At 36.0% G+C, this 107,894-nt stretch overlaps 1 protein-coding gene across 2 annotated transcripts; it reads right to left on the bottom strand.

Moving 5' to 3' along the window:
• Positions 1-35,081: 35,081 nt before the first annotated feature.
• Positions 35,082-105,070, bottom strand: LOC128999367 (uncharacterized). Of its 2 annotated transcripts, none has more exons than XM_054425836.1 (16): positions 105,022-105,070; positions 104,505-104,621; positions 73,187-73,241; positions 68,598-68,732; positions 60,047-60,264; positions 53,008-53,126; positions 50,029-50,295; positions 49,258-49,366; positions 48,236-48,394; positions 47,410-47,532; positions 45,988-46,198; positions 44,908-45,046; positions 44,214-44,356; positions 43,324-43,567; positions 42,236-42,348; positions 35,082-42,048 (listed from the first exon to the last, which is right to left on the bottom strand). In XM_054425836.1, exons 2-16 carry the CDS (start codon positions 104,505-104,507, stop codon positions 35,657-35,659), a joined length of 8,430 nt encoding a protein of 2,809 aa, XP_054281811.1. In that variant the 5' UTR covers positions 104,508-104,621; positions 105,022-105,070; the 3' UTR covers positions 35,082-35,656. The 2 variants fall into 2 exon arrangements, with proteins under 2 accessions (XP_054281811.1, XP_054281812.1); XM_054425837.1 differs by having other exon boundaries at positions 50,029-50,292.
• Between the last annotated feature and the right edge of the window lie 2,824 nt (positions 105,071-107,894).

The following is a 107,894-nucleotide window of genomic DNA, read 5'->3' as shown; positions in this document are numbered from 1 at the left end:
CGGCCGTTTTTTCCGATTTTCCATTATTTTATGATACTTCATGGGAAATTGGCCGGGGGGCCACCAGTTGACCGACAAGATACTTGGTCGTTTTGCCACTAGACCGTCTTTTTTAATTAAATAGATAAATACTGAAAACCAGTACGTCGACAAGTTATTTCATCGTCAGTCCAGTTGACCGGCCTGTAAAACTAAATTATTATATACGAGAAACCAACTTGTCGTCAATCAACCCGGCCGACATACCACTTGCTCGTCTTTTAGGTGGGGATGTGTTGAGCAGCAGTGCCAGCGGCGCGCGCAGCTGTGGAGGGCGCTGTAGGCGTACCAACTTCTGTATCTTGTAGCGGCGGTTTTTATTCCGACGATTTCCAGCTATCACAATGCAGCGGACTAGTGAGGTTTTTTATTACGTGTAATTGTTTGTTTCTCAATCGATATTTGTTTATATACAGTACAGTGAATATAAATATGCCTATATTAATTTACTTCAATTAAATACACGTTTTTTAGCTACTACATTTAAATTATTGAAGAATTACATGAAATCTAGAAAACTAGAGTACCGTTCAAATCATTTTCTGTATTTACTGGATTAGTGAGAGTGTCTTTGGCTATAAAAACATGGCTTCGCTTCTTTGAAAACAAAATAACGAACTATCAAGAACACAATTTTGTTCGATTTTTGTCAAATTTTCTTTCAATGTTTACTATTACATTTTATGAAATAACGATCAGCTGTTTGGATTAGTTCCCACTTCTAGCTGTCACTGATATGTTTACATTAAATACTGTTTACAAATACAGTACCGCAACCATTTCCGAAAGTTTTGTAAGCACATCCAAACTAAGTAAGTAATCGGTTTAATTAATCGCAAGTGCAACGATTGTACTTGAGTTTTGATAACCAAGGAAAAGACCGTGAATCAGTGTTGTATAGTCCTGGGAAACTTATATTTTTTTTAAAAAATCGTCACCAATAGCTTACAAAAAGGTTTCCACTCATTGACTGCGTTTCAAGGACAGTTGTGTAAAATGCAAAGTATAAAAACACAACTGCAAGGGTGATCGTGGATGTTGCTGTGATCTTTCTGATTTCGCTGTGATCGTAACAGAGGTTTAACTTACAGATGTAGTTAAACTCGCTTTTCCAATGTGTCACTTTTAAATTCTTCTTACCTCTTTGTGCTGCAATCGCTGGACCATACCGCAAATCTTGGCCCATAGCCCATCTCTTGGGCAGGTCCTACGTAGGCCGAATTATTCACAACCAAATTTCGACAACGATATCGGTACTTTTAGAATACATAGCCTTCCTACTTAGGAAGTAAAACTACAAACGTCCAAAACCCCAGATTTGTGCGTTTTTTGTCACATCTCCTCCGAATGTTTCCTTGATATACCGATCTACGTTTCCTACGTAATGTTTTAAATAAGAAACCTTTGGTTGGATAAACGTGGTTTCTTCAAACTGTCATTAATATGTTAACATTAAAAGTTGCTTACAAATAATGCTATTAATGGGAAATAACTTAGATTTTCGAAATCTTAAAAAAAAAAAACAAGGGAGATTAATAACTTCGGTACTGATACCACATCAAGTGAAAGATTTTTTGAGCAAACCATCATGAAATTTAAAGCTTTACGTTGTTAACGTGTATCAATGTTTTGTCCCCTGTGTATTTATTCATTATTTGCCAACGGATTAACACCAATAATACAGTTTGATTAGAAGGGCAGTTTGAATTGGTCGTAAGTACTAATAGTTCTTTTCTTAACTGTAAACGTTGGTTTTTGGTACTGGTACTTTTTCTTAGAACCTGTGGTAGCAGTAAGAATCATTTTTACGTACAAACACTTCCCTATTTACAACTTTGTTATCTTTAGTGCTGCACCTTATTGCTTTTTAAGTTTAATTGATGTCTTACTGTATATTTTTTGGGATTTTTGTCTGGACTCAAAAATGTTAGTTCAGCTATGAAAGTAATAACACATTAGTGAAAGATTTTTTCAGCAAACCATCATGAATTTTTAAAGCTTTACGTTGTTAACGTATCAATGTTTTGTGGACTGTGTATTTATTTACTTATTTATATATTTGCCAACGGATTTACAAAAATTTTACAGTTTGATTAGGCCTAAATACGATTATCATAAAATTTGATGACACTATCAAAACTTTCAAATAATTATTTTGTTTGTAATTTGCTTTGGCTAAAGCGTAGCAAATCACCTAATTCAATTCTGCATTTGTGTGTGTATGTCTGTTGGTAACACATTAATGTCCTTATTTTTTTGTGTTTCGTGGAAAAGACAAGAGTGCCTTTGTTAATGAAAATTTCACCCCGAATAAAGTGTACAGTAGTGAGGTTGAGGTAGTATTTTAACTACTTTTAACCAGTGTGAAAGGTAACTTCCAATTACAGGCCTACCTTAGGGATATGCCTCATAGATCTATAAAGCAATTATTTTTATCATTAGATATAAAATAAGGACTAACACGATGGGGTGACTTTTTTTTGCGAAGCATTCATTTTGGCTTGAAACTGTCAGATATTGTATTTGCGAAGGTTTATATGTATTCCTATACAAAAATAGTTTTTCCAGCATACCTGGAAAAATGCACTCTAAATATGCAAACAAACTCCTGTTCTGAATATAAGAAGGTTTCAACTTACTACAAGATTCCTGTACGTACTCTGCTAGTATAAAATAAAATCGCTGTTTGTACAAATAAATGACGTATACAACTGTAATAGATCGTTAATCAGAAATGTGTAAACCAGTTTAGAAGTATATTAATTAAATAGCAGAGCATATATACAATTCTAATAAATCACTTATCATTCATTAATTACAAACCAAAACATACTATAGATTAAAGCAAATTAATTTGTCTCTATAATAATTAAATAGATATCCTTATATATAATACGTGAAGGCGATTTATACGAAACACTACTCCTCCGTTAATAATCGACGGAGTTTTACAAATGATGTGTCAAAATTAAGTATTTTTTATGTAGACGCCCCCTTTCACCAATTCCAGCAATAAAAGTCCTCGGGCTTTGCCCCACAGACCATCTAAATCCCAATGTATTTCTTATGAAGCAAGAATTTTGTTTACTTAAACATATTAATAACTAGCAGAGCACCCGTCCTTCGTACGGGGTTGGTATATAAGTATAAAATGCTTATTGCAGCTATACTTAAGCTTTGAGTTTGCAATGGGGGGAGGACACAGTTTGATAAAATTTACGGTATGATATAACACATCTACCATTGCCATAATGTTCTACCACTGCACCTAAACAATAGAAAAGATAAATTATCAAACATTCGCACAATATCTCAAATTATTCATTAAATACAAAAATCAAACCTAACTGTAAACAATCCTATTTTGACTTCACAGTTCTCATTGTGTATCACAGCTTTTTGTTGCTGCTTAGTTCAAACTAGCTGTGTACCCGTTCTACGCACGGGGATCTTATAATATTCAGTTGAAACCTTCTTATATAACGAACAGCAGTTGGTTTGCATATTTTAAGATATGCTGGCCAAACTATTATACATAGCTTCATTTTATGTTGTTTTTTGTTGTTCCGGATCGGTATGACAATCAATAAAAGGTTAAATTACCTCTGTGTCTGCCGGTCGATCCTATAACGGTAGGCTTACTTTTATTTTTACTATCTGATCTCGTTTGCATGGCTCAATCACGTCCTGGTTGAAGTTCGTTCGCTACGCTCACTCACCTGTATGTTGGAGCTCGTTCGCTGCGCTCACTTTCCTTCAGGTTAGCTCGTTCGCTACGCTCACTTGCCTTCAGGTTAGCTCGTTCGCTACGCTCACTCGCCTCCAGGTTGCAAATTAGCTGTTGTCATAAATGTAAAAGAAATAATAGTGCTAGTGCTGCACCCTGTTGGTAATCCTTGTAACTTTAATGCTATTGAACATCACAGAACAGAACCAACTTGTTTAATTGAAACAGCTGTTAAGATTCAATAATTTCATTTCTCATAAGGTTAACATGGGCTTCCAGAAATTCCACGTCAAAAATCGACAAAAACTTGATTTTCAAGGGTTTACTGTTAAATATCTAACTGTCTCATATTCGATGAAATACGTCTAAAACCATCTCATATATGTATAGTATTTGGAAAATAAGTTTCAGGCGGGACAGTGCTATAGTTATTGAGGAGTAGTTGTAATAAAGTGCGTATTTTAGCGTTACCAAGAGAATGACAGATAGACAGACAGACAGACAGACAGACAGACAGACAGAAATTGAGATAAGGTTTGATTCGGTTTCTCTGACCTATGAAATGTAAAAATAACCAAAAAGTTCATTATTCTAAGCAATGTACAGACAAAACTCTAATTTTATTTATATAGATTAGCTGTTGTCATATATGCAAAAACGAAATAATAATAGTGCTGCACCCAGTTGGGAAACCTTATAACTTTTTAATGCTCTTGCATATTAGAGAACCAACTTGTAAAGTTGAAACAGCTGACTAAATTCTTTAATCTATATAATTAATACGCTACATGAAACTTTGTCGGTTGAACTCCTCCGCCATTTCTTAACCGATTTTATCCATTGACGTCTCATTGGAAAGAGCGTGTCGCGTAGATTTGCAAACTGGCCTTACATTTACAAAAAGTCCCTTGGGCTCTGCCCCAGTGGCTTTGAAAGTTCCCATGTTATCCTTATGAAGAACATAATTGTTTACATTTTGATCAGCTGTATAATTGAATGAACGAAGTGAATTCTCATACTGGTACGAAAAGCATCTCTATGGATTACAATAACTCGAGAACGATTACATCTATCAACTTGATGTTTTGCACAAAGATTCTATAGTATAATATCATGCCGGGGATCGTTGTTGAAGCATATTTGTTCAGTAATTATTATTTAATCCTAAAAAAACCATTTTAATTTTCCCCCATAAGAATAACATTAGGAGCTACCTTCTTCTTTTTTTTTTTTGTTTACATTTTACGAGCAACAACTTTGTTGTGAATTCTAGGGACTGACGTGAATTCTATTATTTCTTTCATCCATGGAGTAAACAGTGTAGGTATATTATATTAGTCAATGGTTTTATGCATAATAAATCTAAATTATAATTATAAAAAAAAATTCATCTGAGGAAATAAATATGGGATTTAAAAATATCTACTGAAATGTATTACAATCGATAAAAATATTTTAAATAGTTACATGTTTTAACTTTTTACATGTTTGTTTAGTATGAATGTTTATATGTATGTATGTAGTATGAATGTTCATCACTTGGGTGGCATGATGGATTTCTAAAAATAAGTGGTTTTGGTTTTAACATTGTCTTGAGCTTTTTATATTATTAATTTTCAATATTATTGTTATAGCATACTATTAATAATGCCTATGCCAATCTGATTTTTTTTAAGAGACATTTTTTCAAACATAGTGTCTTTTTTCTTATCGTCGTAACGTCGTCGTCCGTCGTCGTCGGTTCGGCGTTTGTTGTGTTTTCTGTTGTGTTGTCACTTGTCAGTCAGTGTTGTCTCCTGTTGGTTATTGGATGCTGTAATATAAAATAGTGAAAGGTTTTCGTTTTTGGGGTACAGTTTCTTAACTGGGCTACGCTAATATTGATTGAAACTACCTATCGATTCGATTAGTAAACCTTCATGCGATTTTTTCACCCATGTCAGATCTAGGATCTAGGCTAGATGAACTCAGGGATTAGGGAGGCATGGCAATTGATTGGTTAGACTAAGCAAGGATTACCAAACTAGGCCTATAACTTAACGTTATCCGGTAGGCCTATAAGCTAAGTAAACTTAGATAGGCCTCCACTAACAAATTAGGCCTAAGTTATCAAGTGTAACTGACAGAGTGTTCCCTATCAAGTTAGGGAAGCATGCAATCAAAGGTAATAGCCTACCTTGGCCTTTTCTACAGTCTTAAATGTAAGTTAAAGGACCTAGGCCTAAGTTAATAGATAAATTTCTTCTAAACTTTAACTAAGTTAGCCTATCTGTGGCCTTAAGCCTGGTTTTCCTAGGCGCGGAGTGCGGAAAAGCGATTAACAACGCATTCCGATGCACTTCTAGGTTAACAGTTAAGTTAACATTGACTTAAACTTAACTTAAATGACTGTAAGAGGCCTAACTTACCTAATGCAAGAGAAGTCTATATATAAGGTTAGGGCCTACCTTACCTTGATCGCCAAGTGATCTATGTAATTCAAAAATAGGAGTACTCGCGTTTTGACGTCAAAGGGTCATAGTCAAATCGTAAGTTACAAAAACTTTCTAAACCATATGGTCACGTCACAGTCTTTCCGACACACATAAAACACATTAATCTACCATTATCCATCCATTACCATTATCTATCTTGCCGAGTCTCGGCATGCGAGCAGATCTGTCGCGTTACCACATATTAGTTAGTAGGCCTACTTTTAAATGCATTTTTGTTGCTCGGCAGTCGAGTCTCGGCATGCGAGCAGATCTGTCGCGTTAGCCTACCACAAATTAGTTACTTAGTAGGCCTACTTTTAAATGTATTTAAGTTTATGTACCGGTAATGTGTTTTTTGTGTGTGTCCGAAAGACTGTGACGTGACCATATTATGGTTTAGAAAGTTTTTGTACGATTTGACAATGACGCTTTGACGTCGAAACGCGCGTAATCCTATTTTTGGACTTACATGGATTACTTGGCGATCAAGGTAATGTAACCTTACCTATAGGCTATATATTTTATCATCAGTGATTCAGAAAAACAAATTAACTTACAACATGTAGAGGAGTCTGTGTTTTGCACTCCGTTTCTGTGCCTAACTTAGGAAACTTCGGCTTAAGTAGGCCTACAGGGTGAGTTAGGTTTATCAGTTTGCAGTCAAGTTTCCATAATTACTGTACCAAAGTCTAAGTTAGGCTTAAAGCATTCATAGCTCAACAGAATCTATAAAAATGTAGGCTATTCATGTGACTATTGATCTAACTTAAAAGCCAGTTAACCTCAGAATTTCTCATTTAGTAAGTTAGGCCTAGGCATGGGTGCAGTTCCGGTAAAACCTGCAATATTTTATCAAATTAATAATATATCAATTATGGTTCGGTTCGATGAATTTTAATAACTTAACTTAAACTTACTTACTTAGGTCTAGCCTAAAAATAATAACAAGCAAAAATGATCCAATTTTGATGAAATTTGGTGTTAGCTAAACGTGTCAACCTAAAAATTTATTCTAATGACTTCGCAAACCAGCATGATCGGACTATGGGAACTATGGGGTTTATGGGGGTTTTATAAGATAAAAATAAGTTTTCCCTTTTTAACCTTACAAACACAAAATTTTAAAACGTCTTTCCAAAACCATTTTGTAGAGCTTAAAAAAACAAATAATTTCTTAATGAAGCGTTATTATTCGCCTAATGGTTACTGTGCATGGAGAAAATTCCAAAAAATTGTAAATTTAAAATTCTTATATTATTTTTACGGGAAATAATTCAACTGTTGTAGTTTCATGTTTTTGAACATATTTTGATCAAAGCCGAAAGTACATTCGTTTCTTAAACTACTAACATTTTACAATAAAAAAACACTTTCATACCCTCCCTGTTGCAGCAAACCTAAGTAGCCTACTCGTTAAACTAATCAAATTTAAATAGGTAAGTTTAGGCCTACATAGCCTAAATATGATATTTTTAAGGAGACATTTAAGTGTACATACACAATCAGGCAAATGGAAATCTGCAGGTTTGCTGCAGGGGAGGTATTATTTTAAATTTGAGCGACTAAAACGGTTAAGAAATTATAAATTTTCTAACTGTATGCGGTAATTGACTTAAGTTATATTAATAAGATTTAAGTTGAATTATGATAGTTATTGTTTGTTTTGTTTTTAACTTTCATAAAATAAATTATGATTTTGGTTGAGTTCAAAATCAATAATAACTCAATTCCACGTTTAAACAACAAAAATATATTTTAGAAACAATAGCTTATATCTAACCGAACCAAAAACTATATAGCCTTACCATATTGATATTTAAATCGATAAGATATTGCAGGTTCTCTGCGGAACTGTACCCCTAGGCATACTTCTAGGTTTTGAATTGGCTTCAAGTATCACCACGAATAAATGTTTTATACCGTACATATTAAGCTTGATTCTAATATTACACCGAGTTAGGCTTAAAAGGCTTATACTAATGGTTGACAGAGTGAGAAAATAAGCCATGAGTCGTAGTGGGAAATTTTTTGCTTGGATTTATCCAAATAAGCAACTCTAATGCACTGCCTTTTTTTAATAATAGCCTATTGTTAACGTAATGAAGTTAAGTCTATGATTATTGCGTAGGCCAAGGCCATCTTGAATTACGTAGAATAAATGGTAATACCTAGATATGTTCAATTAATTGTGCTTCTAACATGCCTTAGGTAGGCTATTAAGCAAAAATTTAAAAAAATATTTCATACTTAACTTGTGACCTTTCCTAGCCCACAGGTCTCACACTTAGGCATAACTAAGGTAAAAGAAATTCCTAACTTAAGTTACCGGTATATTAAGCAATTAAGAAATAAAATATCTTTGCAATTTACCTTTACATAGCATAGTGGTTGTGGTGGGTATTTAACGCATGGGATATATAATAGGATACTTTTACTAAAGTAAAGTGTCACCTATTAAGTTAGGCCTACCATTACCTAATAGGTACTTATTACTTATAGCATAGTAAAGGGTACCATAGATAATGCCGGTAGTAGCAGGGCTTTCTTAGATATACCGGTTGGTAATAACAACAGAAAATTAATATAACGAATGAAATATTTGAATCAATATTTATATCGAACAAACATTTCATGCGATAATATATTCTAGGTACTCTGTAAGACACTTAGTGGTTTCATGCTTAGGCCTACAGCAAGCTTTATAAAATAAGGTTTTGAAATAAAAGAATAACGAGTACAGATACACGAAATATATTTATGTTTACAAAATCTACAACTCTTACACTATTTTTCAAGATAATTCCCGCAATTTTCAAGACATTTGTCATAGTGTGGTACAAGTTTGAGTATACCCTCCTCGTAGAATGTTGCGGCCTGTGTAGTCAACCGAGGTAACACGTTCTTTCAGCTCATCATCGCAGTTAAACCGCTGACCGGCAAGAAAAGACTTTAGATTGTGAAACAAATTAAAATCGCTTGGATCGAGGTCAGGGCTGTACAGAGGATGGTAAAAACATCCCAGCCAAAGCCCTGAAGAAGTGTCTTGTCATATTTGCTGTGTGTGATCAAGCATTGTCATGAAAGAAAACCACTCCGTAAGCATTCCTTGGCGCTTATTCTGTATTGCGCGAAGCAATTTCCTGAGAGTCTCGCAATAAACATCTTTATTGATTGTTTGGCCTCGTGGCAAAAAATCAGTAGGCCTAAGCAAAATCCTTTTCTGTCCCAGAAAACTTTGCACATAGCATTTCGAGATAGCAAGAATTACTTTGGTTTGATTTTTGCAAAAACGTAAGTTAGTGTGCCTTCATTCCATTGATTGATGCTTGGTTTCAGAGGTATCATAAGCAACCCATGATAAGATTCGTCTCTCATGACTATCTGCAATGAAAATGTATTTATGTATATAGGCTATAGGCTATATATATATATGTATATAATTATGTACCATTCTTGTCATAATTAAGTCAAGAAATTAAGTGCACTGCCCATTTAGTGGTTTTTCCCCGTTCAGAAAGGATGTTAGGCACCCAACGTGAGCGAAGTTTATAAAAGTCAAAATTTTTCAGTAACAATCTCATAAATTACAATTCTTGAAACTTGAGGAAATTCACGTGCAAGAGCTCGTATCGTAAAATTAAAGTTTTCTTTAATCTTCACATTGACTAATTGCATTAATCATTTCATTGTTTACCACAGATGGACGTCCACTTTGTTCCTCATCATGCACTGTATCTCGCCCTTCTTTGAACTTTCAAACACATCTTCTCACCATTGAATTACTCATTACATTGTCCCCATAATAGATTTGTCGGTAAATGTCAATTGCTATAACTTTTTGTACAGTATTAAAACAACAAATCACTGATCAAATTTCACAATCGGCTGGATTTTCAACCAACGCAGGCATTACGAACAAGCATTACGAACAAGCATTACGAAGCGTACGACAAAAAAAGCGAGTTCCAAATGGCGTCATTTCCTTCTGGATGACACAGAGTAACTACTGTCGTGCATGCTCTAACATGCGATCGCAGTGCTCCCCCTGAGAGTAGGGGAATCTTACTTTCCGAACTTAACTAACTCGTATATGTGACGCTGCGGTCATCGTCACAAACCGAGGTATAAATTTAATATTATACATCTAGAGCTGGTGTCTTTTGGTTCACAATACTCAAAAGACCATGGACTAGTGATGCAGCAAAGAAAAAAAAAAACTGTTTAGCCAACTACTACATGATGCCACTAATCATCATGACCAAGTAAACTGCTTAGTCTCTTGTTTACATTCTGACTGTGGCTAAACATTCACCTTAAGTTACAGCTGTTAAATTACCAGTGGCGATTCTAAGGGGGGGGGGGCACAGAGGCTGAAGCCACTCCCAGTAGTTTTTATATTGGACCTGGAAGTATAAATTCAAACATAATATTTGTTATAAATACGTAACAGTGGTTTTTGAACATAGTTTATAGACCTTAAATGTGACTTTAAAAATAGCAAACTGTCCGGGCGAGGAGCTCTTGGACCCCCTACTGTTGAGGAACACCCCGGCAGCCCCCCATAACAAGGCCCCTAGAACCGCCACTGTAAATAACAATTCACATATCAATTTTAAAAAAGAAAGTTTCAATTATAAATCAATCAATTAAAGTTCCTCAGCATACCAGATATTCTGACCTTAAGATTGAGGATCTTTGATAATGGACTCTAGAAATAAATTAAACTTAGAGGGGGCAAAGCCCTAAAGGAAATTAAGAAAGTGTATAAATCCACCGACAAAGGGTTTTAAGCCTAAGGTGGTTATTGTTTTTTTTTTACGTTGTATAGAAAAAATAAAGATTTCTTTAAGAAAAATTACTATTTGCAATCATTAGCATTAAAATGACACCTATTAGACACCTAACTATTAAAATCAAAGTTTTCAATTTGATAGGCTGGAAAAGGGTTGTTACACGAAATCCCTTATTGTTTTAAGTTTATGGATTATTTAAAATAGTGATAGGCCTATGACTTTTTAGTTTGGTTTTTAGCTACTATTTAGCGAATTTCTCATATATAGAGAATAAGCTATTACTGTCTCAGGTCTGGGTAAGACCTGGACCTGGAACCACTTTAATATTTAATTTTTATGTTCAGATTAAAATATAAATATATATATATATATATATGTGTGTGTGTGTCCATAGGTCCATGTGTTCATAGCACGATAACTCGAGTAAAAACAATCCAATTTCAATGAAATTTCATACAAACCTGTTCGGACGAGTTAGCACAGGAGCATGATCGAACTACGGGAACAGGGATTTATGGGTAAAATTTGGTTTTTCTCATTTTGGACTAAATAAAAATTAAATATTTTCTCTCTAAACTATTTTGTTAAACAGCTTAAAACACAAAAAAATTAATACATTGAAATGTTTTCGTGCGATTATTTAATACAGAGAAAATAAAAATATTTTAATAGAAATTCCCCTGTTATTCTTTTTGTTTGATTTTATTCTAAGCTATTAAGTATTTTACCAAAAATTACACTTTATTATTACCCTCCCTGTATTAGCAAACCTAGGTACTCGATAAACCTAATGTTATTAAAATACATTTAAGTGAAAATCAAATAAGGCACGTAGAAATTGGCTTGGTCGGCAGGTTTGCTGAGGTGGAGGTAATTTTTTAGAGCCATATAATGAAAATTGGGATTTACTGAATGCTTTAGATAAAAAGAGTCCCATATAAAAAAAAACAACTTCGATGTAAAACTTGAAATTGGGGACTCTCTAAAGATATTTACCCTTCCAGGGCTATGGACGGATATATCCGTCAATCTTTGTTTACTTTCCGGGCTAAAAACGGATATATCCGTCCCGAGAAATTTCTTTTCTGGGACAAAGATGGATAGGCCTATATATCCGTCCAAAAAACGAATTTATATACAATGTTTATAATATGGTAATATAAGTTTTAAGATTGGTTTCAACTAACTTACAGCATAGCAGAATCCATGACTACAAGTTCTGTATTGAATACTGAATTCTTCAGGTATTAGTTAGTGACTTGTATCTCAAGTAACAGTCTAATGATCACCAACAAGCTGTAGAAATTCTGCAGGAATGCCATCAGGGCCAGGTGCTCTTCCATTTCTAAGGAATGGGACAGCGGAGAAAAGTCCCTCTTCCATTAAGACTGGTAATGCGCTCTAATCTCCAAATTCCCTCGCTGGTAGCGGTGGGTGCTTTGGAAATAACGCTACAATGATAGTAGCCACGGTGTGACAGGTGACAGGTTCCATGACTGTAGTTGGTGATCAAGTCCCTAGCTTTTGGGTTACAATCTTGTAGCCCATCACTCAAGAATTATTCTGGATGTCCTGACAGTTGCTTCCAGCACCTGACGTTACTCCAATTGATAGCAACATGGGGATCTTGCATGGCGGCCTTGTGCTCTGCCGATTTAGCATTAGCTTCAGGCCAGTTTCTGGCATGCTGCGCTGCTCGTTGGAGCTCAACGCATATTCTCCGGGGTTCTACAATCTTGGGTTTCCACCAGTTAACTGGCTTCTTTCTGCGGTGGCGAAAATCTTAGGCATGGAACGATCAAATGCCGAAGATGGTGGGGCGCATTGTCAACGTAGCTTGAAATTCGGCACTTCCAATGTCCCCATCAGGCTAATTTTTTATGTAACCCTGAAATGTGCCCTGGCAAAGACAACTGAGGTACATTGAGACGGATGAACTGAGCTGGCATATCGTGTATATGCCCAGCTCAGGAAAGTTCAGGAATTTCCTTGAAGACAATTGCCTGATAAGTCGCTTGCAGAGTAGTCCTCAGAGACTCTCCTGTCAGTGACCGGTGGGCTAGGGCCTCAGATGCCAGAGAGATGTCAGGGACCATCTTTCCATGCCGGGGGTGACGGATGGTGGAATACTGAATGGTGGAAACGTCACCTGTGATTAGGATATAGAGAGCTAGCCTGGCTGCCATCTCTAAAACATACAGTCTTTGTTTCACATTCCACCACGCTAGCATTGAAATCCCTCCAAACAGTCACCTCACCATCGATGTTTAGGATCTCGTCCTCTAGAGAGTCGAACGACAGTACTCTCCAATTGGGTGTGAAGTAGTAGGAGAAAAGAATGCTTTGCTTGATATTTAGAAAATATTTACTCCTTCATAGTAATTTTGCATTTAAAACTATCTTATGATAATGACTTAATATATGAATCTAAATATATGAAGTTTTAAAACTTAAAAACATTTGTTTGATCACTCGCACAACAAAATCAGCAGTATCTGCTGGTTCAAAATAGTGTTTTCTCCACCACCACACCACACAAGGTTTAAATTCTCATGTCTTGTGATGATTATAATTCTTCTTATGGGTCATGTAGGAGATGTTCTTACACACTGTTGTACATAATTCTGTTTATTTCTGAATGTTGTACAGCAATGAATCATCACAAATAATAATGTTGGAGATGTTATAGATTGACAAACCTATATTACTTAGCATTTTCTAGCAATATTGCTGGTTTTAGTAATAAATTGAAATACATTCTTTCTTTGATTATACATCACAGAATTTGGACAGATTTATCCATCCTTTTAGTGGATTTTCTCAAACCTGTCTTATGACCTTGGACCAAAGTTTCCATGCATAAACCAACTCCCTGATCCTGCTTTAATGACACAAGCCCAAAGTGCAGTTTAAAGAAACTGCTTTGGTGAAAAAGTATTATCATACTGTAGATTAAACATACTCCCTTATTAGGGAGTTTGTTTCATCTATAGTACTATTATGGATTTGATAAGTGCCTTAATTAAGTTAAAACTTCTTGAGCAGCTGATCAACTGATATGTGTGGTTAGCTCTACTGTTATAAATAACATATTTGTATGTATGAAATGGTCTTCGTTCATTCTCATACGCGACTTCGGAGCGTACTCCTAGTTTAATTGCTGTTATTTATTTTTCAATTCAATGAAACACATTGGGTACATTTACTGATTATGTTGAAATTAAATATTTTCTATTTTAATTTACATTCGTACATATTACAATGTAAAAAATCGAGTTAAGACAATTTGATATGATTTACAAAATAAGAAAAATGAATTGGCATAGTACTGTACTGTATTTCTTGAGCAATCATTGAAAGAACCGATTTGTTAACCATGGAAACATATGAAAGTCACAGAACGCAACCAAGTAGATGAAATAGAGACTATTTAAGAAAAAAATGCTATCGTTATCAACCTATATAATGAAGAACACCTACAATATGAAGATTCCCAATAACAATGAACAAGGATGTTAGCCAATGAGGCAAAGGAAAACAATCTAAGGCTGAACTAAACTGGTACGGCAAGGACATAATATATATTTTTTTATAAAAGTCAAGTTATTTTAAAAGAATATTACTACATCCAAGAAACCTTAATAACTTTCATTGAAGGATTTGCATTATTCATATTATTATTCACATTTAAGGGAGACAAAAAACCATCTGAACAACATTAGGTCTTTCAATTCTGCATTTTTCAGGTAAATATAATTTACGTTATAACAGTAACTCCAGTAACTAGCCAAATTAATGCCAATTGAAGCAAGTAAAATTGTGACAGAGAGTATATGCAGAACATCAGGCATTTCTTAAGTAATGCAAACAAAATGTTATCGCTATAAACAGATTACTGAAATTTGTAAACGTACTAGCGACAATGGGTAGTACCATGCAGACTACATTATCATTGACGAAGATCAACATGGACAACCTAATGCGGCTATTAAGTGGGAAACATTTGTAGAATACACTTAAAAAACAGACCAGCTTTTGAAAAATGATTAAATAATTACAAGAAATTTTGATTATTTGGAACTGTTAGGTACGTAATCTATGAGTTGACTCTTTAAACTCATCGGAAATTACTTTTATTCGTTTTTAAAAAAGCTATTTGTTTATAAATAACTACTTAACTTATTTGCAATTGCTCGATTTCGAGCAACATGTACACTAGTTCCCTTTTAATATGAATACTCATAAGGTTAACATGGGGAACTACAGAGCCACTGGGGCGGAGCCCGAAATGATTTTTGAGATAAGAATATGCCTTAATGTTAATAGGAAATGTTAGCTATCATCATGCCAAATTTCAGACCAATCCGTCTAGTAGTTTATGCGTGATTGAGCAACACACAAACATACACACAAACTCACAAACTTTCAAATTTATAATATTAGTAAGATTTGTATAAATTGCATACTAACACAGCTGTTCAAAGTAAACACATGATACACATAAGAGCGTTCGTTTTCAGAGTGAGTTCGTTTTGAGTTTCGATAACCGGAGTGGAGTGATTGATTACATTATCTTTGAGCTGACTCTTTTAAGTCATCGGGAAGTATGGATGTTATTAGTTTTGAAATATCGCCTGTAATACTTTACAATAATTGCTCTAATTCGAGCAACAGGTGCATTAGTATATAGTCATAGCAGTAAAAATTTTACTAAAAGCGTTATTAAGAGCCATAATTGTTAAAGAAAAATGAAAAAAATGTAATTTTAAAATTCCCATGTTATTCTTATGGAGAATAAGTAAACTGATGTAATTTCCTGTAAAAGGAAAATATTTTTGATAATATTTGGAAATGCATTTATTTTACACCTAACTACGGAGGGACATTTCACAAAAACACTTTTTACCCTGCCTATTGCAGCAAACCTATGTGTACTCGTTAAACTAATGCTATTTAAATAGGGAATAAATGTGATATTTTTATAGAAATATTTTATTTATTTTATCTTATTATTATTTAATTTATAATTTTATTTTATTTATAGAGATGGTTGTATTTATTTGGTTTGAATGGAAATATTTGCATTGTTTTGTTGGTTGAAAATCCGTATTTTACAGCATAACACTTTTTGAAATCGTTAAATGAATTTACAAATCAACAGTTGTGCACTATTTGTTGTGGTTTTTAATATCAGCGTTTACACACAACTAATTAACAGTAGGCCTATATTTTTCAATGTGTCCAGAATACGTGAAAGGTACGATTATTTTCACTAGAGTTTATCTAGTATTTTTAGGGAAGGTCGTCTGCCTTCTTCACTTATGATGTTAATCACCTTATGATTATTTTATCATGCTTGCTCAAGAGAGAAGATCAGATGTAGGTTCGATCATCCCTACATCCTTACATAAAGGCTAAAAAGTCACAATCATGCAATTGCAGATGAGTTTGTTGCTTTATGTTTTTGGATTATATGTCAAGTATCAGCGGTTGTAGCGAATTACAAATTGCTTTTAGTGAATTTCCCATACAAGGAATAAGCTATTTATGCTTTTTCGTAGTGAAATGTATGCATAATATCGAGGATTAATCATTCTTTTTTACTCGGTATTTCAATAAAGCCACTTTTATTTATGTGTGTAAATTCCGCTTGGTGAAAATATTGTAGACAATGTTGACCCACCTGTTTAGGGCCAAAAAGAGAACCAAAAATAAAACATTTTGCTACACCCATTTGAAAATAATTGTGATATTTTGAACGGGATAACCTCTGGGTTTGGTACGTTCTGTATAAAAAACTTTTAAAATATTTTGAAGTTATAGTTGAGTTTGTTTAGTGGGAAAATTTTTATTTCATGACTGTGGAACAAACGGTTTGTCTGAAATCAATAGTGGGCACCTGACGTGATTCACCCTGTGTAGTAGGCCTACTTCATCCATATCCTTCTAGGAACATCGGAGCAGTTCGCGCTTTCTCACCGAGACTACTTTCACTTCCTACCCCATTCGGAACCATCGACTGATTGGCACCCCTAATGTGCCGGGGAGGGCCATAAATCAGGGAATTAGCTTTAACAATGCCCGGGTGATATTATAACAAAACTTCTGTCTACCTTCGACTGGTACGTTATGAGTTGCTTATTCACGTTAGAGGCTTTTCTTGCCACCATTGAAATTTTAGTTATATTGATCTGCAGGGTGAAGTTATTAATTTCATCCAAGATGGCTACTTTTTTAATTGCATCAATGTTTTTTAAAACACCAAAGAGCGGGTTTTCTGAATAAACCTAGATAATACAAAAAATGCTATTGTTGTATGGCAATAGGCCCTTTTGTTGTATTGCCCTTTTAAAACATGTTTAGTCTGATTAAACCAAAATACAAATTTTAACTTAATTGCGACGCTGCACTATAGCCAGCTTTTTGAAATTGACATGTTTACTTTAGGCAACTCACCCTTCAAGGTGTAGGATTATTGGTTTTTTTATTTGACTTTTGCAAATATTCCTTAATGCGTTTTGTTGTAAATTTATTTTTCCGAAATATAATTTTTATGTAATGAAACATAAACACATTCAATACATTTCAAGAAAAAAATACATGATATAGTCGTCTAAAAAACATTTAAATAAATACACAAACACAATGCACGCAAAACATTTAAAATTTAAAGTAGGCCAACTATTAACCGGTCACGGCACGGAGGCAGACTCACTCATTAGTGGAAGTTTGCAGATAAAGCGAAGTCTAAAACACAAAATATAGCGAAACAATTTCAGCAGCATCCGTGAACATCCATGAAGATCACGATGACATCGTAAAATCTCCCGTGACCTTAGCTACATTTGTGAAACCCTCCACAATCATTATTTTTACTTGAAGCGAAGACGTTAAAAAGAGAGCCGAAAGAAACACCGTTATGAGTGGACGCATGATTGTAGGTTATTACAGCTGATTGTTCAAAATGTACAACTTTTTCAGTTATATTAATCAAACGAACGAATATTTATTTATTTAACCTTTAATCTTCATTTTTACATACCTACCAACTATTCTATAGTTATTTAACAAACCCATCTTCAAATAATATCACCTCTTATCTCTTCTTTACAACAGGTTTCAATGAATGGGTATGTTGTGTTGATTTCGTTACCGACAGGAAACGGCATTTATCAGTTTTGATTCGGTTATTTACCAAGGGACGTAGAACGCTCTGTTGTATGCATTCAAGTTTTTAAGCCCCTTAGGTTAGTTACCTCATTAACCCACGCTAAAAAGAACTCTATTATCATGTTGATGAGAAACCTAAGCACTATATAAGATTGGTTGTAGCTCACTTACACTATCAAAGCGAAGTTGACCAACTTCGGTCAAATTCTCATACTACGCAATAGTCCGTATTATGAGAGTATGTCCAAACCGGTCCAAACATATCAGGTATGCTGAGTTTAGTTTTCCTGCTATAACCTGTTAAAAAGTTAATAAGGGAAATTTCAAAATGACTGCCATTTTGATTAGGGATGCGATATTGACCTCTAGTTTGCGCCATTTAATTTGTCTTGAGAAACCCTTTGAAATGAGGGGTCACATGATAGGTGTTTACATTTGAAAATTGGGTGCTGTCCCCAAAATACCCCATTTTGGGGGCCGGGTACAAGTTCTAACTTGAATGAAAAATCCCATTTTTATGTTTTAAACATGTGCCGAGTTTGGTTTTCCCACTACCACGCGTTATAAAGTTAAGGGGGTGTCCAGGCTTTATCTTGGGCTGCCATTTTGATTACGGGTGTGATATTGACCTCTGGTTTGCGCCATTCGATTTGTCTTGATAAACCCTTTAAAATTAGGGTTCACATGATAGGTGTTTACTTTTGAAAATTCGGGGCTGCATTGTAAAAACTGGGGCAAAGTTGTAACTTAGATGAAAAAGTGCCATTTCTTATGTTGTAAATATATGCCGAGTTTGGTTTTTCTACTGCAACGCGTTAAAAGATTAACTGGGGGGTTCCAGACTTTTGCCTAATCCTGTATTCGGCTATAGTTCTGTACGGTACTGCAGAGGCCGCGTTTTGTTTACAATTGGTTTCTCGTTATTTCAGTTATTTAAAACATCATTTAACCAAATAATACGATCTAATCATAAACAATAACTCGTCTCCTATTTATATAACTAAACAGGAAAGCACAAATCAAGATATAATAGAAACACAATTTTCTTGACACTAGCGCCCAGTGTCACCGTACATGAACTAGACACGAAAACGAGCTTCAAGATTTACAATGGGGTAAAAAGTCTACTTGTTTTACTCCAAATGAAGAAATTTGGAAAGTATCAAATTCACTCAACCGGGGAGCGACCATATTATTATTATTATTATTATTATTATTATTATTTGTTGTCATGAGAGCCGAAGCCCCCTGACTGCTTACCCGGTACCTATCCTTCAGGACATACCCGGGCCCCAAGATGTAGGCCGAAGCTTACGCATCAACCTTTAGCACATCATGGGCGGATGACTTAAGGTCATCAGGCTCGCCGGCTGCCGAAGCAGACCCTTCGGAAAGAGGGTTGCCCCTCAATCCTACCCAGGGATTCCGGCTGCTTGTTTAAGCGTCACTCCACCTGGGTTCCACTAGGTCGGAACCTAGAGGTCCATAGTAGAGCGCCCCGACGCATTTAGTGCAAGCAACACTCGGGACCTATCTCATCCCTGACAGGCAGAACCCGCCATCAATAGCCAGGAGGAAGGGGACCATCAGCACGCTGACGGGGGGAACCCCAACCTCCCATTTACACCGCTGCCCGATCGAGGCCTGACCCATTGCTGGGAACCAGAGATATCCAGAGCGATAGATCCCCAGATACCCCTGGCGGGCTCGGACCCAGCACCCGATCTACTTCGTTTGCCCGTCAGACCCAACATCACTGCCAGGCCATCAGGGTTTCCCAAAAGGAGGCAGGTATAGAAGTGGGACCCACCCGGATGAACCTATCCACCAGAGGTGGCGACACCCTTGACTCAATTGAGGTTCCGGGAAGAACCCCCCACACTCAAGATAACCATACCGTCCGTGCTCAGAGACAGGGATAGGTTTGCATAAGTACCTACAAACCGTTGCCCTCACACTGCGGAAAGTTACGTTGCCCTTGAGTGTCCCCGTGAGCTGCGGGTACTTGCCCGTTTTCACCTCCAGGAAAGGTTACTTCCAAAGTCGAGGATTTGCCCACTGAATGCTGGTCGCACACCACAAGCAGGCCGAAGCCCAAAGTACCACAGACACAGGTAGGTTAGAGATTATGATGTACTTCCATCTCTCCTAGAGCTAAACACCCCTCCATCCTGGATAAAGGAATGTCACTGGGACCCGATGCCCAGTCGACCATGTCTGTGGCCAACTTGAAATGCCGATACCAACACGGAGCATTTACCTCCCCTCTGGGGGCTAGGTATTTCACCTCCCAGGACGAGGCTACTTCCAAAGTCGAGGATATGCCTCACAAAATGTCAGTCGAACACAACAGGTAGGACTCAGTCACAACCACAGTTACAGGTAGTTGAGGAGAGGCGGAATTAACGGCGTCACTGAGAGCTAAACACCCCCCCCACCCTGAATGGAGGGAATGTCACTGGAGGCTCCCCCTAAGGGGCTGGCGCTTACCAGTCGTCCATAACTGTGGTCTACCTGAAGTGCCGGGTCTGACACCGGGCAGTTACCTCCCCTCTGGGAGAGCTAGGGTCCGCGTGGTCGCCCAGGCCACGAACCCACGCAAGCGTGAGCCCCCTGCGGTTGGAGCGACCATATATATAACATAACATAACATATAACGTATATAACACAATGTGTACCCTACATCGATTCTTTATCAGCACATATGTTTAATACCCCCGCCGCAGCAAACCTGCACACTAAGCGAATTTCAACTTGTCTGATTACATTTTTTACTAAAATATTTCTATAAATAAGACATATTTATTCCAAATTTAAATATCATTAGATTTAACGATTGCTTAGGTTTGCTGCTACGGGGAAGGTAAAAAGTGTGTTTGGACCATATATGTCAATAGTATAAGATGAAATAATTAATTTGCCAAATTTTATCAATATATACCCATAGACAAGTAAACTACAACAGTTTTCATTTTCTCCATAAGAATAACATAAGAATTTTAAATTATACTATTTTTAAATTTTCTCCGTAACCGTTAGGCATACAACAGCGCTTCAATATACTAAATTATTAATTTTTTAAGCTCTTCAAAACAGTTTGAAAAGAAATTGCAAAATTTTTTGTTTTTAGGGTCAAAAAATGGAAAACCCCATTTTTACCCCATAAAGCCCCCCATAAACCCCCGTTCCCATGGTCAGATTATGCTGGATCGCGAACTCGTACGAATAAACGTAGGTTTACACAATTGTACAAAATTTCATCAAAATCGGATCATTTTTGCTCGAGTTATCGCGCTAACGGACACACACATATATATACATATGCATTTGAACGGATGGTGTTTTTGGCCTCTAGGGACCTCAAAACAAAAAATTAAATCCGTCCCGGGTCTAGGTCTTACCATGAGTACTACGGTAATAGCATATTCCCTATATGGTAAATTCACTAAAAACAAACTAACTTCGTTATAGTTTTAGCTGTTCTGACAAATACAGATCGTAGAAGTAGAACACACTTGCATGGCATGTCCCACGTATATACTCAATTCATTATAAAAAATATAAACTAAACAGCAGCATTGCAAAAAAACACCAGTTCAAACCACACACCCGTGCTGACGACGTACAGATATACGTCGACAGCCCCAGTGGTTGACCGGACTATGGTGTCTGGGCGTCCGCGTTTTGGCTCACGTAGCGCGATCCATTGTGTTACTTATCGATGGGAGCGACATGCTGTCACTTTGGCAGCCTCTCACACATTGCCTTAGCGGCCGACGGCGACACGACGTTGACTTACTACGGAAAGAAACTATTTCAGCGCTCCAAGCGCCCGGTGTCTGGAACTATCCGAAGCAAGATACACCAACGAGGAAAGAGAGAGGCTAAGATACAACAATGAGGAAAGAGGAGGTAAACTGAGGCAAGATACACCATCGAGGAAAGAGAGAGGCATCTGAGGCAAGATCCACCAATGGATCTTGGTGGATATCCACCAATGTGATATCCACATATCACATTGGATATCTACATATCACACATATCAGTGACAGCTAGAAAACATAATCCATCCAAACAGATGTTCGTTATTTCATAGATGTCGTATTCTCCAAACAGATTATTAGTATTTGATAAAGACGTATGTGGTAGACATGGGGAGAAAACTTGACAAAAATCCACAAAATTGGGTTTTGAACGTCATCAGTCAGGTTATTTCAAAAGTAGCGATGCATGTTTTAATGGCTAAATACACTCTTGCCAATTCAGTGAACACAAAAAAACTATTTAAATCCCTATCGTATTTCGTATTCGTATTTCAGGAGAAGAACTCTTGTTCATTTTTACATGCAAAGACTACGTAAAATGCCTTCTGAGCCATGACAAACAGACAGACAGAAAGTGAGATAACACATTAAAAGCTTTTTAAAGTATAAACTCAAACATAACCGAAAAATATATATTTAATTTTCGACGTCGAGTCAATATATGATACGATGAATTTGTTTTCTAAATGCATATGTTATTTTGCGGCGCATTGAGCCGCACAGGTTCACTAGTAACTTTCTTAAATAGACAATCCTAACGAACTACTGTTGCAGTAAACTTGCGAATATTTCTTACTTTACTCTTACACATGTTTGAAATTTACATCTTGCATAATACACTACTTTGTGCCTGTTGGCTATTATGAATCGTTCGGATTAATTTAAGATATTAAACTTTGTTGATATACACGAGGTAAATTGACCTCCATGATACCCATAATTATACACAGGTACCATATTACCACACTACAAATTTGATTCTACAATATACGGTACGTAGTTTTATCCAAACAAACGATCAAAAACCCCGAATGAAATTGTTATTTGACTCAATAGTCAATGCATATAAGCGAGTCTTATCTTTCGATGCAGATTAAATAATACAAAGGCAGAGTAATGCGCGAGACCAAGGACAAGGTCACGGCACGGTTGCTATAGAAACGACGAAACTATCTATTAGAATTGCGCGCCAACGTAAACTAAACGCCAGAGAAATAAACACGCCGCGTGTTTAGTGTTCGACGGGGGGCGATGTCTACTTGTACCGGCGTCTAGTTGTACCTGCTGCATTTTGGTGACAGGCGTCTAGTTGTACCCCGTCCAAAGCTGTAGAGACAACTTGACGATGGTGCGGACGTCTAGTTGTCTCTACGTCTAGTTGTCTCTACGTCTAGTTGTACCTCTTAAAAATCTCCAGGTACAACTAGTCGGGAACGGCACCGTCTACTTGTACCTCATACGTCTGCGTCTACTTGTACCTACGACTACTTGTACCTACGACTACTTGTACCTACGACTACTTGTACCTACGACTACTTGTACCTACGACTAGTTGTACCTACGCCTACTTGTACCTACGTCTAGTTGTACCTGCGGCTAGTTGTATCTCCCCTTCAACTTGTCACCGGTTTAAGAGATTTATTTTATTTCTTTAAAAATCATACAATCTTACAACAATTTATTATAAACAACTTGCTACAAAAGCCAGGAAAATTTGGCTTGTCTGCAGGTCATTGAGAAACCCCTGTTCTTGACAACAACGTACTTGTGTCCCTTGGTCAGTCCTTATCCATATTACACTTTGGTTTTCCTTATTTCTTGTCAAGATCTGCTATCATTGTTTTTTCCACTTAAACTCTACCTTTCTATAGAAAACTAACATTAACTAGCTTAAACAGCAACTTTAAACAATTATCTTAAATAAATAAATTCAGAGTTTACAAAAACAAGTAATTGAGTATAATAAAGTGTTTTTGTACGGTATTAGTCACGGAGAATATTACAACAAGTTCAAATTAAAAATGTATAAGTTATTCTTATGGATATTAGGCCTCGAGGTACAAGTAGACGGAGGGACAACGAGACGGAGGGACAACGAGACGCGGTCCCATTGATAACACATATAAAAATAAGTCACATAATAAGGAAAAGTAATGTAAAGGTATATCTTATAAAAATAAATTAGATTAAAAAAATAAATATAGCGTATTCCAAATACACATTAGTATATAGTATACACATTCACAATTCAACAAAGCTGGTTTGAAAACTAAATATAAAATAATAAAAAAATTGAATAAATCTTGAACATATGTTTTGAAATTAAAACAAAGCAAAAGTTTTCCATTAAATCCTGAATCGTTTATTTTTTAGTCAATGTGGTTATTTTATGTTAAACATTCCTTCAACACAAAAATAACCTTCAAGTTATGAGAAAAAACTTCATTATTTTTTCAGCTATTCTAAGTTAAATTCCTTTGATTTGAGCCATCTCCGATGATTCAACTACTTATCACGTGTTTAACTAATTTACAAAAAAATACACAAGTTTGTAAATTGCACAGTTAAATAATGATTTCAACATTGTAAGACTAACTAAAAAGTCTGAATTATTATAAGTAAGGTTATTCGTGGTTTTATATTGTGTACAGTAGGCTACATTGCAGAATTGGCTGGCAAATAAGTAGTCGAAAGGTAATATATTTAATTATTACTAGAGGTTAAAATACCTCATAATCCGTCAGTGTGATCAAAAAGTCACACTGACGTATTATAAGGTATTTTAACCTCTAGTAATAATTTAGATATTGTGGGAGGAAAAAACAACAAAAATGAAGTAACATATTGCTTACTGGCTTGATGATAAATCACAATCAGCTGTATTGAAGTAAACAAAAATCAGCAGCAAATGACTTCCAATGCTATTCTTATGGAGAATATTTTACGTAATATCTAATTTTGTGTTAACATTTCACTATTTTTCCCGCCGTCACGGGGTCAAGACCTTTAATTTGAGCCCTCTCCCGTCGTTCTACGATTTCCCAGTCTCTCACCACAATTTTGACGCAAAGAATCGGCTTACGTAATTAATATATAGATAGAATAGATAGAGTGTAGATGTAACAGTTGCTCATACATTACTAGACAAATTTTACTTAAGCCAAATTCAAGTCTGGAAATGTATGAAGCGGCCTTTTGGTCTTTTCAGTTGTATTCCTATATGCTGTTCTTACCATGTACATTCTTAGCGGCCACTATTTACATCAACGTTATTAGTAATGTACAATATTTACAGTTTCTTAATTACAATTAATTATTTATCGCTCAATTCTGTTAGGTTTGAAGGTTTAACTAACCTGTTTTACATAGCTAAATGTAGTAACCAGCCAACGCGTAATACAACGTCGCAATCCCTTGTTAAATATCTTTAACTGTAAAAGTTATAGTAACATATAAATACTATTTTTAACATACACAAATCTGGGTTTCAATCAATGTTGCTTCAGATAATAACGTTGAGCTACCATTAAACATTATTAGTTTTAGGAGACACTTTATTTTGGCTACGTTATGATTTCTGGTCGCTATCTTATGCTGGACCAAAGGATCGAAATAATACGCAAACAATACCGGTATCATTACAATAGAGACATAGCTCCGTGTTTAAAGCGATATTATACCTCCACAAACTCGGGTAGTAACTATATTTAACTATATATAAGTTTGTTAAGACCAAAAGAACTGACTAATGTAAATAGTTTTAATTTAGAAACTGTACTATTGTAGATTACTAATAACGTTAATTGTAATAGTAGCCGCTAAGTATTTACATAATCAGAACTGTAAATATGAATAAAACCGTCAAGGCCGAAAGACCGCTTATACATTTCCATACGTGACAATTCTGTCTAGTGTATGAGCGGCTGTTACATCCAACAATCACATAAGACCAAGTTACATATACATTTATTTATCTAGATAGTAATTTAAAAGCGGTATATTTTTATTACTACTTAATATAGTAAGTTAGTAAGTTTTATTTTATCAGTGAGAACTGATTGGTTGCTTTAGTCAAATGTTAGTCTAATAGTCAACACCAAGCCGTGGTTCTTGTTGGTGTACCAAACTTCGCTTGTCAAATTCCACTGACACAAAGGCCAGGCCTTGTCTCACCCTCGTCAAACATCCACCTGGCGGGTCACGCAGTCTTCGCTAAATTCCAGCTGTACGCAAATTTCGCTGTACGCAAACTTCGCGTAACCACTTGGTAGAGGTGTCCAAAGAAAGGTATGTATTGGTCTGTAGATGAATTATCAAAAGAAAAAATAAGCAAAATCCCTTAGGACTCTGCCCTAGAAGCCTTTAAAGATCCCTCCACAGAGTTGTTTACATTTTGGCCATGTGAATAATACTTTTTAATGAAACAGCTGTTTATTTTTAAATTGTATTTCAAACAACGGAGTTAATGTTATTTTCTTTTTTTAAAATTGTTTTTCTTATTTTTCAGCCATGTTTTGCAAAGTAACATTCCATTACGAAATCAGTGCAAAATCCTTTTATCACAGCAATTCATAAATTATTTCTTATTGAACTATATTATATCTATTGTACTGGATGGTGTCTGCCTTTTTCACCACTTTTGCCTACATTTTATCATATTATTCTACACATATCAAATATTTATGTACAAATATCTGCTCTTATCATGTCCAATAAAATCCAAACATAGAAACATTGCCTAAAATGGTACCTATCTTGACAAATTATTTGCACCTGCCTATATTACGAACTTTGGCGCACTGGGTTGGTAACATTATTGAAAATAACACGACATGTTGGCTGTAAGATATGGTACAGAGAGAAAATACTATTTATGCAGCTACTGTCATGACAGAAAGGTCATATTCCATTTAAACTAGATCACATAATCCTTTATAAAATACGTTGATTAACAATATTTAAACGTCAATGTATACGTAACAGCCAATTTACAGTATTTTTTTGTTTTTGGAAATGTCCCATTGCTATGTCATTTGCATTATTTGCTGCCAATAAAGTCAAAAGGCCGTATGAACTAGGAGGCCCCTAACAGTTCAAGAATAAAATCCAACTTCACTTCAAGTATTACACTACACCTAACATTCCGTAGAGAGATTATATTGACAACTTTATGTTATTGATAAGGCTGAGACAACTAACTGACAGCCCCCATGTCAAGAAATTCCAGCTTCAACAGTAACCTCAAAATAAATTTCTCAAAAGTAAGCTAGAGGGTGCATTCGTTGGCACAGAAGTAAGATATGAACTGACGCGACGTGACGAAGGAAAAATCAAACTTACACTGTAACGGATATACCTCCCTTTGAATATGTCTTCCCAAAAAAAGTTTTCTTTTCAAATAAAATCATATTACACTGATGAAATCACGGAAGTGTTTAACTACAAAAGATCCACCAATACGATTTTAATACTATTTAAAGGTTCTTCCAAAGGAAGAGATACCAGATAACATACTAATAATAACTCCGATGACGTACGGTAAGGGGAATATTTTATTCATTGAATTATCAACCGAATTTGGCGACTAACGTAATTAATATCAATATTGTTTTTACATTTATTATTCTTTAAACAATGCTAAATGTTCAAAATATGTAGCCTATATTTTATCCAATTTATCGCAGTTAGGTGAATTAACGTAATCCTTGAAAGTAACCGTCGATTTCGACGGGTTTCACCTAGTTACTATTAAATAGTATTATAATAGTTAATATATCGATGAGTCATCAGCTCTATCCCTAGTCCGTCGGTCATTACCCCTCGAGGCACCGGCCGATGGACCAGGGAACAGCTATGATTTACACTATCACCCTCTACTACGACATTTTTTTTAGGTAAACATTCCAACGCTTATGATGACATCGAACACTCATGCATATTTGTATATAGGCCTAGCCAGTCCAAAACCTGAATACACTGTAGGTATGAATCAGACCGCTTATATCATAAACAACTAAATATTAAGGCTAGTTTCCTAACCAGAGAACACACAAGAATGGCTCTTTACAAGACTTTTTATACCAAGCCTTCATAAACTAAGTATTTCATAAGTTACGTTGCCTGTGTAGATTTAGACTTAAAATCAGTATAAAATCAGTAATGGATTGAAAATCTAAGTGTTATTTACGTTTTGTTTGCACTATAATGTAGTGTACCTGTTTCTCGAAATCGACTAATTTTTAAGCTATGTGTATTACCAGGAATTATTTCAAAACTAATAAATAAATAACGTCTTTGTTTGGCAGCGTACATCAGATTATAGATCTGTTTTACATTAAAACTTTTGTCATTCAAGGAGTTTAAAATACTCAACCATAAAAGCTTATGTTATTAATAAAAAAATCACACTGTTCATAACAGTTTGATATAATCAACATTTTTTTGAAAATGTTTAATACTGTGAGTGAAAGAGTTTTTTTTAGCAACTACCACAGTACTACGTAAAATCAAAACAATATTTAGGTTGATTGGAGGTCAATCACTTTCTCGCAACTACGCGATAGAGGGCTGACCCAACACCCCAATAACTGGAATGGATTGTTGTGAAAGGAAACTCTAAGAATTTGCAAATGAAGTCCATTCGGAGTAACGTGTGGGGATTAACGGGACATTCTGTACGCTGTTTACAAAATATTTCCTTTGCCTTTCCAAGTACCGTACTGAATCTATATGGTTTTGCTTATATTAAACAATAAGTCAAACACGTTGTAGCAGATGTCTTTAGCTGCATTTTACAACAGGTATTTCGTTCACCTTTCTCAGAAATAGCTGTTCATGGCGTGTTCCTGAATCAACAATAAGGTATATTGTGTTATTGTCCTAATAAACACGAGAGACATTCGCCTATCTTTATGGTCGTATTATATAAATAACATTGAACTGATTAATTTAACAAATGATCATTGTTAATTTAACAATTAGGCTATTTATGTACTGTACATTTATGTTTTATGTTTTACATTTATGTTTTATATGTTTGTTTTGTGCTGTATTTATGTTTTAGTATATATATATACTGTTTAAATATTTATTTATTCAATCAATGTCCTGACTAATCAATACACAACCTAAACGATATTAAATAGAGATTTGATCATATTGTCATAGCATCTCTTTATAAGAAATCTGTCCGGAGTCTGTGCAATTTTGGTTTATTAAACTTATTGGTAAATTGGTGTAAGATTGTTTTAGGTTTATTCGTAATCCGGACGCATACGAAGTTGAAGCTTTTGCTTTGGTATTAACAGTCAAGTAAAATAAATAAATAATTAAAATAAATAAATAATTAAATAATCTTATAAATTTAAGAAAATGGGTTATTCGTTTGGCTCTGCTACCCGACCATTTTTATTATTGAGGTCTCAAATTAAAGGTATGCACGCACAGATTTGCCATCAAGCATCGGCGTATATTTTTCTATTACTGTATCTCACTCGGCTTATACGTAAACGAAATTGCTCCCCATGTTTTTCTTATGGGAGTTAAATTTGGTTTTCATGATTTTCTTCGTTAGGCTAAACAAATCATGTTAACAATTTAATTTTCGAGTTGTTCTAATTCTTATAACGTAGTTTTCTAAAGTTATCTGTTGTGGCTGCCTAGAAATAATCGGACGTTTGTTTCTCCTTTGAAAATGTATTGATAATTATAGTAGTGGTATTTAATTATGTTACAAGACTATGACAAATTGCCAATTATTGAGTCAACTTGGTCCCCACGCACAGGCTTCGCATATGTGGGCCCTGTCGATTTTCAGAAATTACGTTCATTCTGTATCTATTATTCTTTTGTTATGAATTGCTTTTGATTTTATTTATTTGATTTAATTTTACTATGGTATTTTTCCGGACAAACTCCATTAAACATATAGCACGGGTCGAGGTTAATTTAACAACTTAAAACTAATTCAATCAACAATAGTTTACCTGAAAACTATTTTACTAATATTTGTTTAAAGTTTTACAGAATACACTTACACATGATGCTATTGTATGTTTTTATTTATACATGATATAGGTACTTACAACAAAACTTGTGAATTTTTGTGTTTATTTGTACATTTATTGTATGGCAACAACGTAAACTTAAAGACAGGAGCGAGTGTATGCAATTCCAAGATAGAGTTTAGTATTCACCGATCCTGCGATAGTTTAAGAGTATATTTCGTACCTAGGGCCGAAAATGACTTTTTTTCAGCTCGGGATCATTTTTAAGTTCGAGACGAAGATGAAATCGGTCCGTGGCACGATTGCTGTTTTTCACCAAACTATACAAAACTGAGAAAATATATCAATAATGTAGGCAAGCATGTTTCTTTACAACCTTTTTATCAGCTCGTGAACATCACAGAGAAAATATCCGCATATCGGTGGAAATGTATTTTCCTGTCGATCTACAGAATGCCTTTATAAATTAAAATAGGCTAAAAAGACATAAAAAAAGAATTACAAATGTTTAAAACTAACATGGGTTTAACGGGTTGCTATGCTGGTGACGAAATAACAACTAATTATGAAAATAAAATCAAAACAAATGGAACATATTCCCATCACATTTATTATTTACAGTGTATGTTAAATGGAGAAGTATGTGTAGTACATTGCATAGTTTTTGTCGAGTTTTCAACCACTGGACCTCAACTTCATTGTACACTTCATTGTTCATTGATCACTGGGAAATCCATTGTAAACTATAGGATATGCACACTAATCAATGCAAATACTTTAAGGTTATGTGAAAAAATATTTAAAGGAATCAGCAAAAATAGTAATACATAATTGCTGGGCAGCGGTCTATTGCAATTCATTAGGGATATACTGATTGTATATTTAATGATATATATAAATGTTTTAATTAAATAAGCGATTTTCGGTACTAGGGCTGGAAAATTTTAATCACAACTATAGCTGCCATTTCGACCCTGGACAGCAATGCGTAGCTTTCAGCCTCCAATTAACGTCTGTAAAACTACTAAAACATCGTATTGCGGTGAAAAATATTTGCCAATCATACTCAATCGACTCGGAACACTGCAGTTCCTGATTTAATTAAGGGTATTATTAAAAAGTACTCGTGCAGTAATCAATTAAACAGGGTAACGAATTGAAGGATAGATACAACTAGACTATAAGGACGCAAAATACGCGTAGGTACAACTAGACGTAGGGACTACTAGACGGAGGGACCACTAGTCGTAGAGACTACTAGTCGTAGGGACTACTAGTCGTAGGGACAACTGGTCGCATCCGTACAAGCTAGGTGATACTACTTGCCGGTGGGATACACGTCTAGTTGTACCTACGTCTACTTGTACCTACGTCTAGTTGTACCTCCTAAAAATCTGCAGGTACAACTAGTCGGGTGAGCCACCGTCTACTTGTACCTACGTCTAGTTGTACCTACGACTAGTTGTCCCTAGGCCTCGAGGTACAAGTAGACGGAGGGACAACGAGACGGAGGGACAACGAGACGCGGTCCCTTCGACGGAGCTATAGTACTTTCAGTTGGCAATACTGGCTTCTAGCCTCGAGCGAGGTGGTTCAACCATGAGAAGCGCCTCAAACTCCTGGGTAATCCCCGGTTAGCTCCTCCCACTCTGCCCCCTATCCCCACCTAAAAGACGAGCAAGTGGTAAGTCGGCCGGGTCGATTGACGACAAGTTGGTTTCTCGTATATAATAATTTAGTTTTACAGGCCGGTCAACTGGAATGACGATGAAATAACTTGTCGACGTACTGGTTTTCAGTATTTATCTATTTAATTTAAAAAGACGGTCTAGTGGCCAAACGACCAAGTATCTTGTCGGTCTACTGGTAGGCTCCAAAATTGGCCAATAAAAAAATTAAATTAAAATCGCATATACACACACACACCACTTAAAATAAACTTTTTTTAGTTCAGATGGACTTAAAAACGGATATTTATACCGAAAACCTAAACTAAAAATTTGACCACAAAAATATTTTCTCCATATACTATGTATTGGGGGAGATAATAAAATACCCCCGCCGCAGCAAACCTGCCGTCTAAGCGAATTTCCATTTGGCCGAATTGATTTTCAATTGATCTATTTAAATAACATTAGGTTTAACGAGTACCTAGGTTTGCTGCTACAAGGAAACTAATAAAGTAGTGTGTTTTTAGTAAAATATTGATAGCTTACTATAAAATAAATAAATTTGCCAAGTTTGATCAAAATATATCCATAAACAAGCAAACTACAACATTTTACAATATTCTCCATAAGAATAACATGGGAATTTTAAATTTACCATTTTTTTAGTTTTCTCCGTAACCAATAATCGTACAAAAACACTTTGATATACTGAATTGTTTGTTTTTTTAAGCTCTTTAAGAAGGTTTGGAGAAAAATTGGGAAATTTTGTGTTTTGAGGGTAAGAAGTGAGAAAAACCAATTTTTACCCCATAAAACCCCCCATAAAACCCTGTTCCCATGGTCCGATCATGCTGGATCGCGAACTCATTCAAGTTTATCCCGCCTTACACCTACAAACCAAATTTCATCAAAAACGGATAAAAATTACTCAAGTTATCGTGTTCACGGACACATATATATATATATAAATCTATATATATATATATACCTATATATATATATATATACATATATAAAAATTTGAACGAATGGTGTTTTTGGCCTCTGGGGACATCAAAATGATAAAGTAAATCGGTCCCGGGCCTAGGTCTTACCATGAGACCTACGGTAATAGCTACTTCCCTATAGGGAAATTCGCTAAAAGTGTCGACAACGCCTTTCAATGACGATCGCTCAGACACTTAGGGCAAATTCTATGGGAATTCACCGTTTAAGATAATTGAAGGAAAACCAACACATTATACGTTTCACTTCTTTAGTAATTCAATTTGTAGCCCATTGTGTTTTACAGTGTTCAACCCGAGATTGCATAGTTTGGTTAACAAATATTCCCTCCAAACCTTTGTCATGTTGTACATAGAGCCACGCAAATTACACTGTATTTGCATACATTCTTGGTTCAGGCTTAGTTTAGTGACAGCTTTAAAACGGATAAGATTTGCATGATAAGCTAAACGGTCGTTTGTTCCTTTTACTTTCTTCTCCTATACAATTTTAATGCAGAAATTGTAGTTTTTGTCAAAATTATCGGGTTTGAGTTTCCGGTGGAAGTGCCTGGTTTGGGTCCCACTGAGCCCAAAAAGTAGTTTTCATTTTACAATTTCTTTTATATTTAATGGTGATTTGACAACAAATCTCATAAAATAATGGAAAATTAAAATTCACAAAAAATACCTGAACAATTTTAAATAACTTTTATAATGTTATGGTCCAATAAACTCGTTCAAAATGGTTAAGCCCCAAATGTTGTAAAAGTTGTGGCTTGAAAGATAATTCCTTTTTTTTATATAACCCATAAAATATCATGGTTCCTCCCACTGCACCCACTATAAAGGTTGTTGGCAAGGTTACGAGTGGAAGTATTGTGTTAGTTTGCTGATAATGTTTAATCGTTTATTAAATATCAATATCGTTTAGTTTTTTTAGGGAAGGCTGTTCTCCTGTACATAGACAGTTGTCCTCACTGGAGAAACGGATGATTTATGTTTGCTGGACTGGTAGCCCTACACCCACAGAGTTGTGCTAGGGTCTAAAATGTATGTGATATAATATATGTTATAGCTTACAATTAATTAATCTTTCATGTTTGCTCGGTTAGCGTATTTCACAGAAATTAGTAACCAGTAAAAGAAAATCAGTGCATTTTAATGGTGGCTGAGTTCAATTACGTCAATTTTCATTTAAAACTTGTTAAACTCTACATGGAAACGTCGTGTCTTTTTATAATCATAGTGTAAGAATCAAATTGTGAGATTACTTCAGTGTTACATTTTAATAGGTAAGAAGCTAGCCAGGGTCACATCTCGGAGAAAAGACGGGTTTTGTGTTTAGATTTCAAATAATTATCTAATTTTTCTCGAGACATCAATGAAGCTGCAGTTACAAATCCGCAGCGATAGGTACAAGCAAGTGTAGAGTTCAGGTGTATTTTTCTGAAGGCGCGTGTAGTACTATCTACATTTACAGGAATATCACGATTGTTTAGTTTATTATGTACATGTATTCTGTTGCTCAATAAATATTTGAATATCATTAAATACTAGTAGACATATAGCTTTACTTGTGATTCGCATTAGAGAGAAAACACCGAAGAAATACCCCACCGCAGCAAATCTGCAGACTAAGTGAACTTTCATTTGCCTGGTTAAATTTTTATTAAAGTATTCCGTTAAAATTGTCAGATTTATTTCCTATTAATAACATTCAGTTTAATGAGTACGTAAGATGAGGTTGCAAGATAGTGTATTAAACAATTTGCTAAATTTCATTAAAACATATCAATGAACAAAAAAACTACAACAGTTTATTTATTCTCCATAAGAATAACGTAAAACACACGGTTTTTTGCAATTTTCTCCGTAACCATTTGGCATCAATATAATTTCCAAGCTCTACAAAACGGTTTTAAAGAAATAGCAAAATGTCACGGTTTGGGAGTAAAAAGTGTGGAAACCCGATTTTCAACCCATAAAACTCCATACTGGTTCCCGAACTCGTTCGAATAGACATCCTATATATATGGATTTGCTGATGCCAGTTTTTGAACATAGATGAATAAGCTACTCTTTGAGTTTGTTATTGGATTTCTATCTTCTCTTTAATCTTTTCTTTTTAATCATGCTGGGATATTCTGAAACGATGGGACAGTTGTTACAGTTCACGAATAAAAAAAACATGTATTTCTAGAAAAACATTATTTGACAGCTGCACAATCTGTCGGTGATAGGTGGCTAAATTGAACGAAGTCCTTTGGGAGTAAGACATGGAAATGTAATGATTTTCTCCATGGTTCTGTACCTTTAGTCAATAGATATTATGTATGTGAAAGATCCGGGATAAAAGTCATATCAGTAGCAACAAGGTTCAAATAACAACAGATTGAATCACAATAAACATTTATTCTCTAAAATAATATACTAAAACACACACACTCTTAAAATTAATATAATACAAAAAATATAAAACCGGTTTCATTAAAATTGTAGCTTAGAGAACAGGTGAGACTATAAAGGGAAATCAATAAATATATACAAACATATAATAAATGGCAACGCAATGGCAGTATATCAAAGAGTAGTTAAATATACACCACTTCAAACAATGAAAAGAGAGAACCTATTAGACTTTTCTCAAAGAATGTTTCCAAATCGAAATTTTACAGGTACAGTGTTTGTCTACTTATTAAATGGCACTTCGAAATAAGGAAGTCTAATGGTAACCATTGCATTTTGATCACAAAAAGATAGAGAGAGCTCAGAAAAAGTAAATTTACTTGTCATATAATGACTACTAACAGTAGACTTAACCGTATTTCTCCTTATAACCTATACTACTTTGATCATTTGGGTGTATCTTTTCACATGTAGAATACAATTTGATTTAAATTATTATGGCTTGTTTAGTTTGATAAATGATGAATATGGCAGTAGATTTTGTTAGTCCACTTCAACAGCCTATACTAGAAGGTTGTCTTCGGCACAAGCAGGTCCCTTTGATGGCCAGTTGCAAGCTCCCAGGTTAGCATCGTAAGCAAGATGAATGGGACATTTGAATTCGTTGACCGTAAACTTCTTCTTCCACTGATCCCAATCACAAGAGTAGAACTTGTTGCATTTCTTCGGGTGTCGGAAAAGTCCAGCTCTCTTACATTCGATTCTGTCCTTGACTCTTTCAGTTCCAGCTTCAGCGACGTAGTTGACTTCTGAAACGTCTTCCGAGTATTCAGGAGCCAATGTGGTGGTAGAGTAAACTCTAGTCTTCTTCCTGATTGGTTTGATCTCAACAACTGGTGAGTTGTATGAGGACGACTCATAAGATTTGTAAGATTCATCAGATTTGACGACGACTGGAGCTGCTGTAGTTGTACTAGTTTGGTAGCTATCCAAGTACTGCTGGTCAGGGATTGTGGAATCCTTTGAAGGAGTGAAGAGTTTGTTTGATCCTCTTTGTTTGTGTCTTCTTACAGTCACTGTGTTAGATCTTCCATCACAGCTACATTCAGCGCCCAGCTTTCCAACCAGGAGAGGGTTGAAGTCACTGAGTTTTGAAACAACGACAACCTTAGTTTTTGTTCTTCTTCCGTCGTATGTGATCTTACCCTTCTTCAAAATGCCCACGACAGCTTCACCGTCTTCGATGCTGGCTACTGTGCTTGACACGTATCCTGTCTTGACAACTCCACCGTACTGTCCGTCAAATCCTTCCAAGATCTTTACCTCTTCTTCTTCTCCGTCCACGTCAACCACGTCATCAGGATGGACAGTGGTTGATGATTTGACAACAGTTGCAGGTGTTGTGGAGTATGAGTAGGTAGGGGCGAAGGTAGTCGTGGACACCGTTGATGGAGTGTATGTAGAGGAGTATACCTCAGGGTAGTTCTCAGTTCTGACTACAGGCCTGACGCGGACCTTCTGTTTCCTTACGTAGTATCCTCCTTCAGGTCGTGTTACGGTGACTGCTGGAACAGTGACTCTAGTGACAGGTTTGACTGTGGACGTGTAAACAGGTACAGCTGGGATGGCTTGGTCAAGCTCTTCGTACTTAATTGAATCTCCCTCGACTCCTGTGTATCCGGAGAATGACGTTTCTTTGTGGTATTGCTCTCCGAATACGGCTTCAGAAGAGCTGACCACGACTGGCGCTCCAGTGGTGGAGTATGAGGAACCTCCTTCATAACTGCCACTTTCATATCCCACTGCTACAGCAGGCTGTTCGTAAGTCTTAACGACAGTCTTGACAGGTTTTCTCACTCTGTAAGTTTCTTTTATCACAGGAACAGCAGCTGGAGTTGTTGATGTATATACTTTAATTTCAGGGACCTCCACCTTTTGTTGGTTATAGACATACCCTTGTTCGTAGCCACCGGCTAGTTTAGTTCCAAAGTCACTCCTCACTGCGTCATATATGTCTTCGATATTCTCTTCATATGAGTAATCTTTAACGTATGTATTCTGAACAACAACTGGTTTTTTCTTGTATACCACCGGTTTCGGTGTGGTCACAGGTATGATTTCGGGTTCGTATGTGCTCGCGTAGTGGTTAACATAAAGTGGGGATGGTGTCGTGGAGGCTTTAACAACATTCAGGACTTTCTGATATTCAGGAACAACGGTTACTGGAGTCACGGGGATTGACGGAGTTTTGACTAGAGCAGGTCGACTGTAAGACGGACCTACATTTACAGGCGCGTAGGAGACCGGGGACTGTGTGACGGGTTGAACAGGCAGTGGAGCGGGTGTGGTACTGTAGCTGATGGCGCTCAAAACTTTATCGTACGCATTGACTACAGGAGTTTTCACATAATTGTAAATCTGCTTGTAGACAGGAGTTGTCTCTGGAGTTTCATACGAGACAGTTGGGGCAGGAGTAGTGCTGACAAACTTAGGTGCCTCCTCAAACCTTACTGATGGTTTAGGGTAGTCATATCCTTCCTTTACAACCTTAGTTTTCACGTATTCTTGCTTATAAGCAACTTCAGGCTGATATTGAATTTCTGGAGTCTCATAAGCAACACCAAATCGGTACTGGTTCACACCCGGTGCAGGTGTACTATATTGAACAGGGTTCAAAGGTACAACTGGAGTCTTCAAGACTGTGGGGACCTGTTTGACGTATGCAGTTGATTTGTAACCGTAGGAAACTGCTGGTGAAGCAGGAGTTGAATACTCGTAGCTCACTGTCGGAGGAGCAGGAGTCGAGTAAACAATGGGCTTCAATGGTTTGACGTAGCTAACTGTTGGTGCAGGAGTTGAGTACTGAACAATTGCAGGTGCAGGGGTAGTGTACTGAATGGGGTTCAAAGGTACCACCGGTGTCTTAAGCACGGCTGGAACCTGCTTAACTGGCTGATACTTGTAGTTGTAAGAGAAAGGAGCTGGGGATGACAAAGTGATCGGTTTAACTGGCTGCACAGGTGCAGGGGGCAAATACTCATAGCTTACCGGTGGTGCAGGAGTAGAATATACGATAGGCCTCAATGGTTTTACCGGAGCGGGAGGTACATATTCATAGCTCACTGCAGGAGCTGGTGTTGAATAAACGATAGGCTTCAGAGGAGCGGGAGTAGAATGTTCAAAGTATACAGGAGCAGGAGTCGTATACTGGACTGGGTTAAGCGGTACAACAGGTGTTTTGAGAACTGTTGGCACTACAGGCTTCACAGCTGGGTACGAGTACTCATAGGAGACAGCCGGGGCGGGTGTTGTGTATGTTATTGGCTTCAGAGGTTTCAATGGTTCAATGGGCGCTGGAGGCAGATATTTAGGCGGAGAGTAGATTGGTTTCAATGGCTGCACTGGAGCTTGTGGAACGTATTGGTAATTTACTTGAGGGACTGTGTAAGTAACAGGCTTTACTGGTACTGGCGCTGGAGTGGAGTACTGGAAGTGGATGGGAGCTGGTGTCGTATATTGAATAGGGTTCAACGGGACCACTGGTGTTTTAAACACTGTTGGAGTTACAGTTGGTCGTGAATATTCATAGTTGACAGCCGGAGCTGGTGTTGAGTATGTAACTGGTTTCAATGGCTTTGCGTAGATTGCAGGTTGAACTGGAATTGCAGAGTAGCCGTAGCTCACAGGTTTGACAGGGGGTGGTGAAGGCGCCGAGTAGTAAGTTACATCAGGCTTCACTGGTGGAGGAGCTGGTGTAGAATAGTATGAAATAGCTGGTGCTACTGGTTTCAAAGGCTTCACGTAGCTGACGGGCTCAATTGGTGCTGGAGTTGAGTATTTGAACTCGTATTGAGGTGCTGGTGTTGTGTATTGAATTGGGTTAAGAGGGACTGCTGGTGTTTTAGCAACATAGGGCACGACAGGCTTTACAACAGGAGCTGAGTACTCATAGCTTACAGCAGGTGCTGGTGTGGAATACACGACAGGCCTGACTGGCTGGATGGGTGCTGGAGTTGAATACCCATAGCTTACTGCAGGAGCAGGAGTGCTGTACGTAGCCGGTCTCACATACGTTACTGGTTTAGGCGCTGGGGTGGAATACTCGAAGTGAACAGGGGCCGGCGTTGTGTACTGGACGGGGTTCAAAGGAACAACGGGTGTTTTGAGCACTGTAGGAACATTGTACTCCACAAAAGGTGCTGGAGAAGCATAGGTAATAGGCTTCAAAGGTCTAACAGGTTGAGGTCTTGGTGTGGAATATTCATAGCTAACTGGTGGCGCTGGTGTGGTATAGGTAATTGGCTTTAGGGGTTTCACTGGAGCAGGTGTATTGCTTACTGGAGTAGAAGGAGTTGAGTAGGAGTAGGTTTTGACTGGAGCTGGGGTAGAGTATTCAAAATGAACAGGAGCGGGGGTTGAATACTGAACAGGGTTAAGAGGGACTACTGGGGTTTTTAGAACAGTAGGTGTATATTTGACAGCAGGAGCAGAGTATCCAAAGGATACAGCAGGAGCTGGAGTTGTGTAAGTGATAGGTTTGACTGGTTCAACAGGAACAGGAGGCAAGTATTTAGGACCAGTGTAGGAAACAGGAGCTGGGGTAGGGTAACTTGGGTAAGCGACGGGGGCAGGACTAGCGTAAGAAATGGGTTTAAGAGGGGCAACCGAGTAGCCAATAGGCGAAGGAGTAGAGTATTGGATAGGGTTCAAAGGAACGATTGGAGTCTTCAAAACTGCAGGTTTGGGATACGAGTACTTCACTTCTACAGGTTTTACATACGATGTTGGGGGTTTGTACTCGTAACTGTAAGAAGGAAGAGGTGGCAAGTAGGCAGGTGGAATAGGTTTCTTGTAGCCGTAGTCAACGAATTCCTGTTGGTAATAAGGTACTGGCGTAACAGGTTTGATGTAAGAGGGTTGTTCGTATGAGACACCGACTGCTGGAGCCTTGTACTGGAACCCTGTAGACACGTACTCACTCTTCACAACTGGCTGTTTGTAGGTGTACGAAACTGGGTTCAAAGGAACAAGTGGTGCTTTCGCTACTCCGATTGTTGGGGCAGGGTAAGATACAACTGCAGGAGCAGGTGTAACTGTCTTTACATATGAAGGTTGTTCATAACTTGATACATACGCTGGAGGCTTCACTGTAGAGTAAGACAACAATGTCTTTGTAGGGACTGGAGTAACAGGGCTTGACGGGACAGGGTAGTATGTGACTGGTCGAGGTGTTGTAGGCTGAACTGTTGAAAACTTGTAGGTAGAAACCGATATGGGCGCTGGGGTGACTGTCGAGTAAGAAGACACGACAGGAGAGATTGGAGTCACTGATACAGCAGGGACAGGCGCTGGAGTGACATAGCTACTGATGTATCCACCAGAGTGGATATCTCCTCCCGTTACCTTGACAGCATCTAGTCCGACCAATCCAGCAGCAGGCTTGTGCTCAGCGATGTTTAGACTGTTGTACTCATGACCTTCTCCTCCCGTTACTACTACACCAGGCGTGGAATGGACCTTATACCCTCCTTGATAAGAAGTAGAGCCACCAGAGTTGTAGAATCCTCCAGAATAGTCCTGAGAGTCCGAACTTCCTTTGTAAGATCCTCCATCGTATTTTCCAGAGTAGGCACCACCATCATACTTTCCAGAGTAGGCACCTCCTTCATACTTTCCAGAGTCGGCTCCACCGTCATATTTTCCAGAGTCATATTTACCAGCGTAGTCTCCACCATCATACTTTCCAGAGTATGAACCAGCATCGTACTTTCCAGAGTATCCACTCGTGTCATACTTTCCAGAGTATCCACTCGTGTCATACTTTCCAGAGTATGCTCCACCGTCATATTTTCCGGAATATGAACCTGCATCGTACTTACCAGAGTATCCACTAGTGTCATATTTCCCAGAGTATGATCCACTGTCATACTCTCCCTTGTACTTGCCTCCACTAGAACCCTCGTGTTTGTACGCTCCTGTGTCATAAGACCCTGAATACTCTCCACCACCGACGTAGCTTCCCTTGTACTGGCCTCCTGAGGAGTAGGATCCTTTGTAAGCTCCGTTGTCATAGACTCCTGGAACGTAAGCTCCTCCGGCCACATATCCTCCACTGTATTGTCCTCCATAGGACTCCTTTCCTGCATAGAGCCCTCCGTTGTCACCAGCTCCGTCGTGGATGTAGTCTCCAGAGTTGTCATGAATGTAGGATCCAGAATTGTCTTCAACGTAAGCTCCAGACTGGTCATAGTACGACCCACCTCCATAAACTCCTCCGTAAGCACTTGCTCCATATCTTGTCGAGGAAGAACCAGTTCCTCCAGAATAAGCTCCTGCTCCTGCGGAATAAGCTCCTGCTCCTGCGGAATAAGCTCCTGCTCCTGCGGAATAAGCTCCTGCTCCTGCGGAATAAGCTCCTTCTCCTGCAGAATAGGCTCCTGCACCTGCAGAATAAGTACCTGCTCCTATAGAGTTAGCATTTCCAATACCACCGGTGGCACCAGAATAGCTCGCAGAGTATTTCCCACTTCCTTTATATGCAGAGCCAGCTGAATAACCTCCAGCATTTCCATTGCCAGAGCCAACCTGAGCAACATAGGCTCCAGAATCAACTCCACTCTCACTATAGCTACTTCCACCCGAAGAGTATCCACTGCTTGACCCAAATCCACCAGCAGCTCCAGCCCCGGCGTATCCTGCTCCTCCAGAATATGCTGAGCCAGCTCCATTGGCCAAGTAGCCTGATCCGGAGTATCCTGTCTTTCCTGCTCCGCTGACAGAGTTGCTCTGGTAAGATCCACTGGCGAGACTACCCGCGGTGGCACCACTGTACACTCCCAAACCCAGACCTTCTGCTCCACTGGTACCATCGTAGGCTCCTGCACTTCCTGCCCCTAGAACGTTGCTTCCAGACGCCAGATACGCTCCAGAGCCGATTCCAGTGAGAGCCGAACCTGTAAAAAGAAATATGATTGCAAACCAGAAAAAACTCCTTGAACTGATTTATTTTCTAGATGTATAAGATTCAACAGTGCATGCTATAGGTTATTCCTCGTGTTAATTAACAGTTGTTTACAAAAATTATTTTATGGTTCTCGTTATTAATTATTTTCTTGAAACACAGACTGGATGCATATTTACCCAGGACCACTCCTCCAGCTACGTTTTCTATCCTGCCTCCAGAAACGTGGTAGTCAGAAACGGACGCGTAGCTGGGACGATGTCTGCCCTCAAAGAAATCTCCAACAGTGAATCTGTAAACATAGTTCAGCTATACACTAGTTCATATACCAATGTTAATAATTATGAAGAATGATACAGGAAAACAGTTCTGCATATCTAAGTATTTGTACCGAAAACATCGGGTATTTTACTATTTAATCAATACAATAGTACTTTGCCTTCCATACCCCATGTGTGAAGCGGATTGTTTAATTATGTAAATTGTCTTATTTTAATTTGATCTAAGTCCTTACCTGTTGCTAGAGTGGCTCTAATTCACGTTATAACTTCAACAAGCATATAAATGCTGGTATTTTTGTAACTTTTTAATTAAAAGAAACATTAAATGTTCAGATTTGTTCTTAGTTTTCTTTGTTTTTTATGATTTCAGTATTATAGCATATTCGGCTACGTTACCTTATAGTTCATCTTAGTTTTGATAGGAGGTAAGTGAGTTTTTGCTCTAGCATAGCAATATGATATTGCTAAAATTTTAAAACTGCCTGAAGCCCAGCGTTTAAACATGAAGCTTGGCTGTAGATGTCGAAACAAATGACAGCTTAAATTAACTACTAGATTGGTTTTATTTGGGGGAGTTATCTCTCTCATACATGGAAAGTGTTAATCTGTGAAACATATCCTCTACCGTTTTCTATATAGTAAAACCCACTGATTAAAACGGATTCAAATCGCCAGGTCAAATCATCATAACTTATAGCTAAAGGCAATAATTGCTGATTAATTGGGACCTGCATCTCAAGAATGCAAATGCCAAAAAAACTAGTTACTTAACGAGCTGCAACCCTGGTTAGCAGTGGTTAGAGCGTGGGACTCCGGTTCCTAGGGTCCTGGGTTCAAATCCCGCCAAATCACCAATGGATTTTATCTAAGTGATAATGCCGTGACCCCTATTTCTAGCCTGAAGTAATGTGGAAGAGACAAATCATACAATAACATTCAACTACTGTACTGTTGAAATAACCTTAAGCATAACATTCCATTCTCACCTAGCACTGTAAACTCCAGAGCCTCCACATCCAGGGACCAGCCAGGGCCAATTACACACAAGGGACTGTTCGTCAAACACAAGGCCGAAGGGACAACGGAACTCGTAGGCGGTGAGGGGAGACCCGTCGCCGTGATGGTCGAGACAGGCGAAGAACCATCTGCAGTTCTCAGGGTCGGCGTAGTAGCCGGGGGTCGTGGGGCAGACGTACCTCTGACGTGGCACTGGGGCAATCTCACTGGAACCTGTGGCATGGAAAAAGATTAGAGTGGAGTAGAGTGTGGTCAGATAAGAAAAGATAAGATGCTGTCATATGAAGACAAGAGATTAGGGATTAGGGATAGGGAGATAAACATGGAGAATATAGAGTAGGGTGGAAGTAAAGAATAGAGAAGAGGGATAGACTCTTAGCATTGAGAGGGTCAGAGGAGAGTATATAAGATGGAAGCACGCAAAGATACGAGTAAAGAGGAGGGATGGATGTACGTGAATAGTTGACAGGAGGTAGGGACGTGAAGAGTAGGTGGAAAATTCTCTAAGAATAATACAGACATGGTTTATCAAGCAATATTATAAAGGAAAAGTGGTCAGAAAAACGTATAGATATGGTGGAGCGTGAAGGACGTTCAGAGGAGGTAACATGACAATCAGAGGAAACGTAGGTATAAGGCAAACAAAGGAGAGTGTGTGTGATGATCAACATATAGATTGAGTTGTATTTTTAGATAATATACAGTGTGATGCATATTGAATGAATTCCTGCATTTATGATTCCTAATTTACTTGTAAAGCTTCTCATATCCTCGGAAAACTGAACCCAACAATATTTTCTGACCTCTTATTACATTTTGCTATTAAGAGTACTATTTATCCGCCTCCAGATCACTTTACCTTGACAAGCGCCTCCGTCAGCCAAAGACCCTGGCCACACGCAAACCTCCACTGTCTCGTCAAACGCCAGACCAGCTGGACAATCGTACTCAAACACTGTGAAGTCCGGGCTGTACTGGTTGAACTTGACACAACGGTAGAATCTAAAACATCGTGCAATGTTAACGGTAATGTTAATTAAAAACATTGTTGCTCAGGATTTTAAGTATTTGAACATAATATTGTAAGTTTCTAGGATAAGTTGGTGATTTTTCTTAATGGTTCAATTCATTGTATAGGAGATCAAAAGTGTAGAGTGTAGATTTGGCATCCAAAAGTTAAGGTTGAGGTTAAGTAATAAATCAAGAGCTTGAAACCAACCAAGTGAAAATGGTGTAATGTATGTCTTGTAAATGTAAAAACTGTAACATACGAGTACAACATAAGGAGTAGACAAAAAATGAGTCCTCTGTCTCCAGACTTTCAAAAAAACTTGTATAGTCAATGGTAGAACGTTTCACATTTTTTGTATAGAATGCTTTATATATATTTATGAAAAAGAAAATTTCATACATTTATAAACTGTTTAAACTTAAATGCACAAATAATTCTATGCCACAAGTACACGAACAAGAGTTGCTTAAGAAATAATTCATCTTGAGTATTTTCACAAACTGCAGCAATTTAAACAAAAACTAGTTTTCTTAAGTCATACCTGTTACATCCACTAGGGTGTCTGAAGTAACCTTGTCTGGAACATTCAAACTCAGTCTTGGCTTCTTTCCTTACAACATGGATGGCACCGGCTCTGTCCACCACTCGCACGATACGGTAGGGACTAAGATGGATGTCGCCTGAAAAAGGATAAGTGGTTAAGTCTTACATAAACATGTTATAAACTGTCGGTCCACTGCAGTTCTGGAAACGTTTAGTGTTAATAAACATAGTGATGAAAATCAAAACAATAACTGTAAATGGAGCAAATGTATGACATATCTAAGAGGCATAGCAGCGTGCTTAATAGGAAGAAATGTTTGATTGACTTATGGTGGTTCGATTGTTACAAGAGATTTAAAAGCAAGAAGGATACTTCTTGTTCATTCAGTGCTAGATAAGATTCATATTGTATTAGTATATAGTTGAGGGCTGTAGATTTTTAAATTACATTTATCATTTTTAAAGGTCAGTGGTTTGGTCTTCTATTGGTATTGCTCCATTCAGATGGGCTTCAAAGGCCTGTGCGAGGAGCTCACTAAGGATAAAGCAAGAGAACACCCGGTAAAGTACAAGAATAAACTGTACAGATTCTTAAAGTAACTGTAACTCCAAGACACGAACCAAAGACATCACTACCCTGTTTGCACAGTTCATCACAATAGGAAAATTACTGCGCAACTGAGTAACCAATTGCAACAAACACATTGAATAAGTACCGGTAGTGGATAACACGTACCAATTTTTATGGAAATAGTATCGTCTGTGAGTATCCACTACTTACCAGATCAAAACGCCTTAAGTGTCCTATAAAGGTCATAAAGGTTAAATTTTGTTTCTAAAAGTCTTGGCGTACCTATGTGTAAATATTTATCAGATGTAAAGATCAAAATGTTTCTATTTCATGTCCTGTTCTTCCCGTAGCAAAGCACGGGTACAACAGCTAGTATTCCATAACTCGAGTAAAAAAAAAAAAATAATGACTGTCTTCATCTACTCGTAAAAGTTCACTATCAGCTATCCAAGTCAAAAAACAAAGTTTAAGTAGAGATTTCATAAAAAATACACAATCCATTTTTACCGGAGTAAGAAAACTGTCCAGCGCTGTGCAGTTGTTCTTGCAGGTCTACCAATTGAGCGGCACGAGACTTGCGGGCAATGTGGGTAAATGTGTCGTGTAATGTTGTCAGCACTGACGCGCGTACTGAGGTGTTGCATTTTCTGCTCCAATCTTCCTGATCAGCTGCTGAGACAGCGGCTCCACCCAGGTCCCTCAGGATTACGTATTTACCCTGGACAGAGAACAGGTTGAAAGAAGAAGAGGAAGTGGATGAAGGGCGAAGAAAGAGGAATACAGGAAGTGGAAAAACGCCGAGGTCTGTATTTCCCTAAACAGAGAATAGGGTTGAGAAAGGAAGATATAGGGAGTGTTAACCAAGTTCTGAGGTCTATCGGGATAATGTTTTCATCCTGATCAGAGAACGGGATTAGGTTCTTTAGGATCACGTACCTAATCTGGGTAGAGGTGACAGAAGATAAAAGGAGTAAATGTGTAGTCAGAGCCTTACTATGCGTGGTCACTCAAGTGACCGCGAAAAATAAGGCTCTTAGAAGAATACATGGAGAGAAATTAAAAATGGATAAAATTTATCCTTCTAAGGAATGCAAGTGTTATGTTTATGTATTCATTGAAGGGCCAGAGAGAATAAGGCTGAAGAGGGAGAGAATGGTTTGAGACAGTAAATAAGAACACAACAAAGGTAACCCATTATAACATTATCAGTTATGAACATGGAGACAGTTCAGAATCTATGAATATTCTATCTAATCTAACATCTACTATAACGACTACGGTTAGGGTATTTGCCGCTTGGAATACACAAGAAAAGCCTTTTAAAATTCTAAGCTTTTCCTAAGTAATTAATGTTAAGGGTGAGAAGAATAAAGGAGGAGCCAGAATTAAATACTAACATTTTGGTCAATTTACTTAATTTTAAAGGCATTTAAATTTAACTAACCTTCTAATTAATAAATAAGTTTTTATAAAATTTCGATTAAATAGGCCTATTAAGATGGTGAGTTATGAAGTTCATATTAACTATTTAAAAACAATACAGACTTTTTAAGTGGAAGAAAAAATAAACAGATTTGAAGATAATACGGGAGTATGTTTAGTCTATGATAATACATTCTATGTGAAACAAGTAGCCTAAAGGCTTCAGTTTTAAACCCAAAAATTAAAACCATCAGATTTTAACTGAAATATTTAAAAATAAGGATAAAAAAATTTAAAACAATTAATATATAGTTTTAATGAATGTTTTTCACATATCTTAAATCAGTGACTTCAAAACACCAGCACGCAATATAGGTGCTGTATTGATATTGCCTTTATATATTTGCAGGTGCTTTTAAATTTTTCTTATAATATTCAGATAGCACTAGGCTAGGTATTTGAAGGTATTCACTATACCCTCTGCTAAAGCATCGTCGTGCTCCTCACCTTGATGGAGACGCTGGTCGGATCATCGAAAGCTAGCCAGGTGTTGTCGTGGAAGGCGTAAGGCGCGGTCAAGTCTTCATCTCGCTCTACCGTCCATTCGCCTTCAGACATTAACTTGCAGAGCTGAAAACAACGTATGGTTGAACACCTGTCGTGGTTCAATGTGCAAGTAAAAATATAATCTTATATAATATAGTCATCGAAATGCGTGGTAAATGCATGTTGTTCTTCCTTAGTTACATTTTAAACCTTCAAAGTTTTGAGAAATTAGAAACTAAATTGCAACACACAACATTATAAAAAAAAAATCAATAGGTGTATGAATAATAATGAGAATCTAAAGTAAGATAGCCTTGAAATGTTGCTGATTTATTTTCAATACGAGACATAATTTAAAAAAGTATCTTGAAATCCCAATGAAGGAACCTTTCTACAAAACAATACTTTTAGGCTCTCCCAACGAGACATTTGTAAATGCATACGATTGCATTTCCGCATTGTTATCATACCCGACTCTATCAAATAAACCATCGTCCCAGTAAAAGCCTTCTGTAGGCCAGCAAATGTTGTTTAACAACAAACTTCCATCATACACACTCAAACACTTCTGCTTTAGAATACAAAACCTTTCAATACCCTTATAACATGGATTCTTCCTAGTAGTACTCTATCAATTATTTACTCAAATTTCTTCTAGATAGTCTTTGTTTGACCAAAGAATAACGTGACTTCGCAGAAATTTAAAACCCTTCTGAACAAAACTCTTAACTTCAAAGGCTCTGGATGATCATGGTTTCAACTCTTTGCATCAACTCCTTGGACCTACCTCAGCCCTGGAGATCGTGGTCGGGGGTCCTGTGACGGGGGACTGTGCCATGTTCTTCTCCTTGTCCTGAAGAGTGAACTTGAGGGCGGTCGCTGGCAGAGTCAACACCAACTTCTCGTGAGGAGCTCCTAGACCAGTCACCAGGTCTATCAGAGAGTCCTGGAACGGCCAGAGAAGAAATTATATAAAAACAACATCTAAAACAAAATCTAATAAGACATCACGTCTATTTTGATTAGGTCTTTTGAGAATTAAGGTGAAAATATACTTTTCAAAAACCCATACAACTAAACAAGAGTGAAAAATAGGTCTACAAAAATTTTACTTTGAAAATCTGGAAATTCACGGGACCTATGCCTATGGGATTTTAAAGGAAATAAATAGGCCGATAGGTGTACGGTACTTTAATTGTTTACAAATATAAATCTGTTTAAAAAACATTTTTGTTCAGATTATAACCCTGACATATTGTTGTTATTTCTCATGTCGTGACAAACGCGATGGTATTTTGAAGCTTGTAACGTCTTATTAATGATTTTAGCTTAGGTTATAAAAATTAACAGCAGCATAAAAACAATTGTGAATAAAATTTTGAAAAAAACATAAAAATAGTAAAAAAGGTCCCACGAGTAAGCCATATTTTTCAGAAAGATTGGTTAAGTGGTTTGTTTAGAAATTAATTTTAAACTTCAGTGTTAGTGCGCAGTTTCTTAAAAAAAATTAACGTTTTGGGGTGTTTTAATTTACATCAAGCTTTTTGGTAAACGGAACATTTTTTTTGTTACTACGTAAAATTTATTTAATCAAGCTTGGTTGTTTTTAATTTAATCATCCATCTCTCAGAGATATCGAACTCAAACTCGAGTGCCCATGTACTTTTTCCCGATTGTAGTAAGTTGACTCTATAGCTTTACTTGGAACAAACATCTACACAGATGGATAACAAATTAGATTTTTGGATATAACAGATAACAATAGAATGTTCCATGGCCTGTTCCATTTCAAAATCTAACAATAATTACCACATTCAGTATATCCTCAATTCCCATCAATCTGCTGGGGTGGTAGGCAAGACCATTCTCAGAAGAGTCAGTCAAATTGTCACTTGCCAAGGTGTAGAATGAGACATATCTGTGAACAAAACATGTTCTAAATTCTGTTGGGAAATGACAATAGAAGAAATTCATTAACATTTATTGTTGTGGGGACATATAACTCTGGTTTAGCTAAAAATGTGAAATAATTTAAACAGATATTTTGACATATCACAATCTTTAAAGAATGTCAGTTTTGCTGAGGAATTTCTAATATCCTCTATTTCTGCCATAATTCCTGCATACAGACAAAGTACACTGAGTGGAACAATCAAAACGTTTTCGTCTGCGGCAATATTCAAAGTGAAAGTAGGTGGATTCTCTAACAGAGATTTCTTCTGCATCTGTCAATTATTGTTTACTGTACCCCTTTTAGATATTCATACACCATAGAATGCAAGCAACAATCAACCATTGATTCCTTTCTATCGATACATCTTTTGGATTGAGAGTAAAAGGTAGTCGTGTCTTTTCCGTCAAACAACTCCTTGTTTTCTGGAACAACCCATACCAGGAAATCGTAGTTAGGACATTCTGCTTCAGTTTCTATAGAAAATTCTTCCGCACAACTAAAATGCTTCAAAATCAAGATAATAAAATAGCCTTCACCGTGCAAGATCCTTTGATTCTGTCTGACATAGGACAAAGTCATCTAAAAAACAATTTGAAAGAAATTCATAAAAAAATAGTTTTACTTACTTAGAAAGTCTCTTAAGATCAAAGTTCTTCGCAAGATGCTGTGGCTGTGACGTCAAATGAAGAATTATTAGTTTTCCATTGTCTTCAGATTCTTCTTCTTCAATCTCTTGTTCCGATGGTTGACGTGAGGTGGTGTCTTCATTTTCTTTTTTATCAGCTTCTTTCTCTTCGTCTTTCTCTTCCTCTTTGTCAGTGGTCACTTCTACCTCTTCTGTGGTAGATGTAGGTTTATCTTCTACATCACGAGTTTTCCTCTTGTTCGTTCTGCTGTAACAATAAAAAAAACAAATTATGAAGCAAATTTTAAAGTTTTCTATGGTTTCTGAAGATTTTTATTTTTAAGTAAAGCATGGTTATTTTTTAATAAATTAAGAGCACATGGAGCTTAGTGATTTTGTTGTAATAAAATATAGAAAAATTAAGTAGGAACCGTCTGAGTAAAAACTGAGCATTAAAAATCATACATTTAATACGTTATCTCTAATCCGTGGGGAGTTTGGACGACATTTCTATCAAATAAAATAAAATGATCCTTTATTCATTTTGTACTCAATATACATGAATAGTCAAATATCTTAAAAAAATACTGTACAAGAGTCAGTGGAAATACCCCTATGGCAGCAAACCTGCAGACTAAGCGAATTTCTATTTGCCTGATTGGATTTACTCTAAAATGATTTACACATGTCTACTACCTTTGCCAGGACCGTCAGCGTCGTGTGCGTGTGATAGGCCTATCAATGTCAATTAAATTTTCGTGTTTGTGAATTTATTGTGTGCCAGCGATATCTTATGTTTTGTAACCCTGACGATGACGTATTTACGGCGAAATATGTAGGTTCTTAACCTGACATCAAAATTTGGATTACTTGTCGGATTACTTGAGGTATTGTACCATAATCTTTAGTCATACATAGCAATCTAGAGACCATCAACATGGAATTTAAACCATTCGTACTCATTCTCCCATAACACAATATCTTAAAATTATATATTTTGTTTAAACCATTTTGAACTTAGTTGAATCCCATTCTAACCTTTTATTTATTTAATAAAAATATATGATATCGCACTCTAACCACTCATTATCCTGACAAAAGCCAAAATTACAATTTCTTTCATTATAAATTTGAGCAAAGTTTATATAACGTGTACCATCCAGCTTCCGCAGAGTCAGTATTTGAATAGAAAACATTTACTGCAACAAAGTAAGATAGAATAACTACTCAGTACTCCTAGATAGAACAGGTACTCCCACTCCCACAACCCAGCAGCCATTCTCCTTTACTAACTGGACATATCTATATTGTAATCCCACACATTATCTCTAGAAGCTCAGATTATCATTTTTATCGTTGTGGAATCCCAAAGGTCTATGTCAGAGTCAAGGTCGCCTGGTCGATCTTCACGATTAATTTACGAAGATTCGCAGACGACGATCTGCTTTTATGAGTGGGGGGTGAGTGGGAGGTGTGCTGCCATTATGGTAGATCCGGGATCTGCCGATCCAGCCAAGAGGGACCATAAAAAGGCTCTAGCTGCTTTCTGTGGTATAAGGACATTTATGTTTAATCGTTAAATGGATTATAAGAAATACATTTAGTGGATTTATAGTGGTTGTAAAAGGTTACGCCAAATTTTCTTTTGTTCAGGATTGTTTGTTTTATGATGTCACAAATTACAGGAAAAGAAAGTGTTGTCAAAAAAAGTTCCTTCCTGAGGTTTAGATTTTAAGAAAGATTAGTTACGTTTTTACTTGTGAATATGCTATATGATTGTAAAGACTGTTTTCGTTAAAAGACCCATTGACATTGACTCTCAACTTTTAAACTTCGCTACCGTAATTACAATATTTTTCCTGAAACTTGGGTGAGCACAGGATCTACTTACAACACAGATTTACAAATTTCATTGCTATTTCTATTTGGCCCTTCGTAAAGTAACAACCAACTCTGAAAAGTTCACAGATTGATTGACACCAAACATCCATTAAAGTTGACAAGACCTGTCCAACCCAGATATCCTCAAATTATGACCTCCAAGTGCCTGAACAAGACGCCATTAGTGCTACTAACAATGACATAGCTTTTCCTAAACACACCATTACTGCACCTAATTATGGTGACCTTTGCGGACAATCTGTCTAGCCGAACAAGAACGTTCAACAGAATCCAGAATTGTTACATAACATTACAAGCAATTTTTTAACGATTTGTGCAACAGGGAAAAGTGGGCAGGGAATTAATGTCAGTAAGGATATGTAGGTTGGCAACACTGTAGAGTGCCACAGCCGCCTGTATATCGGCGACAGGGTCTCGCATATATGAAAGTGAATCGTTAACTAATGCGTGCTATTCACGATAAGAGGTCCTTTAATTTATGGCTGGACATTCGATTTTTTAAGTAGGTAATAAATCGGATGAGCAGGAACCAGACGTTTTGACCTGTCAAGGTGGATTGGTAGAAGACAATGGGATTCATGGCAATCTGGTAACATGATATTCACTGTAGGAATTAGAGATGGTAATTTCATCCTGGCGCATAGAGAGTCCTACATCTTTGTTAGGGTTTATTTGAACTAAAAAACGCTTTTCTGTAAGAATAATAGGAATATTTCTGTTTTGCTTTTTAAGATAAATGTTTTTGTACCTAATGAAGCACGAAAGGAAATGAAGAAGGTAAGAAATGTATGCCGTAAAATAAAATTCCGTACTGGTAGTGACAGCAACAGCAAGGCTAATTGTGTTAGTTAACTAAAGGTGACTAAAACCCTTTTTCCTGATTTCTGTTAACTGAAATGTTTGATGTGAGTGTCCATCTAGGTGTGAGCGTGACTATATCTTCAACTGAATCGTATCAAAGACCCGTTCATAAAAGATCATGTAATTCACTTGTTGGATCTCAGAGTCCATCAAGGAGTGACTACATCGTTAACTGAAACGTCTTAAAGATTCAACCATAAAAGATCGTGTAACTTACCTATTGGATCTCAGAGTCCATCTGGGAGTGACTACATCGTCAGGTATCTCCTCGTGTATCTTGTAAGACCGCTTCGTACGTTCCTTGGTGTCTTCTTGAGCCAGCTCTTTCGAAAGAGTCTGGAAAATATGTATGAATTTAAACATCATTTTAAATTCCATTAAAATTAATGATCCTAGCCGATGAAAATGAAATGGTCCTGAGCTGATCTTAGTTTCTAACAAAGCTACAGCTCATCTCACACCATTTATCCTTTACTCAGATTTGGGTTCAAATACGAACCTAATAATAATGTTGTTCATTATACAGTTGTGTGATACTGCTATGGTCTAATGATAAGATTTCTATCTGAGCTAAAATACTTAAAAATTCAATCTCCTCAACAAGAAGGCCTGTCCTTTATTAGAGATTCTCATGTAAGAAAACCCATACGATCATCTTTGCTTTTTACAAAATCCCACGTTCTCGCTTATTAAAACGGCTTAGTTAACGTGAAATGTATCAATGATTCCTACGTATTTTAAGCAGTCTGTCAAGTAAGACGCTTCTAAATTAGCAAAATAAATCTAGAAAATAAGGCAAAACAAATAAAAACACCAATCCCTAACTAGTTTGTCGACTACCTAATTATAAACCAGTAACGGGATGAAATGCGGATATCCTTGGCACTAAATGATGCAATTCTGACAGATTGCCTGACCACAGGTACTGAACTGGACTGATAGATTGGACTGGACTGGACTGACTCGAATTTTACACACGTGTAGACACTAATAGAGCAATTAAGCAAGCTCTGACATTGATTCAGATAGTAGCAATCTTGTTGAAAGGTAATTATTGGGGTATTTAACATGCTAAATTAAATGGTCAAGCTTGATTAGTTTTTCGAGACACATTAGGAACATCCTACTTGTGGTTTTGAGTTGAGGGGTTTTCCGTAGATCTCAAAAAATGTCTTAATTTTCATTATAAATTTTCTTGAATAGCTTCACTAAATCTATTTTAATTTTTAATTGTAAAACTGAAAGGACAACTGTGCAAAATAACATATTTCTCTTTAGAAATAATTCTATAAAAATTAAAAAAAGTGTTCCATCTGGTACAGCTAATCCATAATAATGTGATATCCACGAGTTTTCAAAGTCGATGCTCAAAGTCAACCAAAATCGTAAAACTATTTCATCCCTAGAACACCGATGTGACCCAGTTACACTTACGAAACAAATTTCTTGAAATCTTTAATACTATAGACTATTATTTGTGATGGATGTGATGTAAATATTGTTCAGATATCAATTAATACGCAATTTTAGGAGATTATGTTGGTACCTTGTGAACGGCATGTGAATGCATCAATAAACGACCTTAGCTTCGCCTCGGTGAAACTTATCATAATAACGGTGATTTTTATCATCATACCTGGTTATATTATTAACCATGGGAGGAAAAGAATCTATATTATAGCGGTCTTTGCAAAGTAATGTCACTTAAGGAACAATAACAAACAACTATGAACCAAACTTACTCATAATACGTAATCAAACATTATGGTAAATGTCAACAGCATCATATCCTTACGTAATAGAGGGAGAGTCTATTGACAATGCATTGAACAACTAATTACTATAAATCGACCTTTGAATATGTAAGTGGTCCATTATGCACAAAGCATAATTCAATTATATCATACTCCATAACGGCTTCTTTACAAGTGGGATCGAACTACAAATGCATATAACTGAAAGTAGGAAATAAAAGCAGTAACTGTTCAAACGATTAATGCAACTGGATAAAAAATCCAGTAAGGAAAGCTGCATACGATGTTGGTAAGAATACGGTGTTGGTAATAATTTCGATATTTTGTGTGCTTGCTAAAATAACTTAGGGATAGCTACAAGAACCCAAAGTATATTTTATCACTAGGGCGTGAAGTGACTCTTTTCGAACCAAGTTTCACACTTTTTGCCCATGTGATGAACTATTTTTTTCGTATAACTAGGGTGTACAAATCAGTTGGAGACGATGACGTTGGCAGTAAATTTTGATCACTTGTTAACTCAAATGTAAACAATCAATTGTATAGATTGTTTCAAACGATTGTTGGATTAAAATTTGTTTACGTTGAATCTAAGAAGGTGGATGGCACTTGGAAAAAGATTATTGTACTGAAAACCCAAGAAATGCCAAAAACTACTCATGTATCAATATTTGTATACATAACTAATATAACGGACACAAAAACATCGTAATAGACGAAATATCTTTCTAAAATATCATATGCTTATTCACAATAGGAAAATTAAAAAGAAGAAAGAAGTGAAAGTTTTACCTGTGATAAAAATCAATTTGGGAGCTTATCTTTTCATGAAAATTACTTTAGCTTTGTAACTTAGTTTGCCTTAAAATGGTGCATTATGACGAGAAATATAGTCATCTCATGGGCAAAGTGTCTTTTCAACCCTCACTATGATTTTCTGACCTTAGCTTCGCCTCGGTGAAACTTGGACTCGTGTTCAAAATAGCCAATTTACACTCCAATGATTAAATTTAATATTTTAAATTGCTTAAGAATATAGGGGCCAAAACATAAATCTCTCATTTAATTGGATTTCAACATAACCAAAAATTTAGGGAAACTGTGTGTGAGCCAATAATACCACGGTTCGACTGTGGATTGCCTTCGATTTATAATTTACGAGGAAACTGAGTAACTCAGTTCTCTATTAATCTGACTTTAAAGAAGTAGACTGCTTGGAATGAAAGTAATTTTGTTATATTAATGATTATAGTATATTATAGTTCATCAAAGTATTATCGGGCCTACATACAGTATTAGTCGATTTCCTCTGAGGAGATACTTTAAAGTTTTTGTTGTATATAGTATACGTTTGTTGTAGTTTTTGTATACGTTTATGAATGCATATCTTTGTATATCTTTACACATCCCATTCACAGTTCAATGCATGAAATACAGTAATGAGTTGATTGTTAGTAATGTATTGAAGCAACATTTGCCTGTGGTGTTTCAATTTTCTTAAATTTGAGAAATATAGTATTCGTCTAGTATTACAGACCCCGTGTTAAACATCACATCACAACATCACATTAAAATATTGATTTATTTGTATTATCCTCAACTGATGGCGTCCATTTTATTTACTGTTACTACGTGGAAGACATTTGTTTATAGCATAAGGTAATAATCTAAAAAAAAAAAAACGTCTAACTAATATTGGAGTGGGTCCAGACTATTAAACACGACTGAGTTTGGGAGTCTCTGAAATATTAAAATAAAAAGGGAAGATGTAACCATACATTTATATGTCAAACTCCGAAACATTTGTCAGCCAAAAGTAAAAATGTCAAGACAAAAATAAAAGAGCAAAGTTCTGGAAACCGTCTAACCACTCAAAACTTCCTCAGAAATTCCATCTCCTTTCTTACACTCTTTTAAGATTTAAAAACATGAAATATCCATACAAAATCCATCAAACTCAGAACTCCTTGTCAACCAAAGTTCAAAGGTGAAAAAGAGCAAAGTTCTCCGAACCATCTTCCCACTTGAAAATATCCCAACAAAAACCCTCTCGCCAAAAAATAAAACTAAACACTCTGGAATCATCTTCAGCTGCAGAAAAGAAAATGAAACCTAAAGTCAAGGGGGAAACCAGTTACGGTTCCATCTTCTCTAGATCACCTTGCTTTGATGAGACCAGTTCCACCTTGTTCACCTTTCGACCCGACATCGCCTCTCGATAAATTACGTTTAGTTGTCGACCTCAAGGTGGTTTACTGTCTCATCTTTGGCGACAGGTTGATGCATGTCTTGACCTGCGCACTCCCCGACTACTTCTCAACGTCCCTGCGAAGACCTTGGATGTTTGAGAATGAGATTAGGATTTGAGTTGGGGGTAATGTTGGTGTCTTTTTTATGGATGGAATTAATATTTATTAGTGATAAGTGATTTGTTGCTAGAATTTACTATAGTTTTGAGGCTTTTTCCTCTTTTACAGTAGATGGTTTGAGAGTTGGCATTCTTTTATGTCTTGCAATGATCAACCCTAGGAATGTAATTTGATAAGTATGATGTTAGTGGGTGCTAAGAGATTTATTTTGAGAAGTTAACTACATTGGGGTTTTTTCTTTATATTTTAAGGTGGAATGTTTGCTTGTTTGAAGTCTTGAGATTTGTGATTCGTTGCAAATAAAATGGTCTTGTGGAGTTCAACCTTGGAGTTGGGTGTTAGGCTTAAGATAAAATTTCGTTGTTGGGAAATATTTTGTTGATCAGGATAGACTGGAGTAGTTTCTGAGGGATTTAGAGCGAGACATTTCATTTTTGAAGCTTCCCTATAATATATCTTATCATTTACATGTTGCATGTTGACATTCTTGATATTGGGAATGATTGTAAAAAGTTTTGCGGAATTCAAATTTAGAAATCAGTTGCTGGGTTTAAGATTAAGATCTAAGTTGGATCAGAAAAGATTGAAGAAAGCGCTAAGAGCAGAAATGTGCTTACTTGTGTGTCTTCTCTATCTAACTGTACTGTACAGTCGTGAAGTGTCCATGACGATTCATTCGGTGAGCAGTGCGTTCTTAAACCTAGCCCCTCTTCAGCCTAAGCGTTTAAAAATATTTCGAGAAAGTTTTCGGGAGAAAAGTGAAATGTCCTAAATTCCCCGGTTGAAAATCAATTAATGGTACATTTTTGTAGCTAAAAGAATCGTCAACACAAAAATACCTCACCAATATTAGATCTTATTTCCCTTCTTCGTGAAGTTTCAGTCCAGAGAGCTGAACCCCTACTGGACTGAGGCTGTTTTAAGACTATGTCCTCTTCAGCCACCAATACAAGATCAGTTGCCAACAACACATCATTACAATCAAAGCCTTTTACGCGGGGGTATGTTTTATTTATCGATACAACAGTTCCTGATGAGTCACTTCAAGGTGATCCTGTGTCTTGGTGTGGGAACTGAGTGATCTGAAGTAATATCAGTGTAAGTGTGGGGCGCTGCCTACTCCAAAATAGGAGGTCACACTGTACTTGGGCGGACTATAAATGACTACGTAGATTTATGCGAAGAGATAATAGCGGTTGTATATCAAAATCTATAAATACGTAGCGATGTATGATTTTTCATAGTATTCCCTAGCTATAAGTGGCATTACAGTATTTTCCACTTTAAAAACCCAGTAGGGTTTGAAGCGTAAAGGTGTGCCAAAACTTTGATAAATTAATTGTTAATGTAAAATCTTGGTCTTCGGGAGATGACCGTGACGTTTCCAGTTTTTAGTCGTACAGATCAGGAAACATAAGAACAAGGAGCAGAGTTCGCCTAATTTTGGACCTAAAAATAGTGATTTCTCACCTTTATTTATTCAATCTTTATTAACTTGGCGTTGTTTGATAGAAATCTATGAATAATGAGTTATGAACATGGTAAATAAGTGTTCTACACATTTGAAATCAAATCAGCACTTTTTCATAGCATAGGTAATGTTAGTTATAAAATTAAAATAGACGGCATTTTGAAACTAAAAATATTTTTAACGATTGTTTTTCTCAAGACCTTCTGATTATTTTTTAGTTGCATACCAAATTTCATAAATACATCTATAATATTTTAAAGACATGAATTCAAACACAAAATACAACATGGATGATATCTTGCTATCGAAACGTTGGTTTTATTTTGCCCCTTTAAAGCTATTCTTAAATTGTTGGTACTTCCTCATGGCACATACTGTATATAGATTATTTGGTAATGCTTGCTCGTGTGCCTTCGTCATAGTTAATTCAAATGGTGGTCTTGGATGTGGCCTACCCTAAGGTTTGTATCTATTGGCTGCAGGTTTGTCCGATCCCCGACCGACTTCTTTATTTCAACGAACTAAATTCTAATAACAGAAGATCAATCAGCCCATGCACAATACTAGTGCACGTAGGCCTACAGTTTTATAACATCAACATTACAGTACTATGATAACCCTTGAAAAAACTAGGCCTATTGGAAAAAGTGTTCAAGGGAGTACTATGACCTTTTGTAAATCAACGTTCCTGTTATTGGAGACCTTAATTTGCGTGCAAACCTAATACCAAGGTATAGCAGAGTACTGCAATTCCATTTTGACATTTTAGAAATAGAAACGTTAAACGAGAATCAGTGTCAAATTGAGAACAACCAGTTGGTCTAGAAAAACTGGAATTGAAATAGAAGTAGAGGAATGAACTGAGGTTTCCAGATCTGTCCTCGAGTTTCGCAAGTCTGGTAAGGTGTATTAACATAACCTCTCTGACTATAAAGTTTCTCACGTTGGCAGACCTGATCCGACCAAGTGACCACTGGTTGAATAACACGGTCGTAATAGATTTGCATACACGTGGTAAATGTGGTAACCTTTTAAAAGTTCAGGAGTATAAAATTGAGTTTGATTACACGAATGCTTTAAAGGCTAGTATGTAAATGCAATTGGGTATTTCAAAATGTAATTTTTAGACAAAGAAAAAAGTATTCAAATCCTGGTTTTAAGTGAATTTTGCATACACATACAAAAAAAAAAAACATTCAATACAAAAGCAAAATACAAAAAGATGAATGTAAATACTGCTTCCTAAAATCCAACTCGGATCATCTCGTACCTTATTTTATTTCAATGGCCATTCGATATTAACGTGTTGGGGATGCAAATGTGCGTTGTATTTCTCTGAAATAAACTCTTATATAAAGAATGCGGTACTAAGGTACCTACTGCTCCGAAATTATGTGGTTCTAAGGTACTGCTCCAAAAGAATGCAGTACTAAGGAACTGCTCTGAAATAATGTGGTCCTAAGGTACTGCTCCGAAATAATGTGTAGACCATATATTGTTAAAAAAGGCACCGCTAAATGTTTCGGAGAAGTATCTTTCAGAGTTAGGTTATACCTTAAGGATGTCCCAGTGGGTTGAAACCTACTGTGGCAATTCTAGGACTATGTCCTTCTCTTCAGCCACTTCGACATTAACAAGCGTCTTTCTAAGAGATCCACGTACCTGAACGAAGTCGACTAGCTGCACCTTGGCGGCCACCTCCTTGCCCCACTGTAAGTCCAACTCCACACCGTCCCAGCCCAGCTTGTGGACGACGCCAGCCACGGTGCGGGCGAGGGCCCCACGACGCTTGAGAGCCACCTCGGCACCCTCTGAGAGCCTCGCAACCAACCGCAGCGAGGGGTTGTGGCTCTGGAGGCGACTGGCGGCCACCACCACATCTGTGACAAAGAGAGGTTACAGAATTGGGGGTGATTGTAAATTGTTAATGGGTTCTAAAGAACCCACAAACGCTTCGCGAATGAAGGCGAGTATTTAAGAAGTGTTACATAGATGGCAAAGACTGATGACGTAGAGAAGACGTGGAAGAGAAGACATGGAGACAAGACAGGTGTTTGTAAAAATTGTGAGGACAGACCATATGTTCGCTGGGATAAACAGAGCAGATGCAGATGGTGGTAAACAAAGAGAAGTTAGATAAATGGGGGGGGGGTAATTGTTATGGGAGTTTTGTGGGTGAAGTTGGTGGGAAGTTTCAGTCAAAGTAATGAGAGAAGGAGAAATAATAAAGTGACTGTGAAACTAAGGGGGGAGGAATTGTGTAAAAGGAAAATAATGTAAGAGGAACAGAAGACAAATAGAAGAGAGTATGGTATGAAACGTGTAAGATAGAGAAGGTAAAGAAGTAGAGAAGGATTAGGTAGAAAGTAGGCGTAGAAGCAGTAGAGAAAAGGCAACCATTTGTGAAGAGTGTGGGAAAAAGAAACAGAAGAGGAAGAAGGAGAAAGAAGGAGACAAAAGGCTAGTCAACGAGTGGACAGTAAAAGATGATGGCTGGTAAAGAAAATTCTGAGGAAGCCTGAAAGATACAGAACAAGGAAGAATGATACACTAAGTAGAAGCCAGGAGGAGACGAGGAATAATAATGAAAGGAAGGGATAATGAAGAAGAATGGGAGAGTTTTGGTGTTTAAGACGTTTGGAGAAAAGGAAACATACAAAGGAAACTCAAGGGGGAAACAAGGATTGTAAAACAATTAAGTAGTGATGAGTAATTTGTAGCAAATAAACATAAAAAGGATTAACTGTTTGAAATTTAAACTAATAACTATAAACTAAAAAAAAACAACCATAGATTGGCTAAACTTGTTTCATAAACCACGACTTAAACCATTCACTTTCTAAGATCTTCAAGAGGACACTACACAGGAATTTGGACAAATGGTTACATAACGCGCTGTCCATTTCAACAAAGACCCGATTGCCGATGACGCTTAACATGGTCAGTGGTAAGTGAAAACGAATGTGTTGCGGATAACTTAACCTGGTTTGGATGAATCAGCAAACGATATGAGACTAGCTTGTAGAAACAAACCTGCATTTTGACGAGCTTGGATAAAAACTCGTGACGGTTGACTGTTAAAAACTCCGAATGCTCAAGCCCAAGAACCTTATCGTTAATATGACAGGCAAATTGTGCATTTTTATAGGCATCAGAACCTAATTCCTAGGCCAAACTAATAAGGAAATACCCTTGACTTTCAAAGGTTATGATTGATTAGAACAGTTATGAGATGAATAAGACTACTAATTTACATTTGTTGAATTTAGATCCACGCCATAAAGATTGAAGGGTGTTTTACCTACCTTAATCAAGTTGCAATTATAAAAAAGTAGCCTATTTAAAATCTCTTTTATAAACTGTTTCGTCTCTTTACAATCCGATTGTGGTTAAACAATCAACTGAAGGGTCAGCTGTTGGATTACAACTCAGATAAAGATAAATCATTAGTGTGAACCACGGTGTGAACTATAGAAATAATTGTTACGCAAGTGGGCATGACATAACACAGGTGCTAGACCGTTTAAAAAGAGGAGTTACAGAGAAAACCCCTTATTGTATTAAGTATATAGAATATTAATACCACAACGTTGGAATCGTATATACTGTAGGTCGCAACGTTATAGTTTTGAATTTAGGTAGATGTGTTGTCACTATTTCTATACGTATTCTATTATCGAACACAACAAAATAAAACTAGTGATACGTATGATCGTTTCCATAAAAGAATCTTAATGGCTTTGTAAAATATAGTTTCGTACAGAAATAATAATGTCCTGAGAACAACAAGAAGTACATAAATAAAACAAGGCGCACTTCTCTTTACATCCTATTTGTATCAAAGTCATATCCACTCAGTCACGACGGCCTAACCACTTAACTAGGCATTTAAATAAGCTCCAACCAATTAAAGAGACAATGGATGCAGAATTCCGCCGTAAACAATGAGGTTATGTTGTATTTCTTGCGGCCCACCACCCCTAGATTTGGCAAGGACCACCACGCCTCTCCCGCCAATTTCACAACTTGAGCTAATGGCGGTCGTATTTGGTAGGCAGTGATTAGCCATAGCTTTGCCTAGCCGGCGGTACTTTGGCGGGAAAACCACCTTCTGGATTAGGACTGCTGACCTGACCCCGCTCATAACGTTGACACTGGTTTCACTACGGGAATTCCTTCTGGTAATACTGTCTTTGTGTACCATGTGTTAATTTTAAATACTTTTTAGGTTAAGTTTTTTGTTTAATTACTTTTTTGCTGATTCCTCCTGAAGAACAGAACGGAGTAAGATGCTCAAGAAGGAAACAGTTAGTCTTAGTGTCCCATTTGTTCATTATAATTACTCTTTAGGTTAGGTTAAGTTAGGTTTTTATTTATTTTTTGCTGAGTTTCTTACTTGCTGATTCCTCCTGGAGACTGTGTTATAGAACGGAGTAACATACTCAAGAAGGCAATAGCTAGTCTTTGTGCCAGATTTATTGGGTTAATAATGTTAAGGTTGGTTTAGGTTAAGTTATGGTATATTTTTTCAATATAAGTTTGAAGACATTTGAAGAAAAACTCTTTGAAGAAAATGTGTATAAATCTCTAATTAAGAATGGAAATACGCAAAGAAGCAAGCTAATATGTATTCTTAGTGTCCCGTGCTCTTCAAGGGAACAGTGTAAAGGTTACGTTTAGTATTGTTTCAATTTTCGATTGATTATTTTTCAAATTCCGTGTCGAAGATAACATAATAAAGACGCTAATAAGTAGTCAAATAATCTATCATTTTTACCGTTGATTACTATTCGTATAGTTATCATTCCTTTTGAAACAGACACACCACCTATATAGGTGAGTATTTTAAGCTAAAGAACAATGATTAATAAGTAATAGAGTGTTATGAAGCCTTTGTTGGTTACGAAAATCATCAATTTCTTTAGTCTAGGTAATTTATCAAAGATCAAGGACGGTGGGGGCCCAGCTTCGAACCATCAAATAGCTACTATCTCATTTGGAGATTACTAGAGACCAAACCCTTTACTCGCACTTACTATCTCATTCACCTTCAGTCCAAGCAAAGCCTTTTCTAGTATGTATATTGGCTACACATACATTTCGGGTTATATAAATCCAACATTATGTCTCTACAGCGACGTGAAAACATTCTCCTCACAGATTCACAATTGTTTAATAAGCCACGCACATGCATAAAGAACACTTATATACAAATTTGAACATTCAAAACGTTTAAAGATTTTATGGACATGCCCTATCACCACCTGTTCTATAGACCATCAATTTACAAAATCTTACATTAATACTTCAATCGGTAACCAACCACAAGTAAGCTTTAAGACATGCTGTCATCTTTACTTTATTGCGCACGTTGACCTACACAACAAAAAGTAATGTGATCAATCATTTTGATATCATGTCCGCAACCTCACTACAAAAGACCACATTTGGCTTTGTCAGCGTCCATTCTATGTGTGTTACAGCGAAAACTACCTCAGAAGTGTCTGGTTGTGACATTATCAAAGGAGAAGTTACAAATGTTAAGCAATGTGTTATGTGGTGAAATAAAGTATTTAGCAAATATCATACATTTGGCTATATATTTATATGAGCCTCTTTAGCGTTGTTGTTAATGCTACTGTTGTAGTTAATATACCGACTATGTTTTACTATCTTGTTATAATTTAGATCTAGTTATGGTAGCCATCTTTATTTTATAATCTGATGTTACACAAGGTCCATATGTCCCAACGTATCCTTGTTCAATGTTAAATGATCAGAATTGACAAACACTTTCTAAGGGTTTCATATGTTTGAATTAGATTGCACAAGTGATGCCTACTTATGCCATCCACGATAAATTTGGTAAATATGTTCAGTTTGTAAAATTGGCCAAGAAATGTCCTTTGATATGTAAAATATAAGTATAATGTATAATATATGTCTTTACAGGCTTCTTCAATGTTTGTACCTTCCTGGGGTAGCATATAGTTATGATGTTTCTGAGTCTTTGTTAGTTCCAGAAAACGTGAATGTTATATCGTGTGTGCTATTCAAGGGACTGTCTAGATAATCTAAGAATACCAAAGAACTATAATCAAGGTAGTAAATTGACTCAAGATATTGAAAATATACAACCTCTCGCAGAAGAGTTTAATAAAGGTCAAATTCGTAAAAATACGGGGTTTCCTATTACCATCGGAAGTTCTTTATGGACGTCGAAGAATTAAATGTAATTGTCCACAAATCTAAAAGATGTTGCTGAAATATTGCATAAACGCGGGAGATAATTAAGTCCGTTTCGAGAAAAACTTTATGATATTGAACTAAAACTAAATTTGGTGTAACAATAACTTAGTTTTTATGGACTCGGATGCTTTGAGGGAGACAGGCTCTATTCCCGTATATTAACAATATTTGAAAGATTTATACTGATTTCCCTTGAAGGTGTTTGTCAATTTTCCATACCTAATGCCTCTTATAAGGACAATAAACAATCTTTTAGCTATGATTTTAAGTACGAGTATATAATTTGGAAACCAAAACAAATTTCCGTTAAAAAAATATGTCAACGTACTGTACGTCATGGTATTTTAAAAAGTGATTATAACAAATATTTACGTTGATATATAACAAAAATATAATATATATTGATAGAATTGCAGTGGAAATATTATGCAATCTAAAAGCTGCGCGTTTTAAGCCCCTCTTATATAATCGTAAGTCTCAATGAAGAATCTGAATCAGAGGCGCCAGTAACATGTAGGTTGTATTGTCAATAACTTATCGGACAAGCTATCTCGGCACTTCTACCCACTGCCATTGTCCTGCTATAAGCTGAACTTTCATCTTTATGTAAAGGACTTAACAGGCCATGATCTGTAACTGGGCTTTTAAAATTGGGTTTTTAAGACTCTTAAGGGTTTTATAATTGCAATTTACGGGTGTTTAGCTCAAATGTGGTTGTAGAACTTGGAAAAGTGCAAAGGTAACTAGCAATCAATAAATGAAGGAGAGTTAAATCCATAATATTAATTGGATAAATTCAGTAAATATAATATTTTGCTACCGGTATGTAATTCGCATATTCCATTCATCCCAATACAATGCTCAATTATATACACTCTGCGTAGTTTGTGCTCAATGGTATTCAGCCGAATGTTCTTTTCTTTCGTACTGCATTGTAAAGTGCTAAGTTGGCCTGATTAGGTAAGCAAGTGTTTTGATTCTTTAAAAAATTGTTTGGCAACCTAAGATAAATATGTGAATTTGTAACTCTATAGCAAGTATTTTTGAAGCGAAATACCCGTATTTATGTTGTAGTACCTTTCGCTAATACATTTTCACACACTAAATCCCTTTATCCAATTTTGTTTTAGCATCGTGACGTCACGTGATCGGGAAGTTCCAGAGGGCTGAAACATATGAGGATTAAACTGAAACCAACTGTGGCTGTTTTAGGACTATCCTCTTCTGCCAGGGAAAATAATGTCAGGTACCTAAGGTAGGTACGTGTATATAAAAAAAAATGTGTAATATCCTTTTACTGGATTATAAAAGAAACTTTACAAAGAAAATGTTCTCCTATAGGATTTCTTCGCATGAAGGCGAGTGGAATTCTTAAAAAAAAAACAATTTTACAACATTACTGTCTTATTTTAAAATATGGCACAAATAACAATTTCAAACAACTCTTCGCCAAAATAGCTGACAGCACGGACCTTTCTTTAAACAACTGCTGCTTTCAAATACGATAGCTCAATGACCCAATAATTAGCACTATCAGATAATCAAACCTAACCTCACATAACCTCAAAGTAATGCATCAGCTGATTGTTCATTAGCCAGGTTGTGCAACAGAACGGCGCGAATCAACATAACCCGACATTAATTCGTTTTGTCACCTGCCCTCAGACAAGTGGGCAGAATACATTGCGTTACCAAATTACCTTTTCACTTTCCCCATTGAGATTGCAGCGAGAGGAGAATATTAAATTGAAATATGATCTTGAAGTAGGTATTGTCTTTGTTGTGGAATTCTGCTAGATCTGTGTCGTTGATTGGGATTTATTTGCTGTAAATTGCAATATTTTGGGAGTGCTGACATGACTTAGTCAGCATCACTTTATCATTTTTGGAGAAAAATATAGTAAAATTTCTGGGGGTAATAAAAGCAGAATCCTGAAATTCAAAGAGTAGAAGGTGCCACTTTGTGTGTTGTAGTGACAAGTAAGTTTAAGACCATTCATAGTAGCTTTCCATTGGAGTCTCCAAAGAACGAGGTAAAATTACCGTTGAGTTTAATACCAGTGAGTAGTAATATACAATGATATTACTAAACAATGGTATCGAAGGTACATTGGCTTACGGAGTCGTTCATTTGTTACAAATGAAATAGGTTTACATACCTTACGTCGCCAATCCTTACTGTAGTCACAGTAAGCCTGAGACTACAGTAAGGATTGACGACGTAAGGTATTTAAACCTATTTCATTTTTCATAAATCAATTCTGAAGGCAATACTGAATATGTTAATTAGTTGTATAAAAACTTGAAAAAAAGTTTATATATATTTAGAGGTTTTAACAGGTTTCAAAATTTAGATGTTCTGGCCTTGATCTTCATCGTGGATTTTGATAAAATTGTATCTTACACATCTCCTGACGGTTTCAATACTAACACTACAAAATGGAAATGGAATGGTGTTGAGACCTAACTATATCACGATTTCCCAACTGAAACCATGATATACATAATCAGTATACCACGGGTCGCATGGTACATTCTCGACGTTATCTTCCATACAAAAGACAGGGCGTGGCTAACCTTTGGCTAAGTAATAAAATAAGCCGGCCGTGGTGACCGGAACATAACATAAATAGTATAAACTATTGTGCAAGGCTCACTGACAAAAGGCTTTCGTTGTAAAGGTGGGTTTAACTGGTTTCATTCAGAGAATACAATGCGTTCCAATCAGTTCAAACTAAGGTAGGGCCTACCGGTAAATGAACGTGGTTTATATGCAATTATCAGTCACGAAATGGAAGAGAAAAGTCTTGTTTAGTTATTTGTGTCCTTTTCAAAAGACTTTTTAGTCTCTGCCTTCCCCTCCTGATTATCACTAGGTCTCGGGCATTTGCGAGAAACGTATCCAGCAAATCAAGGGACGAGCTGCTTTCAAAGTAAAAGAATGAACTGTAGGATGCTATTGGCGGTATCAGGAAGCGAACCAAAGATATCGCTGACTTAGAACAAGTCACAGACTCACTATAAGATCATCCAATTCGTAACCCAAAAATATTCCGATTAAGCTATTACAGTATAAAGTTCAAATAAATTGGAACCATTTATCTAATGACGTCTAATGCACTCGTATAATCATTTTGATCGATGTAGTAGAATTTTGTGCCCCAACTCCGACCCGATAGCGAAATCTCGAAATATCGATACTTACCGGGTCAGAGGCCACTGGGCTATCGTTGCCAACAATGGACACTGACATGGCAATAAGTCCTGCCAACCACTGACACTCACGAGATAAATTTCCCGCCGCGGTGACATGGGCCAAATAGCCCCAGATATCGGTGTCATGGCCTCGCCTCCGCTCCGCCCCGTCTTGAATTATCGGTTCCGTATCTTAATCGTTCTATTATCCGACAATGGGCGTTCGCGAATAATCTGCAAGTTTCTTGTATAAAAGTCTTTGTTGTGTAATACCTGCAGATAGTGCAGATGCTCTGAATACAACGCGAGGCGGCTGTCGGTAGAGATGGACTCATGCGAGGAGCCTGGCTTGGCTTCTTGCTAATGCTAATGTATTTACGATTACTAAAATAATAAGACTGTTCTAAACATGACGTCACCGACTTGAATGCAAACAAATTGTTGAATGAAATAAATATTCTGAGTAGTTGATGCCATTTGTTCTTTGGGGTTAAAACTGATAGGGTTTACTAGAATTGATAATCAACGAAGAAGCTATTCTGAAATGAACAGTTCCAGACTAGTGTTCCAGGGGCGTCTTAGTAGTTTAGTTAGTTAGTAGAATCAACCTAATAATGAAAGTCTCAAACACAAACTGAAAAGATAAAAAGGTTCAAGGGAGCACAACTGTATTTGAAATCATATACATCATAAACATCAAAGAATTTTATACTAAACCAAATTATCTTGCATACTTCAACACTATTTTTAGTAAATGCATTGTACTCACCATGTTGGGGCGATAGTTTGTCCAAGGGGGTGTTGATCACAAGATGGGTGCAGAGACAAGGGTCGAAGTCATCAGGAATAGCGTCCACGTAGCAGACTAGATGTTTGGTGGGGCTCTCCCCTGGACAGTCCGCTCCTGGTACATCAAGGATGAGTTAGAAATGTAGAACAAGTCAAGAAGAGAAGGAATGAAGTGGAAAAGATAAGTGGGTTATGGGGTAACAAATTAGAGGATAGCGGGGGTAAGAACAACAGCAAATTGAAGAAGTAAGGTTGAGAAAGGATAGCAAGGAAAAATAAATGGAAGAGGGGAAATAACAAAGAAAAATTAAAGAGAAAAACAAGACGGTGGGAGAGAAAATTAAGGAATCGGGGTAAATGAACAACAGATGACTGAAAATACGATAGGTAGTTTATAAATGTACGAGAAGTCAAAAAGAGGAAAATGTTAAAGAAGTGGTGGGTGAGGGGGGGGGAGTTATGGAAAACAGAGAAAATTAACGGTGATTAAAATAAATGAAGTTCAAAAGTATAAGGAAGTCAATGCGATGATGAATAGTGAAAAAAGGAGGATAAGGAGAAAGAGAATTAAGAGAAGATTAAAAAGAAACGGAGAAAGATTTAGGTAGAAGGTAGAATCAAAAAGAGTATAAAGTAAATGGAAGAAAATTTTTACAACAATAGATGAAAGATGCAATGGAAAGTGCTTGTTTAAGAGCGAAAAGAAAAAAGAAAATAATTAAACAAGCAACAAAAATATTTCATATATTAAATCCATCAAGAGTTTTAAGTAGGCTCAGTTCTTAATAGGCCTAATCACTATATTAGTATATCAAACATTCTGTCATTGAAATATCTAACATCAACATTTTTGGCGATCGGTGAAGTTTGATTCTTGTCTCCATCGTTAGTAAAGTTGACAGTTACGTCTTGACTTCGAGGAAAGTGAAAGCTACAAGTGACCCATCTAATTGACGGGAAGCCCGACAGGTGAATTAGGAGTCAATGTCGCCAATAAGTGGAGGAGATTACACTGTTATATGCGAAGGAGTGGTCCCAAAGTGTAACCCTGAGGTACACCATACCCTGACGCAACTTACTTAATATGTTATTGCCCAAAAAAATTTTAAAAAACATTTTCACTGATTCTCAAATGTATAGAGCATTCCAAAACCAATCGAAAAATAAAGTGTTGGAGAATATGACTCATGAAATCCAATTAAAATAAAAAATAGATAATTCTCTCTTAAGTTTGACAAATAATTGTAAAGTCTTTGCATAGGAAATTGAATTTAAACACTGTACTCATAACAACTGATTAAAAGTTTTTAAGTTGAACTTAATTTTAAGTACCTTAGTTATGAAATAAAGGAAATTCATTACAGCTAAGAAATAATGTTTGAATTGGTTTATATCTAGATTGTGGCCAATGTGCTTCAGATTGATATTATATAGGATCTCTTGATGTAATCTTGCGGTAAACCGTAGCTTATTGGAGTGTAACCATTGTACTTTTGAAATTCAATTTAATTAAAATTATATCACAAATTCTACATAAACCTCCAAACCCAATCGGTATCCATGGCATTCCGCAACATTCAGGAATGTTTGGTTTTGAGTTTAGTATCATTAATAAGTATGCAAATACGATCTAATATTGGTTTCAGATCTTAACTTTAGAGTCGACGAAAGCGTCTCACTCTCCAGGTTTTTTTATAGAAATACATCTGATCACACTGCCTAGTTCCATTGGGTATAACAAGTTTGAAGTTCAGAAAAGTCCATCAATGAATGTCCAACGTGGTAGGATAATAGTATAGTTCACATTAACCACTCTAATTAGGAAATGAAAAGGTACAAAATGATCAAACAATTACATGGTGCTTTATATACATCGCGTTGAAAGCTTGTATCAACTGTAGCGAATATTTTCTTCATCAATCTAGATCAATGGGTGAACAACAAAGTCATTGGCTGGACTGGATACCCACGCGCGAGATCACACAAGAGCCAAACTTGCGCAAGAATAGAACTGGTTCTGCAAATAATGTATTCTGTCTGTCCATCTGGACTGATAAACGCCGTAAACACGCGGGCCGACCCGTAGCTGGAGCGGAGTGGAGCGAGTTGCGTCAGACGCTTATGGAGTACCGCAAGGTTACGTGGAGCCACTCCTCCGCAGTAGTTCGCACTTATCATCAGACAAGATTGAAACTATCGAGTGGTGTTAAGTAAATCGTAGATTCAGCGAATTGGATTGAGTTTATTGAATTATAGTAAACCGTCTGGATAAGTTCTGGAATCTAAAGTTTTGTGCAAACAGCAGTGAACGAGTCAAGCCATTTCTAGGGACACTCATCCACATCGTAGATAAGTCCGCTCACTTATCAACAATAAAGACAAAGAAGATCAACTTGATGTATCAATTTTGGGAAAACCCCAGATGCAGTTAACTAGAGTCAGTTTATTCGGTTCTGGTGGTGCCGGTGGAGGAGATTTGCTTCATCACACTCCTCCATCGTTAAAAGAGCAAAACCTAATTGAGACAATTGATTGATGTTTAAAGTCTTGGGGCAGTTTGCACTTACCTTCAATTGACACAATTTGCTGTATCAAGTGGATTCAAAGAAAGCTGAGATAAAGGGAGCCGGAGTGAGTTTCTATAAAATTCACCCAAACAAACATCCTCAAGAAAGTTAGAAATATTGTGAATATGCATGCCTTGGGAATTGCCTTCGAAAGAATTTATATTTCACAATCAAACAGTTAAGCTTACATTCCTGTTAGGATTAGGTTTTATATAAGTTTATATTTCTAACACGACCTTGTGAAGGAATGTGCTTTCTGGAATAACTGTAGATATACTTTTAAGTGCGACCTTGGAAGAAACGTTTCATCACTGATGACCGCAATAATGATAATGTCGTTCAGGTTTTTCAATCGAGGAAGAAATCTTAAACGTCAATCATCTCAGTGCTATGAAAAGCGGCCTTTATTAAATTAAACTAGATTAAGCTCGATAGGAAATATATAAAGTTATGACATATTTTTATAAAAAGGAGAAAATGGAGCCGATAATGTTAACTTGAGAAGTAAATTTAAATCCTATAATCTAAAACTAGTGCGTGTACGGAACGGACACAATTTTATTTTCGTCCGAACAGATCCCATTTCTGTAAAAATTACGGTTCAAAAGTTATTGTAAATTATGTTATTTTCCCACAAAACCCCCATAAAATAACGGAAAATCAGATTTTCCCAAAATTGGCTCAAACTATTTTGATAAAAATTTAGTATGTTATAGTCCTTTAAATTCTGTAGAAAATTATACAAATCCCATTTCCGTATATTTACTGTCACCGCTTACACATGGGGTTGTTGACAAACTTATGGGAGAAAGTATGTGTCAGAATGCTGATACCGTTTATTTTAAGATTGAACACCGCATGCAGAATGTACATAACATCTAAGATATTTTATGGAACTTTGTTTTCGTCAAGTTTTAAAAGTCATAGCGTTGAAATTAAGATTATTTTGATGAAAAACTCACGAGGAATTTATATCTAAGAACGATCTTTAATTTGGAAAAAAAAACTTTTTATACGCTGAAGTATTATCTGACTTATCATAGATTCTTTCGTAGAAGATAAAACTTGAAGAATTCATAACCTGTTACTGAGGTGAGAAAGAATACTTTTACGTCTCTATGTGTTATCAGAAACCCACAGATATCATTTTCGTGTTTAAATTTCAAAAATCAAATCCTACTTCGATCATGGTTCTCTAAAGAACTTCCAACCAAATCTACCACCATCGAATGCAAAACACTTTCTAATGTGGCCCAAAGTCAATTTCCATTGCAAAATTTAATCAGTCACTTCTAAGTAAGGATTTACCAATCTTGCAATCACGGGTGTCAAGGTTGATGTAGTTAATTACTTCGTCAGTAGCCTAATTAACAACAGCTCGCCGTTTGTAAAGTCCAGTGCATGTCATATGTGGGTGGAGCTTGGCCTTTACTCTTGACCTGCTTCAGACGCTCCTTCTACAGACTTTGTAGGCCTTTCAAAGTTGTTGCAGATCTACATAGTTCGAAAAGCCATATTGGTCTTGAAATAGGTCCCAGTTTTTTGTGGAGTATCAAAACATTACCACCAGTAGTTGCTATCAATAAGAAAAGAATCTATTTTCCCAGTTATGGCCTGATTGTATAAAGAAGTGGACATTGGGGGGACGATAAGAAGCAGGAGACTTAGATGGAATGGACATGTACTAATAAAATAAGAAGAATCAATCACCTAAAAACATCCTGAAGGGAACGGGTTTTAGGTTAGTCTTCCCCTGGGTCCCTGGAAGAAGCCCGCGGGAAGACTAATAACTAGATCGTGGAATCAGGCTCAGCAAGACATGAGACTTTTGGAAATTCAAGAAGAAGACGCTGCGGACAAAAACAGATGGAAGCGCTGTGTTAATGAGGCCAAGTACCGACTGGGTACAAATGTGCCCAGTGCACATGTACAGTGTTGCTGGATTGCAACAAAGATAGTATTAGTTAACTAGATATTTGATATTACTTGCTGAGTTTCTTACCTGCAGTTTGGAGCAAGACGGCGGATAGCAGAACCCCCAAAATCGTGGGGATCACCTGAAACAAAATTATTGAATTATAGTTATAGTATAACTTTACTATTGAAATCAGGGTTTTAATGAAAACCTAGTTTACATGATGGTCTATACATTTATGCAATATGCCATTGAAACTTATTGCTATTGAAACTATGCAATATGGCATAAGGTTCTATAAGGTGCTATTGAAACTATGCAATATGGCTTGTGAAACTCAGTAAGTTCATTTTCTTAAATTTATGGTTTCGTGAATTCTCTTGAAAGAATAGAATTGTTACTTAAGGCACTATTTAAGTTTCTCTTACGTTTATATTTATGTGGAGAGTGTTCTTAACATGTGGACCAATAGCTATAGGTTGGTTGAACCTACAATTTGCTCTAAGCTTAAGCTCGTGACGTCATCACATAGTTAATAGTCATTGGCGATTGTATGGATTTGAACCTTAGCTGTCGAGACCAAAGTCCCGCACTTGATTATCCGTACCTCTCTAGTTCAAAACTCACCCTAGAACTAGAACTAGAAAGCGTAGGTCTGAAAGGCTAGACAAATTATATTGCTGACAGATAATATTCTACAGCTTAGGGGACAAACAAAAAATGACCTACTATGGAAATGTAACAAACATGACCATTAAGTAAACGCATTTCATCCAATAAATACTGAATCACATGTAAGGTTAGTAATACTGGTTCGATAATAGCCGACAATCAGCTATAATTAAACACCGCCCTCATAAAACAAAGTCAATGCTAACCGTAGCGGTCACTAGGTGAATCACTCGGACCTTCACATTTAGTCAGCTGTTCAACCACAATCAGCTGGTACAAGTTACAGTTAGTCAGCTGATTTCATTGTTGCCGTTTTGCAGACGGTGAATCAAGATATGGAGTTGATATCCTTGACGCCTGATCGGACTTTTTGGACTATCGGTGGGTGGTGCAAGGTCGTGAAAATTGGGTCAGTGTGCTGCTGCCCGGATGCAAAACTATGGGGACGAATTTGTTCTAAGAATGTACGTGTATGTTTAAGTTAAGTTTGTAGTGTAAGTATTTGAAAATGTGAAAGAGTTAACTACAATCTTAAACTGTCTTAAGTTTCAGTCAATACAGTTAGTTTATAGTCCATTTTATTGGGTACAAAACCTATGCTTTTATACGTCATTTTGAGGGTTTAAAACTTTTGGTGTTGGATAGAGAGTGCGCAGGTTTTTTCTTTGTAAAATCTAACATGACCATGCAAGACTTACGATAAATTTGTATGTATAGACCGAGCTTTAGTGTGACTTAGTTACTGAAATAGGATTTTAGTTTATGCTAAGCAAAATACACATTTATGAAACATATTTGACTATATATATATGGCGTCTTTAAACATCAATTCCATTCCCAAATCAACTAAGTATTCAATTTCCTGATAAAAAAAAACACGTAATACAATTGAGACACTAATAGAATATGAGTAACTTTTTGAATATAAGTAATGGAATTTGTTATTTCAATTCATCGATCATCATATTTAGAATAACTAGAAAAATATTGAATCGCACCAAAGTCTTTGGGAATGTGTATTATTCGATTGAAAACTGGCTGTACCTGATCTATGTAGATATGATGTGTACTAGAGTTTTTGATGTCAATTTAGAGTCTAAAATGTCAATGCACGGCAGTATATAAAATACAACTATTAATATTCATACCTAATACTTCATACTTTAATTGAAATGGTGATCGTACGTAGGTAGGTATTTTAAGCCAAGTATGAATGGAGATGAGTGTAGGATTTGTGGCACGATCTTGTTGTCTTGTTCCTGAATAAGGCCAACATGTTTCTTAAAGCATATATTTATAATGTCTATTTATAAATCAACTTAACCTACAAAACATTCAGGGCCCAAACCACTTCTCTGCGGTACACCAATACGATTTACATAACGCACAGTTATGCCACGCTCGGAATAATCGATGACAGTTTAATATTAATGCATTTAAATACGTTGTTAAAACGACACTTTGAAGGGCGTGGTAGGTGCGAGGGGGGGACAAAAGCTTGGCTGATGGCGAAAGGGAAAGTGGTTCAAATTTGGAGCTCGCGTGCCGTCGGAGCAGCGGCTGTACCGAAACTGCCACGACGTTTTATGATCATAATCCATACCGAAACTGCCACGCCAATTAGTGAGGATTATAAGGGTGTTTTTGAGAATGCTAGAAACACTGAAACTGCCACGGCGGATTCCTCAGGAAGGGGAGGTTGGTTTGGCAACGTGCAGGGAGAAACGGGAATGAGAATAACCCTCACTCATCACAGTGACGATTTTGAAACACAACACTTTACGTTGCTCATAACTTAGTTAAATGCTTTTCATGTCGCTACTTAAAAGAGGCCATACTAACTTTGTACTTATTTAAATCACGTATCAATAGAAAAAGTCATTTAACTACCGATGAAGTCAGAAATAATTAAATAATATGTTATAAAGGATTAAAATTGCAATGGAATGTAAAATGTTTCTTACTAAATGTATTATATGAATGCTCTTAACCCGTTATAGTGAATTACTGGCGTTAAAGAACTCGATAAACACATATTTTATCATTAGATTTGAAGTTTTAAGTTTATAAATATACCAAGGTGTAGGTAGGCATCGTCAAAATTGCACAAGAAGAAACATAATCCAATGCAAATAATAGCACAACAGGATACGTGTCGGAAGTATAAATAAAACACAATTGTGATAAATATATTGAACATATATGGAAAATTTTAGTAAGAATCCAATCAAACAAATTGAAATTCACTTAGTGTGCAGGTTTGCTGGGGCTGCGGTGGAGGTAATATATTTAGAAATGAGCTGGGAATACCATGAAAACATGCTTTTCAGCAATGAGTTGGAAATACTGAGCGCACTGCGTTCCAATTGTCTTAGGAATTGGCGTCGAAGTATGAGATCCTTTGTGATGACTAGAATACACAGAATTGAGTTCGAGTCTGTCCAGATTTTGTTTAGTACGAAATACAAATAAAATACAAGACTAGGCCAAGAAATATACAGATACAATTATACTTGTATACATAAGGCGAATAATGTGCAGGTATACATTAATAATACCAGATAAAAACTTCATAATTGATAAGTATACATTTTAGATACGGTTGATAGGCTACTTGTAGTGATAATTCAGGGTCACCTAATTCTGCCAACCTAGAAACCGGGAATAGCACGTGAATTTTAACTATCAGGAAAAAGTCCATGAGTTGTAATTTAATTTAGTAAGAAACCGGGAAATAAAAATGGTCAAATATTTTCCGTAAAATCCACCCGAGAACACAGAGTTTACACGTTTTGCGTAATCGAAAAACGCCATTGCGAGAAACTACTGTAGAAATGACCACGAATATTGGCGCAATATCGATAGATCACTAAGCCGCAAGTGCAAGATGATCATTAATTTTTCGTCGATCGCGAAAAATAGTTACGGGTGTTAAAATAATCGCTGGAGATGAGTGCGAATGTTGCCGCAATTGTGAAATCATCACCGGTCATCATCATTGCTGTCGTAGTTTACCATCACAGTTATTTCTGTGTTTGATCATGTTTGAGGCGAGAAATTATCACGGATTTGGCCACGATCGCAACATACGATCACGGATGTTCGTTAAAGTTTCTTACGACGATTCTCCATTTTTAGGCGTTTCCGTGATCGCAAGTAATAATCTCGGTCGTTTCTATGATCACAGAAAATTGTCACGGATGTTACAACTGGTGGGAAATCAACACGAATTTGCTTCCCATTTTCTCATGTTTAATTATAATGAAATGAGACTCGGTGTATGTTTTTGCATATTTATTTAGTAATATACCTCAATTATAAATTTTGTTTATTCACATATACAGGGCTGGGCAAAAGTATGGACATCACCAGTTAACTTTTTAATGGGTTACGCCAAGAAAACAAAACTCTGTACACGTCTCTATATCACGCAAGTGAACTTTTTGTTGTATTCAAATTTTGTTATTAAACCCAAAAATGGGTTATTTTGGTGACCCCATCGAGTGACACCTCATATTAATAGGCCATTAGTCGAAGAAATATATATCGAAGAAAGAATATCGACAAAAGCTAGAGGTCTCTATTTAAACTCAACCCACTACCGTGACTGAAGAATGGTACGCGTTAAAATCGTTTCAGTTACTGTTACTCGTTGTTATATATAATCTGTGAAGCATTTTGCTCGACATCCTCCCCGATTTTTTCTATAGCAATACCACTTATTAACACCACACTTTGTATAACAAAACGGTAGCCGTCTACTAACAACGCCGCACCCCTTCTCTTCGTTTCAAATATCTTATTCTCCATCGAAAGACTATCAACTAAGTATAACTAACACACCAACACCCTTACTACTAACTCTCTGAAGGATGGCACAAAACTGTTGAGAAATACCGAATTTGAAAAATATTACATGAGTCAAGCTAATAGGAGGGCATTCCACTGAGATTCCACGTGAACGCCCCTCTGCAGACCATGGAGGTTGGTACAGCATTTGTAGGTTCTGCAACCTAGCGTCTTGGGCGAATAAAACTATTTTTGAATATTACAGTTTTACAGTATTATATTAATATTTGATCACCTCTAGTGTAATTAAAAGCGTCGATCAGATCATATAAAATACAGTGTTATATAAGTGGTAAGTGAACATAAAACTTGTTTCTTAGTGGTAAATCATTATTCGTTAAAGTAAATATATTCTCAAGAGACAGAATAAATACTTACAAAGTAAATACTCTAACAGTCGCAACACTAAAAACTTAAATAAACATAAAAATAACTCCTAAAATATAAATACGAAAGGGCAAATCAATCACTTATTTTTCCAATCAACGTATTATTGTGAAAGAAATGAAAAGGTTAAGACAGAAATGGGAATTTTAAGTCTCCCGTTTCTCCCCGTCTATCTGGGGAATCCGCCGTGGCAGTTTCAGTGTTTCTAGCCCTCTCAAAAACACCCTTATAATCCTCACTAATTGGCGTGGCAGTTTCAGTATGGAGCATGATCGTAAAACGTCGTGGCAGTTTCGGTGTCCCCGGAGCAGCGACCCCCCGGAGACAAATTTGGTCTTTGTCAACCTTAGAAATTACGTTAATTGCGTTACACGTTTAGGTTTCTTTGTATTGATTGGTCAATCGCGTTAGTTACTTGGCATTCTGCAACATTTTACCTTGACTAAGTATTGCCAGTTAATGTATCATTCTTTGGTAAAATTTTAAACCAAACATGATACTTATGTTAAAAATAAACTTCTGATATTACGATGTATTATGAAGTCAACTAGATGCATCCAGCCTCAATGTACCTCTCTCAAACAGGAAATCTCTATAATCAAGCAATGTTTGACTTTGGAGGAAAGGGAAGGGGACGAAGAAATGCAGTAACTTGTACATTACCAGACAGGTCATGTATTTTACAAACATTTAATCAGACTCCTCAGTTTAGCCTTGTACATTTACAAATCTCTGCAAGGGTCATGTAGACCACTTGGAATATGTATAGTCTACTCTTCATAACTCTCAAAGTCAAAATTAATATTATTTCTTGAATTGCAAATCTGCTCATTGTATTCACGTGTCATATATTTATGCTGGAAAGAATTGACGATGTCAATGAATATGTTACTCATAATTTAGTAAAAGTTTTGAAAGTGGATTCAGACTTAACGGTGTCATACTAAGTAGGGGAAAAACTGGTTCGCCTCCAATAATGGTCAAGGAGACGTATTAGCGAATGTGCGATACTGGAAAAGCGATAAAGCGTAGAACTTAGACACGTTCATTTACAAGAGGTCGCACTCTCAGTTATTGGTTTCAGTAATTTTAATCAGGCAAAATGATAGATTTTCAAGTTGGAAATCAAGGATCCATTCATTGTCCGTTAAGTGATCATGTGGATTAAAATTACGAGATTTTCCATAAACAAGTTGTATTGCATTCGGTCACAAATTTGACGCGACTTCGTTGTTACCTTTCAGGTGGGTGGTGAGTCTTTTAAGGCTGTTCTAAAACTTCGTCATCTTCAGCCTTGGCTAGGATAGGAGCTACGTCAGGTACCGGTAGTTAGTACATTACAAAGCAGATATTTGTATTAGTGGCCTGTCACAGCTACTGGTAAGGAAAGGGTTTGTGTTTATGTGTTGTGCGTAAATGATTGGGTCAGGGAGTTTTCAAAGTTTGCGTTTCAACGTGTTTGTTGTTGTTGCTGAGGCCAAAGAGGACAAAGTCCTAGAGCACCCCCATTAAGCAACTGATAATTCATTATTACGTTCTTTCCAGTTGTTGATGATGTTTATGTTGTTTTTGTTGTGTGTTGTTGGTTTGGCAAGTTGGTAAGCTGATGGAAAAGGAAGCTAAAAGGTCAGCTAAAGGAAAGTTAGTTGTTTCCCTTTATGTTGGTTAAAAAAACTTTACATGTTTTAATTTGCATTTTTAAATAATTAATTATATATGCTTGAAATTGTTTGAACTATTTGGGTTAATAGATAATAATTAAGTACAAGTTTCCAAAAGTATACCCATTAAAATTTTGAATGAAGTACAATGTTGTTGAAAATCTAATGGTTTTGTAGGGGTTACAAACAGATGTTGTAATTATCGAACCTCGATGTCTCGAATCTTATAAAAAATTCCTTACTTAGTGTTGAATACTCCAGGATGGACTTCACGTAACACTTAACAAATAATCAACACGTTTTTGGCAAGTAGGTATTATCATTGACTATTGGATACTTAATTGCGTGTTTATAAGGCTCGAAAGTAAAGTCGTGATGTATAAAGCCTTAGTAGTTTGCCAAATGTGTCAGCACATTTTGCAAGGTAGAATGCTATATTTGATGCGACCTTAATATGTGTTGTACTAATAAATATGCACAGCATTAAAGTGTTTTATAGTAATATATTTGAGGGTGGTAAAATTTCTTGGTCAACTAAGATATTATTTAAACTAATTTAAATACATGACCCAATACTTAAATTAGCTCTCAGAAAAACTCATATTAACACATTTAAACGCAATCTTAACGTGTAGAAACCATTGATATAGTTTCATTTACCTTGTATTTTACTTTGATAAATGTGATTTACTCGCTTGGTATTTTTTCTTGTCAAGGCGAAGTCACACTGATGACTATAAAAACGGCCGAGGAAGAGTCTTCTGATTTCACCTGTGGCATTTCGATGTCCCCGACCGCCTAATTTTGACTTGACGTCTTTGAAGCTGAATTAATGAAGGTTGCTACGACCGGTAAGAAGTGGTCTGAACACAAACACTTCCTCGTCTTCAGGTGTTGATGTTGGTAAACAGGCTGATTCTTCACACCTGAGTTTATTGATTGTCAAGGAGCGACGTAAAAAATGTGTTTTCAACGGGTTTACTTTGACTTTTAGCGGCCTCAAATGGCCTTCCTGTTTTCTGGAACCACTAGAAGAAAATATTTACAGAACTCAGCGTAGGGCCTTCACATTTAAAAAATCTTTAATCGTACTCTCTGTTTAAGCAGTCGGCACCGACTAAGTTTTCGATTGGGTGGCTTCAGAATTTGGTTTCCTACCTCTATCCTCTCTTCGATTTTATCTTATTATTTTTGCTCAATCTAGTTTCCCTCTATCCATAGAGCAGATCAGCTTGTCACAAAACAGTAAAAGCAAGATTACCACTGTAGAAAATTAGAGATAGCTCTCTTGCTGCTCTGGTACTTCAATGAAAACTCCTTCAGAAAATCAGAAGTATGAAAGTTTTGGGGTGTTGGTATTTCAAGTGATTGTCGCCTTGGACTACGATGTTAGAGAGGATAATTTAAGCCCTGTCATTTCAAGCCCTGTTCAAAAAGGGAAAATACTCCTATTTTTATAAAATATTTATTGTAATTGTTCTAATTATAAACACAACTCATTGACATGTCCTCGATCATTAACTCTTGTAACCAACCAACAATTCTGAATTGGGACTCCACTGGGCACATTAAAACCCAAATGAATAGAGAATTAAGATTAGAATAGTGTAAAAATCCTTTCCCGACTAGCCTTTTTTACTGATTAAGATGGCTGTTTCTTAAGGACCAGTGAACAACGATCACGATCCTACAGCCGTTGTCAGTCCTTACGCCTCCTCAGGCATGTTGCCACTAGACCATCCCTCCAGGTGACGCCACGGTCTACCCAACATCCGGTCAAGCCAAGGGGGCGGATTACGACAGAGTGAGTCACTAGGTTGGTCTGGAGTCAGCGCGCCAGATCTGTAACTGCGCGTGTAAGAGCGCAACATACATTCCATCCTTTCTCTTTCATTGAATGCCTTGCAGACGTGCAGACCACTGACACGCTCTTCAATCCCGGTGGCCTAATTTGACTCATTTGAACTATGTTTGGGGTCAAATGTGAACCATTGATTTTATGTATCCTGCGAAATCTGAGCGGAATTTCCTTTACGGCGTTTCCAGTAGAGCATGAAAGCGTTTTGGACTTCGATCCAGGAAGATGTGCTACTCTATCTTGCACATAATGTTCGGTTGTATGAAATTTCGGGTTGGCGTGGGGCATTGAGGCATTTTTACTTTTAATTTGAGCCTAACAATATCTACCCAATCTATTCGATCATATTTATCCATCTATATTAATCTGAATTCTACGTCTCAATATTCATTAATGAACTAATAAAAGTAACAAATCGTCTGTTAAGTAGAGTGGTCATAGTGTTTTCCTTCGAATCTAAAGGTTGATGATTCTATTACAAGTCCGCGATGGACCCAGTTGTCATTTTTTCGGGATATGATGTCAGATATGATGATAGGATGTCAGTTAATGACACCATCCAACAGGATATAGAATTTGGATGGACAAGATTAAGTTTCAACACTTAACAGTTCCTACACCAAACAATTAACAAATTGCTGATGGTGTTAATACAACCACAAACAACTGCTTAATGTATCACACTCGTCTAACTCAATTTTAAATTCATACATTTCCTGAATCCTTGATGTAGTGTCTAACCAGTTTGGTACGTTGAGGACCACTACCTCAATGTACCAAACCAATTTTATGATCGTAAAAAACTTGCATTTAGTGGAATGCCTCCAATGCAATGCTCTGGCCAGAATTGCAGAGACCTGCTGCACACTCCTAACGTTAAATCACATATTTACAACGCACTGTTCCAGATCCCCCTGTGACATTACCACTTTCTCTTACCGTCTATCAGCCCATAAGCTGATCCTGTTCTTTATGCAACAGTTACAGCTGAGTCTGATTGTAGCTAGAAACCGAGCCAAGTTTTAAGATTGACAGAGGAAAGCTGTTCCACGGCTTCTTTGTTGAGTGCGTTATTATATTACGTGAGGTCATTAGAAAATGATGTATGTCACTGTTGACAGATGATATTTTATGTGAATTATGTTCCATGCTACTCTTTCACTGATCTTAAATTGAATTGTTCCATTCCTTCTTAGACTAAAACATGAAATGGTGACTATGTATGGAATAATGGTATATAGGTGAACAAGCGAAAAAAGAGCTGTCAAAAATTCTTAAGGCGAAATAGCTACAAAGGAACACGGGGAAACGTCGTAAAATCTTAGCTATTATGACATTTTCTTTCTTTGCATATTTAAAAAACACAAATAATAAACAAACAAACCAGATATACATTACACAGATTAAAAAAATACATTATCTTTAGCCCGAGACTCGTGAAAAATTCCGTTGATTAGTACTTTAAATGCAAATTGAAATATTTTCGATATTCTCGACAGAAGTGAAATCGGCCTGTAATTACCGTCTTCACCATTGTCTCCGTGGCCTCGCGCCCCATGCAACTGGGGCGTGCGGCTTTGTCACTTGTAATTATATGAATTAATCCGATATTACGGATCGCCGATGTGGCGTATGTAAATCTGTGGAATTCCGGTCAAGGTCGGGTCAGTGGAGACATGTGCGCTCATTGGGATACGGCGTGTTATAAAGGTGGCATTGTAACTTGGAGTTGTAAGCGTAGAGTAAAACTGGGCATGGAATTGTAATTTTGGATAGAGAAAGGCATATGGGGATCGGTCTTTGGAGTAGGAAAGTGGGATTGTAAATTTCTGAGGATGAGATACTCTTAAGGATGTATGTATGACGTAGGAAAGACACTTGGGAATAAAACTATGATTGGAAAAACATAAAGGGGTTGTCTTAGTAAGAATACTAAAGTACAGTAATATGAATAGTAGAGTTGAAATGTGGTGTACGCGCATGGATCTGTACAACTATTGAGAAGGAATGGTGTAACATTGAAATGTTTCTTTGGTGTAGGATAGATTCTTGGTATACTTAGAGTTATAGGTTTGAGGTAAAACAAATACTTATTCAATTGTTTTTACTATGTAAAAAATATAGTTGGGGCTGTATCTATAGTCTAGGAAATATATTTAATTGAAACTGTGAAGTAAGAACGATAGGGTGGATCTTTGGTTCAGGAAAAGAAACACATTGAGATATAAGTATGGTATTAGGAAGACAGGAGGGTTAAAATGAGGTTTAGGAAAGACCAACGGAAATGTAAGAATGATTGATAGGAACTTAAGAATGATTTATAGTATAAGGAATGCGACTCTGTCTTAGGAATGATACGTAAAGTTTGTATCGTTGATAAATAAAATAATTTTTTGTTGTATGAAAATATCTCTCTGTATAGGGATACTTTTCCCACCATTTGAACATTACGCGATAGGGTACAATTTGTTAATCAAGGTCTGATACAATACAGGGACGAATACTGATAATATTTAAGAGCTGGATTTGGGATCCAAACCCGAGATCAAAGTACAAACCCTGATATGTTTGAGGTACCAAATCCAGAATCCATCACTTATATGCTCTCTTTCAAGTGTATCTTGTACTAGGTGTAGAATGCAGTTGTCTGCTTGCATTATTGAGTGATGAGTGGAGGTAACATATTAGTCCACAACGTTTCCTAAGCCTATGCTACATCTTTTTTACGCGAATGGGATGTCTACTTGCAGTATCTAAAGCCAATTGTTCGTATTTTTCTCGTAAATGAGATTTCTATTTGTAGTATGCAAAGGCAATGGTTAATCTGTTTGTCATAAATGGAATGTCTACTTGCAGTATCAAAAGTCATAGGACATCTGGTTCACATAAATGGGATGTTTACTTGTAGTATCGAAAGCCAATCCTGCATCTGGTTCACGTCAATGAGATGCAAATTTGCTGTTTCCAAAGTCAATAGTATATTCAATCACATAGTATATTATTGCAGAATTCTAATTCAATGTTACATTTGTTTCTCATAAATGGAATACCTATTTGATGTATAAAAAGTTAAATGGTGCATTAGACTAATTGGTTATTCATTTTGTAGTAAATTATGCTCAACGGTATTAATTTAATTGTTCTTCCCTTTTGTTCTGTTAATTTGATAATTTGTTGATAAACATATGATATGTTTAGTTTGTTTACTTTTTGTTGTTATCTTTCAAATATTGTAATGGCGTCCAATAAACCCATAAGGCCCACGCTAAATTTCTAAAAGTTTAAATTCATGTAGGGAAAAGCCCTGTTGTCCGATTAGTACCATTTCAGATTACTACCTTCACATTGTTGGTTACTATGACTGTGCTAAATTTCTTGCGAATCGCTTCAGGCGTTCAGGAGAAGTACAGTAATTATAAAACAAAAGCAGAAGTGTAGTATAAGCCTTGCTTCGCTTGCTACGCCCAATAAGTTTTAAGTTATTCCCTGAGTGAGCCATTGGTGCAACTCACTTTCTTGGCACTGCAGTGATTTACTGAGTCAGTGAGTCACTGGCTCGCCGCTTGCACACGCTGTGAGTTATGAATAGACAACACCGACACCGACTCGTACGTTGAGTGCAGCTGTTAAGTTGCAACCAGTTACTTAACTCTTTTCAAACTCGAGTCAGGTTCAACACGACAGGTGATATATGCTGAAGCGGTTAGACTGTCTCATTGATTATGCAAATGTAGAGAACATATCATGTTGGGATGTAGGAAACACTTGAAAGCAAGATTTAAAGTTTTCTTTAAGAGTGTTATAGTCAACTCTCTAAAACAGATCAATCAATTTTAAGCAGTAATGTTTTTTATAACTCAAGCCATGAACATGCAATTGTCCTAAATGAAGTAAGTTTTTTTTTATTTATCATAGCTGAACCGTTGAACGCAATTGAATTGTTTGCATAAATTCTTAACAAAGAATAACATACACTCTGCACAAATACGATGCAGTGGTCTATGCAATTTAATTGTAAATAATCACAGCTCATTGTATAAAATCTTTTACAAAACCATTTTCCCAACTAAATATTTAATTCGAATTTGATTTTTCTAAACAATACAGACCATTGTCCACTCCTTTACGAAAGATCCAAAGAATCACAACTGTCTGTTATTATGATGATGTACCTAATGTGATTAGTTTTAGTTTCATTTATTAAAACTAAACGTATGAAATTTACTACCACAATTTTAGCAGTTTAAGTACAATATAGACTAAGTATGCATTTTTTATTCGAGTCATCAAAGTTTAACCGATGAGAATATTATAGAATCTTATAGGATGAAACAAGGACTTCACTCATCAACGGCATGTTTTTAGGCTAGAATGGAATGGCCCTTCAAACTCAAACCCATCAAATCCGAACAAACTGTTAGTAACTGATTTTAAAATAAATTGCACTTGCTTATGCTTATACACTAAAAATTTCTTTACATAAGTTGTATCGATAATTTAAACCTCAAATAGTTTTAAACTGGCATGATATATTAGCGAATACTTATTAATCCTACTACGTGAATCTTGCATAACGAATACACACTAACAAACCAATAAACAAACGTTAGCAACGAAAACAAAACTACACCAGTCAAATTTATAATCGCCCAAACACTAAAATGTGTCTGTAGGCCTAGTAATAAAATTACTCAATATTATTAACTCCTAGCAATAAAAGTCAGACGGTTGAAATTTTATGGGCAGGATTTTTATGTAACGTAATGTCAGGACGTTGGTTAGGACGCTTGGATAAAACTGTTGGGATACGGAAAGAATTATAACTTGAATTTTAATGCCCAATTTTAATCATAAAAAAATTATCTACGATTGTGATGTTTGGCGTTACTACTTTTAAGCGTGTTGACTTAATTATTCATTTTTTACACTTCTCAACTCTTAATGGTATGTTTAGAACGATGAAGTTTGAGACTTCCGTTTAAAAATCGATTAGTTTCTGTTACGGTAGTAGCCTTAAGTAATAGTTGATGTAACATAAAACATGTCACTTTTTACTATAAGCATTGAGTATACACGTCTGTATTGAAAATTGATTGGAATTTGTCAAATTAGATTAACTACAATGAAGAAGCCATCGTGTTAAAGAGGATTAATTTTGCTTAAGGTGTTAATGAACATGTCATTTCAAGCTTTGACTATAGTTATGATCACAAAGCAACACACAAGGTACTCCGACCTTTTAATTGTAAACGTTTTGTCGATTTCTGGGGTTACACCACCAATATTTTTATACTGCTCGGCAAGTTCCATGAACATGGAATGTCTAGTTCAATCCATAGCTTGTATCTACTAACAGCTAAATAGATACAAATGCAGTGACAACAATTCCTAGTGATCAGCAAGGCATGGCACGGTGGCGCGTGCCGTCACATGTTAATCGGTTTTCCGTGACTCGTCCACTTCGTGATCCACCTGTTGGAACGGATTCTCTCTCATCTGTGGAATTATGATTGTAACTGATAGTTTCTACCAACTGCTTCATCTTATAACCGGACTACTTTGTCGTAGTCAAATGTTTACATGAATAATTTGATTTGTAAATCAGTTAGTGCATAAATTACTTATTAGAGTATTTACATAGTTTGTAGAAAATGTATTAATCGTAACACGTAAAATGATTTATATTTATCTTAAAATATAGTATGCACGAAGGACCAACTTTTGCAAGAAAATATTTTGGAATTATAATAGAAGTGCTACAAAGCACAACTTCAAGGTTTTTGAAATAGGAAAATTAAAATTGATTGTATCTTAAATTATCTGTGAATTCAGATTGATTTTAATACTAGGTGGGTAACAAAATGTATGTTTCGTTATGTTCGATGAATAAAAGAAAATATTTTAAAAACACAATTGTTTGTTTCAATAAACGTAAGGGGATTTTTAAATCAGATAAACAACTGCTTTAGCAAAACGCCACTGATTAAATAATGTGTCAAAGATAAATATAATGTGACAAATCAAATATATTCCAAAATAATAATAACTTGGAAGTTGGTACAAATACACTTATCTACATCCACTATATTCAAACTGAAATTCAAATTCAATTTATTTTCTCAAATTACGAACCTCGATAGGCCAACAATAGAAATAATGTGGTTGGAAAGATTGCCGAAAACAATTCAATTTCCAATCAGTTGAAGAAAGGGCAGATATAACGACTGCGTGACCTTCTGAGTTTCGCAATGGGAAATTTGAAATTTGAATGTGGCCAGGCTTGCCGAATCAATTACCACGTATTACACACTGATCTGTGGTTCGCGGAGTTCTACCACACCTTGGGTGGGAGGTTTGGCTCACTTGGTAATTAGGTGGAAGGTTTGGCTCACTTGGTAATTAGGTGGAAATGCCTGAGTTTCAAAAACGCAGATTAACTAGGACGAAAGGAAAGTATACCGTTAAGGAATTATACGGAAAAGTATGTAGTTGCTTTTGATAAATTTAAATGTTAATTTTTCAACATGAATGTAGTTTTAACAACTTAATTACTAAACTAAAAATTAATTGTTTTTCCTAAGTCTCAAAATGTTTCAGTTGCAGTTTTGCAAGAGTGAATCAGTTGCAGTTGAAGACAAATTGAAATTAAATAACATTGTTTTTGAACATGATTTGTGGAAACTTTTCTCAACTAATGTTTAAGATGTTCCAATTAAATGTTGCTGTTTGTTACAAAATACAAATTTGAAATTTAGTATTTGTTTAATCTTAAAACCGTAGATTACCTTAGATGGCCTTACTGTTTTGGATTTGTTTAGTAGCTAAAATCTTCTATACTGAAGGTCATAACCAATGAATACCACTCCTATATGAGATAATAAGTCCGCTTCAATATTCACAGAGAGATCAAGCTTGTAAATCTAAATCTCGAGATACGTATTAATACTGCATGTCTGAGGAAATAAATTGGGAAAACTAACTTTAACCCCATAATATAAACCCCGTTCCCATCGTCCAGTTCTGCTGGTTCATGATCTCGTTCGAATAAACGTAGGTTTACATGTTTGGACAACGAAAATGTAAAGTGGTTATGGTTCTAGGGGCTACCATCAGACCTACGGTGATAGCGTATTTCATATATAAGAAATTTGCTAAAACCTAGAGGTTGGAATAAAAAGATTACCAAACATCAACCTAGAGACTGACAAACAGCACCATTTGAATATTTGTCCAAAAATACGTCTACAACTTTAAAAGAACTTCAAGAACATAAATCCAAATAGGGAAGACGAGGCTACTTCTTCGGTGGAGGAATTCGGATGTCGCAATTCGGATAAACCAAATTGCCTTCGGATGAGCCACGTTCTGGCTCAAGGCTGATATTTATGTGAGGGGAGTGGAGCTATGGCAGTCAAGTACGTGCTATAACGGAGTGCGATTTATTAAAGTTAATAGCATATCATGAAACTTAAAAGGTAAGAGTAAATTAAGTGGAACATGTGTGTAATTAAAAGTATAGGATGCGTATGTTTACCTTTAGAGTGCCACTTTTTGCAATCATACATATAAGGTTAATTACCTTGGGAAGTGGTGGTCATTTACTTAGGTTTTGCAGCTTAACCTCTCTGAGGGTGTAAATGGAAAATCATTTTCATTATCAATTGAGACGGGGACGCTACCTAAGTGTTTATTTAAACCTAAGTAGGAGAGAAGGGTGAGTGTAGGATGTGAAAACAGCCTCAGTCCAGTAGGGTTTCAGCTCTCTGGATTGGAACATCACGAGGAACGAGCGAGTGTGGTGCATTGTGTAGCTTTGTTACCGAATTAGAACGGCTGTTTCAGTAGCCAGGAGAATCCAAAAGACCGATCAAGGGCAGCTGGACACATATTCAAACCATCCAAAAACTACGAACTTTCCTCAGGATCAAACCAGCGTCAGCACTATAATCACTGAGCTACTCAGCTATGATTTGGTGTAAATTATGATTTATAACTATACATTTTCTTGGCTGTCATCTACAAAGTTTTTAATAGGCTTAAATGGTTTGCAATCGATTTAGATTATTTTAAACTGTTTAAACCAGTATTGGGTGATTGAGTAACTTATTACATTCAGTGTTCATCTTGAAACGTAATGATCTCAAATTTTATATTGTAAAGAATCGATTAATGAACTAGTTGTTTATTCTCATAATGATCTGTAACAGCTCGTTAGGTTGGACCCATTAGCAAAAAACATGTTGCAGATAAATGTATAGAAAAAATCTAAGTGACGCTCGATGGACCTGACGAAACTGTTTTGGATTCACTTTAAATGAAAACTTAGCTCGCTCTTACGAATTTTGATGCTGATAGCTTATCATCTCTATACGTCAAAACCAAAATATTACCGTAAATTCTCTCAATTACCTTAACTCAGCTTCATTTTGCCAGTAAAAAGAACATGTAACACACAGTACTGTATTAACATTTTTTCCACCATTTTGTAGACAGGTGTACCAACTGCAGTTAAGTGAGTGATAATATAACATTCTTCAAGGTCCGTCTATTTCTCGACCTGCTTTGGCCATTTGCCATTATACAGAGAAGGTCTTTCAGGAATCGAGTGAAGTTGTGTTACGATTAGAACAGAATGAGGTCAATGTGTTCGTCTAGAAGTAACTGACAAACTGATATATTTGTTGACAGTTTAACTGTGACAGCCAACATCCATATGAGATTGTTGGGCAACTTTTGATACAGGTTACTGTAAAATAAGACAAAAATGAGTTCTAGCTCTTTAGACTTTTGACTTTAGTATAACTCTTTTCCTCTATACAACTTTTGAAATTAAGCTAAGAAAATGTGCACTTGTTAAAAAAAATAAACCCAAAATAAACTAAGTTATTCACTACTAAGAACTTTGGGAACCGATTCTACTCAAGATTTTCCGAGCCGTTCAAATATAATTTGAAAAGTGTAAATAATTGTTAAACCCTCCGACTAAAAATACAAAGATATATTTTTTAGTTGACGTAAAAACCTTTGTTGATGCTGACATAATTTTTCACTGAACGTTTTTTTAACTTTTATCTTTTATCTTGACTTGATAACAGTCTTACAGCATTGGACATGTACATCTTATTTATATCTTCTTCTTTTTATTTATAACACACACAAATTTGCAGACTGCAGAACTAAATCTTCATATCCATTTTGTTTAACCTGCACTTTACCAAATGGGGGACCGTAACTGTTAACTAAGATTGTGTTACAAATATCAAGAAAAATTGCTTTGTCTAAAAATGAAACTTCATATTCTATGAATGTCATATGATTGATACTTCATATTCTTATAAACGTCATCAGTTTTTTTGTAGTTTTGAGACCTCGTATCATACACCTCAAAATCCTAAAGAGGTACAATACAATATACATATTATGCTTAGAAAAACGCGCATTGCATTTGTAGTTGTATTACAAACAAATAAACAAACTAGGTTTGTATGTCACCTGAGTGTGGAGTGCGAGTGAGATAGTGAGAGGGAACGCCTATGTTACACCATTGGAGTAAGTGAGAGGAAGATATACAGGTGTTATGCTGAGAGCTAACAAGATCGGGTCCAAGGTTTGAAGCGGTGTTGTGTGTTTGTTAAATACCTAGAGGCGGTCATATATGACCAATATACATGTAATGTGTTGTAAAGTTTACATAATGTGAACATATATCAGGACTCAATCTTTAAAACAGGTCCGCAAACGTTTGTTCTAAAAGGTTGGGGGTTTTCTTAGAGTAAATATCTAACAACATGGGTTAAGGTAGGAAAATTATTAGGTATTTTATTCAGTTTTCTCCGTTTAAACTTAAGCTTCAGCAAGGATCCACAATACAGTAATGTTTAAAGATAGTACGAAGCCTAAATGAAAGACTAAATTCACAGATTTTGCGTGGAAATCTACTTCTTGGTTGAAGTATCGTATAGTTAATTTATAGATCACATAAACTAACAAAGACAGTCACGTACCTTTTTTGTATTTTGAACATGCGAATTCAGAGTGAGTTAAAAATGGCGTGGATGATCTACGTTGCTTATCTCTAACTAAGATCAGCTGTATATTTAGCCAGGTTTCATTACGTAAAAGCAAAATGGCCAAGAACAGCTAAGTCCACTTTAAAAAAAAAAAGACACTGCCATTTCATATAATTGAACCATCAAATCTCTAATTTTTAGGAAACAACTATAACTAACCAGCTATCCAACTAATGAATAGTTGTTTTGATTGTGTTGTCCTGGATGGACTTCATGTTTATATCGTCTGTAAAGCTTTCAAGCTATTTACAAAATATATAATCGTTGTCAAATTACGGTGGAAACAAGCAACTTATTGAAGGCGATAACGCTGAAATATTCAACATGGAACAATCCCCAAGATTTGAATACGTATTATCAAAGTACTCTAAACAGATTTGCACAATAATGTGGTGAATCCAGATGCTTTTAAATTGTATCCTTTACCAAAGAACTGTGGCTAACGAGAAATTCGAAGGGATTCTTCATTCTTCATTGATGTGACCTTACTTTGACCATATGTGACCAGATTGCAGATTTAGGAACATATTGCTGCCCGTATAAAGAAAATTGGTTATGTCATTCGCTAGATGATGACCTAGACCTTCATTGCACCGCGTTCATATTTGGTCAAACCATTTGTCTGCAAAATAGAATTTGAAGAGCCGAACATTATTAAAGCAATAGCAAAGTCATGGTTGGTAGTAAAAGACCACAAATAATACATATATCATGCCTCGATTCCTGCACTTACAAGATTTCAATAACAAATCGTATCAAAATCACTTCATCCTTTTTTCTAACTAGCCACGACTAAAGGAGGCCATCTTGTGTTAGGAGGAATGTTTATCAGATAAAACAGTTTTGAATTGTTACTACTGTTTTCGACTACCAATGAAGTAACTTAGTCGTCATCTCAATAGATTCTATCAAACTTCGTGCCTAATTATCTGTAGCAAGCGCCATCGACCATCAAAAGCTAGAATCCCCTACCCCCTTATGTTTCGGCAAAAGCTCACTTCTTGGTTTTTTGGTACTAAACTAGACTTTATCCATATTTTCAAGTACTTGTATCTTTCCTTGGCCTGAGCAAACAAATGTCAATGTCAGGAAACGTAATCTGGTGATCGTATTCCTCGTCCTTCTAGATGTGAAGCATCTTTACCAAGTTAGGAAACTAATCTAGTTCCAGGTTCATTGTCGCTGTTTTCTGCGAAAGGAGATCTTGTGGTGACATTCATTGGGCTACTCTCATTGACTGGCCAATCAAGTTTCATTGATCCAAGAATAGCCTTCAGTGCTGTCAAGTACTTTTAACATACCAATCTCTTAACATTTATAACAAGTCAAATAGTATCTGGTGATTTGTTGGCTGAGACAGGATTATGTTATGAAATCGTTCCCTGTATGTGCAATGCTTATTTCTCTCTATGGCTTAATATCTCAAACCTTCATGTACGAAAATCGTCATCAGCGCTTATGCAGCGGTCAGGATACTGCTTTTGTTACATGTTATGATGAGATTAGATGTATATCACACCGCTACTCCATGGAGGGATATTAAGGCGAGTATAGATAAGTACGAGTGGTGTTAAATAAATGATATTAAGGCTTTATTACTGACTAAGTATAACTTAAGACTTCTTTTTAAAGCGCAATGACCAAGGATTACATAGAATTTCGAATAGTATAGTAGCCATCTTTTTGCTTGGATCGGTGTTTGAGTAGCATTCTTGTGACCCTATGGCTTTACACTGACCAAGAATCTACTTTATACTCTATGTGCTACAGACGTAGTGCAGGAAGCGTCCGCAGCAAGCGTTGTACGTAGGCGGCGAGAATGCTGATTGTTATGGCTAATGACCATCTCTTCGTGTGGGTCGTGGTTTGAGCGCCCTTCTTGTCAAAATACTTTCCATCAGATAAATTTGGGTTGCTAATGAATCCTCGGTGTTGCACAACTAAACATACAAAGCTTTGTTGTATTTCAACTTTGTTTGAGGTCAAGATAATGCCCCTGAGTAAGGTTGGTAGGATGCATTGAATACGGGGTTTAGTCCACAGACAAGTTATTCTTTATATAAATGTTATCGTGTTGTGAAAATACAAGGCAATATTACAAATGACAAATGGCCTAAAAATTAAAATGCTAAAACCAGGTCTTGTAATTTTTACCTTTATATGTTTTAGTTTTATATTTTTTAAGAAAGCATGTAATTAGTTGCAATTGAGTCCTTTATTTTTTATACATTTTCGAATAAGGGTGAACGTTGCTAAATTAATGGGCAATCTTTTTTGATATCAAATTTCTTATTAACGGTTTTAAGAGCACATTATAGTTGCTGATTTTGATGTTTTGATCTTCATTTTCTCATGTCTCTTCCGAAAGCATAATTATTATCTTTAGAAGGACTACAACATCATAAGCTGTAAAAGACTAAAACAAAACAATAAATACAGGAAAAATAATAATTTTGGATGGTTCTGCAATTCGGGACCTCAAGGTAAACTAGTTGAAACACTTTTGAAAAAAAATCATATTTAATTTCAAGTGTAAGAAGTTTTAGGTATATATTTAGTTCTATAACTTAAAATGTTTTAACATATTTTGTAGTTTTAAGAACGTATACCGTGAAAATAATTTCAAAGTTGAACCAAGTATTTCATTTCATTTCAGATTACTTATTTTATGACCTTTCGAATAAGTGAGACTTTTGCTAGATTAATGGGCAATCTTTTTTTATATTAAATTTCTAATTACCGATTTTAAGAGCACATTGGAGTTGCTGATTTTGATATTTTGATCTTCATTTTGTCGTGTCTCTTCCGAAAACATTATTATTACCTTTAGAAGGACTACAACATAATAAGCTGTAAAAGACTAAAACAAAACAATACATACAGGAGAGATAATAATTTTTGATGGTTCTGCAATTCGGGACTTCAAGGTACTCTAGTCGAAACACTTTTGAAAAAAATCATGTTTAAGTTTAAGAAGTTTTTGGTATATACACTAAACTTTCAACGGCTTGAATTATTAAAACAATAACCTACACCGCCCAAACTTTATGTACACAAATATTTAGTTCTATAACTTAGAATGTTTTAACATATTTTGTAGTTTTAAGAACGTATACCGTGAAAATAATTTGAAAGTTGAAGAAAGTATGACTCAAGAAAGGTTTTACATCACCAATCTGCCACGTGCCATGACGGCGATTGGGAGTGGCAAAGACCTTCTTCAGCAATTATAACTACAATCAGTATTGTCTGCAACAGTGAACCACACACTGCATTATCGACCCACTTACTTGTCTTGTCAGTGTCATATTGTATACAACTGACATGTCTACATCAGAGGAAGCTTAAACTGTCGTGAAATCTTACCTAACCTAACCTAACCAACCTAACAAACCTAACCTAACCTGCCCTGTCTAACCTAAATTAGTAACACACTGCATTATCAACCCACTTACTTGTCTTGTCAGTGTCATGATGTATACAACTGACATGTCTACATCAGAGGAAGCTTAAACTGTCGTGATATCTTACCTAACCTAACCTACACAACCCAACAAACCTAACCTAACCTGCCCTGTCTAACCTAAATTAGTAACACACTGCATTATCAACCCACTTACTTGTCTTGTCAGTTTCATTTTGTGAACAAGCGACATGTCTACATCAGTAACAGCTTAAATTGTCGTGAAATCTAACCTAACCTAACTGACCTAATTTAACCTAACCTGACTAACCTAAACTAGGAACACACTGCGTTATCAAGTCTCTTACTTTTCTTGTCAGTGTTATGTTGTGTACAAGTGACATGTCTACATCAGAGGAAGCTTGAACTGTCGTGAATTCGAACCTAACCTACCCAACTAACCTCCCCTAAACTACTGTATTAAAACACTGCACTATCAACACACTTACTTGTCTTGTCAATGTGGTGTTGTGTACGTTGTACACATTGTAATGTTATCTCCTCCATAAAGCCTTGGAAGAAGCAATTGACACAACACTGGCAAGGTGTAGGTCGTTTTATTCCAACCACAAACTACGAAACTGTTTTGTAATCAACTTTAGGCCTAGACCTTGACTATTTAACCGGAAATTCTTTTCCGGTATTCATTGATGATAACGCTTTTATGTTGTTACCTTAAACCTCAGTTTAACTGTGTAACTGTATTATATTGGTTGTCAACAAGGCGTTCACCTTGCAAGGTAGTTTGGAGTTGCTATTAACAGTGGTTATTTATCTTTAATGTGTTTCCGCATTGAGGAATTGTTGTGTCTAGGTTTTTGTGCATTGCCAAGTTGTTTTACTGTGATCGTAACGTGATTCCATGGCCGTTTGTAATTGTCAAGAGTGGTACGAAACATTTTGAGATAATTATAATGGGAGTTTTATTTTTTGCAAGTTCTAATGCTACTAATTCCACTAAGTTTCTTAGGGCTCCCTAAGTAACTTCCAGTTCTGTGCAGCTGCTAGATCGTGTGTGCTGATGTGTTCAATTTTTCTTAAATTGTTTTGTGAATTTTTTACAGAAAATTTAAGACGAGTTAATACGAGTATTTTTATCTACATAAGTATCAGACGTAGATTGCCAATTACCTCTATGTATTAAAATTTAAACAGTCACTAGCCGATTAACCTTAATCATAAACAAATAACTTTACAGATTACAATCAAAATACAAAATGACATAATTATCAATGTGTGATTCTATTTGTATTCTATAGATACAAGCATATAAATACAGAACGAAGTAATGTACATTCTTCATGAAAGCCTTTGATAAAGACTCAACGCACAATCATGTTTCAATTTTACTAAAAGTTAAACTACATATCTCCCAAAATATATTTCCCACATTTGGAATAGTGTTAATTTTAGTATACGATATAGTCAAGGCTAACTTCAACAACTTTCGATACGACCTTTAAGGTTTGACACACATTATTGAGTTTTCTGATCTAATCAAACTCCAAACCAGTAAGCTTCTCTTCCACACCTCGGCTAATCAAAGGCTTACGAAATACTCATGAAACAAAAAGCCAACGGCCTTTGGCGGGAGAAAGCTGAAATCCATAGAGTATAGACACCTTGAAATCATTAGATATGAAGAGAACAGGTCGAGTCATTGTGGCGAATTGTTGGCTGGAGGCATAGAGCAAGAAGCATAGAGTAACCAGAACAACCCGGTCAAGACCACAAGGTCGTGGTTTACTTGTGGTTATGGTTGGTAGCGGATGGAGAATTTTCAAGATGAACACAAGTAGTGGCTTGGAAGACAAAGAGTGATTTTCTCTGCATAGCACATGGTTGCCTAGAGTCTAGACAATAGTATTTGGTTTGGAATTGATGTTTTAAAATTGTCCGTTATCTATCTTTTCATATAAATGATTAGTATGGTAATGAACTATTTTATACTAGTAGCATTTTTACTAACTTAATAAAACATACCCTTCGAAAGTGGAACCGTAAAAGAATAAAAACTTGAGAAGCTCGCCGATTTTGTTGTCATAATGTATGTTTCTGGCCCCTGGACTATATTGTTAAGACAATAATAGGTTTTACATACCGTCAATAGTCCAACGATTAATAATTAATGCTCATCAACTTACTTGTTTCGTTCCGAAGACGACATTTTAAAAGCTTGCAGCTAGACAGATACACAATTTAAACAATTCATTTTTGTTTCTAATGAAAATGAAATTGTAGTTTTCATCACTAGGAGCGAAAGTGCCTTTTTGGTACGCAATCGTGTTTTATAAGCTAGGCGCAGCCCAGCTTGGAAAGTACCAAATAGATACTTTTACTCCGTCTAATGAACAACTATTTTCATCATACTGTGGAAATAACTTCATAATCGTTACCAAATTAGACCACATAATTTTAGGTTATCCAAAAGCGTCATCAATGAATACATTTCTGTTGTTTACAAACATAGCTTAAAATATCTTGTGATTAGCAGCGTGTTTATAATTTTATAGTGTGTCATAAACAAATTTTAAGGTTAGTGGGTTAGAGAACCGAAAAATTTACCATACGTTTTTTTCTTTTCCCTATTTGAAGTTACCCGAAAACGATGATTTCGCGGACGATTTAGAGAAATAAAACCGGCTGTTTTCCGGACAGGATGATAAAAGAAAATTGACAATTACGGTTCTGTCAAGAACCTTACGATAATCTAATGCGAAATTATATTTATGTTATGAAGACGGTTTTTGCAGGAAGAATGCCAAAGTGTTTTTTAATGGCCTTGAAAGAAGAATCTCCCATGATTCTGCTTTCACTTTCGTCCGAATATCTTAGTTTTACGTAAATCATCTTGGAGAATCATTGGTAAACAGTAACAGTCAATTAATTGTTGCTTTGACAAGTTATACAGATGTTTCACCAATACTTAACAACAAATAATTAAGTGCAATAAATTAATTAAATGTACTTGCACTCTTAAGAATTCCCTAGCAAGTTCTATAACAACATTTTATCCCAATGTTTAGTTCAAAAACTGCACTTGAGAGCACAAGGATGGGAGTTACAGTACCACAGAGAGCCTACGATAATATATCACCGAATGAAATTTTCAGTCAATATAAATATCGATAAAACATTTCATTCGATATAAATATTGAATCTGAGTTAAAATTGATTTTCTCTTATGGGTCTTATCTAGAAGAAGGCCGTCCACGAATTTTCACTGAGCGCTGTGGTATTTAGTTTAATTCATTATGTATTATGATGCAATATAATGAAAATGTACCTTTTCATCAATTTGTAGTGTCCTCTTTTTACACGAGTTAAAGTGTAAAAAGAGGACACGATTACAAATTGATCTCTTTATAAACTAATATATTTTACAAATTACACAGCATATCAACTTTTGTTTTTATAAATGTTAAATTTTTGTTACATAGATTAAATATGCTCCAAATAAGTTAGTTTATGACAAAATTAAAGCAAAGTAAAATAAACCAACCTAACCTAACCACCGCAGCACAGTGTGAAACGGCATTCTGGAAAGAAAAGGCACTACGGTTTAAATCTTCATATTCAATACACAATCGATATTATACAACGTGAAAACTATATGAAATTTCATTCAATAATCGTAGGTTCTCTGCTGAACTGTACCCGGGGTTGGCTCTAGGTCCAAATAATTACCGGTTGAGTACACAATCTAGATAAAGTGAAAGAGAGCACCTGTCGGTGAAAGATGGCAAGATCCAAGATGAAGCACGTCTTTTAGACAATGACCTTCAGAAAGTCACGACAATGTCAAGAGAGTGTCTTCAAGAGAAATAACTACGGACCAATTTTTTTTTTATTTTAAACATTTTTCATTTTTGGCGCCTTCCACGTTTACTAAGTTTACACATTTATAGTATTAAAGCTGTAAGGATAATTAGAGACACTTTTATAATACTTGAATTAAATAAAAACTCGTTAATTAAGAATATTTATCTGTCAACTTGCATAGCTATCATAAAAATATCGTATAGCTGTATGTGTATGTGAGAGGTTCTAATCAAATACATACACATTTTTCCCGCCTGAAAGGTTAACATTTTATTATATTCGGAATGAATAGGGCTACAGTGAAATAAATATGGGCTCCGATACCAATGGGTCACCAAACTATCACATAGCAACACCAACTGATGATTTTAGGGCATTTGAACCAGGCTTTTTAAAACAGAAATCATACTCCATAACCACTATACTAACTATGTCCCAAAATGACCATCAAACTTATCCTGCAAAAGGTATATCAACAAATTCTACAAGCCAACTAAACACGTAACAGTACAGTAAATCTACAACAAACCGTTCTCATAACGTTCCATAGTATGCCGTCATAATACAGTTCTGCTAGTCATTGACTATTGTTTTGATATACGTTGCACTATTCTTGCATCATTGTGATTATCTATGCCAAGGGGGCAGTTCATCTTCTTGAATACTTCCAACATTAAAGGCAATACTGACTCCAGCGATTGTTTCCCACTGAGTAGGTTGGACGATGGAAACCATAACTTATTTCCATATTCATAACAGGTGGCTTCTTCCAACTATGATTTAGTAAATGATTAATCTAGAAGCCTAGTCAGGATTGTATGTGGAGGTTCGCTTTGGCTGTAATCAGAATCTTGGCGGTTGCGGGTTCCATTCTAACATACCTTTAATGTGAAGCTAGAAAATGGATGTAGCTGTTCTGACCATTGCTAAATGATTATCATCCACTCTTGTTCAATGATAAATATTCTCTTGTTCCCATCTACAAGGGAAGACTACCTTTAGTGCTTTTCAAACATTGACCTTCTAGATATCGTTGACCAGAAAACATCCTTGTTGAGAGGCTACGAGAATCCTGCCAGAGTCATTTAAAGCATAGCCAATCTGTAAAGAACTCCTTCCAGTTGATGAGGACGAATTCCGTGTCCACTTTTGCCTGACAGCAAAAATAAAGAGGAAACTACAGATATTTGTTCGGTACAATGAATTGGTGTACAAATTGCAACTGTTGCTTTTCACCCAAATACTAGTTCCAACCGCGTAACTGGTTACAGGTGAAACATAATCCTAGTAATAGTATAACCTCGATAACGTTCCCGTTGCATAATGCGAAGGACGTCTGGACTACCGGATACTTATCCATCACAAACATAACCTAGAAATCAGCTGATCGGTGTCTGGTTTCGGAGATTGCGCCCTTGCCGCCAGCAAAACGTATGACCGTCTTTCGATTAAAATTAGAGTACGTTTCCAAATGTCAAGTACGTTAAGTCATTATGTAAAAATTTATGTTAATTGTTATTGGCCAATAATTTCAATTGAGTTGATGGAGTTTTTGTAATAAGTACTGTCTGCAAGTTCAGATTGCATGGTTTGGCGTCGAATTAGCTTATGCTGCATTTTCCATTATTATCCACTGTATGGTTTTTGTATTTTATTTTACATCATGAAATGAGCACTAACCTATAATGAACTGTCAATTTGTTTTTAGGACGGATTTAGGATGGTTTTCTGTCCAACCTTCTCATTTTGATGTATTAGGCTCTTCCTTGGAACAGTTTTACACATTTCTTCAGGCTATTTTTAATAGGCATAGAGTATTGCTACACCTATCATCACATAGCAAAATGCATTAATGATTAATGGGATTTGAACCCAGAAACTCGGGGACCAAATATCACAAGCAATATATCATCTTGCTCCTCCCTTGGAATTTCGTTAGTGTTCTATTGAATTTTAATTTATAACAGAGTATGGCGAAGGATGATTCTCAAGGTTTAAACAAAATATCGTAAAAGGTTATATTGTGGCAATACAATCTATGGCACAGATTGTGGCAAAGTTTTAAGCCAATTCAAAAACAGTAATACTCTAATGTACACTTTATACCCTACCCTTAAAACAGCTTGATTTCTTTATAAATTTTTGTATTTTTAAAATTTACTTAATGGAAATTTGTTTTTCATAGGTATTACGATACTTGGGAGCTGTTGTTTATTGAAACGTTAATTTTAAGCTGCGACATCGTGCTAATAGAGACCAACAATTAATCAAACAAACCAAATGATTCATAGTGGATAAGAATACATGTGGTTACAGATTATACAAAAATGCGCAAACGTTATTAAAATCTTGCCAATTACAATAATTAATCATACAAGTATAATAAGTCTTTATTCAGTTCATAGTAAATTAGTCTACAGTCAAATATCTTCTAAACAACCAGTTGTCTATCAATATCTTAAAATAATTTCTAAAATACATGTTAAGTTACAAAATATGTATCTAATGTCAGCACACTCTACGTTTTCCAGCCACATGAACTAAATGTTGAATGGGATCAATGGAAGATGATCAAGTCCTATTTTGAACAATGAACTTAATATATACTGCCCTGTTTACATAATATTTTAAATGTCCAATGAAGGTATTACGTTATAAACACCTAACTCACAACTAAGGAATAATGCTACAAAGCTGCAGGTATTATGTAACTGTTCTAGGAAATTGCTCTGGGTGGCCAAGCTTTGCTTGTGACACTTAGATTGATAACCTAAACTACATAATCTTTTTCCGTTAGTCCCTTTCTAATAAATCATAACTTACTAGTTATTATGGTATAAATAAATTTAAATTGTTTCTTTGTTTTGTCTCTGAAGATGATGTCGGTTCAAAGATCCTAAAATATCTCGTGTAACGAACTCTAAAAACTAAAAAGTCTCTGTTTTTGATTTTTTTTGCACGTTTGTATTATGATTGGACTGCTATCCAGTGCATATATTTGACTGCTATTCTCTGTAGTGTATTCCAACCTAGGTTGGGCTTTTGTGTATTGTTAGTTGTAATGTGTTAGTTAGGTTTTTCACCTGAGGACGGGATCAGATTCCAGATCCCGAAACGTTGTGTATTGTTTTTTTTTACCATTGTGATGGACAATGTCCAGAATATCCCTTTGAACAATACTTAACATTACCATCAGTGAACTTACTTTTTAATTCAATCCGTTTCAACAAATGTAATGATAGTACTATCAATAATAATATAAAACACCATTCACGATTTATAGTAACCGATTTGTTCTGAAAAAACCAGCCAAACCATTTTCGGCCAGCCGATTACCATTTAAGGAAACTGTTGAGGTGTCAGTTCGAAAGTTGGTGTATTTTTCAAAGTTGCAAAACCCCCGTCAAGTATCCCTGCCACATCCATCATGTTACTACAAGACAGCTAATATATTCCTTTGCCCAACCACAAAGTTTGCAGAACACTGACAGCGGGTAGTTTTTATAAGGATGTGAAATATATGTTCCTAAATTTGTTATCAGAACAAGCTTTCTTTTCTGAGTTCCTACCTAGCACCTTTGACTATCCAATAGTCAATGCTAGCACTATCATGAAATTTGGTACATGCTGGTACTATATGATTTTTAATTTTAGAAATTGTAATTTTTAATTATTGTTTTTCCAAAATAACGGAATAATCTAATTTTACAAAAAGTTTAGTATTTCGTGTTTTTGGCCCTTTAACTCTAACAAAAATTGTACAACCCCAATTCTGTGACAATTGAAAGTTATTGCAAGTTTTTTTTATTTTACCAATAAATGCTATAATTACTCCTATCACTTGCCCATAATAAGGGATTTTGTCAAGCTAATGGTAGAAATGTGTCAGTTTGCTGATACCGTTTATTTTATTGTGTAATATTCTTGTAAAATAAAAGTAAACCTTCTAAAAAACATTCTTCATACTTCAGATCCCCTTATTTTCTTTGCCGTCTCACGTAACAGTTATACGTTTCTAAAAGGGTTATCAGCGGATATCTCACACCAAACCTTCCCTCAGCAAAGTTCGGCCACCTTGTGTTTAGCCACTTTGCGCATATGCATATTCATTGTGCGCATGCGTGCTCGTGCCGGGCTATTGTTGGTCATATTTGAATGTGAATGGTTTGCTCGTGCTGTATTTGACTGAGTGTTGCCACGGAAATAAAGTGGGGGCAGGTTGGAATTGCATCACAATCCTCTGGAGAAAATAGCCAAAAGACAACAAAACGAAAATGTGTGCAAACCGTTAGAAGTAAAATCTGTTATTTTAGTCTTTTTTTTTATTTCAGCGCTAGTGGAATGTATTCCAGGACAGGAAATGTACGGTGTACTCAAATAACGCTTTAGGCAACCCATTTTACGTGTTGTGGATGTTTGCCGGGAATCGAACATGTCTCCCCTCACCGAAGCCCGAGAGGCTAACCAGTAACCACTAGACTAGTAACACACCTTATTATATGGTTTATCTAACTTGTATTAAAAGGTTTGTATACGCGTAAAAAATAAGCCGAATAGTGGTTATAATGCGTGACAAGCAAATAATATGTTTTAAAAAAACTACCTATAATGGATGGTGGTTCTAATGACTGGTGACTTAGATGTGAGTAAACCTACCCGGTCTTGGGGAAAAAGTAAATGTAAAATGTGTTTGCCTTTAGATGGATCTATTACGTCATAAGTAATACATTTTATAGTCTGTATTATGGAATCTGTCTTCTGGCCATCCGATCTACGGGAGGACTGGCCAATGGTTTTAGGCCCGAGTTAGGTTTAGCATATATGAAAGGAGTAGACACTCTACGTCATTAATCTATGGTTTTAGCTAGACGGTCATGGTTCTAGTCAGACTATAATTGTATAAGACGTAATCATAAAAGGTAGTGGAGATTAAAGTAGTCCTCGCATCAAAAATATTGATTAAATTTCAATAGCATTTTCATACAAATGTTAATTAATGGTAATATTGAGCCCACTGATAGTTCCAATATAAAAAGTTAGTTTATATGTTTTGTTTAGCTAGGTACAATAAATTCTATGAAAAATTTTAGAACAATATAAACATTTATGTTACGAATAAAAAATACAACAGAATAGTTAACTAAATTGTATATTAATTTTCAAAACGTGGCAAAGTTTAAAAGTCACGACGGTGGTATTAAACACTAATTTCTAAGTTTAGCCGATTATTTATCATAATATGACATGAACTAATTTAATATCAAGAAACATAAGCTACTTAAAAGATTTACAACCTATTAATTTCATTAAACATCTTGTTACTCTGAAAATCATACAATTCCAGTATTACGCTTTGCAGGAATATCGTAGCAGTTTTACCGGTTTCTTATTTGTGCATTTGTCCATAAATATCCTATCTCATTCATGGTGAAATAAACATCTGTAAAATATCCAAACTATGGTAGTTCTTTAGATATAACCATTGACTATAGTCAAAGATATAATAACCCTAAGAGTCCACAACAGCTACTTGACAAATGTATACATGACCAAAGATTAATAAACTTTAAAAAAAAATCATTACAGTGAAAAAAAAATATATAAACCAACGTAAAACACTTACCATTCTATCCCCTTGTATCACAAAACCACTGACTATGCCCGTAAGGTAGTGTTTTCGCACATGGAACAAGTTTCTAATGCAGGTCTGGGGACTTGAACGAACGGTAGTACTGAAGAACTGAACAGAAAACTTAGCTTAACTCCCGTGCCACCACTTGTAAAAACTAAAATTCTATGTAATAGACCAGTAACCGTAGACAATATTTAAATACTAAACGTTATATCGTATTTAAGCACACATAACCTATTTCATATTTTTAACTAAATGAAAAGATGCTTGATGATTGATAATTTTAACTATGCTGTTAAATTAAAGACAGTGTTTCAATACGCAAACTTAAGTGCGAGAACCAACTATCAAATTTTTTTTATGAAATAAATTTACACCCCAACAAATTTTAACCCACATAACCCAATTACTGTGTTTGTATAACAAGTGGAAACAGTTTTCCCCCAAAAATTAATTCAAAAATGCAATTTTCTTAGCAGTTTTCCCAAGTGGTGGCAAGAGACCCTACCGAGAGCGAGAGTGCGCGAAGTGCGAGCGGCGCGCGGGGACACCAGAGCACTAGTGAAAGTGTTTCAGACTCTAGTCCAGTTTTATCAACCTTGTATGATACAGCCTGCTCGCCGCACCGCCAAGGGTCCTTCTTTGTCCTCGTCATTTGGACACCATCCTTTGTTTTTTAGCAGTCGTTTTATTTATTTGAAGTTCATTGTTGGTGATGGTGAGTTAATGTTGTTCAAAGGTTTATTGCGGACATTTTCCATCACGAATGTAAAAAAAAAAAAAAAAAAAAAAAAAAAAAAAAAACAATACACAACGTTTCGGGATCTGGAATCTGATCCCGTCTTCAGGTGAAAAAAACTTAACTAACATCGGAGTCTCATTGGTGGAGTCATTGCGTACAGTGCTTTTAGTGTTCCATTGTGTTAGTTTTTTACGTTAAACCTTTTATAGATTATAGTGTTTTGTGATTTGTTATTAATTGCATGTTGTATCATGACTTGACTGCTATACAGTGCATATTTTTTGACTACTACCCTCTGTAGTGTATTCCAACTTAGGTTGGGCGTTTGTGTATTGTTAGTTGTAATGTGTTAGTTAAGTTTTTTCACCTGAAGACGGGATCAGATTCCAGATCCCGAAACGTTGTGTATTGTTTTTTTTTACATTCGTGATGGAAAATGTCCGCAATAAACCTTTGAACAACGTTTTATTTAACTGTTTAATACATTTTTTTAGTTTTTATTTTACAAGATTTGGGATTTTTTGTTTGTTTTGGCAGTTGCAGTTTAGTGGTTTGATTTTTATAGTCTATGAATTCGCCCAAAAGTTCTTAGTTAATTATTATTTTTTTATCATGATTTATTTAATTATCATAATTTACATTAACTGCTTTGTGGTTTTTACTGTTTGCTGTTGTCGTGATGAGATATACGTATTTGGCTGACTTTCCTTGTATTTTGCTGTAGCGGTTTTGGTTTTTGTTCCTTTATTTGAGTTTTGATTGTTTCTCCGGTAAATTTTACATATACAATCTGTAATTTTCGAATATATTTGAATTTTTTTTACATCTATCTACCAGTTACCTGCTCTTGTATTTAGGTCTCTTGTTTGTTTTATTTTTAGTTTTCGACTAAATGTTATATATTTAAACATGTATTTGCATTATGCAATCTATATTGAGTTATTCTGAAAATTTTATGGTGAATCGTGGCTAGATGACTGCTTAGTAGATACAAAACTACCAAATATAAAATAGTTTTTTTTCAAACCTAAGCTTGGAAACCATTCAGTGCTACAGCCAAACCGAGAAATACCCTCTGAAACCCAAACTTATCCACGACTCATCCAAGTAATATTTAAAACAACCAATCAACAATATACCATCTTAGGAATAATATTGGCAACTCAGTATTATTTTAAAACTTCTGAACCCGTAATACCGTCTTAGACACTTGCTCGGCAATCATGTAATGTTATAAAACAGCTAGACCACCGGGAACAAACGAATGTAATCGACTTTCGACCTATTAAATCAAATCACTCTCTCCATTGACTATGGTTTATGTTGACACTCTTATGTTAATCGTAATTAGCGGGTATATTTGGCGCGCGTGGTTGGCAATACAATTGATGGTGTTATTCGTTTTGCGTGGTTGGCAATTGACACTTCAAGATTAACAATGAGTGTTCACAATGTATTAACATTTATAAAGCCCTCAATGAATTTGATGTATTGATCGTTCATAAATTTAAAATTAAACATAGGTGTTACAGTTATGTGGTTACGTTTTTAAAATTGCCCGATGATGTTTGGACCTTAGTGAAATTTGAACGTGTTTTCTTTACTTCGTAAAATTGGTAATGTATTTCACCAAGGCCTTAGTTGGTTGATAGGTGGATAAAAGACAAATCACAACAAAAATACAACATGTAGAAAATTCGAGTTTAAAAAGCGAAAATAAAATGTAACCATATTACATTTTAAAACATGGTTTCATGATGAACATGATTTCGCTCTGTTCATTTTATATTTTAACTAAACAGGCTACATTGTTCTTTATTTTCAATTTGTAGCTTTTACAACGATTTTGTTTAAGAAATCATAAACATATAAATTAAACCCAAGCCAATAAATTAGGCTTTTATTTCATTACTCGTATTCAGTTTCTTTTCATAATTGTGTAGTTACTTAATTTCTTTTTTAAATCCTATTTGGTTCTATATTCTACAAACATTTCTTTTCGGGCAAACCTGTATAAATTGCATTGTTATCATTGATGCATTATAACTACTTTGTAAATCTAACACTTGGAGAAGATATACGAATTGTTCGAGCCTTGTGTGATCCAAAATACAGTCAAAGAACAAAATTTAAATAATATTTCTTGCAAGTATATTGTAAGACAAAAATTTTAAAACCAAACAAAAGCTGAAGGAGTTAAGTAATATTATAACTTAGAACGCCTTCGTTAATGTTGCAAGACTTGGCAGAATCGAACATGTTCGTAAACTATTGTAACATTTTTTTTTACATATAAGTGAGGTTGGATTATGTGTTTTGTTCATTATTGGTGGGGTGGGCTGTTGGGGTTTGTACGGGTTGTTGTGGACCAATTAATTTATTTATAATTCATACATTATTTACAAAGAACAGAATGTTAAACAATAAAGAAACAATTAGATGTATATATACATCAATGGTCCTATTTCCTAAATACCTAATCCACCTTGTTTGAAGAAATCAGTTAGTACGTTACGAATGGTACAACCCTCAATGCTGTAAAAATTGCGGTTCAAAAATATTGCAATGTTTGTGATTTTACCCATAAAATATTTTAGTTACCTTCACCAATCACCCACATAAGGTGGTTTTATAAGCTT

Source organism: Macrosteles quadrilineatus, unplaced genomic scaffold, assembly GCF_028750875.1.
Source record: "Macrosteles quadrilineatus isolate MER2022 unplaced genomic scaffold, UCM_ALF_1.0 Scaffold_8__2_contigs__length_117827958, whole genome shotgun sequence".
Taxonomy (NCBI): Eukaryota; Metazoa; Arthropoda; class Insecta; order Hemiptera; family Cicadellidae; genus Macrosteles; species Macrosteles quadrilineatus.
This window is presented reverse-complemented; position numbering and strand designations above follow the sequence as displayed.

Bases quoted from the DNA above. Each gene is read 5' to 3' on its own strand.
- LOC128999367 (XM_054425836.1), bottom strand. The intron at 48,395-49,257 runs GTAATTATTGTT...TGGCCGTTCCAG, and splicing joins TTGAGGATATACTGAATGTG to GACTCTCTGATAGACCTGGT. The intron at 47,533-48,235 runs GTAGGTCCAAGG...CGTTGTTTTCAG, and splicing joins CCACGATCTCCAGGGCTGAG to CTCTGCAAGTTAATGTCTGA.